Source organism: Schistocerca gregaria, chromosome 1, assembly GCF_023897955.1.
Source record: "Schistocerca gregaria isolate iqSchGreg1 chromosome 1, iqSchGreg1.2, whole genome shotgun sequence".
Lineage (NCBI taxonomy): Eukaryota > Metazoa > Arthropoda > Insecta > Orthoptera > Acrididae > Schistocerca > Schistocerca gregaria.
The window spans coordinates 355,543,029-355,687,207 of record NC_064920.1 but is presented as its reverse complement, the minus strand read 5'-3'; the positions used below and the strand labels follow the sequence as shown (position 1 = coordinate 355,687,207).

The window sequence follows — 144,179 nt, the reverse complement described above, 5'->3', positions numbered from 1 at the left end:
TAGCACCTTTTTGTAGTTTCTTCAGTTTTAATCTACCGTTCATAATCAATAGATTGTGGTCAGAGTCCACATCTGCCCCTGGAAATGTCATACACTTTAAAACCTGATTCCTAAATCTCTGTCTTACCATTATATAATCTATCTGATACCTTTTAGTATCTCCAGGATTCTTCCATGTATACAACCTTCTTTTATGATTCTTAAGCCCAGTATTAGCTATGATTAAGTTATGCTCTGTGCAAAATTCTACCAGACGGCTTCCTCTTTCATTTCTTCCCCCCAATCCATATTCCCCTACTATGTTTCCTTCTCTCCCTTTTCCTACACTCAAATTCCAGTCACCCATGACTATTAAATTTTCGTCTCCCTTCACTACCTGAATAATTTCTTTTATCTCATCATAGATTTCCTCAATTTCTTCATCATCTGCAGAGCTAGTTGGCATATAAACTTGTACTACTGTAGTAGGCGTGGGCTTTGTGTCTATCTTGGCCACAATAATGCGTTCACTATGCTGTTTGTAGTAGCTTACTCGCACTCCTATTTTTTTATTCATTATTAAACCTACTCCTGCATTACCCCTATTTGATTTTGTATTTGTAACCCTGTATTCACCTGACCAAAAGTCTTGTTCCTCCTGCCACCGAACTTCACTAATTCCCACTATATCTAACTTAAACCTATCCATTTCCCTTTTTAAATTTTCTAACCTACCTGCCCGATTAAGGGATCTGACATTCCACGCTCCGATCCGTAGAACGCCAGTTTTCTTTCTCCTGATAACGACGTCCTCTTGGGTAGTCCCCGCCCGGAGATCCGAATGGGGGACTATTTTAACTCCGGAATATTTTACCCAAGAGGACGCCATCATCATTTAATCATACAGTAAAGCTGCATGCCCTCGGGAAAGATTACGGCTGTAGTTTCCGCTTGCTTTCAGCTGTTCGCAGTACCAGCACAGCAAGGCCGTTTTGGTTAATGTTACAAGGCCAGATCAGTCAATCATCCAGACTGTAGCCCCTGCAACTACTGAAAAGGCTGCTGCCCCTCTTCAGGAACCACGTGTTTGTCTGGCCTCTCAACAGATACCCCTCCATTGTGGTTGCACCTACGGTACGGCCATCTGTATCGCTGAGGCACGCAAGCCTCCCCACCAACGGCAAGGTCCATGGTTCATGGGGGGATGTCTCTGAGATTACAAGAACATATGTATTTTCAGACGAGTTGCCAGACTACCATACCATTTAGACGATACTTCTTGACATCAAGGACATAACAGACTGCTACCAATCGCCTGCCGAAGATATAGACTAGAAATGTTAGACAAACCCGAAACTTTACCGAGATGCAGGATACTGTAAGTCACTGAGTAACTAGAAATTTAGCCTGTCTGCAAATATCTTTATGTGAAAACTCCAAAAAATAGAGGAAACTGATATTTCCACTCGCGAATACCGATGTCGGTGATATAACAGATTCCAAACCATCTTTATAATGTACAAAGTCTACTAAGGTGTTCCTCATCTCTAGAGAACTAGCAAACGTGTCTTCCACCCATCTTTAACCTGCTAGATGCACACATCACAATCGATGTTCTCTGAACCAAATAAAGTCGGGAAATGTGCAGATGCTGTCAGCCGGACAATTTACATGAGAGGGAGTAATGGTCCAGCACACAAACACCCGTTTGTAATGAATCTTCACAAATTCCCACGGAGCACACGCTCTCACGAAGGCTGTTCAACACATAGTGAGTATTAGTCCACTATTCAGCCGTTTAGAGGGCGACACGGTTAAGTCAGTTATGTTCCTGTACCACCCACCGGTCTTTCCATTCGGACCGCTCCTGCCATTAGCTGGAAACGTGAATCATTCCCGCCACAGTCCACCGCTGTCATGTACTTCCCGCACACCAACAAAATCGTCCTAGGAAACCGGCCACATATATTTTATCACTGTACTTGCAATTAAATATTACGATCGCGGTCTCAATTGGACGACATTCGACAATGAGCGAAGTATCAGAAACACCTTCTGCTGACGGCTGAAACAGAAATATCTATACCATTCTTATGACTTGATACACTTTTCCAAGTAGAAAGAAATCTTTCATTCCTTTGCGGCTATTGCAGTACTCCACATCAAACCCATACCTTCCTTACGACTGCATATAGTAATTTTCTTTGCACATGTCTGAAGGCACACACACACATACTTTATAAGCCTGATGCTCAAATATCACACTCCCCTACTACTAATTCTAATAATTCGCCTATAACTGAGTGCTGGCGCTACGAAACAATATGAGCGAAAATCAGCGCTGGGTGGACATGTTTCACAAGTTTTTCTTGCGAGTGGTACCATAGTGTCTTAGAAAGAGACATAACCGTCTTACAAGCCGCCAGATGTTAAAAACAGGATCGCCACAAGTATGTTACGATCACAACCGGTCTTGGTTCTAAAGGTGCTCACGAGTATCGCTAACGATATCCATGTTAAAAACTATACAGTCCTAATAAATCGAGTTGTTGCATTAGCTCCGAATGAAGTTCTTTTTTCACACAAATACCGCGACACTGAATACAGACGGTGATAGCCGGTGTGTATATTAACAGGCCGAAAGCGCGGTTACACGTCACCAATGGTGTAATCTCGTAATAAAATCACCGAATTTAGAAAGCGATTCGGCTAAGAAACGTGGTATGAAGCCGATATTTGCGACTCCCTCATGGCGGCGCTACATATTTCTCCAGTATTTGTAATGCATTCTGTCTGGATGCCATGTCAGAGGTTCTGCGATATATACACTGCGTTATAGCTGATGATTGATTGAGAATGATCACATGCAGTAGATGGTGTGCTGATTGAGGTCGTAAGAAGTGTACACAGTCTTTCCAGATCTATAGTGTTACCCTTTTCAGTAGAAGTGCTGCCTTCGGTTTGGAATCAAGTCATTCCATTCAACCACATTCCTGCATTGGATCCAGAAAATGAAGCAAACGCTCTGCAGCTGTAGAATAGGTGGGTGGAGGTGACTGGATACGTTCGAGTGCAGTTCTATACTATGCCGCCCAACCAGAAAAATAGTGCATTTGCGCTAGATGTTGGCAGCTGTACTACATTTACAAGCAATTTTAGAACACAGAACGAGAAATGATTCCATCTTCACACAGATAGTAGTTACACAAAATCGACAAAATTACGAAAAATGACGGAAATACTTATAAGTTGACGGGAAAGGCATGGAATAGCAGGGAAATTGAGGAAGTACTTACGTGTCTTCTAGTTACCACAAAACAATTCTTGTACATGGGAACGAGTATGCGACAGCAAGAGGAAAACGTGAAAACGTTGACATGGAAGCACCGGGAACCAGGGAAACAGTATTTTTTTTCGTCAAGGCAGCATTCTACTGTATGTCCATTGGGGTAATAGTGATACACTAGAGTTGACTGCTGTTTTTGATGCTTTCCTGGAAAAAGAGAGAGCCATCTGCCTCTAAACCTACTTGCATCTACGTTGAAGGATGACAGAGAGTGGATGGAGTGATCGGTTTGAGATGGAGTTATAACGATGTACGGTTTAATGGTAGGCTGATGATGCATTATATATAGAGAGAGAGATGTTGCTGTAGGTCATTTGACCATTTTCTCCGTTGTTCTGTCAGGATGCATCAGTTGTGTGACATAGCCTATATTCGATTCGTACACAGCTGCATGTTCTGTGTGTGACTTAGAGCACTGTCTACTTGTGATAGTTAACAGCAAACCTCTCGGGCACCAGAGGACTCGCATCTCATGTGTGATGAAACGCGACCATCCTGTTTCGACACGAACGAAGATTTATGCGACACACTCCATTCCCCTGTCGCATCTTGGATATGAAATCGAGACTTCAGTTTCATAACTAAGATGATTCTAAGTTAGCCACATGTTTTTGTGAGGCACTGCAATCCCCGCTTATACATCTGATTGACAGATGTCCTGTTCACAGAGTTAGTGGCGGCAAGACGCGTAATTTCATATGTCTAACGCCCTTGCTATGCGTTTTCTGTTTCCTTGTTTTCTATGGGACTGATGCACGGATAATGTAATTTCTGAACCGTGATCGGAAGTGAACAGTAAACGCTATACATATCTGGAAAGCTATATTGTGTGTATGTCACACAGAATCGATGTTTTAAGGAAGTAGTTTTTTTCATTTTACAGTTTGGTACCATAGCTTATCGTAGAGATACCTGAAAGAAGGTTGTATGTCATGTGCTGGAAATACGAGGGTTGGAACTTTAATAGTGGCAACTATTTATTTACAACTCGTACAAAATAGATACAAGTTTCAAAGTTTTACTGACCTTCACCGTAGTCACCAGCAATGTGTATAGCCCGTTGCCAGCGATGTGGAAGTCGTAGGACACTCTTAGCGGTGCCATTTGTGTTGACAGTTCGAGCGGTGTGGTCTATTGCCCGACGAATTTGTAGCAGTTCTGAAGCGAATGCCGTGAAGTGTTTCCTTCAGTTTAGAAATCGAGTTGAGCTACGAGGGCTAAAGTCAGGGGAGTGCAGTAGGTGGTATAGCGCTTAGCAGCCCCATCAGTCAAACAAATCAGTAACAGCTTGCACTGTACGTGCTTGAGCATTGTCCTGCAGAATGATGGTGAGGTCCTGCAGAAAGTGTCATCACTTCTGTCTCTATGCTGTTGATGTTTGGATCACATCCTACGACCAGCATTCTACACGACTAATAGGTCAGAAACTGTAGCGATCTAACATTATAGCCTGTTTTAAGTGCAGAACCTTGTGGCCTTAGGAGAGCATGTGTTTATGTTTTGTCTTATCAATAACTTCTTGGTATTGATCCCAGGCACTATAACAATACTTGAGAAGTGATAGCACAGTTGATTTACGTAAAATGCTTCGAACTCGGTCCGTCTGAAACTTCATGATGCATAAAACCACCCGTTTTTTGTTCTTCTTAACCGACTGCTGTTACAACACTTATCTACTACTATACACTGATAAGGGGTGCTAATGTCACCGACATGCGCACATCTGGAGAAATCTTGTGCACATGAATGGTTGTGGAACAGCAGTTATGGACTAGAGACGTTCCATTAATTCACGAGACGCGGAATGTAGTGGTCTACTTCTGGTCAGCTGCATATTAAATCTGTAACGGTGCATCAGGGTGGGTTGGTCAAAAACAGTGCGATGGGATCTTCCAGTCTCTAACTTTATCCCAAGAACGCGAGAAGTCCTATGACTCCCATCCGCATAGATGCTCGAGGTTCTAGAAATACGTAGATCACTGTCTGGTATACTTTGTTGAGGTATATGTTCGATAATTAACAATGAATGGACGTACTGCACAGTCATCTATCCACATTCACAAAATTGAGGAGAGGCAGTTTAGCGATGAAACGTAATCTGAGATTCATGCTGTCGCATTATTGGTTGGTGTTGAAATTACTGTAAAATTGCTAAAATTGTTCGCCCTATCAACTTTGATGCTCATTATTACAGTACATGACGGTGTCTTTTCCATCCCATCCGTTCATGGGTACGCTGTTGATTACCACATAATGATTACAGTGGAGGCTTGTTTGAGTTGGAGAAAGACCCTTGGTGGTTGGGCAACACCTTCTGGACATGCCTAGCACCGACACAGTGATCGAGTACAGTGACTGCATATGAGGAATCAATTGAAACGGAACTCAGAGCCGTCAGCTATTCCATCACGGTGACAGATGAGTTTAAATGTAGTTTGGACAGCACATGGAAACGCTTCACACTGCCGCAAAACTCTTCCAGTTTCCCTATGATGTGACTGTCTTTTATTTAAAATTATCCAGTGTCTGCCTGTGGTGTGTGTGTGTTGTGGTAGCAGCAGCAACAAGATTTGCACCGTGTGATGTCTAGTTTTCTGTGAGAGGCAATGGATCGTAACGTGTTAATGTCAGTTTAGAACCTGACACGGACCTCAAAGTCGTGGTGAAAAAAAACAAAAACAAAATGTGTGGCAAAGCACGTTACAATGGGAAAAAAGCAATGTTTCAAACAACGACACAGGGACTCTCTCTTGTGACTCATAGTCCATGCTACATGATCATCCTCCTACAGTACAGGCTATGAAACTTTACACTGGTCTGCGCAATGGATCAATACCTGTATATTTAATAGGATCGCCGCATATGCTCAATGCTGGCATGCATATGGTATTTGTTTTCGATATATTGGAAGAGAGAGAAGCGGTAAAAATCTGTTGGGTGCTCTCTCCGATGAAGTTAGCGCAGCTTTTATAGTACGTAATTTTTCTCTGTTGGATGGTACAAAATAACGATGATAGAATGTTTGGGTGATAGATGTGAGTGGGCCCTGAGGACAGATTTGCTTCGGACTGCAGTACCTGTATGTAGTTTGGAGATGCACTGTAATGCAGTAGCAAACTCCTCGTCCTTCTCCAAGTCCCCATACTGTCTTTTATACTACCTCATGTTGCAGGAGTTGGCTTCGTTTGGCACTGACCTGACACATCTTAAACGGTTGGCGAGCTACAACAACATGTTTTCATTTCCACGGAATGTTCAAAACTCGGTGCTGTCGCACAAACTCAGCTTAGCCTCTTTCAGCATGTTTGCAGAATGCGATAGACACAGCTCTCTCCGACTATTGCTCAGTTCCGTCTTAAATTGGGACGATCACATGCACAGAGCTGCATGGAAGGCAGGGCAGAGTCTGAGGAGCAGTTACAAGATGCATAGGGACTATCTAAAACCATGTACTGTAACAGATAGGTTCGAAAAAGGTGACTTGTTCCGAGATATGAGAGTGCCAGAATATCATTCACTAGTGGCTGTAGTCATTAAAAGACTTCTCCTTAGGATCAAACGCAGATATGTGGTTGAATGGAAAGACGTGATTCCAAATTGTAGACAGCATTTCTACTGTAAAGGCTAACAGTATAGATCTGAAAAGCCTGTGTACATTTCTTACGATTTAATTTGCACACAATCTACCGTATGTGATCATTCTCAATCAATTATCGGCTATAACCCAGTGGATATATCGCAGAACCTCTGACGTGGCATCGAGACAGAATGCTTTACAAATACTGGAGAAATATCTAGCGGCGGCATGAGGGAGTCGCAAATAACGTCTACATACCACGTTTCTTACCCGAATCACTTTATTACGAGCTTATACCACTGGTGACGTGTAACCGCAGTTTCGGTCTGTAATATACACACCGGCGATCACCGTCTATATTCGGTGTCGCAGTATTTGTGTGGAAAAGAACTTCATTCGGAGCTAATGTAACACATCGATTTATAAGGCTTGCATAGATTTTAACATGGATATCGTTAGCGATACTCGTGAGCACCTATAGAACCAAGACCGATTGTGATCGTAACATAGTCGTCGCGATCCTGTTTTGAACATCTGGCGGCCTGTAAGACGGTTATGTTTCTCTTTCTGAGACACTATGGTACAACTCGCAAGAAATGAGACATGTCCACCCATCACTGATTTTCGCTCAGTATTGTTTCGTATCGCCAGCAATCAGTTATGGGCGAATTATTAGAGTTAGTAGTACGGGATGTGTGATACATTTGGCTTGAGCATCAGTCCTATAAAGTATGTGTGTGTGCGTGTGTATGTGTTCCGGCATGTGCAAAGAAAATTACTATATGCAGTCAGAAGGAAGGTATGGGTTTGATGTCGAATACTGTAGTAGCCGCAAAGGGATGAAAGATTTTTTTACTTGGACTGGTATATCAAGTCATAAGAACGGTGCAGATATATCTGTTTCCAGAGCCACAGCCATCAGTAGAAGGTGTTTCTGATACTTCGCTCATTGTCGAATGTCGTCCAATTGAGACCGCGATTGTAATATTTAATTGTAAGTACAGTGATAAAATATATGTGGCCGGTTTCCTAGGACGATTTTGTTGGTGTGCGGGAAGTACATGACAGCGGTGGACTGTGGCAGCTAATGGCAGGAGCGGTCTGAATGGAAAGACCGGTGGGGGGTACAGGAACATAGCTGACTTCACCGTATCGTCCTCTAAACGGCTGAACAGTGAACTAATACTCACTATATATTGAACAGCCTTCGTGAGAGCGTGTGCTCCGTGGGAATTTGTGAAGATTCAATACAAACATGTGTTTGTGCTGGACCATTATTCCCTCTCATGTAAATTGTCTTGTTGACTGCTTCTCCATGTTTCCCACCTTTGTTTGGCGCAAAGAACATCGACTTTAGTGTGTGCAAGACGGGTGGAAGACACTTTTGCTAGTTCTCTAGAGATGACGAACAGCTTAGTTGACTTTGTAAATTATAAGGATGGTTTGGAATCTGTTATATCACCGACATCGGTATTCGCAAGTTGAAATATCAGTTTCCTCTATTTTTTCGAGTTTTCATGTAAAGATCTTTGCAGACAGGCTAAGTTTGTAGTTACTCAGTGGTTTACAGCACGCTGCACCTCGCTAAAGCTTCGGGTTTCTAGAGAATTTCCAGTCTACATGTTCAGAATTGTACTCAGCAGGCGATCGGTAGCATACTGCTATGTGCTTGATCTTGAGAAGTATCGCATAAATACTCCGACAAACCATGTGTAATCCCAGAGTCTGATGATGGGTGTAGAAAGGAAGTAAACCAGCAGGTCGGGACCAGAAACAGTAAGGCCGTTGTACAACAGTTTGGAGAAACCTCGGTCTGCTGAAGGAGCTCTGGCCACGTGTCAGGCCAGTGCGTGTATGGGGATAGATGATTTGTCACCATCGGCTGTGATGGATGACCTAACGATCTCATGGGAAATATCTAGTGCTGTGAGGACTATATATGATCTGCGTGTTTATCCAATCTGTCTTCGTAGTATATGTACGAGTGTCTGGTGGTCGCTAGGTATATGCAGCATGCAAAAGTAATGATTTTGTTTGGTGTAGGATACGAATTACGTGTGTACTACATCGACACGATATGTGATTATGTATAACCAGATTTGGAGATCGGTTCCGCGCTGAAATATTCAAGCTTCCATCACTAATGACAGAGCAGTGTAATTGAGGAAGTGTCTTCCCATATTTCATGATTTGTAGACTAATTTTGTAAGGTTTAAATGTTAGTGCACTATGGCAATCTGTACAAAACAGTTTTGCCATTGAAAGTCTTGTCAGCAGAAAAAACTGGCAGACAGTGTCGCCACACTGGCAGCATCAGTAACTTGGCGGGTAAATTCAGTAAAAGCCCATCAGAATGCTCCATTCAGTTACAAGACATCCTTTGTGCTGGGACATAGGATCATCTGCAGCCTTGTTCGAACAAGATGGGGGGGTTGGGGCGGCAGGTATCTAAGGGAACATTCTGAGAGTAATTTGACGTCTCCTTTGCTCAAGTGTTCAAAGACAATTTGCGGCAGACCATCCATCTCTGGCGGGAAGCTGTTCCTCACCCACCACTGTCGCATCAGGACATCTCCAGACCGGTAACTGTAGTACACCGAAAATTCCTCCGATTTTTCTATTCTGTAGGACAGTGCTTCGAATTCTATTTGTGTAATTGTTCTGATTTTCCGTCTGTTCTTAGACAGTGCTCTCTTTACAATGAACAAGAATGCTTTTATGATTAACAGTGTTTTTACACGTATGCAAAGGCGCGATGGAGGCTTTTAACAGCGATAACGTTTACTGTTTCTGAGACGTGTTGAAAGCATGACATTACGGTTTCCAGAAAGGGTAACACGTGATGGATGGGGCACATTATTAGGACCATCAGGGAGAATACATCGGTGTTATTCTGGGCTGTTGTCGTAAAAAGGTCCTGTCGGGACAAGAATTTCCATGTAGACTAGCGGAGACATCGCGAAAGCTCCTACAACATTAAGAGCGACCATTAACTATTTCTGTGACACTTTGCAACTTCTGCGAGTGAGACTTGGCTCTTATTTACATAGACATGTGATGTCAGTATAACACTGACAACCTTTTAGCTACACCTGCGTGGGTGAGCCACTGTGGAAACATCTCGCTCTGCGCTGGACCTGCAGCTATAAAAGCTATGCATCAGCCATAGTGGCTAGGTAAACACGTGGACGGCCAGAGGTGTCTCATATGTGGAACGTGCTGTCCAGTTAAGATCGATAGGAAGAATGCATCCGGTCTTGGAACTCTGCAGGGAACAGTTCAATGATACGTCACAGTCAAGTATCTTAACAACAGCTTGAGAGCATTTTACGTGCAGTGAACGTTTGTGCAATACATTATTATCGGCTGTTTAAGCGTTTTCATCGTGTTTGCAGAGCGTTATACATGTATTATTTTCCCTGTTTTACACATAGTGAACTTGTCTGTTGCTTTATTTTGTGAACATGTCTGTATGCTGTGCAAAGAATTTTTTCGACAGTTTACAATTAGTGAGCCTGTTTGCAGAGCGTTTTACATGTACTATTTTGGCAATTTACGATCTCTTCATGTCTGTACATTAGTGTACTGTATTATTTCGGTAATTTACGAGTAGTCTGCAGTTATGTAGGATATTTGTTTCGACCCCAAGCTTATCAGGGCACGTGTTTTGTATCAGCATAATAAATAAACTACCTCAAATCCGTCTCTAAAAAGTTGTTCCAACTTCTCACCGAAAATAAATAAATAAAGTACACTCCTTCCTCTCTGCAGCAGCTGGAGACAGACTGAGTCCTTTTCCCGTTATTTTTCCCCAGACTGCATTGGGACGACAGTGTCCGCCGGCAGGAGTACTGTTTACTAGGTCAGTTGGACTCTGGACATCATGGTGAACACATTGGATGGAGGTACTGCCTATGACAAATCAAATTGTTTAGATAAATACTGTATGCATAATAAAGATTACGTCCATCCTATCCACCAGCCTAGTGAAGGCTCACTCCCTTCCTCACCTATTCCACAGATGAGGTGGTGGTTGGATGACTTAGGTTGGTGGAGGTAGCGCAAGTGACCTATTTTCCAACTAAAATTTTCCCGCTATTTTCTGGGGGCGGGGAGGAGAGGGGAGAGGGGGTTAGTTTAGTGGAGGTAGTCCGAGTGACCTATTTTCCCACCCAAATTTGAACTTCTCACCATGACGTCATTGTGACATTGCCACATCCTTCGCCACCATCTTGAATCCGCCATTTTGAATACATTTTGACATCTATGCAATGTGGGTTGGTGCTCTCTTTGTCCAACTACGTACTCTTTTTCCAATTGCAAAGCTCATGTAGGCACACCCTACAATTGTCACTTGGAACCAGCAACAATGCAATTCCAGTCCGTGATTCGAGCTGCCCAGACTGCCATGGTTTGTGAATGATAATACAGTGAAATGGTGTGTATGTGCTAGTCAGCTGCATGGAATCACCCCAAAAAGATATGCCAACGTGTGTCAGAATCACAGAAAGAAGCTATCATGTTTGGACATGCCCCTGCCCTCGCCTTGAACAAAGCTGTCTGATCTGTTGGTGCCTGGACTTCCCAGTGTGTCTACAAAGATTGGTGTACAACTCACAGACATTTGACGTAGTGTTCGAACAACGGTCGTAAATATATCATAATCCACTGGATTTAGAGACGAGTGTCACACCATCTAAGTGGGCGTTAGTTACAAATGAGACAAGAACTGCAGCTGTTACCGATTGTATATCAATTTCAACCAGTTTCCGAAGCGAACATCACAAAGGAAACTGCCTGGACTGGATTTTTGGAGTCGAGTACTTCGCGAAAGGCTGTCGTCCCTAACAGTACATAAAGCCCTGCTCCATCAATAGACTAAATAACATACAGTCAGGACGGTAGGTGACTGGAGGTGCATGCTATGTTCTGACGAGTCGCAATTTTGCGTTATTTCAAATAATGCAAGACGCTGTGTCACAAAGGCCCAACGAACCGTTGAAGTCACCGTTTATGGAGCGTGTAATTCCGACTGGAAGTAGTTCTGTGATGTGTTGTGGGTGTCTTTCGTATCATGACTTGAGTCCACAGATTCATGTCAAAGTTAACAACAGTCAAGAAGTTTATTTGAACATTCTAGGTGTTAAAGTGTGAACTTTCTGGTACATCTTCGTGACTTATTTGTTGTGGACACAACCATGTTCATGAAACTGCACACATACATTCCTCATTTGATTAACATTCAGGCACTCTATCGCTCTTCATTGGGATGCTAAGTCACACAGTCCTAATTCCATAAAAAATGCTCAGATTATTTGTACCAATAAACAAAACGTAGCTATCAACATACCCACAATTTGTAGCTCAGCAGTTTGTGATCATCAGTGAGTGGCTACAGCTAGATATGGCGTACCTGAAGAAATGTGTCAACTCTTTTCCTCGCTGAATTGTGTTAACTATGAAGGACATAATGGAAGTCACTCTGTGGTTTCGGTTGGAAATAGAGCGAACAGCCACTCTCTGACGATTCACCTACAGTTCCAGAAGAAATTTAGGTTGTGAGAGTCATTATGCGACAGTTACCGCCATCTTCTTGTAGGTCTTGCCATCCATCATTTTGGAACCAACCTTGTGTTCCGTCATCCACGATATGTCCATTATGATTTGTGTTGGGAAACGCACCACCTGCAGAGGCTGCAACTGTGCTATCGCGACATCTTCGCTGCAAGTATACTTGCGTAGCAAATCCACTGTCATAGTATAGTAAGCTTTATAGTTTGACCCCTGTTTTCGATGATAGTATTTGACACCGATGACTTTCTTTCATTACCTTGTTTTAATCTGGTTTACCCTCCACATTCTCTCTAGGGACTGGACTTTATTGTGATGGCGTAACAGCGGAACAACGCATGTCCATAGTTATGCTAGCTACCTCTCTTGATATGTGACGATTCAGATCAGCACGTGTGTGAATGTTCCCCTTGTAAATCATATCCTTCAGGTAGCCCCCCAACCAGAAACAACAAGGAATGATATCAGGTTATCGTGCAGGCCAAGCATTTGGAAACAATTGGCTGATAATTCGATCGTTTCCAAATCTGTTTCAGAGAAGCAGGGGAACTTCACAAGCGTTGTGCTGTAGGGCCCCATCTTTTATGAAAACTAGTGAGTTCAATGCGTCTCTCTCCTGTAGTGCAGGTATGACATGCTGGCAAAACATATCACACTAACGCTGGCCTGTCACACTGCACGTCCTTGGTTCTTTAGCACCAACATATTCAAAAAAGAATGGGCAAACGATAAAAGTAGCAGTGAAGCCACACCATACAGTGACACGTTTACCATACTGAGAAACATCATGCACAGTGACTGAAGGTGAAGATCCCCACACTCGGCAATCCTATGTGTTCACTTCACCCATCACAGAAAAATGAGCTTCATTTGCCCACAGGATGGTCCAAGGTCAGCCATTGGCAACTTCAATCCTTGAAAGAAAATGGAGAGTAAAGTCAACATGTCGTTGTGTGGTGCAAGCTCCTGTACGATATTGATCGTGTTTGTGTGTGTGTGTGTGTGTGTAAATGTTTAAGGGACCAAGCTACTGAGGGTTGATCTTGAATAGATATCACTTGAGATTGGTTTGAATCTTGAATGTTCAACTATCATGACACAGCCTGCCTGACGATCGGGAATTGCGCGTAGCATTGTGTGCCATAGCAACAGCGATTTCATTAACCACCTATGGTGCAACCAGTCGTCAGTCGATTCCCAAGGCGACGTCAAGTGCTCCAGTTGATTCGAACTTATTCATCATGCTGTGTACAGCAGGTGGAGAGAGAGGATCCTTTTTTAATCCTTTCAGCCAGTGATATTCTCGAAGCGCAGCTGCAGCATAACTGTTGTTTTGATAATAGAACTTCACCAATAATGCTCTGCTCCTTTTGTCCAAATGCATGTTGACACGTCAACAAGTGCACTGAGACTGTCAGGTGTATGAGACTATGAATCACTCTGATCACGGCACGTCGTGGCCATAGTTATAACTGGATGGTGGCGCTATGACACATCGAAATCATGCACCCAATACTCTGGACATTAATGCTGCCAAGTTTGATACTCGTATAGCTATTAGTTTCCATGTTAAAACATGCTAAATAGGGAAAGTTTATTATAACCATCTGGAACGATTTCAATAGCAGAATCTGCTGACTTCCACTGTTCTCACTCTAGCTTTCCTGCTGTTGTTCGTTTGTTTCATTGATTGATTACTAGACAACGAAACATATGTAGTATGAGAGGAAGTATGACATCAGTACAGTTGAGGGACAAAAGATGTTCGCACTTCTCCAAAAAACATTTATTCCCTCTTTCCATAGTCTGCTCAAAATAAACTGCTGCATAGCTTACACATGATAGACTAGTGTGGAAACCTACATCAAATTGGTCTTTGAACTGCAGACTACAAGAAAAACAAGAATAAGAGAGAACGAGCTGGAAATGTAAATCTTGCTTGTTGTCTGTAAATATGGACAACAGATGTTTTATCAGTAATGACACAAGAACAGCGAAGTTATCGCTTAGCTTTGCAAATACGAAAAAGTAAGGAGAAAGATGCCTTTCAAGCTGCTAAAAATTAAAATTTACAGGAGCTGTCTTGACCTTTCCATCTTTTTTCGACTGAAAAAGGAAATATTGTGTAAAGTATAGTAAGCTATGTAGAAAGTAGAAACAAGGAATTTGGTTGCATCATAACTTGTGTGCATTTATCGACAGTAAGTATTTTCTTATCTTACATATTTCATTTTAAGAGACAAAAATATAAGAAGTTAATCAAATGGCTTTCCACATTGCATACCTATAGTAAAGTGTCACATTGAAGTCAAAGATCAAGTCACAGAATAAACAACAACCAAGAACGTTGCTTTTGAGTGCAGGTATTGTTTGTTGTATTGATGGTCAGCAATTCTTTTTGCACTGCATTCATAGGATTGCCTTATTGATATGACATAATATTATGCAAAAAATAATATATGAAATTTTTCTTTGTGGAGATGGTTATTAATTGAAACTGATAGTGATAATAGGGGACATATAGACAGCTGTGCGGCATGCATTTCATAAAAAAAGGAAGAACAATGTTGTTGTTTTGGTATTCGGGCACTTGAAAAGTTGTCAGAAGAATATTTTCCTCTGCTCAGAGAGTAATTATATTTGTATAATTTTCACAAGATTAACATTAAACCCCCAATTCTTTAAGGAATCAGATTTCTATATGTGAAACAGCTTCAAACATCTGATTACTTTGTAAAAAGATTTAATGAATTAAATGTTTGGGATTAAGCATGTAAGAGAGAAATAGTTCAGATATGGTTTGAAATTAAGCTTGAAATGCCTTGGAAGTCGCTGAGTACTCACATTATGAGACACTAGATGCCTATAATCTGGCTAACTTGCGTTCTTAAGCAGAAGCAAATTTTTCATGCATCTAATGTTTAAGACTTCTGAACTATGTGTCATACAATGACACAATTTTCAGAGACATTTAGCAGTATATGTGGATACCATCTAAAACGTGTGCTGCGATTAGAGTTAGTGGTAAAATACTATTAAACTAAAAAGTTGTGTCTGACACTGAAGTTTCATTGTTAGTCATTTTTAGCCTAGGCTAGTTTTCCATGCATCTAAATGAGTGTGTCGCATGAAAAGCAGAAAAGTAAGCGATAAACGTTTGCTATTTGTCATTTTCTGGTGGGTTTCATCAACAAAAAGTTTCATAGAGATTTTATTAATATTTCTAATGTACATGGATTTACATGTGAATACTGCTAGTGTATTACATGGCTATTGTAAACGATGGACCTATTTTCAAAAATTCCTATGTATTCAAGTACAAATCCAAAATGAACAAGGTTTATACCAATTAAAAGAGGAAGTTCGAAGTTTTTGGCCAGTGGTGGATGCCAGACGGTGATGGTTTCAGAAGCAGCCAGTAGAGTTCACACTGCAATAGGGTTGACATTCCGTTTTAGTGTCAGTTGTGAGTGAGGTGGAGACTGTGAAGTAAAAGTTTTTCTGCATTCTTGAGTTCACGAAAAGTGAGTTGCAAGTTGCAGTGCAGTGGGCATTTTATACCAAATTCGGTATCCAACCACCAACTCGCAAAAGTGTTAGCTGCTGCTTTCAGCAGTTTAAACAGACTTAGAGTGTGTGTAAAGGAAAAAGCACAGGCTAATTAATTACAAATTACTACAAATTGTTAAATTTATTAAACTGATATCAAACATTAAGAAAAATTTCCTCTTTTCATCTATATAAAGCGTGTTCATTTTTGATTTGTACTTGGATAAACAGGAACTTTTGAAAATGTATCCATAATTTAGAATAACCATGTACTTCTATTGAGAACATTAGTAAAAGAAATAGTGTGCACTTCATTAGATCACTACCTACTAAAACAACCTTGTGCATTACACTGCACTGACAATGGATCATTCCTGAGAGTCAATAAACAAATATGATGAAATTTAGCGGGTGTGTAGAGGGGCAAAATAGTGTAATATGCATTTTTTGTGTCTAATTTCATTTTTAATGTGTAAAACAAACCCTTTAATGTAATTAGGCGTTGTAGGTTCAGAGGAAACATCTTAGAAATGATGACTCATAAAAAAATGTTTTCCATATAAAAGTTGATATAGGATTAATGTTCTTGAAGACTTTGTAATCAACTTTTATAGTAATTTGAAATTTTGTAGAATACCCCTCAACCATTTATTAATTTTGAAAAATGAAAACTTTTGTATCAATATAAATTAAACAAGCTTTCAAGCCACATACAAACATCTCTGTGTAATAAAGCTGGTTTCTAAAACACCGTTTTTTCAGAAAATAAGATGATCACAATGTGGTGCCTGAGTACTTTGTACATATGTAATTAAAATATCTAAAGATACATTAATGTTATAATTATTTATTGTACTTATATTTGTTTTATGTTTTAAATTGATATTTTACATTTTACATTCATATTTTTGGTTTTTAGTTTACTATTTGAAATATGTATATTTTGTTAGTTGAAAATAGTAAGTAACTCACTATTATTATGTAAAGAAATACTTAACTCCATGCCCATAAAATGAAAGAAATTTCAACATGTTATATAAATGACGAAAAAGTCAATAAGAAACAAAATTCAATAGGATTTCAAACTGTCACAGGTGATCTTCTAAATATTCTGATTTGTATCAGGCATATATCAGTACTTTGGTAAGCCTTGATGAAGATAACTGACTATCTACTATGACTGCAGTTTGATTGTATTACTTCTCAAGTGGAGATTGACATCATAATCTCTCAACAGAACTACATTGGAAGCTGTATACATCCCTAGTCTGTACCTGTGCCATCAAACCCTTTGGGATCACCAGATGAACAAGTTCGTTGTCCTTAACGAAAATGCCCTGATCATTTCTTTCACACTGGCCACCGCAAGAATCTAACAATAATGCAGATTGTTCTCCCTTACTGGGAAATAAACATCTTTCAAATATCTTTTGATACATTCAGATGTTTGTTTAACAGATTCTGATGCTGTCAGAAGGAGACTTGGGGATTCAAAAAAAGATTCTCGGATTCTTGGTCCAGACTCACCATTAATTTTTTGAAACTATTAAAAGGCGGGTTTTCAGTGTGAAAAAACGGTTATGATCAACAAACCTAAGGACAAAAAAATTGGTGATCCGAAAGGGTTCTATGGCACAGGTACAGCTTTTGATGTTGGAAGAACTTACAGATCTCGTTCTGTTGAGTGATTATGATGTCAATGTCACCTGGGAAACAATAATGAAGCTGTAATCACTAGTACATAATCAATTTTCTTCATTAAGGCTTACCAAATGTAATAAAATAAACTTGATGTGAATCACTATACTTAGGAGATCACCTATAGCAATTTGAAATCCTGGTGGTATTTTTTTTAAATTGGCTTCTGTGTTGTGTGTGTTATAAGAAGAAATTTCGTTCATTTTACGTATATAGTATAGAGAAACATTATGTTTTAAGTATTTCTTTACAGATTATCTTAATTATTTTCTTTTATAAAAATGAGTTATTATTTTCTTCATTAACAAAATAAATGTATGTGAACTGATAAACTAAAAATAAGCCATGTATGTAAAACACAAAATAACTATTTAAACATAAAACAAATATAAGTAAAATTAATTATTAGAATAGTAATGAATGTTTAGATACTTCAACAAGATATGTAGAAATTCTCTGACAGCACATTGTGTAATCTTATTTTCCAAAAATGGTATTTCAGAAACCAGCATTATTACACAGGGATGTATGTATGTGGCTTTAAAGCTCCTTTAATTTACGTTTTAACAAATGTTTTCATTTTTCGACATTAAGAAATAGTGGTGGTTGTTTATTGACACTTGGGAATGTTCCCTTGTCAGTGTTGCATGACATACTGTATGATGGACACGATAAACAACAAAACATGACACAAAAAGAATGCTCTGGCATGTGGACAGTCAAGCAGGCACTTACTGACACTAAGCAAATACACTAGTACATAAAAGCAAAGTCATACAAGGATCATGACTCTACAGATGTTTATTTGGATGCTTTTTACTAAACCTAATTTGCCCACTTTATAACATTCAAATGATTTTAACAAAAATACGTTGGCCAACGCAGTTCATGAACTCATAATATTTTTTGTTTTCTTAATCCTTTTGTCATTATACAAGCTGTAAACACACTGCCTTTACTACTCCGTTAGACACAATTTCTCTTACAGGGTGTTTCAAAAATGACCTGTATATTTGAAGCGCCAATACAAACTAAATGAGCAGCGATAGAAATACACCGTTTGTTGCAATATGCTTGGGACAACAGTACATTTTCAGGCAGACAAACTTTCGAAATTACAGTAGTTACAATTGCCAACAATAGATGGCGCTGCGGTCTGGAAAACTCTATAGTACGATATTTTCCACATATCCACCATGCGTAGCAATAATATGGCGTAGTCTCTGAATGAAATTACCCGAAACCTTTGACAACGTGTCTGGCGGAATGGCTTCACATGCAGATGAGATGTACTGCTTCAGTTGTTCAATTGTTTCTGGATTCTGGCGGTACACCTGGTCTTTCAAGTGTCCCCACAGAAAGAAGTCACAGGGGTTCATGTCTGGCGAATAGGGAGGCCAATCCACGCCGCCTCCTGTATGTTTCGGATAGCCCAAAGCAATCACACGTTCATCGAAATATTCATTCAGGAAATTAAAGACGTCGGCCGTGCAATGTGGCCGGGCACCATCTTGCATAAACCACGAGGTGTTCGCAGTGTCGTCTAAGGCAGTTTGTACCGCCACAAATTCACGAAGAATGTCCAGATAGCGTGATGCAGTAATCGTTTCGGATCTGAAAAATGGGCCAACGATTCCTTTGGAAGAAATGGCGGCCCAGACCAGTACTTTTTGAGGATGCAAGGACGATGGGATTGCAACATGGGGTTTTTCGGTTCCCCATATGCGCCAGTTCTGTTTATTGACGAACCCGTCCAGGTTAAACTAAGCTTCGTCAGTAAACCAAATGCTGCCCACATGCATATCACCGTCATCAATCCTGTGCACTATGTCGTTAGCGAATGTCTCTCGTGCAGCAATGGTAGCGGCGCTGAGGGGTTGCCGCGTTTGAATTTTGTATGGATAGAGGTGTAAACTTTGGCGCATGAGACGATACGTGGACGTTGGCGTCATTTGGACCGCAGCTGCAACACGGCGAACGGAAACCCGAGGCCGCTGTTGGATCACCTGCTGCACTAGCTGCGCGTTGCCCTCTGTGGTTGCCGTACGCGGTCGCCCTACCTTTCCAGCACGTTCATCCGTCACATTCCCAGTCCGTTGAAATTTTTCAAACAGATCCTTTATTGTATCGCTTTTCGGTCCTTTAGTTACATTAAACCTCCGTTGAAAACTTCGTCTTGTTGCAAACAACACTGCGTTCTAGGCGGTGGAATTCCAACACCAGAAAAATCCTCTGTTCTAAGGAATAAACCATGTTGTCCACAGCACACTTGCACGTTGTGAACAGCACACGCTTACAGCAGAAAGACGACGTACAGAATGGCGCACCCACAGACTGCGCTGTCTTCTATATATTTCACATCACTTGCAGTGCCATCTGTTGTTGAAAATCGTAACTACTGTAATTTCGAAAGTTTGTCCGCCTGAAAATGTACTGTTGTCCCAAGCATATTGCAACAAACGGTGTATTTCTGTCGCTGCCCGTTTAGTTTTTATTGCCGTTTCAAATATACCGGTCATTTTTGAAACACCCTGTATACAATAGTGTCTAACATCAATATACTTTGATCTTTGGTGATTCAAAAGATCATCATATAAATTTAAAGTACTTTGATAATCATTAAATAATGCTATACTCTTTTCATAGTCTATATGTTCATACAATAAAACTTCTCAAATGAATGGCCTTTCAACAGTTCTCAGAAAGAGACATATACTCAATCTTAGTGCTAGAAAGAACAACAGTCTTCTGTTTAGCACTTTGCCAAGATACCAAAGAACCATATAATTTGAAAATAAAACCAGTGTATGACTTCCTGTCTAAGAAAGAATTTTTCCTTCTGCATCTAGAAGACCACATCATTTTAAATCTCCTTTTGTCCTTCTGTAAATTTTTGACAATAGTCCTTAGCTTCCTTCAAATATTTCGAAATTCTCTTAGGACATTTTCATTTCATGTTAGAAAATTTACAGCTAACTAGCTTAAATAGCTCCCAGTTAAAAAATATCTGGTCTTGTAATACAAACAAATACATTAAGCTACCTGTTAGAGCTTGATAAAGAACATCTCAAGTTCATTTTCTTTTTCACTTAGAAAAATCAAGTTTTGTTTCAAGAGGAGTTTTTATGGTTTTACAGTTTGTCGTATTCAACCTTTCCAACAACTGATCAGTAGACTGCTCTTGAATTAAAGTTTACATGCCATTAACCTTGTCATATTTGATTTCCATTCCCAATCAATTTGTAGCTATTCCTAAATCCTGTTCTTTGAATTCCAAACTTATATTTCAAGAATTAAGTCTCAAATGTGTCATTTGAGAAAATATAAAATATCATTGGCATATAAAGCTGAAACGCCCCCTTAGAAAAATTGTACAAGACTGTGCTTAAACTGACACACAATATTTTTTTAGCGCAACGCAATCTGACTTTCAGTAATCCCTACAAGACTAACATTAACCTATATGTTTCACAAATCACTTACCTCACAAAAATCTTCGTTACTCGAACTACTGCAATACAGCGAGCGGCACTACTGCCAGCTAACTAAAAGATTCAAACTACGGAAGTCACTAACTACTGATAGGCACAGTTAGCAAATGAAAGATTTTAATAGAGAACAAACAATGTATTTACCTTAATGTCATAATACATATATCAGTTCATGACATCCATTCTTACAAATTACAAAACTCCGCCATCTCTCTCCCCACGTCCACCACTGCTGGCGGCTCACCTCCAACTACGCAACGCTACGCGCTGTTCACATCCAGCTGCCGCTGTCCAACACTACAATGGCAGACAACAATGCAAACCAGCCACAGACTGCACACAGCACAGCCAGTGATTTTTCATACAGAGCGCTATGTGGCGTTACCAATAAAAAAACTAAACAGGCTACTTACAAAGCTATCACAGTAATTAGGCTGTTCTTATATTTTAATAACATGCAAAGTTTTGTCAAGATATTTTGTAACCAAAACCAATGAAAACATAATTTACTCTCTAATTCCACACGTTAGGTGATTGTTTTACATCATACAGGGTTACTTTTAATTTTAAAGCTTTCCCTTTTATCATTACGAAAATTAAAACCTTCTTGCTGCCTTATAAATATTTCCTCTTTGAGAACGCCATTTAAAAAAGCTGTCTTTAAAGCAAGATGTGTGATGTTTAGATCTAATTCGATAGATAAAACTATTAAGAAGTTTAGATCGTCTTACCAAACGTGAGAAGATTCCCTCATAATCAATTCCTGGTTTCTGAGGGAGTGCTCTTGCTACTAACGTGGCATGACGCTGCACTTTACGTCCACTGTTGATCTTTTCTTAAACAGCTATTTACACCACAAAACTCCAGCACTTTCTGGAAGATCGACTACTTCCCAAACGTTGTTGTCTTCAAAAGTTTGTAGCACTTCATCCATAGCATATCTCCATTGTTCTGCATGGGGTTTGGAAAAAGCATCTTTCATGGTTATTGGGTCCTGTGTCTAATCTGAAGTTTCTGCACAGAAAAGTCTCATAATCACCATATCTCCATTTGTTTTGACCTTCCATTGTGATTTTGCTACCTTCTTCACTTTATCTTCTTATGAAACAAGTTTTTAATCATCACTCTTCTCATCTGACTAAACTGAGTGTCCTGAAGAATCATGTAAGTCATCTCTTGATGTAGGATCAGTCTCATTTTCTTCTTCACCTACACCCACTGAACTCATGACTTCTTCATGATTCCTTATTTCAACTTATACGTTATTGACATCTTCTATTATAGTCACAACTGTACTTATTTCTATATCGTTTACTTCAGGATCTTGAAGATTATACCTTTTGTGGTATTCTGTATCCCACTAAAATAATTTTGTGTACTCTTTTATCTTATTTTGTTCTCTTAATTTTAGAAATACGTTTTATGATCTTGCTTCCAGTTACTCTGAGATACCATTGTTTAGTTTCTTGCCAGTCCACAGTTCATAGTTCATAAGATATTTTATTTTCTGAAATTGAGATTGCTTAGTCACAAATTATATTGCAAATAATTGAAGGTAATGAAAATAAATGATAACAGAACAAGAGAAATATACATGTCTGATGTATATTATTAAGCTAATTTGTGGGAGTGAGAAAAACACAGAGAACCTTAAAACCCATTGGACTATAGCCATAATCATGGAGGTCTCTTCCTCTCATTCAAGAGAAAATAACAACATAGTAATTACTGAAACATGTAAGTAAAGGTGGTACATGTTATGAAATCTTCAAAAAATAAATAGTATGTAATTACTTATCAATTCTGCATTTCTGTACGTAGAATCAACATTGGTGTCTGATATCTTACCAGTAAGGTTTTATACTGGAATTTTATACGAGCTGAATTCAAAAATGATACTTTGCTTACCTTTTTACATTTACTTATTCATTGGTGTTCCATAGATCCAGTATACAAGAGAATTGTATAGATGAGAAACTATACATGAGAACAGTAGCCGACTAATAGAAGCTAATAGCATGTGTAAAGGAACAAATATGTTAACATTTACAAGCCTCTGCACCTCATAAAGTAAAAAAATGGGAAAAAACAATAAAATAATTAACTACAATTATTCGATATCAACTTTTCTAGAAGTCAAGTATATTGTTATTCTGATATACCTCATCATGTTCAGTTACAATGTGGTAACAGCAAACGTATTACAAGTCATATCTGACACAATGTAGACGTGTTTATGTTAAAGAACTCATCAAGAGAGTAAAAAGAGTGTTTCAGAAGATATTGTTTTAATTTACTTTTCAATTTGGTACTACACTAGTATGATTTTTATGACTATAGGAAGTGCATTAAATACCTTTTTGCTTAAAAAGTGTACATCTTTTTGAACTAGGCTTAATTTTTTTCCATCCATATGCAAGTCATGTTTTGATCTTGTGTCATAGGCATGACAGTCGCTGTTGTGTTCGTGCATGGGTAGGCTATTACCTAAAAAGGACATAAGAGATAGGATACATTGTGAGGCCACTTTTTATATTTTGTATATTTTAAAAAGATTTCTGCTTGAATGATTTCTACTCACTACACATAGAATTCGGATAGCTCTTTTCTGAGTGGCAAATACTTATTACTAATATGTAGTGCGAACAAATTTTTTTCTGAAGTCCAGAATATGACACAACCAATTAAATTTATTGTCAATGTGGAGGCCTAAAAATGTATAAGAACATACTTTATGTATGTCTTGATCATTAGAGCTTAGACTTATGTCCTACTGCACTTTCTGCGTCTCATAGAAATGAATGCACTGTTGTTGTTTTTTTTTAAATTGTGGTAAGGCAATTGCTGGTGAACCGTTTATAGAGATCACTGAACACAAAGTTGGTAGATGCTGCAATGTCACTGTCAGGTGTTTTTCAACTAAAAGAGATGAATCATCTGCAAAGAGAGTAAATTTGGTAGTCGCTTTTGTACAGTGTGGAAGGTCATTAATAAAAATAAGAAAGAGTATCTTCATGATTAAGTGATATCCTCTGCTTTCTATCGGTTATACACTCCTGGAAATTGAAATAAGAACACCGTGAATTCATTGTCCCAGGAAGGGGAAACTTTATTGACACATTCCTGGGGTCAGATACATCACATGATCACACTGACAGAACCACAGGCACATAGACACAGGCAACAGAGCATGCACAATGTCGGTACTAGTACAGTGTATATCCACCTTTCGCAGCAATGCAGGCTGCTATTCTCCCATGGAGACGATCGTAGAGATGCTGGATGTAGTCCTGTGGAACGGCTTGCCATGCCATTTCCACCTGGCGCCTCAGTTGGACCAGCGTTCGTGCTGGACGTGCAGACGGCGTGAGACGACGCTTCATCCAGTCCCAAACATGCTCAATGGGGGACAGATCCAGAGATCTTGCTGGCCAGGGTAGTTGACTTACACCTTCTAGAGCACGTTGGGTGGCACGGGATACATGCGGACGTGCATTGTCCTGTTGGAACAGCAAGTTCCCTTGCCGGTCTAGGAATGGTGGAACGATGGGTTCGATGACGGTTTGGATGTACCTTGCACTATTCAGTGTCCCCTCGACGATCACCAGAGGTGTACGGCCAGTGTAGGAGATCGCTCCCCACACCATGATGCCGGGTGTTGGCCCTGTGTGCCTCGGTCGTATGCAGTCCTGATTGTGGCGCTCACCTGCACGGCGCCAAACACGCATACGACCATCATTGGCACCAAGGCAGAAGCGACTCTCATCGCTGAAAACGACACGTCTCCATTCGTCCCTCCATTCACGCCTGTCGCGACACCACTGGAGGCGGGCTGCACGATGTTGGGGCGTGAGCGGAAGACGGCCTAACGGTGTGCGGGACCGTAACCCAGCTTCATGGAGACGGTTGCGAATGGTCCTCGCCGATACCCCAGGAGCAACAGTGTCCCTAATTTGCTGGGAAGTGGCGGTGCGGTCCCCTACGGCACTGCGTAGGATCCTACGGTCTTGGCGTGCATCCTTGCGTCGCTGCGGTCCGGTCCCAGGTCGACGGGCACGTGCACCTTCCGCCGACCACTGGCGACAACATCGATGTACTGTGGAGACCTCACGCCCCACGTGTTGAGCAATTCGGCGGTACGTCCACCCGGCCTCCCGCATGCCCACTATACGCCCTCGCTCAAAGTCCGTGAGCTGCACATACGGTTCACGTCCACGCTGTCGCGGCATGCTACCAGTGTTAAAGACTGCGATGGAGCTCCGTATGCGACGGCAAACTGGCTGACACTGACGGCGGCGGTGCACAAATGCTGCGCAGCTAGCCCCATTCGACGGCCAACACCGCGGTTCCTGGTGTGTCCGCTGTGCCGTGCGTGTGATCATTGCTTGTACAGCCCTCTCGCAGTGTCCGGAGCAAGTATGGTGGGTCTGACACACTGGTGTCAATGTGTTCTTTTTTCAATTTCCAGGAGTGTATATTATCGAAGACACACTCCCATTCTGGCACTTAAACCATAATAGATAGCTTTTGAAAGGAGGATTTCATGGTTCACACAGTCGAAGACTATTGTTAAATCACAAAATATACCAACCGAATCTAATCTCTTGTTCAGTGCTTCTAAAACATTATTGGTAAATGCAAATATAGCATAATCAGTTGACAGGCCTGCTTGAAATCCGAAGCGACGATGACTAAGAGCCTTGTTGATTTTGAGGTGCCCCACAATTCTCTTATGTATCACTTTCTCAAGAACTTTGAAGAAACTTATTAAAAGAGAAATCTGGTGGTAGTTAGAAGCATCAGTTTTATCCTTTTCCTTCAATAGTGGTTTCACAATAGCATATTTTACTCTGTCTGGGACGATACCTTGTTGAAGTGATTCATTAAATACATGGGAAAGTATTACACAAATGTCATTATGAGACTGTTTAAGTACCTTAGAGGAAATGTTATCAAAGCCACCAAATTCTTTCAGGAGGTCGATAGCCTCATTGACCAAGCCCTCTTCCCAAAATTGCTGTGAACATGTTTTGCTAGATCTCGTTGGTTCCCAGTCTCAGGTGACAGAAATAAAACCATTACAATAAAAGTAAAAAGCGCAACCACAAATCATGTATACAAAATAAAATATTGCTTGAAAATCTCCATTTATGAATGAAACGTGATTTCTTTAACCTTTAGATTACGATCAGATCGATTAGTGCACCCGTAAAAGACACAAGCTGACTTTTTTATGTGTGAACTACAGCTCCACACAATCAGTGCTACTTGCGGCATGACCACGAAAGTCGATAGATATCACTAACGATTGAAACTGGACGTGGGAACATCAGAGTGTCGTCACAGGGAATTATCACTTCCGCGAACCATGGACTTAAAAATGCCATTAATCTAACGTTTTGAGGTATATAAGATGGCGGACGTTGGTTTCTGATATAATGACAACTCCCTTCTTTAGTTGCCTCCATAGGTATAGCGCATTGTGAATTCGTAAACTTGTGAAACACAACAATTGGAAAACGAAATAAATAATAACAAACATGAAGCATGAAAGGAACAGTAACATGAAATGTGAAGGAAACGTCACGGAAATCCCAAAAGAAAATCCAGTACAAAAGTAACGAAAAATCACAAAAGGTAACAAATAATGGACTCAGTAACTAGAATTAAGCCATATAGATCAAACAATCCTGTTGGAAGAACATCCACAACTGTGCATTACACCAGAGGTTGAAAATACTGCTTCAGCGGTAATTTACTTTATTATCATACAACCTGTTTCAGTCTCTCATAAGCGTATCCTCAGGAGTTGCACTGGAAATAGCAAGAGAAGAGACAAGTTAGACACACTGCAACACACATAAAAACAAAAAAATTCATATTAAGTTTTAAACACTTTAAAAAACGTTTCGAAACCGCTGGTCGGCCTAGGAGGTGTGAAACCAATGTCAGTGTGAAAGTGATTCCAGGCTGTACTGACGACGACTGCCTAGGTTGGTAAATATACAAATAATGCTATGATACTTACATTGTTCTATGGCCCCCGAGCGCCGGCTTGGACGTGTACTAGGCGTGGTGTACTATCTATGAGTGCAGAACAGGGAGTAGTGGATGGGAATGAGGAAGCAAATTGGTAAACCAGAGTGGCAAAAGTGCTGTCATCTATTGACACAGAGAACTCGGGGCCACTAGCCCGGCCATTCACAATTTGAATTAGTGTTTTATATGAAGAAAAATAAAAAAAATTACATAGAAAATACACAAAACAAGTGCATTATGCGTAGTAAAGGAGTGTATTGAACAGGTCGGTACAGAACTGTGGTACAACTGAGTGGAAGCTGCGATATAAAATTATTGTATTAACTGTAAATCACAATGAGACTTTCCTTTTACATGAGTGGCAAACAAGTTTTAAGTTTAGTGGGGATATATAAGTAGCAACATAGAACAAAATGCCACAGTCACCAGTTAAAAAAATACACATGTGCTACTCGTATTTGCAAGCTCTCATTACTGATCAACAGGGAAAGTAGCGAAACCTTACAGTCTATACTATCAGAGAGTAATATGCCAATTAACAGCTAGTAGCAATAGTACTAAAAGAACACATTAAAAGTGGGGTCAGTTTAAAACCTGCTAACCAACAGTTGACAACTAATCGATGCTTAATGAGAGAAGATCTGAGACGAATCTTACATCATGAAAGACAGGTAAATTTTTAATTAGTGAGGGTACAGATAATGCCACAGTACTATAATGCGCCATAGTCATAGGATAAAACGAAAAACATGCAAAATTTTACTAAGAGAGTGCAATTTTACAGCTATGTAAAATGAACTGAATAGACCTTGCAAAGACCTCACTATAGGAAAAGGCCGTATGCTGTACATTCGTTAACGCTGACCGGATTTAAAACTGGGTCCTTATGTTGAATATGTAGAATGCTGCAACTTGTGTTTATATTTGAAATGGAATGGTTATTGTCCTTCAGGCAGTATGGAGAGCGGATTTGGAATGGCTAAAATCCTGATGCTCTCTGAACCGTATGTTAAAGGAGCAGCCAGTTTGGCCTATGTATCTGGAAGAGCACTCACTACACTGGATGTGATAGAGTGTGCGTCTGGTGTCACTTTCGTATTGGCATAGGCTCCACAGCACCTAACCCAACTGGCGGTTTCGAAATGTATTTTAAAAGTTCTTTAAAACTTTTTTATGAATTTTTTTTTATTTTTATGTGTGTTGTGGCAGATAATAATTATCTCCTGTCTTTTGCTATTTCCAGTGTGACACCTGAGGTTTGGCTTATGAGAGACCATAAACAGTTGTGTGATAATGAAAGAAATTTAAAACTGAAGTAGTATTTTCAACCTCTGCCATATAGATCAATTCTAGTTAGCAATTACAATCATACCATGGTTCATTATTTAGATCATTTTCCAAGCTGTGTGTGCACTGAAATGTAATAGTATCTCTGAATTTGTAATTGCTCTTTCTCCGACTGCCAAATAGTGACAAATATTGGAATCAATAATTAGAACTGATCTATGGGTTTTAATTTTAGTTATTGATTCCAACCATTCCATAGTTCGTTATTCAGACAGTTTCTGAAACATATGTGTGCACTACAGTGTTATAGGATTTCTATATGAAAAAAAAACTTGGATTGGGCACCTACAATAGCTGTTACTTTTTCGCCGTAATTTGGAGATCTAAGAATTCTAGGAATCCTACATAAACCGAGTCCACGTATTTACTGCAAATGTCTAACATTGTGAGCCATCGAATAGTTGGAATCAGTAACTAGAACATGCTAACAGGTCAATTCTAGTTACCAAATCCATAGTTCCTCGTTTAGACTGTTTTCCTGCAGAATTTCTGCATTTGTAATTGCTATCTAAGCCATCACGATAAAAATGACAAATATTGGAATCAGTAACTAGAATTGAGCTCTATAAGAGTTCAACTCTAGTTACCTTTTCCAAGATATGTTACATTTTTTGAATTTTCGTTATTTATGTACTGACTTTTTTTTAGGGATTTCTGTGTCAGTTTTTGCACATCTCATGCTACTGTCTTGATATATGTTATTATTTATTTCATATTGCTATTGTTGTGTTACACTGTAGTTTCTCCCCACAGAAAACCAACAGTTTCCTGCAGTAGTCCTATCTGATTCAGTTCTTATTATTATAAATTAACACTATTTTATGATCTCACGACTTCACTCTCTGCTATACTGTAATAGAATTTGAAATCTCTCTGTTTTTCTCTTACATGCATAAACTGCGACAATAATTTATTTAATTAATATTTCTTTTCTATTTTGTTCTTATTTTCATCCATTAACATAATTTTGTTTTTGTGTAATTCGTGGCTAACATGTAAATAAATAATCGCTAGAATTGTAATTTTATCATATCTACATTTCAATGAGTGCCATATGATGAACATTATACATGACAAGACATGGCACAAAAAGTATGCACTGGCTATTGGACAGACAGTCCATTGAGCACATACTCAGACTAATGGTGTTGGCACACAAAACGAGATAGCTGATGTTGACATGGCGCTCCACGAGTTGTGTAATGTCCCTTCCTGTTATTTCACGTTGGGAAGCCGTTCTGTCAGGTGAAACACAATAGAAGTTCTGTGATATTTCGGCAATATGCCTCGTAAAGTAGAGCCAATAAGAAGCAAGCATGCTCTCTACATCACATACAGCTTTCTCACGCTAATTTCAGACTTCATTTGTTTGCAACATGGCTACGGTGTGAACCAAAGAGCAAATGTGTGTCTTGATAGAAGCAATGAAAGAAGAACAATTTCTGTATAATGTAAAAAGCAGAAATTATTATAACAGTGTCGTATGGAAGCACTTTCGAGTGTATTTTTTTTCCTAAAGTGAAGCATGTTAGGCCTCGACTGAGCAGCTCAAAGAAATGACAAACGAAATTTTATAACATGTGTAATATGTATAATGTACGAAACAGAAAGAGGAGGAAGGAGAGTATGAGAAGTGCAATAGAGACAGATGATGTAAGTATGCACTGTTCATCTAGTGGATCATCAGTAGCTTAAGTATGTACTGGTATTTTATTGTACATTGTGACCAGAAAACGGAGTGCAACATCTTCCATAAATCGTTTCGAACAAGTTTTAAGGTGTATGCGTCAGCTTTGTGGTATTTCCACAGCTGTAATTTCTGGACGAACATTATACCCTGCGAAATAGCGTGGCAACACCATTATCGTCATCCAACCCATCAATAGAGCACAGTTAGTTTTCTGGTTTGTACATTTATATGAAACTGACTTGGTCCCAGTGTTCAGCATTCTGAAAACCACGGCTAAGTGCATGGAAACATTTGTCAGTTAATTCTGACGTTAGTTTCAAATTATTGACTATTTGTGACTTTTGAAATTAGTGTCTAGTATATTGTTCAACAATACTTCACTATTCAGCCAGTAGCATGATGGTTAAATAGTGCATGTGTGTACATAGTAGTACCATAAACAATATATAATTGAAACATTATGTGATTTTAATTCAAAGCACTGAGGGTGGGACTATTACTTTCTCGAGAAATTTCACCTTCATGTGTGAATACTCACTTGTGTAAAAGTGAAGACTTCATTTCTCGCTACTACTGTGTATCTCTGTATTTCATTTATAAGTATGCATGGTTCTCTTTTCGTGTTAAGTGATACTGTTGTTTATTGGTCTAATTCAATACTTACCAGCAGCAGGAGTGTACAGGTTACTTCATGAGTAATCTTAATTTTGCTCGTGCTGCCTCCATAATTTTCAAAATGGGATTTGGATGTTCATTGGCAACATATATAACCCATACAAATGCATTTATTGCATCTACTGGTGCAAATACTTCTACTTCTACACTGACTATCATGTGCTTATACAATGTAATTCTAACACAAAAAGCTGAATACTTTTATATAAGTCGTTATTTTATATATTCCAGATAGATGAAAGCACTGATGAAAACGATTCTGTGGAACCTTCCACAAACAGCGAAGTACATGTGGAGGATAATGGTATCGACTTTACAGAAGAAACTGACATCATAGTATAAATACTGTCACCAGCAACAATGAGTGTAGGGCAGAATGGTGCACCAAGAAAAAGAAAGAAAAGTGAAGGAGATTATTCTAGAGTACTTCAGTTGATTGCTAAAAGACTGCAGTCCAGTGCTACTAATGATGTTGATACATTTGTCAAATACTTATCCATAGAAATGAAAATCATCAGAAGCCATGAAACGAGGATGCTTGTTAAACAACAAATTTTAGAACTTGTTTATGATGCAGTAGTCAATCATTAAATGTGTGAATTTCATTTGCTGTTATTTTATTCTTTCATGGAAATACACAAAACCCTTATTGCCTGCTTACAGTTCATTGTATCCATATGATACATAGCTTTTCGGAATGACTATCAGTAGTAGTAATGTGCCTTTGAGCTGTCATATCATTTTAAATCTTGTCATAAGAACTGTGTGATATGATGTGGGTGTTGTCACATTTTGATCGTCATTTATGGTTACAGCTGTGTCAAATCATACTGTCTTGAATTTATTCATCACTGGTTGGAGTTGCACTGTACACGTTTAATCGATACATGTTAAATTAATATTCAGAAATGCTGTACAATTTGTATACCATAACTATGGTATCAAGTGAAATAAGGTAGCTGGATGATTAGTGTGTACATGCAATGGTACTGTATTTTGAAAAATAAATCACTGCATAAGTGAAATGAAGTTTGGCTCTAAGATTTCTGTGTATTTGCATTAAAACTACCCTCATATAGTGTAGATTTTAAAAGACAAATAGGTTAATTTTTTAAGTTGCTACTTTATTAGAAGAATGTCACCGAGCGTAGCCAGTACATATGAGTTGATTTGAAGTCATAAGTGATCCCTGTAGCGTTCAACCACAATATTTTACATTAAATGTGAGTAAAATCAGTACCTAGAGGCAATGTCTAACCTGCAGTTCTTTCATCTTTGTAACCAGTAGCAATAACAAATTAATAATGTGTTATCAGCAAGGGCAACAGTAAATAACTTTCGACGCAGTACATGGTAATATAATAATTAATTTAATATAATAAAGAAAAATGATGAGAAAATGTTTTAAACCTATAACTGGCTTTAAGTTCAGTCTTAAATTGTCACAAACATGGAAGAATTAAAACTTTCATAGGATTGTCAGACAACACAACTGTGCAACTGAGAAAAAAGTCTACTGAATACTATGGAGCTCTTTTTACCTTTTTCTTCCAATGAAGTAAATACATTTTTAACCCAAAGCAATATTGCCTGGCCACATGCTGGTGTTGGTTTAATGTTTCCTGGTTGATTTGCAGGATAAATCATAAAGATTTAGAGCAAGCCACTTCAATACACATTGCACATTCATTTTTAAAAGTGACTACATACTGAGCTTATATATATATATATATATATATATATATATATATATATATATATATATATATATATATATATATATTACTGTTGATATGTAAGCACTGAAGCGCTAATGAAACTGTGGTCGACATTGCCTATATAAGAGAAAAAGTGTGTGACACAGTTGTTAGATCAGTTACTGCTGCTACCATGGCAGGTTATCAAAATTCAAGTGAGTTTGAACATGGTGTTGTAGTTGTCGCATGAGTGATGGGACACAGAATCTCCCAGATAGCGATAAAGTGAGGAATTTTCCCATACAACAATTTCACGAGTGTACTGTGAATATCAGGAATCAGGGAAAACATCAAACCTCCGCCATCACTGTGGCTGGAAAAACTTCCTGCAAGAACGTGGCCCACGACGACTGAAGAGAATCGTTCAACGTGAGGGAAGTGATAATCTTCCACAAGTTGCTGCAGATTTCAGTGCTGGACCATCAAGTGTCAGCATGCAAACCATTCACTGAAACATCGTCAGTTTAGGCTTTTGGAGCTGAAGGAGCACTCATGTACCCTTGATGACTGCACAACACAAAGCTTTATGCTTCAACACCGATATTGGAATGTTGATGACTGTTACCTGGTCGAATGAGTCTCGCTTCAAATTGGATCAAGCGGATGGACATGTATGGGTATAGAGACGACCTCATGCCTCATGAATCCATGGACCCTGTATGTCAGCAGGGGACTGTTCAAGCTTGTGGAGGCTCTGTAATGGTATGGGACGTTTGCTGTTGGAGTGATATGGGACACCTGATATGTCTATATAAGTCTCTGACAGGTGACAAGTACGTGAGCAACCTGTTTGATCACCTGCATCCATTCACATCCATTGTGGACTTGGGCAATACCAGCAGGACAGTGTGACACCCCACACGTCCAGAATTGCTACAGAGTGGCTCCAGGAACACTCTTATGAGTTTAAAGATTTCCACTGGCCACCAAACTTCACAGACATGAACGTTGTTGAGCATATCTGGGATGCCTTGCAACGTGTTGTTCAGAAGAGATCTCTGGCTCCTTGTACGAGGCGAGACAAACATGTGGTTCCTGAAGAGGGGCAGCAGGCTTTTCAGTAGTTGCAGGGGCAACAGTCTGAATGATTGACTGACCTGGCCTTGTAACACTAACCAAAACGGCCTTGTGTGCTTGTACTGTGAATGGTGGAAAGCAAGGGGAAACTACAGCCATAATTTTTCCTGAGGGTATGCAGCTTTACTGTATGGTTAAATTATGATGGCGTCTTCTTGGATAAAATATTACAGAGGTAAAATAGTCCCCCATTTGGATCTCCGGGCAGGGACTACTCAACAGGACTCAACAGATACCCCTCCATTGTGGTTGCACCTATGGTATGGCCATCTGTATCGCTGAGGCATGCAAGCCTCCCCACCAATGGCAAGGTACATGGTTCATGTGGGGAGAGCAACTTAAATTGGAAAGACCACATAGATAATATTGTGGGGAAGGCGAAACAAAGACTGCACTTCGTTGGCAGATCACTTAGAAGATGCGACAAACCTACTAAAGAGACAACTTACATTACACTTGCCTGTCCTCTGCTGGAATATTGCTGCATGGTGTGGGATCCACACCAGGTAGAATTGATGGAGGATATCGAGAAAGTGCGAAGAAGGACAGCTCGTTTCGTGTTATCGCGCAATAGGGGTGAGAGTGTCAGTGATATGACACGTGAGTTGGGGTTGCAGTCACTGAAACAAAGGCGGTTTTCTTTGTGCTGTGATATATTTACGAAATTTCAATTACCAACTTTCTCTTCCGAATGCGAAAATATTTTGTTCACACCCACCTATGTAGGGAGAAATGATTATCATAATAAAAGAGAAATCAGAGCTCTAACAGAAAGATTTAGGTGTTCCTTTTTTGCATGCGCCATTCGAGAGTGGAATGGTAGAGAAATAGTATGAAAACGGTTCGATGAACCCTCTGCAGGCACTTAAGTGTGAATTGCAGAGTAACCATGTAGATGTAGACGTAGAAGTAATGAGTAGAAAATAAGTGCAGTAAATGGCAGAGTGCCAATCCACATTTTCAGCATCTAATCCCCCATTTGGTTCAACAATAAGGTGGTTGAGCTAGTCCAAAGGTCAGAAGAAGGCAATACCTCTATTATGACTATGCCTAATAAAACAATATATGGTGTTCAAAGAACCCTTTCAATATGTTTTAATAAAAATAATGATGATGAAAATTAATATTTATAAATGTGCTGAAAGATATTTTGGGAAGGTAACTTGTGCTTCTCCCAGAGTATAAAATGTTCAAGTCATTAGTTACCTCTTACAGACCGAGTATATTCAAAAGAATGTACAATAGGATCCAAATGAGTGAGGCAATGCAGGCATTACGATACTGACCCTATATTCAAGAGAGTGAGGTTTGGTCTGTCTGAGCATTCTGATTTAGATGTTCCATGGTTTCCCTAAATCATTTCAGCCAAGAACTGGAGTGGTACCTTCAGTGGTACCTTGATCGACCACCTGTCCTAACTTTGGAAAAACATACTTATATATTCTATGTGCATGCATATTTCAATGAACACCAGCTGTTTTCAAGGTACAAATCACATCACTGTGCATGGCAACTAAAGCCCTCAGTAAGTTGGACTATGCCAACCAGAATTCAAAAGACTGCACATGTAGAATTACTAAACACACCATAAATAACTAGTTGCACCACAAAACCAAAGATGACCAACCTCAGGTATTAACAATTCTTGAAATATTAATTAACAACAGTTCTGAAAGGATTATTAGCTCTGCCCTCCATTTTTTGACTGCTATCTCTTACTACATGATCATTTCTAGTTTACCCTCAACAGCTTCCTCCATAACACTATTGCAGTAACTGACAGTGAATCCAGAATCTATATGTCATTATTCTGCATCTGATCACATGTACCAAGCTAATATTCGGCAATTGTACATTTGCTGCTCTTGTAAGTGTATGTTCTATACAGCAGTCCAGTGGTCCTAACCGTCTAACTAATGTACAATATGCCACAAATTCAGAGGATACTATAGACACATGCCTCACACACAAACATAGTAAATGCTTTCCAGATACTAGGATCTCCCTAATGTTATCGGGTGCTCAAAAAATAATCTTCTTGCAAATACAACCTGCATGAGGCAAAAAATCTGTGGGCTTAGGCAGAACCTCATTATTCTTTTGTACCTTGAAAATGACGTTTTGTACTCCTGTGATAATATTCGAGGTTGCTGAGGATTTAACTACACTATTTTGTATTATGCATGTGTGCTACTGAGGAAATAAGAAGCCAAAGGATCACCATTATACGATTTCTAGTCACCCTGCAAATCCCTTTAAACATTTTTTTAAAAATATTCACATTTATTTTGTATTAGGTTAGTTATCCTTTACTGTTAAGCATGTAACACTTTATGGGTATACTTTCATCATTAGCATAATCGAGCACTGTTTGGATCTTTTAATTCTTAAGTTGTTTACTAATACTGAGCACCAGTTCAGAAACATTTTGAGACATTTCAAGCAGGTGCTCCATTTCTTATGGATTCCAGGGATTCTTGCTGATTTCCTCTGCTGCAAGCTGCACATCGGTGAAGTTCAAGCTTCCATTTACTCCCTCCCATATTGTAACAAAATTTATCTCAATTTTCGAGGAAAGAAGATTCATCAGTACATGGATCAGGTCAACAACAAAGTAATGAAATACTGTGGAGCAAAGTTACCCAAGTTTTTCTAGAAAATAGCCAGAACAGCTGCTTCCGATCATGTAGTGATAAACAATTTATTGATTACAATTTTATGGGTATAATTTAAATAATAACCATTTTCTCACCTTAAAAGAATTGTATTTGCCTTTTGTTTAAATATTTTTCTAGTAGCAAAGTATCAATTTTCTTATCAAAAAATGCCTCGAAAGTACAGCACTACCAGAGCAGAAAATATCCAAGATAGCGAGAGGCAGAATATGAGTTAGTAGAAGCTGTCAACTACTGGGCACAATCGACAATGGTCTGAAATGTTTATTGGAATAGCTGCTAGACAGGACTAAAACTTTTTCAAAATTGGAGCAAAGCTACCACTGTGCGTCGAAGTAGCCTGGCTTTACGATATTCATTCTTTCCATCTCCATACGCGAGTAAAGCAGGGAGGTACCCTTTTACGGGGTGCGATGGGAAGTACCCTCCGCCTTGTACTCCACAGCGCATCGAAGATGATTATGGATGCGGATCCATTGCGGCGTTTCTGTCTTACAGTTCAACATTTGTGACCTAGTCATATTATATGGTCATCTTCGCCATAAGCAATATTATTCATTGCTGTTCTTGAATTCCGAGGTTTCCGATTCTTTACAGTAGAGCTCTTATAGTCTTTTTTCTTCGCTTGTAAATCTTGTGCGTTGATCCCTATTTGTAGACAGATCACTGGTCTATCTACGAATTACCCGATATTTTCCTTTATGTAGTTCCCATCTTTTATCGCAGTCTTTGGAATGAGGCACATTGGCATCTGTGATAAGTCGATGGAAGGAACTGCACGATAGCTTGCGTAAGATTATACTGTTCTTGGGAAGGGTAATTAGACGAGAAAACTGCTGGAGCTAAGTAGCGTGTTGCTGAAAATTTATCGAGATGATTCTTCGGCTAAACACGAAGGGAGCGAAAACGTTTCCGATATTAAAATGACGTCACTGAAAACTACAGGAGCAACAGCTCCTAATCGAAATATAACCGTTTTTAGTCATGTGAAGTATGAGCATCTTATAGCAGGCATATCTGGTGGTGTCGCGTCAACCCTCATCCTACATCCGTTAGATCTCATTAAAATCAGATTCGCAGGTGAGTGCAATTGAACTTTTGAATTGTGAACACTTCACTCTACTGGCAGGATAGTTTGTGTACTTGATTTCTGTTGATTATTTTGTAATTCCTTTGATCTGATTCAGTAAGTCATGTAGAGTACAAAGAAATAAGAATAATAATCCCCTCATTTTTTCTCTACTTAGTGTTTCCATGTTATTCATTCTTGTTTCTCTATTGTATTGTGTGAAAGTGTGCTGTGTCTATGTTGTTTATATCTGGACTGTATTGTAGCAGTTTATTCGCCTAGCTATTATTAATAATAATAATGAAAATGTTGGATTTGTCTGCCGAATGAATAAGCAAAAAATAAAATGCTGTGTTAGCAGGTCGTTAAACAACTGTTGTGTGTGTTTTCTTGATTATATGTAATCGTGAAGTTTGTTTGGCAATTTCCGTAAATTTGTAAACATTTGGCACAGAAGTTTTAGTTAAAATGTTTTAAATGGTTGTTGATAGTGATGTTACAGAATTCGCAGCAATGTAAAATACAAAATCAAATCTTTGTAATATAATAAAAGCTCTATATAGCTGTGTCCAATATTTTAGTAGAAGCTGAAATGTTAGCATATCTTATTTTTTTAGAAACTTGTTAGAGTGCCAAAGTCTTGTTGTGTTACAGTTAATGATGGACAAACCAAAACAACACCACAGTACAAGGGTTTAACAAGTGCAGTAACAACTATAGTGCAGCAAGAAGGTCCTCGTGGCTTATATAGAGGTGTGACACCAAATGTGTGGGGCTCAGGAAGTGCTTGGGGATTTTATTTCCTATTGTAAGTATTTTCTTTAATTTTTAAGCTAGTGCCTTGTTTCGAAGAATGTTAAGCTATTTTACTTTGGCGTTATCATTGACAAAGTGTTGAGTGAGTGAGTTTCATATCAACAAAGACACTACAATGTTAGGATGCGTGTTTATTGCACATTTGAGAGGAGTATTGGAGCATGGGCTTGGCATATGACACCTAATAATTTAAAATTCGAAAATTTTTATCTTGAGAGATTGAAATGGAACTGACATATTGTTTTCTATCAGAGAGATAAAATGTGGATCTGCATTGTCTGTTTCAGAATAGTCAAGCATTTACATAACATGGTTTACCCAATCATACCGTAGCTGTCGCAATTTCGGAATTATTTCCTATAGGCCACTAAGTAAATATAGCATGTTCATGTAAATAATTTTGAACGTACATACTGTTTGCAATGGGATGTTGTTCTTAAGTAACAAATGATATTTGTATATGATAGTGTAACTCAAATTTTTGAAATTGCAAAGCCTTAGTTTTATGAAAGGATCTGACAATGACTTGTATGTCTGCCCCAGAACAATAAATCTTAAAGGGGATTATTACTTTAGTGACAAGTATATTACAAAGCTCTAATGAAAGGTGAAAGTCATAGTATAGATGCCATTGAAACCTCCATTTCCGGTAGTTAACATGGCAAGCTTATTTAAGAAATGGAATTTCATCCACCTTGTTTTGGAGCGTGTTTCTCAGAACTCTCTTGGGATTCTGTTTCTAAAATGTAACATTCAGAGAGTAGAATTTTTTTTCTAGTGAAGATGTTTAAGGAGAAAAAAAACTGTTGGCTTTTCCCCTCCATGTTGAAAAACCAAAGCAATGCCATTTCTGCTACGGTTCTATCACATTTTGATGACTTTGCTCATGGTAATAAAGCAGTATTTCCCTAGCTCCATTGCTTCTCAGTTGTAACTTAACACATTATCACTGCAATTAGTTCTTTTGTGGTATTCTCACTGCAAAATCATTTAACATATGAAACTGCTCCTGTCTGTCAAACGTGTGTGGGTGGCAGTATATCAACTGATTGAAAGGTGTATGTAGTGATAGGTATTCCAGCCCAGTTGTGGAAGTCTGCCACCTCCACATTTGAGATGTAATGGAAAGTATTGGGGTATGGATCTGGTGTACCACATCTAATAACTTGAGGTTATATTTTCTCTTGAGAGTTGGAAATGGAACTTTAGTTTGTGGTTGTGGTGGTTGGGGCCTCTCTTCACGTTTTCTTGGTCCAGGACCCATCACCACATCCCTGTGTAAGGAGCATTCTTTTATCCCACTGTTTTTCCAGTTTTTAGATTTGGTTTACCCATTTGTGCTCTCTGCTGCTGGCCAGAGTGGCCGAGCGGTTCCAGGCGCTTGAGTCTGGAACCGCGCGACTGCTACGGTCACAGGTCCTGCCTCGGGCATGGATGTGTGTGACTTCCTTAAGTTAGTTAGGTTTAAGTAGTTCTAAGTTCTAGGCACCTGATGACCTCCACTGTTAAGTCCCATAGTGCCCAGAACCATTTGAACCTTTTTTTTCCTGCATCTGTTTTAACTTCCCCATTTCATAGATTGGTTCCTCTGACTGGATCCACCCCTTTTTAATGGACACTGTCTTCTGTGAGTAGCTTTGGAAGTGTGGGACTGATGACCTCACTATTTAGTCCCATAACCCACCCCAGCAAATCAGTCAATGATGTCTGTGAAATGTTATATAGCCCAAATGAAATTCGTAAGTATTCAAATAACTGAATGGAGTTGTTACTGTGTGCAGCTCTATGTTGCTATGCAATCAGTCTCTGCAAGCATACTAAGTGGATCAGTATTTTTTAAATTAAATCAAGGGGGATGGGAGGCGGATCAACGTTTGTTAAATCATGCATTTGAGGCAATCATTCTTGAAAATTACTGTCCATGTGTACAGGAGCTCATGTTATGGCTTCTTTGTTACGTTCATGTACTGGTGTCGGAAGAATTACTTTTTAGGTGCCTCTGCATGAGCTATAAGTAATCTAATCTCGTGCTCACTTTCCCTACAGAAGTGATGGAGAGTTGTTGTATATTCTTAATTCTTAGCTACTTGTAGAAATCTTGTTTGTAGGATTTCTCAGGACTTTTTCTCTATTTGTTGATATTTTCAGCACTGTCTCGTGTTTTCCAACATACGGAAGATAGCCCATGAAAAATGTGTATTACTAAACGGTTATAATAAAGACGCTCAGAAATGTGTCAAAAATGATTCCTAATTTTATTAATTCAAAACAATACATAAGGTATTCAGTTTGGAATGTACAGTAATTGGGCAATGCATCGGATGATATCTTTACATCCATTTCCAGAATGTCACTGAATGAAAATCAAATATTTATTTATATATATATTTTTTGTAAGTTTGCATCTCTTCAGTAGAGGTGCTGCAACTGCAACAATCGATTCCAGTTGAGGTGTCACATACATTTTTCTCTTGTGATGTTTATTTCTTCCACCAGAGGCATTGCATATGTCAGTCATTCTTGACGGGCTGCTGTTAACCAGTAAGGTTACATGTTCTCAGTCTTGTTGCCAACCTATAATCTTCATTTTAGAGAATGTTGTCAGTTACTATTTAATCATAATAAATCATTGTATAAACACCGTATGTTAGACTCAGTATAAGGTAGAGGTATACTCCAACCAATTTCATGTTAATCACTTCATGGAACGTTGTATTTGGCAGGGGAGGTCCGCTACATAACTTTAGGTGACTGTTTTGTTGGATGAAAGGTTTCTGAACAAGGATATTACCTCAAGATATTGTCAATTAAGACCATATTGGCAACTTCTTAATGTGTTCTTCTTTAGGTGATAAAAGCTGTACATAAGGAGTAGTTTGTTTGTAACAATGAAATGGGAAAAACAAGTTACACATTGTCATTTCATCATATGATTTTACTCTGTGCCATACAATTCATTTTCTGCACAAGCCCTATGTTACAGTATCCTGAACAAAAGCAAGTTAAGACCTTGACATACCATATCATCATTTGAAAATGTAATTGGTATAGTGTTTGGCATTGGTCTGCTTGAATGCAGAAATGTTAAATCCTGCATCTTCATTATGAAGACTGAATAGCTCTGCACATCAGTACAAAAAGTTTTAATGAGATTGTTATTTTAAGTAAAAGGAAGTTCTTCTCTTATTGAAATGACTTTTGTGGTAAGATGGGTGGTTTTGGTCATGGAGTTGTGAAATCTCTATCACGCATTGTTATAGTTAATCAGCACCTGTGCAGCTTGAAAAACAGCCACATATGGTCTGCATGAAGCATTAACTCTTGGCATTATTCCACCCTGGATATTCCATTAAAAAAAATCACAAAAACTTTTCATTCTGCTTTCCATCAGAATGTTCAAAGGCCACTTTGTCATGTAACATTAGTGATTGTGTAATTCAACATGTTGAATGATTACTTTCGTTGATGGGATTTCATAAATGTTTCCTTGTAAATTGCATCAGTGATGGCTACCATCTGATCACATGTTTCCAACTGTTAAATTTATATGCTACAATACTTTTTACTGTAATAATTCCTTTCTGCAGCCATAATTATAATTTTGATTTACATTAATACATTTTCATTTGCAGTATTCAAGGAGTCAGTATTTCCTTCCTGTAGTGGTACAAATAAGGAATTCTAAATTGTACAAATTTTCTTTCGGAATAACAGCTAATTAACATTATTTTAGTTGTCTACAAATTAATATGCCAGTAGGATGGTGATTCTATTATGAGCTGGTTTGCAGTGTGTGTGTGTGTGTGTGTGTGTGTGTGTGTGTGTGTGTGTGTGTGTGTGTGTGTGTTTCCTACTTCTCCGTTCTTTAGGTGTTAAGAGCACTTTATTCTAAAATTTATCATTCACACACATTCTCTGTGCTACTAACTGAAGGTTGACAGTGTCAATTTTGGTGAAATCACTTGTATGTTGTACATAGTGTTTGTGATCTTGCTTTTCAATGTCACCATGAATCATCTCTAATACGTAATATAATGATTCCCTTGTCATCTCATATATTCATAAAATTTGTCTGGTTATTTCAATAATTGAGGAAAGAGGTTGTTGGCACTTTGCTGGAATATATTCTAAACTTTATCCTGCCAAAAACTATTGAGATTTGGCATGCTGTGGACAAAGCTGTCGGACTATGTTAACAGGTGACCTTTTGCAACTGTTATTGGTGCCAAGATGACTACGGCCCTCTGTGGTGTTTATGCTAGGAGAACACCTTCAGAAATCTCATCATTGGCTAGTGAACTTTTTACAGTCATAGGAAGTTCAGTTTCTGAAGTTTTAATCAGATTGTTGGGCTCTAAAACAGCAAATTGATCTGATTTGTGTTCCATGGCTTTGCAGTGTGTATAGCTTTCTGACAGTAATCTGTTGATGCACTCTAACAGTGGCGTCAATTTCTGGTTCAAAGTCCGTCTCCCTTGCAGTCTTCACTCCAGGCACCGTTATTTTCCTGAATCGATAAGATAATTTCTCATGTTATTCAAAAGTAATAAATATTCTAAAGGTGACTCAAAGAATCTGTAAATACTTTCAGGCATGGTTGATTTCTAAGACAGTATTCCATAGACATATAAATGAGAACTCACACAATGTTGGCAAGAGCTTGAGCAGCTCCTCTGTGTTCTATAATTTCTGAAGAACCTCAGTTCTTAGTGGTGGTGATAATTTTTCTAAACCACTGATACAGACTTAATGGCTTTGTAGTGAGCACTTGATCATGTATCCTAGTCTCTTAACTGCAACTGTGTCTTTCAGAAGGTTGGTAAACACGTGGATACAAATGAGTGAAATGCATCGAAAGTATCTAAGGTCCCAAAAAAAAGTTACATGTGATGAAACTATTGTAAAAGGATGTAATTCTCCCAGATTGAGAGTGGTGTGCACAGAGTTCAAACAGTGCCTTAGGATTAAGTTCACAAATTCTTGATTGAATATTTCAATACACTCCCCAGTCACTGTAGAATAATTGTCTTACTCTTGCTCTTGGCACTTTTGTTATATCTAGACAATGCTGTTCAATAACATGTAAAAGATCTTTGGTTATCTTCCCAATTGGCTGAAAATAACTTAGAAAGAACTCTTTTATTTCAACTTCAGTTTTTGTAATTTAACTAAATTGAGTTACCTAAAAGATGCTGTTAAAAAAGATACAAAAATACTTGGATTTTTTATATAATTTTAACAAACCCACCCAGAACTAAGAGATAATAATTTTCTATTTGGGATTGTGAAGCTTTAGTTTGTCTGTAACTGAGTGGACTGCTCTAGCTTGGACTGTTCTAGCTTGATAAAATGTTCTGTTAGTACAGTGTCGTATTTAGATACTGGTAAGTCTAAGCACTTGCAGAAAACTTAATTTTCCACTGGCAGTTTTCTCTGTAGCTGTAAAATGGAAAATTCTGTTCAGCTAAAAACATCTTTTTAAAGCAGGGGTGTCCAACCTTTGAGCATACCAGCAGAATTTTATGGATTTTTTACTTCTTGTGTGAGGTGCTCACTTCTTGGGCTGCACTGAAACTTGATTTGGGCTGCATGTTGCTGTGAGTTGGATAGTTTTGAAGTATCTCAGTTTCTTGTTTTCCCGTTTGACATGCTGCTTCGCCAACATAACAAATTGTGGCAATTGTGAAAGGGGCTCACAATATAATTGTGCATTGATAGTCTTCCCCAACACAGAAATTTGACCAAAATGCCTTCTGTCCCAAAACACTGAGGTCATGTTTTTCCCCCAAAAATGTGATTTTGAGTTTTTTGGTAGATGGGTTATTTCTGTGGTGCCACTGTGAAGACTTTTTGTGTCGGGTGTCTAATGAGTCTCACATGTTTCATGTCCAGTTGTAAGAGAGATCAGAAAATTCTGGCCTTCCAAGTTGCTTAACAAGCTCACAGACACTATTGAACCAATTTTTCTTATGCTATTTCTCAGTTGTTTTGGGACCCATCTCATGTATCATTCGTGATATCCCAGTGTTTCTGTGAGTCTCTCATGGGAGAGTTCTGGAAACATTGCAGAAATTTCAGCCACTATAAATTGGCAGTCTTCATGAACAGTTTCCTTGATCCCCTCCCCACCCCCGGTCAAAATGGAATGTCCTACACTCCTCTGTCTGCCATGAACATTTGTTCTGCCTCCACTAAACTCACTACACCACTTAAACCCAACTTTTTTCTGTTCATTACACCTTCATACCTTCTACCTGCGAAGTTTCATTTAGTTTCCTCCTCCCCTTCTGGTTGCTTCAGTTTAGTAGACGGTATATTTTAGTATATATGAAAAATTGCTCATTGATAAGTGAAACCAGTATAGAAAACTCTTGTAAGTTCTTTTTGGTGATCCCTTGATGCCTCACAACATGTCCTACCAACCAATCCCTCTTTCTAGTCAAGTTGTGCCACAAATTTCTCTTCTCCCCACTTATCTTAAATACCTCCTCATTAGTTATGTGATCTACCCATCTAATTTTCAGCATTCTTCTGTAGCACCATATTTTGAAAGCTTCTATTTTCTTCTTGTCTACACCATTTGTTGTCCGTGTTTAACTTCCACACATAGCTACACTCCATACAAATACTTTCAGAAAAGACTTCCTGACACCTAAATCCGTACTTGGTGTTAACAAATTTCTCTTCTTCAGAAAAAGCTTTCCTTGCTATTGCCAGTCTGCATTTTAGATACTCTACCTTACCTCATCAGTTATTTTGCTCCCCAAATTGCAACTCATCTACTGTGCTGTCTCACTTTCTAATCTAATTCCCTCAGCATCACCTGATTTAGTTAGACTACATTTCATTGTCCTCATTTTGCTTTTGATGATGATCATCTTATACCCTCCTTTCAAGACACTGTTCATTCCGTTCAACTGCTCTTCCAAGCCCCTTGCTGCCTCTGACAGAATTACAATGTCATCGGCGAACCTCAGTTTTTATTTCTTCCTCATGGGTTTTAATACCTACTCCGAACTTTCCTTTTGTTTCCTTTACTGCTTGCTCAATATACAGATTGAATAACATTGTGTAGAGGCTACTACCCTGTCTCACTCCCTTCCCAACCGCTGCTTCCCTTTCATGCCCCTCGACTCTTATAACTGCCGTCCGGTATCTGTACAAATTGTAAATAGCCTTTTTCTTCCTGTATTTGACCCCTGCTGCCTTCAGAATTTGAAAGAGAGTATTCCAGTCAACAATGTCAAACGCTTTCTCTAAGTCTACAAATGCTAGAAACGTGGGTTTGCCATTCCTTAATCTCTAAGATAAGTCATAGGGTCAATATTACCTTGCGTGTTCCAACATTTCTACAGAATCCAAACTGACCTCCCCTCAGGTCAGCTTCTACCAGCTTTTCCATTCATTTCAGCTTCTACCAGCTTTACCATTCATTTGTAAAGAACCTGTTTTAGTACTTTGCAGCTGTGACTTATTTAATTGATAATTCGGTAATTTTCACATCTGTCGACACCTGCTTTCTTTGGGATTGGAATTATTGTGTTCTTCTTGAAGTCTAAGGTTATTTCACTTGTCTCCTACATCCTGCACATTAGATGGCAGAGTTTTGTCGTGGCTGGCTCTCCCAAGGCTAACAGTAGCTCTAATGGAATGTTGTCTACTCCCAGGGCCTTGTTTCGACTTAGGTCTTTCAGTGCTTACTCAAATTCTTCATGCAGTATCATATCTTTCATCTTCTATGTCCTCTTCCATTTCCATAATATTGCCTTCAAGAACATCGCCCTTGTATAGACCCTCTATATACGCCTTCCACCCTTTTGCTTTCCATTCTTTGCTTAGAAGTGGTTTTCTATCTGAGCTCTTGATATTCATACAGCTGGTTCTCTCTTCTCCACAGGTCTCTTCATTTTCCAGTTGGCAGCATCTATTTTACCCCTAGTGATATATGCCTCTACATCCTTACATTTGCCCTGTAGCTAACCTTGCTTAGCCATTTTGCTTTTCTGGTCACTCATTTTTTTTGACATGTTGTATTTCTTTTTGCCTGCTTAATTTTCTGCATGTTTATATTTTCTCCTTCATCAATCAAATTCAGTCTCTCTTCTAGCATTTACTTATTAGTGCTTAATGACCCAAACATGGAGTCAAATTAAAGGATATCTAACTTGGTATGCAAATGGCATTTCAGAATTACAGCACACACATTTTGTACTGTTAAAATACTTCAGTTTGTAAAAAATTCTGTGCAGATGTTGGATAGTGTTTTGCACTGAACTCTCTTCCCACTGCAAATATCTCACCATGTTGAATGCTGGTTAAATTTCATAGTAGGGTAGATTTGGTGTTTCTTCATTTTCTAGTGTTGCACACGGTTTCTCTTAATGATTTTGTTGTTCCTCCTATTGCTTCTGGGTTGATGGTTCTATTCCTCTGTCCATCAAACAACTTCATTGTTCCAATAATATGGGACATATGACTGTAACCAGTTTCCTCCCAATGTATTCCTTGATATGTTTTAAACTCCTTGAGAAGTACTCTTATGTTTCTTTTTACCAGTATTCACTTTGTAAATGACACTGGAGTTTAATGCACAGATGTTTAAAAATTAGAACACAGCAAGGTGCCATGTGCTTATTTTGTACCAAACACTGTGTGTGTTGCATAAATTTTTACACCTATCCAATACTACCCTATTGCTGTTTTGGAAAGACACATTTTTATTTACGGGCACAAGTATCTTCATGAATGTTGTCATGATAGGTTGTTTTATAGAAGTAAACAGTGAGACTGTCTGGGAACATAAAATGCCATACACAGTTGTCATAAAACCAAGCCAGTGTATGAAACATCTGTCTACAGGGGAGGTGTGCAGCAAGAATTTCACATTTATTTTTTGTAACATTTCCACTGAAGTCTTAAAATCAATCAAATTAGTGGCAAATGGGACACTGGTATGCCAGTTGTCAATGGTTATCTTTCTCCCCGAGTGTCTTTGAGTAACAAGATATTTAAGAACAATTGAGAGATGATTAGATTGCGTGAATGAACCCTCAGACAGCATTCCTGGACATATCTCAAATCTGTGCAAATAGAAATTTTTACACTCTCCTATAGAAATTAGTGCAGGTTTTTTGGAATTTTTAGCCAAATGCTGCTTTCATGAACAACACCCCTGAAATAGAAATAGTCATATATTGTTTAGGGACATATACTCCTGTGAATTTTTTTCCTATAATGCTCAGAAATTTGTGAGTAGCAAGCAGCACGCAAGATTTGGAATAAAGATATTTTTGTGGCACAGTAGCCAATCTATTAAATTTAGAGTGCAGTCACATAAACTCTTCTTCTAATATTTCAACTCTATACCTTTTGGCCATCTTCATTCTGTTGGCTCTCTCTGAAAATGGCTGAAACATTAGAAGAGGAAGAAACAGTTTGTGGCTGCACTACTTAAATTTATTGACTCAGCGGCAAGAGTCCTTCATCTCTCATGTATTTCACATATAATAAGGTAGGTGTTTCAATTGTAGGAGGAATATTTGGGTGAAAAATACATTTGAGGGCTCATTGTAGCGCATTGCAGTGGTGACGGTATCTTGTTGAGGAAATTCCTAGTTTTCGGGTTATAAAGATAAGAGATTGGTAAACTGTTATGTCGTTGCTACATGGTACTGTACCACTGAACTTCGTGCTGTATGGTATGGAGAGATTGGTCTTTCACAGTACGCTGATTCAGGCAATTCCCACAGCTGCTGTTGTGCAGAAGGAACTAACTGCCGTCTACTAGTGTATATTTACATATCCTGTCTAGTAAGTCTGGGCAACTTTCCCATAACTATCTCCATTTCCTAACCTTGTCAGTCCTTTCCCTTTCTCCCTCTTTCTTCTTCATCCCCTTCTGCCAGTAGGAGCACTGGCACATTTCCATAACTTTCACATATTGTTTTTTCCTCTGGGCTCTTGGTAATTTTCTATCTGAATATTATTGCTCATTTATTCAGCTACATATTTTGCAGAAAAACTTTTGATTAAAGGAGCTGTAAACCAGGTATCTCTAACATAAAAAATTCAATTATAATTTTTTGTAAAATTAAAACACATTTACTAATAAAAGAACTGTTTTCTTTTACAATATCAAATCTCTACTTAACATAAAGTAATTAGTGTGAAGACCTTCATAGCACAATCACTTTATAAAGTGACTGACAATAGAAAGAAACTTCCACATGGGAAAAATGTCTACTTGTGTGTGTGTGTGTGTGTGTGTGTGTGTGTGTGTGTGTGTGTTTTATTGTGCCTGTCTCTTAAAATATATATAGTGGGAAAGCACTAGACAGGCACAATAAAAACACACACACACACACACACACACACACACACACACACACACACACACACACACACACACACACACACACACATACATATACAGACACAAGCAGATATATTTTGCATGTTGTTTTAGTGGCAGTGTGTATATGACCTAGGAATTTTTTAGAATTCTGGGAATTTTTCATTGTTTTAGTTTTTAGTTACATTCTTGTAACTTTGAGTAATAAGAACCAATACTCTAACAAAGAATATTACTATATCTTGCTTCTGCAGAATAATACTGCAGAAATAAAACACGAACGAGAGAGAAAAAAAAACGAAAATAAAACTTAAGTTGCAAAGGAAATTCACCATATACAAGAACAAAACACAGTGCTCATACAAGTGTCTGCCAACAGCAAAATGCGTCAGTCTTTAGGAAGACTGTGCAGTGTTTCATAACAACAAGTTGCCTCCAATGAGCGTGACATCACAACTGTTAACGATAGATTCGTTCGAGCGGTTGCAAGCGAGCTTATGTGCAGTGGAGTCATGTATGAGTAGTACCTTCTCCCGCTTCTGGCTACAGAAGCGTGGCAGTTAGCTGTACACGCAATTGCAGTAAACAGCCAGATGCTGTCCGGAAAAATTTTGCTGGTGCGCCTAAGCTGGCAGATTCACGTATGCGCAACAGGCCCGGAACTGGGGGGGGGGGGGGGGGGCGGCAAACTGGGGTATCTGCCCCTGCTGGCAGTTTATTCAGGAAAAAGACCTTGTTTCACAAAGCTCCCAGCATTTGTCGCATCTAGAAATAAACTCTTGTAGGCTAAAGGGGAAGAGTTGAGTGAATTAAGCCAAAAGGGTGAATGACAATCGCTGTTTGTGGTTGACCGGGTTTGCAAATGATCAGTGTTGTCATAATTACTAGCAAATTCCATAGATTGACTACCAGAGTGGAAATAAACGACTAACAGGAATAACAGGCAACAAAGATTTTGTATTGTCTTTTCTGTGTATCCAAGAAAATGAAATTTTGACAGAACATTTTTGGCCAGACCATTGCACTCCTAAGGGCCAGTTGCTAGCAGCTGTTGAAGTTCTATTCTGGGATCAGCGCGGAAAATGCATTGTATGAACACGTAATAACACCTAACTGGAGAACAAATGCTGGATAACTAAACCGGTGATTGTGGCAGGGTTAGTGAAGTTAAGCAGAGAAAAAGTTTTGACACTGGCAGGAATAGTTACAGAATTAGTGATGACAAGATCGTTTGTTAGAACGAGGAAGGAGAAGAAACTGAGATTCTTGCAAATCACAGAAGAATATGATTATTCCACATTTATATAAAAATTTCGTACTACTACTTTTTGATCTTGTGCTTCAGAAGCTAGAGACTATGAATGAAATGTGAAACTATTCCCTAACATACAACTTTCTGCTTGTAGTAGGCCTAATAGGCATTTGATGATATTGGTACTTCATTAATTATATTCTGTCATGATGATGATGATGATGATGGTGAAGAAGAAGAAGAAGAAGAAGAAGAAGAAGAAGACCATACAACACCACCCAGTCATCTCAAGGCAAGGAAAATCCCTGACCCCGCTGGGAATCGAACCTGGGACCCTGTGCGCGGCAAGCGAGAACGCTGCCGCAAGACCACGAGCTGCGGACCTGTCGTGTTATAAAAATGACCATTTGTGCCAAAACAGTTGTTTATTTGGTGTGTACAAAAATTGTTGCAATATTAGGTAGGCCTATTTCGTTTTATCTAGCACACATTGACAAAATACATGTCATCATATCGAGAAACCGCACCAGTCTTGGGTACTATTTGTATTAACAGCTTTTCTGGTAGTAGACGGCAATATTTTGTTTTTCATGTAGCAAAACATTGACGAACTTGGATGAGGTAATAGATTCTTTCCCAGAAAGGGAGGTATGCCATATAAAGCCGTGGCAAGATTAGATAGAGAAAAAAAGGCTAGGACTTAAGGATTGAGGAAATGTGTACTGTCTTGCTTGTCCCTTGTCTTTACTTGTTTTATGTATCCTAAATTTAATTTTATGTCACTCGAAACAGCATGCTATTAGCTAATAGGCAGTAAAGACTGCAAATTTTCTGAAGAATTTTTGTTCTCCCAGTTACAAATAATCCCATCCACTCTTAATTTTGAGATTTTTTAAAGAGGGGCAGGATGTCAAACTGACTGACTGGGAGCAGGAGCAGGAGAGGCACCACAGGACATTTTAATTTCCACTAGCCTGAACATAGTTTGATGGCACCCATTACAAAATATTACACATTTGGATTTCACCGAGCTAAATACAGATACGTGTGATGGAAGAATGCTGTATGAAGAGGCGTGGCACTGCACTTCGGCGCACTTAAGACGAAATAGCATGTCCGACATTCCCTCGATCATATATGTTATATGTATCAAACTCATCAGAAAGATGTGCACTACAAAATGAAGATAGTTTTGAAAAGTCGATTTTTTAAATTTTTCGCGTCCTGCCTCAAAAGCTCGAGGGAGGGGGAGCACCACTATCTAACATTGCCCAGGTTCAGAAATATCGTAGATCTGGACCTGATGTGCAGAGCAGTCCGAGTTGTAGTGGTGAGGTGGTAGTCTCCACGTGACCCGTGTTTACGTTAAGCGATTTTGCTGTTTCCTCTTCATTTATTGCTCTCGTGTCAAATGAAAGCAAAATGGGTTTCTGTGGCTGGGAGCTATCAAGTGAATTAAAATACATTCACATAATTAGGGAAAGCTAAAATATGTTATTAGTTTCAGATTTTATTTTGTTTCCACATTACTGACACTCAAGTGTTAATTGCCTTGCAGAACAATGAAGTTATTTTTGTTGGCTTGTTAAAGAAATTTGACTTTCATTAATCTTTTCTGCTGAGACAGTCAATTTATTTGAAACTAAGTGTTTAATGGGCTAGTTTCAACTGTTCGCTACATTTAAAGTTCGCATTTCCATCTTCCAGTGCGTATGACATTATGCCATAATAAAGAACCAAACATGAGATAATGCGGTACTGGTAATCCAAGAAAATTTACTGCTGAATCTGGACAGACGAATGTGCACTTTAAGCCGAATTATGTATTTTAGTATGGTTCACAAAATTCCCATGCTCTTTGAGTATCCTCTAATGTCTTGTTTCTTTTATGACATAATGTAAGATCTTTAATGTTTTACACATATGAATGTACAAGCTCCCTGCATCATCGTATCTGTGCAAGTGCGGCGACACCTGTCATCTGGTGCAACTGCTATCTATTTCTGATAGGTCGCAAGAAAATATTCAGAGTGGTTGTTTGAAAAGCGTTACTTTAAAGTAAATTAAATTTCCTTTTACACAAGATGATCTGTTGCGATTGTCTGATGTATTTCTTAAATAAGAGCGTTTGACTCTCATTCAAAATTCAAATCTGTGAGGATGACCATTTAGAATATTTTAGAGCCCAGAAGATTGGACATTTGTGTCATTGTTAAAAACGCCACTGGCACATTTGTGTGCGCAATAAAGATCAACATTATGTGTGAAAGTTTCTTTCCCATTCTTCTGTGTATTATTCTTGTCAATGAAATTGATGTATGAGCTATTAAGCTGATTGTAAGATAGTTTTTACACTTGCATGCCCATGCTATCTTTGGGGTTGATGGATGATCTGCTTCTGAGGGTATGATGGTATGTGTCTAGACATACATTCTACAAATTAACTCTGTGTTTTGATTGCCACTTCCCTCAGGGATTTTAGACATTTCAAAAGAATGTTATAGTGTGTTCCTTATTGGATCTGAAAAATTCCAAAGGTCTGTAAAAGTCTAATACTGGATTCCTCATACTTTGTATTTCTTTCTTTAACATGTTGTGAGGCCTTCAGTGTATGTATTCAACGTGTTCCTCTTTTTTCTTTGTTTAACTGCAGAATTTCTCTTGCAGTCTCTTCACTCCTTTGCTTCAAAGTTCATTGAAAGTTGTTTAGTTTTCTGTGTGCTGAATCTGTCCTTCTGATAACCCTTTCTTCTTCAATCTGTTCATATTTTTCCTGCAGTCATCTTGCATTACCTTCCTGCACTTCCTATTTAGTTCATTCCTAAGTGATTTAGGTTGCTGTATCTCTGTCTTATTCTGAACGTTTTTGTGATTCATTTCTTTTGTTGAAGTATTTCTTCTGTTACCCAAGATTTCTTCAGTTGCCTACTTTATACCAACATGTCTACCCATCTTTGGAGATTGCCCATTTTAAAGGACTCCATATCTCTTCAATTGAACTGCCTCCAAGTGGTATTCATTATTAGAGAATGTCAAACACATGTCGTCATTCCTCAGTACTTCAGTATCCCACTTCTTTCTGCAGTGTCTCTTCTGAATGATTTTGTTAAATTAAGCTTACTTGTTTGCATCAAATTGTGAGCTGAGCTATGTATGTGTCTGCTCTGGGGTACAGCTTACACTCCAGTATCAGATTTTGGAATCTCACCAAAATGTAACGCAGCTGAAATCTTCCCGTTCCTCTAGGCCATTTTGAAGCATACTTTCTCAGCTTGTGATTTTTGAACAGTGAATTTGCTGCTACTAATTCTCCTGTAACTTTTTTTCTATTCCCTCCCGTACTACAGTGTCCCAATCTCGCATGATTATTAGATTTTCATCTCCCTTTACTTACTGTATTATCTGTTCACTTACCTCATATGCTTTCTCTTAAATTTCAGCAGCTGCTTGTGAACTATTGTTTGCTGTTGAGTCTGGATTTTCTAAAATGTGGTCTGCAGAGGGTGTGGATATTTAGTACAATCTAAAAACTATCAGAAATAAAAATAGTATTGGTGTTAATCTTTGAACAGAAAGCAACAAAACATTTCCAAAAAACTGACTGCTTGTTTCTTTGTTTATGCCGATCATACGTAGAGAATCATAGCACATTCGATGGTGAATGATTTTCAACAATTTTTTCCACAAGTCCTTGATGATAAAAGGGAAAAAAACTCAAAAGTTGTATTGGCCATCATGATAATGCCAGCTGTCACGCAGCAAGTAACTTAGTTATTTGCTGAAGAGAAACATCTGATTGTTTTCGTCACATTTATCACCTAATATCTTCTAGTGTGCATAGGAATTTCAATTACCTTAAACTGTTGAATCATTCCAAAACTATTTATTTTTGAGCAGAGAGTGAGTTTATGGAATTAGTTTGAACACCTGCAAAAGTGTACACATTCGAAAGGCAAAAGGCAAATATATTTAAAATAATAAAATGCTTTTTTCATTGTTCTTGTAAATTGGCTTTTGTTCAGGTCTGCTTGGGATTTTTCTAAAATATGTGGTCCGTGTAGGATGTGTGTTGTTGGAGTACACCTGTTTGTGTACAGGTTTTTCTCAGCATACAATGTTTGAGTCCAGATTCTCTCTCTCTCTCTCTCTCTCTCTCTCTCTCTCTAGCCCTTGCAGATTGACTCATACTTCAATTATTAACAGTACATCTTAGAATGTTGAATTATTAACAGTACATCTTAGAATGTTGAAATTACTGTTACAGCTATAACACCATTAAAACATGGATCCAAGGAGGGAACAGCAAAAAGCCCTTGGGACCATTCCTTCATATGTTGGCTGCAGCAGAGGCAGGGATTCTCACCCTCGTTATGACAAATCCTATATGGGTGGTGAAAACTCGGTTATGTCTGCAGTATAGTGAGTTGGATCTGTCGAAGCTACCAGACAGCAAAAGATATGCTGGGATGATGGATGCTCTGAGAAAAATTTACCGTACAGAAGGGATCCGGGGACTTTACAGGGTGAGTACATTTTATTTATTTCAGTTTACACGTTTTGTACTTTTTATGTATGCATACTTAAATTGTGTTCTGGTAGGAGCAGAGTCATGGGTTCATTTCTGTCCAAACCCATTTCACCTTAGTTGTGGGTGGCATCATCAGTGTGTAGATTGTCTGAATCTCGGGCAGCATGCTGCATTTATCATAAATATGTAGCTAAAATGGACAGTAATGGAAAACACGAAATATAATATGAGGTACAGTACGTAGATACAAACATTGTGTTAAAGAGGGCCAGAGATTCCAACTGCTTCGAATTTCTAATTTTATTTCAAGAGGAAATAAAGTGCAAACTGATGCCACGGCTGTAGTGGAAACAGATTTGCATATAAACATGGGTATTTTCAGTGTGTGGACCTCTCAATCATTTTGCAAGGTTTCCTTTTTTTGATTATGTTAGTTTAAAATATTATGTTTGTCAGAGACTAGTGTATAAAGTTTGGAATCTAATCTCGTAGCAGTGTGGCAGGTCTTAGTAAGAGGCGAGGTCAAAAAGTAAAGGGACTACTGAGAAAAGGAATATGTAATATAATGGTAGAAAACTGAAATCAACATTATTTTTCTGTATAACCTACTTGCACTTAAACACACTTTGTTGAACATTTCACAAATTTTTTGATTCCATCAGACAGTGTTTTGGTTGCATCTGTAACTAGTTTTGCATTGCACAAATGACTTCTGCATCATTGCAAATCTTGTCCAGAGTGCTTCCTTAAGTGGTCCAAACATACAGAAATAGCTTGGAGCAAGCTCTGGACTGTACAGCAGGTGCTTGAGCAGTTTGACTCCTTATTGTTTTGGTTGTCCATTTGGCAGAATGTGGCTGAGTGTTATCTTCCTGCAGGATGATACATGTTTGCAGTTTTCTGCAATGTTTGAATCTGATTGCAGGTTTGTTTAGTTTGCGGCACACTGCAATACTTCTTTGGGGTGAATGAATGGCTACCACACATTCCATGTCCCAGAATAGTATTATCATAATCTTGCCAGCTGATGGTTGAAGTAGAAGTTTTTTAACTTCTAGTGGTGATGAACATTTCCATATCGTGCTTGCAGCCTTACTTTCCAGTTTGTGATGCACTTAATTTTGTCTACGGTGGTGGTGGTGGTGGTGGTGGTGGTGGTGGTGGTGGTGGTGGTGGTGGTGGTGGTGGTGGTGGTGGTGGTGATTTCTTCAGTAGTGGGTGCATGTTGAGCTCTAGGTGTGTCAGAGTGGTGGGCAGTTGTGCTTAATGTTAGATTATAGCATGAAGTTTTAGGACAAGTGAAAATTATGTTCTTGTTTCACAAATTTTGCAGCAAGAGAAATTTAAGTGTAGGACCTTGCACTAACAAAAATTGGCATATTTTGAGTCCCATATCTTCTGATGCTATCGTCATTCCATATTTTATGAGCTTTTGGTAAATTTGGAACACAATGCACTAAAGATTGAGTCCATTCAACTTACGTAGGTGAAACTTTCCATTACCACATGATTTCCATCATACCGTGAATACCAAAGTTTCGTTGTTTTTTTCCTAAAGTTTTGTTGGTTTTTATTAATTGTGTGTTTCATTATTTGCAAACTTCCATGCATTGAGTCAGTATCTCCATAACAATACCAGTAAGTCAGGCCAGCTGTTCAAATGTCTTCAGTTGCCAGTATAGAGAGGGAGAGAATTTTGCAGTACTAGATGTAAGTTAGTAGTAGTGTACTATATCACTACTTGTCCATCTGTGGAATGTCCTGGTCCATACTTTGCCACTTGGTTCGTATACCTATGGAAGACCCAGATTCAAGGCATATTATATGTACCCATCCATCACATCTTATTCCAGTTCCATCAAAGAAATATCCTCTCAGGCAGGACTGTCTTGTGAAAGCAGTGTTAACCCAAATCTGTTGTTACCTACACGCAGCCTTTGAGGCACAACCACCAACTGCTGCCAACCTGAATGAACAGCTATTCTAGAGTCTTGTCTAGAGCAGAGGTGACAATCCAGTAGAACAACATGCTGCTGAGCAGATGATAGAGACTGCTTCCTCACAACTTACACATACAACTCCATCACCCTTCCCAAATACGAACTTCTTCAAAATCAGTATGAATTGTCCTTACGAAACAGTCATCAATCTCACAGTCATCATAGCCTCAATCTCCCCTAGTTGCTGTCCCAAATCCACTCTTTCCACCCCAGTCTGTCAGTAGCACTACTCACAACTTGCTCTCTGCAATCTCTCTGTTCATCTGTTCTCTCTCCCTCCTAGTCATTGTTAGTAAGTTTATTTATTTTCCACCAATGACCTTTTTTGTGTATCTCTAGTTTGTTTTACTTTATTTCACATATTATTCTATTTTGATTCTCGAATAAGTAAGTATTTCAAAAACTCCAAACTCTGCAATGTTACGTACTTAGTGTTAAATAAAATTTATTATTGCAGGGTTTTGTTCCTGGGATATTTGGTGTTTCTCATGGTGCACTCCAATTCATGACTTATGAAGAAATGAAAAATAAATACAATAATTACAGAAATGTACCTATTGATACAAAATTGGTAAGTGAATAGAATGATACATGAACTGTTTATGCTATATGTTAATCTTCATATAGTTTGGATCTGGTCCTGATTAATTTTTTTGAGAAAGCTCATGAAGTCTGGAGTTAAGCTGAGAGCTAAGCAAGTATGCAGTGTTATTCAAATGAGCTTCCCACCTGAGAACTATGTTGCGATTAAATCACTAAAATTTGTACTTCTGTGAATTGTTAGGTGATAACTAACATCTCCCTGTTTCTTGATATGAGGACTGCTGCTTACGTATTTTAAGCAGTGTATCTTATCGATTGTTATTAAAATGCTGTTTCATTGTGCCATATAAATACTTGATTTTGAAGCTTTGTGCTTATGCCATTCAATGTGTAAGTAACATGACACACAAGATAAAAGAATTTACTAACTTGGAACTGCTTTATTACCTGTTAAAATCTTAAGTAGTTCACATCCTTTAAATAGACTCACTTTCGCTTTTGATGTGGGTATTTAAGTAATACTTACTTAATTTTCTCAGAAGCTGGCTCAATTCACATTGGATATAATGTTCAGTTCCATTTAAAATCACTTGGATGCTTGCAAGTAGAATTGTGTGTATAATGTCATTAACAAATCATTTTTACCATTTGTATGCTAGTCACTATATCAATTACAGAATAGATACCTGGCACCCTTATTTTAGTCTTTGTGATTTAGTTCAGTTTAAATTTTTTATATATATGTTGTGTTGTACACACCTTACTCTTACTACACAAAAATTTGGTTGAATTTTCTGTGTCAAATGCTTCTTTATAGTCGACAAATGCATTTTAAAAATATTACTCAGTCATTTGTTTAGTTAATAGTTCCCTTGAAACACAATCTGCATATAATTTGCATTTACAGATTCCATTCTGTATAATAAAGTGTTACTATCTCCCCCCCCCCCCCTTCCTCCCCAGCAGGGTGTTAAAATTGCATTGATCAAACTTTCCATTAATTAATTCCTTGTGGAGCTAACTACTAGTGGTTGAGTGCATGCTTGCTGAACACAAGTCCCTTTGCCATTCTGGTGTTTCTTCTCATCATCCTTGCTGCAGTCTTCTCTCCTCCTCCCTCTCCTCTTAGTCTTTTCCACGTGACTCAAACTGTGGTGCCTTGTTTGATGAGGATTAAATGTGCCTAAGGACTTCAGATTTTGATGATAGACAAATACATATGTTCCTTGAGGACTTCAGGATTCCTTCCGAAAATAGAACAGTATTCTCAACATACAATACATCTTGGACAAGTGCACCCCTCAAACACAGACATATCCCACAAATAACAATGTATGACAAGCACTCACAAGAGGCAGTGGATGGAGGTGGTTTGGACAGTGGACTGTTAGAGCCATGTCCGTCAGTTCCAGAAACCTCCCTCCCCTCGCCTCCCCCCCCCCCCCCCCCCCAAAAAAAAAAAAAATTCCTAACTGAAACTTGATCCCTGTAAGGAAAAGAGAAAACTCAAGAGAAAGAAAGGTGTGGTAACTCTAGTGGATACAGATTCTGAACTTTGTCTTCTAGTTCTTACTGCCACAACCCTGCTTCCAAAAGTGCTTGTTAAAATTGTTCAGTGCAACTGTAATGGTTCCTCCCATCACTGTGCAGAATGTGAACTTCATAGCACTCTACCTAGAAGTTGGTATAGGCTTTCAGAATAATCTATTCTCAGACATTACAAAACCTGTTACAACAGAGCTGACATTGTGAAAGCATTGGGTGAGATTTGTATGTTGGTTCACGAGACCAGTTTCACTGAACAGACGACACTCAGTACTTCATTGAAAGCAATAGCCTTACATGCAAAGATGTTAAACTTCACATGTTCTTTCAAAGTGGATGGTGACAGGACTCCAGATAGTTACTAATTTGACCGTCCTTACCTCCACCTGACCTCATCTTGGGTGGATTTTAATGCACACAATGCTTCCTGGGGGTAGTTCCAAAATTTATCAGCAAGGCTGGAACATGTAATTGACAAAAAAAAAACTTTAATTGTTGGTTTTAAACTCAGGGTTTCCAACTTGTTTAAGCCCAGCAAATGACACGTTCCAGCTATCAATCTATTCAGTTGTAGCTCCACTTTTCTCCCATCTTCATAGTAGAAAGTGCATGACGATTTACTTGGTAGCAACCATGTTCTGATTTTTTTTCTTTCTGTGCCACACTGACAACCAACAGAATGGACTCCATTCAGAAATCTAAAGAATACTGATGAGTATAACTTCCATTTATTTTATATTTGTACTGTCTCATACATGGGAAAAGTGGAATCATCCTAAGACATACCGTTATTGCAGTATAACAAGTGGCAGAAGCAGTGATCGCCTTGTCATCCTTTTCCCACTTCCAGAAACCTGTGCCATGGTGGAAACATAAAATATCCATTACAAAAATTTCAGCTAGGCAACCCACATATGAATAAGATATCCATATAAATCACCTTCAAAAGAATTTTAGCCTGGTGTGCTATCTGATTTAAAAGATTGAAAAGTTTTTAACCATTATTTAGGTTTGTATTTCGGCCCCTGATATATACTGCATGAGAAAAAGTTATTCTCTAGTACTACAGGTATCTATTACATGCTATTCACTCTGGTCCCCCCCAGTGTTGCTAAACAACTAACAACCACTTTCCTGTGAAAGGCTCAACATCTGAAAATTATCATCTCATCTCCCATCTCCATATAAGACAGGTTTATCTCTCTCTCTATTACTGACTCTCATAAAGATTTAAAAATAAAAAAAAATGGTACTGCGCCTGACAAAATTCGACCTTGCAGCCTCCTGCATATGTAACACTTACTCTATCTACCACACCACACCACACCACCAGACACCGCAAGGCAGCTTTTTAATGCTATTGAATGGCACTCAAAATTCAGAATCTTTTCATCTATTACTTGCAAGCGAAGGCCCACCAGGCTGAATAGCTGAAGTGTGCGATACCTGAGAACTTAACCTACATAATCATATAGATAGTTTCAAAAAGTCGATCCCACCCAGAAGCAGACAATGACCATTACATCAAATGGATACTTCGATCAGTGCTGGGGTGCAGCACCAAGTACTTATTGCATACGTTATCAGATGCTATTTCATGGAATACAAACTTCATTTTTTAACAGCTATCCAAATTTTAGATTTGAACAAGTGGCTTTATGAAATGAATAGTTGTTACCTTATTTGTGCCACAAATGGTGAACTAATGGCAGATCTGATTCTTCAGAGCAAGTCTACCAACAACCCCTGTTAAAATATCACCCACCATCAGCACATCATTGCAGTTTTTTTTACCTGTGAAAAGCCTATGTCGTCATATAATAGAATCATATTTATACTACTCTGCATGTTTGGGGATTTAGAGGCGCCCTCCTAATTTTAATCTGAAATTTATCACTTCGGCCTTACCTTGTTAAAGTAGGCGCTGGTCAGTCAGTCAGCTCTGCTGCACGGTTATGCAAAGTTAGGTATTTGCTAGGCATTTAATTGTTGTGCTGGTCATTCGTGGAATGAACAGGCTCCGAGGCTGTTCTCTCTTCTGATGTGTGATCCTGCTCTTGCATACTGGCCGTCCCCATCCTTCCTGGTACCAGTGGATTCAACAATGATAGCTTCTGTCTGTGCCTCATGAAATGTTGTGGTAGCAACAATGGTGATGCTGGTACAAAACTAGTGGTAATACAGTGGGTTCAGTCTTCTCTGTTCGGGAGAGGAGAGGGAGCAACAATGAGTCAATGCAACCTTGATGTCTGTCCTCTGTATTGGGGGCTGCTGTGTGGTCCTCTGGGTGTTGTAGACTGCCACCCATGGCATACACAGCAACTCCCCATCTACTGCCATTGGAGTGTAGGACCTGAATTGGCCTTATTGACAATAGCAAATGTTAAAACCTGAGCAACTCTTCTTACCAAGCTATCCCCACTCCTTCCCTGACTAGAATCTGCGTGGCTTGCCCCACCCATCTAACGCCATTCCAATGGCAGGAACTTGCAATACGCTTGGCTTACTGTGATGTTACGTTATAACCACACGTCACTCAAAGTGACATATTTTGTTGTACCTTGCTGTTTTTGTATTATAGCTTGCAATATCCCATTCATTGGTGGAAGAAACATTTACTAGAAACAAGTCAACCTAGGGATGACATTTTATAAACAAATCTTGTCAGTGGCAAAAGCCTTCAACAAATATGACCACAAAAAATAAGGAAGTTCAAATTGGCAAAGCTTTGGCACAGTGCAGTGGGCAAAGATGTAGAGTACAGAGATAAGGGTGGTGGGTTCATGCATCCCCATGTGCAAACAAATTTGTTTCCATCTTAGTATTTTTGATACTTTTTGGGAATTTCTTATGAATGTAATAAAAGTATGTTGAGTGAAATTAGATGTTATACGAGGTTCGACAATAAAATAATGAGACTGATCTGAGAAAATATGTTGCAACCGTTTTAGTCAAGTTTAGTGTTGTCTCCTTCAGAGAAGTTGCCTTCTGATTGCACACACTTTTTCCAGCGATTCTGCCATTGATGGTAACATTTGTTTAACTCATCTTCTGTCATATCCTCTAAGACCCTCATCACAACTTTTTGGACATTTTGTGTTGTTTGAAAATGGTGTCCCTTGACTGCCATTTTGACTCTCTGAAATAGAAAAAAATTCGCATGGATCGATATCTGGTGGAATTTGGTGGCTGTGGTAGTACTGATATTTGTTTTGAGGTTAAAAATTGCTGTACTGACAGCAGTATATGATGGCGCATTATCGTGATGGCAGAAGCCAATTATCAGCAATGTTGGTACGGACAAGAACAACTCTATTACCAAGTCTTTCTAAAATTTCTTTTTAGTAAGATTGGTTAACTGTTTGTCCAGGAGACACCCATTCTTTTATGAATAATTCCCTAGGAAACAAAGAAGCACACAAGCATGCATTTCAATTTTGACTTTGACATGCGAGCTTTATTTGGTCTGGGTGATCCCTTTGAGCACCATTGCGAACTTCGGCGTTTTGTCTCTGGATTGTCGTGAAAACACCAACTTTCATCACCAGTGATAACACGGCTCAACAATTCTGGATTGATTTCAGTTTCCTCTGACAGATCAGCTGCCACATTTTTCCGTGTTTCTTGCTGTTGTGGTTGGAGATTTTTGGGGATAATTTTTGCACAAATCTTTCTCATACCATAATCTTCATTTATTATTAGATGAACTGTTTCTCGATTGTTGTTCAGTTCTTCTGCAATCATTTTCACGGATAATCTATGATCAGATTGTAAGAGTTCATGCACCACCCTGGCCAAGTTGGCATTCGTCCGTGAGTTGATGGTCGTCCACTGCAGTCTCATCTTCAACATCTGTTCTGCCTTCACTAAACATTTTATGCCAACGAAAAACTTGTGCTGTTGACATAAACTCCTCTCCAAAAGCCTTCTGAGGCTTACTGTAAGTTGTCGCTGTTTTCACCCAATTTAACGAAAAAGGAATGGCATACCGGGGGCTGCTGGCTGGGTGTTGGAATAGGCAACAGATGAGGATCTGTAGCAAGGGGGAGCACAGTAAGGGAGGCTGGACGAAGGGAAGAAGGTACCCCTAGAGGGGCAGGTTCCTATAGGTGAGTCGTCTTGGGAGGTGTGCATTGGATCAGTGGAGGCCGATACACAACCTGCAGACAAAATCGGTTTTGATGGTGGGCCACCAGCCTGTCACCTGTCAACAATGTGAAGACTCAAAGATTCCACTGACCATGGACTACTGCTGGAATCACACTTATGGCGACCGAACATCCGAACCCAAATGGAGTTCCAGTACGTATAGCGCAGTGACTGAGGTGCACAACGCAGCTGGTACTGGAGGTGCCAACATTGTCGTTTTCCATCAGTCCTGATAGTAGCGGCCTTAGGATCGAGTAGTGTGTCAAGCCATTGTGAGTGAGGGGTCTGCAACAGGAGGTGTAGCGCTGTGCACTGCTGGCATCTGTGGAGCAGCTGCGCCAGGCTTGTTCTCGCCGTAGGAGTGCACCTGTAAGAATAGAAAACGTGTATCTCTTCCACCAAGGTATCAGCAATGCCCTTAATTGGCATTTTGGAGGCCTGTACGAGGAGCTCTGCCTTCTCATTGAACTGCAGGCTAAACAGGAGTGTTCTGATGTGTGGATGTCATGGTGCAAACAAAAGTTGTGAAAGATATGAGAGGTGAAATGTGGCCAGCTATCCATCAGCAGGGTGTGAGGAAGGCTTTCAATGGACACGATCAGGGTGAGGCACACACAGCAGAGTCTGCTGTCGTTGAGTGGCTGTTGACAGTGTATGGGAAATGTGAGTAAGCATCAATGAGGAGCAAGCAAAATAGATTCTGGAAAAGGACTGACAAAATTGAGGTGAATGGCTTCCCAAGGTTTTGAGGTACCAGCCAAGGCTAGTAACGTAGGTGCAGGATGGTGTGATGACCTGCACATGGCAACCAAATCTTAAATTGTGTTTTGTTTTGACACTTGGCCAGTACACAAAATAGTGAGCAAGCATCTTCATCTTTGAGCCACCCCTCTCTGCGCCTGTTGGTGTGATGTTAGAGCTAAAGGACATCCCATTGGAGGGAAGTCAAGAATGACCACCTGGGGCACTAAATGTTCCATTGTCAACAAGATCATCCCCATCGATGAGAGTGTGTCACAGCACAAAATATTTATGGCTGAAGTTGGACACCCACGCTGGGATTGGTCGGCCATTCCTGCTGGATGTGTTGCACTGGGTGGAGAACAGGATCCTCGTTGATGGTGTGAGCGATTTGAGAGCTCATAATATGAAAGCTATCAACAGCCTTCTGAGCTTCCTCATAAAGATTATAGCAAAGGATTTCAATCTAGTTGAATCCTGAGTACAGACCCAGGTGTGCGTGCGTGCGCGCATTGGAGTGCACTGTTAAGTTTCATATTTGCTCACACATCTGTTTGAAGCCTTAGTGGATTTTCTGTCTTTCAGGATTGTCCCTCAGAAGTGTAGACAGTGTTCCATTCAAGAGCTGCTCTGCTACACTGAACCAGAACATTCGGTGGTGGTTTCAGTGTGTGGAAAATTACACTTGCAAAATGCTACTGGTTTCTTCACTTAATGATGGATTGTTTGCAGTATCATAGATTGCACAACCACACGAATTACTAAAATCTTTTTCTACTAAGAAAAAGCCAAATCCTTGTGGCTCCGGCTTCATAAGGGTGAGCCATGTTGCCACTCACTGAAATCAGGAAACAGGCTAAAAGCAAATAAGTTCAAATAATAAAAAAAAGTGCACCTAATGGTAACAATGCGGAATTACTATCTACAAAAAGCTACAGAAAAGGCACATGTTGCATCTTCTTCTTTTCTCTCTCTCTCTCTCTCTCTCTCTCTCTCTCTCTCTCTCTCTCTCTCTCTGTGTGCGTGCGTCCGTGCGTGTGTGTGTGTGTGTGTGTGTGTGTTATACTACAATACACGGAACTCCTATGTCGGCCATACTCGTCATTGTATACGAATTGGTTAAGAGGGTGTACGATGGATGCCACTGATGGGATGAATTTATGATAATTCGCAACTTTGCCCAGAAAAGCCTAGTGCTGCTACAGATTATTGGATCCAGGAAGAGCCTCAATGCCATTGATATGACTTTGTTGATCATATCCCCTGTGGGAGATAACATGTCAGAGGTATTGTATAGTGGGTTGAAAAAAGTGAGACTTAAACAGATTGCACTTGAGACCCACACCCTGTAGAGTTCGAAACAGAAGCTGAAGGTTCTGCAGGTGCTCCTTGTGGAGCGGCCTGTGAACACAGTGTCATGTAGTGTATACAACAGGGAATATTTTGTGCGAGTTGCTCCGAGGAACCTTACAAAGTGGCAGAGCACTTGCTACCAATGAAACCAACTGTTCATATGTGTAGAGATCATAAGGTTTGTTGATGACAAGTAACTTCTGAGAGTTGTCGTCAAATGGGAGCTCCAGATACGTTTCCAATAAATCTTGTGCTTATGCAGGGTGTATATGACCTGGAACAACCGGGAGATCCGTGAAAAACCCAGGAATCTGGGAGAAAACTGGGCAAAACGTGGGAATTTTTTAGAATTCCGGGAATTGTTCGTCGTTTTAGTTTACAGTTAAATTTTTGTAGTTTTGACTAGTAAGAATCGATACTCTAACAAAGGATATTACTGTATCTTGCTTCTGCAGAATAATAGTGCAACAATAAAACATGAACGAGAAAAAAAAGGAAAATAAAACATAAATTGCAAAGGAAATGTGCCATATACAACAGTGGTACCTTCTCCCACTTCTGGCTACATAAATGTGGCTGTTGGCTGTGTAAGCAGTCACAGCAAGCAGCTAGATGCAACCAGGAAAAATTTTATTGCCGCACCCAAGCTGCCATATTCACGTATGCGCAGTATTAACAATGAAGTTATTTTTGTCAGTTTGCTACAGAAATTTGGTTTTTATCAACCTTTTATGCTGAGGCAGTCCATGTGTTTGAAATAAAATGTTAAGTTCCACACTATTGGCTAATTTCAACTGCTCACTGCATATCAAGTGCACGTTTTTGTCTTCTAGCACATATGACATTATGCCATAAGAAAGAATAAAAAATGAGTTAATACAGTATTTGTACTCCAAGAAAAGTTTCATCCCAAAACCCACACCGAAAAGCTTAATATCAGGTCGGGTCCTACTTCATTGGGAATCTGCACATACAAATGTGCTCTTAAGTATGCACTTTAAATGTGCCGTTTTAGTATGGTTCACGAAATTCCGATGCTCTTGGAGTATCCTCTGATGTCTTTTTTTCCCTTTTATGACAAAATGTAAGATCTTTTAATGTTTTACACGTACGAACATACGGGCTTCCTGTGTCATAGCAGCAGCCAGAGTGTGGTGGCGCCTGTTATCTGGCGCTCTGACGACTAATGAAACGAACCTATTTCTAACAGATCACAGGAAAATATTGCAAATTGTGGCTTGAAAGGCGTTAGTTTCAAAGTAAATTTCCTTTTACACAAATTGAACTATCTGCGAGAATGTACAATGAATTTCGTTAATCACAGAGCATTTGATGACGAGCCATTTAGAAGTATTTCGAGCCCAGAAGATCAGACATTCATGTCATTATTATGAGCAAATTGATGTAGTGCTATGGAAAGCTCACTCCTGTGGTAGCTAATTTATTTGTGGGGAAAACTTTGAGGACAAGTCACTGGACTCTGCTAAAAATTTTACTGGCACATTTGTGCGATATATCCTAAAGTGCAACGCGCAAAAATATCAACATTATATGTGAAAGCTTAGCTTCTTTTGCAGCTTATTAACCTTAGAGACCAATATTGTGTGTGAAAGCTTTGCTTTTCTTCTAGCAACACTATGTATATTAATTTAAAACATTAACTTTTCGTGTTCGTGTATCTGCACTACGTAAGTGATGTTGTATTAGCTGACTGCATCACGTGTCATGTGGTCTGAATATCCGCTGTCATCGTCTGGCAGGATCACATGACATGAGCTATGACTGGCTTACAAAAGAGTGTCGCAATCTCGATTACAGTGATTCCCTAAGTAACATGCGGTGTTTGGTGGAATTCGAATTTATACTTTTTTAATGTGGAAATATGCAGCGTACATGTTGCTGCACGTCAAAAATCTTTCCAAAAGGTGTTTTCTTCCCTGACTTTAGTTTTCTATAGTGCCAGGAAATTCTACACCCGTGTATAAAAACATAACCATTCAAAGGATTGATAAGTTTCCCAGTTCTGAGGGAAAATATACTGTCACTTAATAACACGGAAAAAGTGTGTTTTCATCCAGGAGAAAGTGTATTTTTAACCGGGAAAAATCTGTGGAATTTTATTTCCTTGTCTGCGTATACACCCTATATGCTAGTTTAATCACCAATTCCTCTGGATGCGAGATGGTATTTGTCACAGCCTGTGCATTAGTAATCACCTTTAGCTGAATGGTTTCTTTATAATGATGAGTGGTGTAGCCCATTGTGTGGACAAAACATGTTGAGTCACCTCCAAAGCTATGAATCTGTTGCATTCTTCCGTAACTTTTTTTTTTCCCTCCGAGAAACGTACACATTGTGAATGGGTCATTTATACCTGCTATTAAAAATTATTATTTGGCAGTACTGTGAACGGCTGAAAGCAAGGGGAAACTACAGCCGTAATTTTTCCTGAGGACATGCAACTTCACTGTATGGTTAAATGATGATGCCGTCCCCTGATGGCGTCCTCTTGGGTAAAATATTCTGGAGGTAAAATAGTCCCCCATTCGGATCTCTGGGCGGGGCTACTCAAAAGGACGTCGTTATCAGGAGAAAGAAAACTGGCATTCTACAGATCGGAGCATGGAATGTCAGATCCCTTAATCGGGCAGGTAGGTTAGAAAATTTAAAAAGGGAAATAGATAGGTTAAAGTTAAATATAGTGGGAATTAGTGAAGTTCGGTGGCAGGAGGAACAAGACTTTTGGTCATGTAAATATAGGGTTATAAATAAAAAAATCAAATAGGGGTAATGCAGGAGTAGGTTTAATAATGAATAAAAAAATAGGAGTGCGAGTAAGCTACTACAAACAGCATAGTGAATGCATTATTGTGGCCAAGATAGACACGAAGCCCATGCCTACTACAATAGTACAAGTTTATATGCCAACTAGCTCTGCAGATGATGAAGAAATTGAAGAAATGTATGATGAGATAAAAGAAATTATTCAGGTAGTGAAGGGAGACAAAAATTTAATAGTCACAGGTGACTGGAATTTGACAGTAGGGAAAGGAAGAGAAGGAAACATAGTAGGTGAATATGGATTGGGGCTAAGGAATGTAATAGGAAACCGTTTGTTAGAATTTTGCACAGAGCATAACTTAATCATAGCTAATACTTGGTTTAAGAATCATAAAAGATGGATGTATACGTGATAGAATCTTGGAGATACTAAAAGGTATCAGATAGACTATATAGTGGTAAGACAGAGATTTAGGAACCAGGTTTTAAATTGTAGGGCATTTCAAGGGGCAGGTGTGGACTCTGACCACAATCTATTGGTTATGAACGGTAGATTAAAACTGAAGAAATTGCAAAAAGGTGGGAATTTAAGGAGACGGGGCCTGGAGAAACTGACTTAAGCCAGAGGTTCTACAGAGTTTCAGGGAGAGCATAAGGGAACAATTGACAGGAATGGGGGAAAGAAATACAGTAGAAGAAGAATGGGTAGCTTTGAGGGATGTAGTAGTGAAGGCAGCAGAGGATAAAGTAGGTAAAGACGAGGGCTAGTAGAAATCTTTGGGTAACAGAAGAGATACTGAATTTAATTGATGAAAGGAGGAAATATAAAAATGGGAGTGAAAAATGGCTAATATGGGATGGCTAGAGGTCAAATGTAAGGATGTAGAGGATTATCTGACTAGGGGTAAGATAGATACTGCCTACAGGAAAATTAAGAGACCTTTGGAGAAAAGAGAGCCACTTGTATGAATATCAAGAGCTTAGGTGGAAACCCAGTTCTAAGCAAAGAGGGGAAAGCAGAAAGGTGGAAGGAGTATATAGAGGGTCTATACAAGGGTGATGTACTTGAGGACAATATTATAGAAATGGAAGACAATGTAGATGAAGATGAAATGGGAGATACAGTATACTGTGTGAAGAGTTTGACAGAGCACTGAAAGACCTGAGTCGAAATGAGGCCCCGGGAGTAGACAAATTCCATTAAAACTACTGACGACTTTGGGAGAGCCAGTCCTGACAGAATTCTACCATCTGGTGAGCAAGATGTAAGAGACAGGCAGAATACCCTCAGATTTCAAGAAGAATATAATAATTCCAATCCCAAAGAAAGCACATGTTGACACGTGTGAAAATTACCGAACTATCAGTTTAATAAGTCACAGCTGCAAAATACCAACGCGAATTATTTACAGACGAATGGAAAAACTGGTAGAAGCAGACCTCGTTGAAGATCAGTTTGGATTCCGTCGAAATATTGGAACACGTGAGGCAATACTGACCCTACGACTTATCTTAGAAGAAAGATTGAGGAAAGGCAAACCTACATTTCTAGCATTTGTAGACTTAGAGAAAGCTTTTGACAGTGTTGACTGGAATACTCTTTCAAATTCTGAAGGTGGCAGGGGTAAAATACAGGGAGCGAAAGGCTATTTACAATTTGTGCAGAAACCAGATGGCAAAGTAGAGTGGTATGGCAGGAAAGCAGTGGTTGGGAAGGGAGTGAGGCAGGGTTGTAGCCTCTCCCTGATGTTATTCAATCTGTATATTGAGCAAGCAGTAAATGAAACAAAAGAAAAGTTCGTAGTAGGTATTAAAATTCGTGGAGAACAAGAAAAAACTTTGAGGTTCGCCAATGACATTGTAATTCTGTCAGAGACAGCAAAGAACTTGGAAGAGCAGTTGAACGGAATGGACAGTGTCTTGAAAGGAGGATATAAGACGAACATCAACAAAAGCAAAACGAGGATAATGGAATGTAGTCGAAAGTCGGCTGACGCTGAGGGAGTTAGATTACGAAATGAGACACTTAAAGTAGTAAAGGAGTTTTGCTATTTGGGGAGCAAAAAACTGATGATGGTCAAAGTAGAGAGGATATAAAATGTAGACTGGCAATGGCAAGGAAAGCGTTTCTGAACAAGAGAAATTTGTTAACATCGAGTATAGATTTAAGTGTCAGGAAGTCGTTTCTGAAAGTATTTGTATGGAGTATAGCCATGTATGGAAGTGAAACATGGAGGATAAATAGTTTGGACAAGAAGAGAATAGAAGCTTCCGAAATGTGGTGCTATAGAAGAATGTTGAAGATTAGGTGGGTAGAGCACGTAACTAATGAGGACGTATTGAACTTAACTAGAAGAAGGGATCGGTTGGTAGGACATGTCCTGAGGCATCAAGGGATCACCAATTTAGCATTGGAGGGCAGCTTGGAGGGTAAAAATCGTAGAGGGAGACAGAGATGAATACACTAAGCAGATTCAAGAGGATGTAGGTTGCAGTAGGTACTGGGAGATGGAGCTTGCACAGGATTAGCATGGAGATGTTTTGTAGATTTTTTTATGTGGAAAAACAGGCATTGGAACTTATCATCATAAAATTTTAGTTGAAAAATATTCTTATGTGGTACTTTAAAATACTTTTTGTGTAGAAAAACACAATTCAGAGCTTAAATTTCAATGTTTATTGCACACTCTAATATAAAGTTGAAATTAATTCACAAAATTTGACTCTGAGGAACTATACTGAACTATATGCCCATTGAATTAACTTGAAAAATTCTTGCAGTAAATGATTGTGTGCACTTGGCAGAGGAATTATTGACGTCTATTATAGTTTCGCTTTTGGTGTTTCATTGATTCACACTCTTCCTCCCCTCTTTTGTTCTTTTGGTCCTGAACTTGTTCCTGCAATATAACTTTGATCTTGTGAGAGAGATTTTTGGTCATTCATTCCTCTTGTATTGGTTTTGTTAGCTCATTTTGACGTTTTCTTTAGCTCATATCAAAGTTACCTTAGAAATTGCCACCTTGTGTGCAGTTTATTTTGATTGTTCTTTGGATTGATGTGTACGTACAACACAGACTTTATTGCAGCAATACCTAGCATGTTACAGAACAAACAGGCCATCATTTGGTACACCTTTTGCAGGAAGAAGTGGTAACAAGATTACCTGTTGTCAACTCCCCCTTTCGTTTTGTTGTAATGGTAGGAGTTGATTGAAAGTATTGGTCTGCTGTTGTTTGGCTGTTTTTCATTCAGGATTTCAGCTTTGTTCTTTCTGATTGTTCCTGCTAATGTTAGATTCTTCTTGAATTTCTTTGGCCAGGGTGTAGTCCATAAAGACATAATCGGTGATAACTTTTGGCCCGGTTTTCTCAGTCCTTTAAACAAGCCTCAAAACATCATTTCTGCTTTGATTTGTTTCTATATCCATTTTGTGACTTCTGTATACACTTTTCGCGCACAAACGTGATGTTTTTATGCCAGATGAGAACTGTAATTTTTTCCTTATTTCTCTCTGCGTTTTGAAGGTATAAACTGTCAGAAGGGACACCTTCCTTTGGAACTAAGTGCTTATCCACTATGACATCTTTGAAATGTATCTGGGACTGTTGAACATGTTTTTTCCTTACAGAGGGAGTCCTGATAGCAGCCACTGTATCGTGATGTTGCCTAGCTTAGTCAAATCTGAGAAATCTGCTGATTGTTTGGAATCGCTGAAGTGACACCGTTGCATGAAAAACTGGCTGACCGATCCTGTTGTCCCATAGCTCTTAGAGATTCTTCAGCAGATGAGTACACCAAATAAGCCTTCAGTTCCTGACTTTTAATAGGAGTGAAAGTTGCATCTTTGACTTCTGATACCCATGTCATTTCTCTGTTGGTTTCATTCAAAACCACTATCAACATTATGAACAGTGGGAATGACGATACTTCTGTTTATTCAATCTGGTGAAGAGCAAACTATATAGGTCTTGGAGCATGATGGAGAATGTTTGCAGCCCTAAAATAAAAAATGTAAAATATAGAAAAATCAAGTGAACTATAGTAAGTACAATAAAACCTAAACCCAACAATACACAAAAGTAAAGATATACTGCATACAAGCTCCAAGGGGTGATGGGTGATAGATGATTCCGCCTTTCTAGACAATCTGCACCATGAGATAAAGGGATAACACTGAGAAAGCCCGTCAGAGCACTGCATTTCTCACCAAAACAATCACCTACGACTGGATCGAGCTTCGAACCTGGGACAACAATGGTGACAGTCCAGTCCGCTAGACTGACACAGTGATGATGATGATGATGATGATGATGATGATGATGATGATGATGATGATGAACACGTAGAAGACAGTTATGTAAAATATATTTATTATGGTCACCTGGCTCTCGACTGGGAGTATTTGTAGATTACTCTGTACTGTTATGCAACGTGTATACATCTCCCAACAACATTAGTTTCTTTAGACAGCGGTACTCCACCTTAATCTCCTTCAGTCACATCAATCTCCTCACATCCAGCCAAATACATTATCATCACTGTTTGAACCACCAAGATAGTCTTGAAAATCAAGGTCATTGGCAGGACCATCTAGCATTTCATTATGTAACTAATTCAAAAGCTTTTCTAATTGATCATCTCTTAAACATCGTACAGCCATTTTGACACACAAAATCAGACTGATGATGTAATTTTTATATTTTACTTATTCTTACAATATGAAATAACTCAGAAGCATTGTAGACCATACGACAATCACGTCCCTCCCCCAACTAAAAATTTGTTAGAATTAAAGTGACAATTTCTGTCTGGGTCTAAATCACCCATTCACAACAAGCGTGTAAAAATTGTCTCCAAATTATTTTAGATTTTGAAATAAAAATTGAGGACAAAATAAAGTATTACATATCTAAGGATTACCTAAGATCCTGTTAGAGTGTAAATATTAAACTGGGTCAGTTAGACTCATTCACAATAGGAAGGTTAACTGGATCACAAAGTAAACATGGCACTGGCCACACCCAGAGAAGAGGTGGTTTCTCTGCCAGAGTACGTGGTAAAGTTCTTAGCCCTGCCTAGCTCCTGCAAAAAAAGTCTGAACTCTTCTTGCAAAGTTCATAGCATTCCTAGTGTGGCACATGGTCGGAAATCAGGTTAACCAAATTGGTAAATGTGAATCTAAATGCTGTGAAAGCATTAAGGCCAAACACATTTTCTGTGGAAGGACCACTGCCATATATTCCATGTCAGCTGTTAGTTATTAGGAAACGGGTATCTGTTGTCTGTGGGTAATAAGACTGCATACAGCTAGAGGCAATGCGGAGCACAGAACAGATGCATACGAGAATTCATAAGCTGCTGAAGCACCCATATCAGCTTGACTAGAACAGCTTCCCATTGATACACACATTGATGAACAACTTGTTAGAAACCACTGCAAGGTTGTAACACACAGGCCTGAGACATTAATGCCCATTGGTTGGGGGCTGAGGATGTGTCACGAGCAGACAATAAATTGACATTGCTGCCTTGGTTTTATCTTGGCGTTGGGGGCAGTCTGGCCAGTCATGTTGGACTAAACAAGCAGGACATGATATAAGTGGTTATGGGAAACAGCTCACTGTGGATGTGTTTGTGGTATAAGTGAACCATATTGCTGCAATTTTCATCTTGGAGTAGCACCCAAATACGAGTGCCTGCTGTTGTTAAAGTTGAAAGTGGCCACATCCACCAAGGAATCCAACCACTTGCGAAACTTCCATTTGTGATTCAGAAAATGTCTCATCTTAGTAGGAATTTTCCAACAGTAGCACCTGTTGACCATCCTCAGCAGGGGCTGACCTAACTTCATCCTGGACCAGAGTATGTGTTAAGACTCCCTATGTTGAGAGGTAGCAAAGCAGCAGTTCAGACTAAGACCCTGCATTTCTGCAGGCAAAGTGCAGTAGGATTGATGACATTGTTCCTGCACTGATCGAACTCCACCCTCAAAGAAATAACATGCATATGCTGGGGACAATAGGTGACACATTTTGTCAAACGAGATGAAAGGATCCTGGAGAGACAAGACATCACATGTTTTTTTGGCCACCAGGAAAATTTAATAATTAGGCGTTAGTTAACTATCTTCACATTAGGAAATGTGGCATATATAAGATCCCATGCCAGTGTGGGAGCTCTTATATTGGAGACATGCTGAACAGTGCAGAACATTGTGCTGATCACCTTTGCCACACACACACCTGGGGCAACTGGTAACAGAGCCCTGTCCGGACACAGGGCATTGCATATTTTATGAGAAGACCAAAGTTTCATTTTCAGTGGCATCTTCCTGGGATTGTGTTTGAGGAGGGCATATATTTCTGTATGGCAGACAATTTTAACAGGGATTTAATTAAGTGCTGCATGGAATCCAACACTTGGCTGCCATTAAATTAAGACCAAAATGACCTGACACGGCACATTACTGACACGTAAGTGTGCCTTTAACTGCAGCAGTGTCAAACAGCATAGTCGTTGCCCAGTGCACATACAGAAGGCCTTTCTGCAGCTCCTGGCACGGGGTACTAAGAGTGAGTGATGCTTTCCTCAAACTGTAAACATCTTCCTGTGTGTGTTGAGTGCTCCTGGCCTGATAAATTTAGACCCAGCCTTGTTATTATCAATTGTCTTGCAGCAGTGACAGCAGCAGCTACCACCACCTGAAGATAAAAAACAGTTGTATTGATAAAATATTGTTGGATTTGCATGGATCTGGCAGCAAACCTGATAAGAGTATTTTAGAGACAGAAAGGGTTCCTGAAGGGGGTGAAGGGGGTCAACTTTCTAACAAGTAATGCATGGGGATGGAATCCAACAGAGAAAAAGGGCCTTAGTGGTAGTGCTACCAATTACTTTCTAGATGCTGAAGTGTTGCCATAAGTGCCTCTTATGCCTCCCAGTCCTTTGCAGTTTCATCATAGGCAGGGGAAGGAGGCAGATAGGCCAGTAGTTAATGTGGCTTTGCCACTAATCCAGTCAACTCCTTGTCCAGCACAGCCATGTGTTGTTAGTGTTGTAGCAATTCCAAACACCATTGGTTTTCCAACTGCTGGTGCAGTAAACTTGGAAGCACTATCTCCAAGGACGTGCTAGATATCATCAAATCTGCAAGAAACACTTGTAGAAAGTCCAATCAGCCTCGTCGCCACTCGTGTTGTAATTCTACACAGTTCTAAACATTTCAATGTGAAAATAGTTCAGATAGTCTATAGAAGTTCAGATTACAAAGCCAAGCAAAGTCAAAGATATAAACACAGTTCATCCTGAGAGTGGAATTTGTTACTAGGAGCAAATACAGTTGCAAAATAGTCCACTTCACTCCAGGGTTTTATGAAGTTTGGTTGCTTGGTGTCTCCAGATGGTGCAAATCATTGGCGGAATGCACAGGCCCTGTGGCAATGCTGTTTTGTGATGTGTGATTGTTGCTGCCTGGCAGCTGTCATGCACTGAAGTGCAGATGTGTTGAATTGTGATGGCTAATGTCTGTGCTGTGCGAAATGTTGTGGTAGCGATGACAGTGGTGCCAGTACAAAGGGTGGTAACACGTTGGCTTTCAGCAGCATTCAAACCTGAAAATTGCATGTTACAGGTGGTGCTCTTCTGGTGGAGTCATTCTGACTGTAATTTGAACACACCTCACTTCAGTATTTGGGAAAGGGTAAAAGAAGATAAAGATTGTAACTAGAGCTTTGTGTTAGAAAAAGTACGGAGGACTAGACCAATGCATTTGGTGGTGTGTATGTATCAATTATTTTATTTTCGCTGTTCCTGACGACTGTTACAGCAAAGACACAACATTGTGTTCCTTTTCATCTACGTTTTTGGAACTTCGTGCAAGCATATATGCATCAGTGTGGATTTTTATGGAAGAAATATGTTGTCGGCCGAAAGTTTTTTCCCTACCGCATCCTTTCTCAGTGATGTTATTTTTGCAGAGCATCAGATCTTCACCTAAAACATTTAAAAATATAAAGATTTAGCAGCAGAGTGAATCTCTTTATTACGCCTGATGTTATATTACAAACTCCATTTTCAGGGAACTGGTGAATATTTAACATTTGCTGCAGTTTCAAAGTTGGTAGCAGCTGCTGCAACATATCCATACCAAGTAATTCGTGCAAGGCTGCAGGATCAGCATCACGACTACAAGGGCTCATGGGATTGTATCCTCCGCACTTGGAGGTATGAAGGGGCTAGAGGGTTTTATAAAGGGCTTATTCCTTATCTCTTACATGTGACACCTAATATATGTTTGGTATTTGTAATTTATGAGAAATTTACTGAAAATAGCTGAATGATTAAAAGACTTTATTGTAAAGACATTTTTGTTTTGTCCATTGTTCTGTTAACTATATGAAGTATGAATCTGATGTATGATGGACTGCTGTGGTAAACATGTTCCTTTATACTTCATATTGTATGTGATTTATGCATTCATTGAAATTTTTGCAATACCACAGATACTTGACCTATTTCTGTCTTGCAGAAAGTATTTAGGAGTCTAAACCTAAGTTGTGTTGAAGTGGTATTTGACAATATAAATATGTTTTGCAGTGTGTACTTTCATAGGAGATGCTCTATTGTATTGTGCACTGTTCACCACTTTAGAAGTTTTATGAAATATAACTGAGAAATATTTTTCCACTTTTATTCTTCTTAACGTAGTTACAATAAGAGATGGACATAACCATTTCTGGGGCAATACATAAAGCTTTCCATGACACAATAACATCAATTTTATATTTCTGCCTTTGTAATAAAAGTGGTAACTGCTTTTTAAAAATTGCGTTGAAAAGCTACAGACGAGGGAGCAAGACTGAAAATTATTGCCAAGTTGCATAGTTTTTGAGAATATTCAGACAATGTGCACCTAGTTAAAATTTTGAAACTGGCACACAGCATATGGTACTGAAATTGTTTTACATGTTCAATGTGTAAATTTAAACCAGTAATGACAAATATGGCACTTTCCTCAAGTTACTTTGTGATTGTAAACTAAAAAGTTTTCCTTCTACTTGTTGAGATATACCACTGATTTCATGTTGTTAGATGTCATTGGACTGTTGTTCAGAGCCACAAGAAATATATTAAGTTGTAGTCTCCCTTAACTTACATTGCATAAAGAGTTAAAGTTGTCCTAACACCCTCCATAGATGACAAAATGTAAATTTTTCAATTTTTCGATTTAGAATCTTTTTAAAGGTGATTGTGAACACACAGAGTGGTGGTCATAAGCATCAGAAGTGAAATAAAAAATAGCTTGCTACAAATGAATGGAACTTAAGAGTGAATCAAAATATTATAAGTGCTTTTTCTGGTGACAGATGGTCTTCAGTATTATTATTAAAGAAAAAAAAAACATAAATGACTGAATGAAAAGGGCAACCAAAGCAAAGACGTGCTATTACACTGTCTTGAAATGCTATTAAAACAAGTCCATCTTCAAAAGTATCTTCTCAGTGGCTTATAAGAATTTAGTATTTGAAAGCATAAAACTAACAGGTTTGATCTGTTGTTAGATTTCTTACCAGAACTTGATGAGAGTGTTGAATTTATCAATTTATTTGCTGTAACTTTTGAAAATTTCCTGCTATTTATTCTAATAATTTTGAGATGTTCAGACAAATCCCGTTGACTTTCTGCCAGAATATTTCAGCCCAAAATCCCAACCAGCCATCTACAAGTGAGTAAACAACTACTGAAGAGCCAAGGTGTATTCATGGTATTTAAGCTGAATCTCTCATGCAAAATGTGCTGGCATCTTCTGGTACATGTCACCTGATGACATGTGCAGGAAGCAGTGTGTGTGTGTGTGTGTGTGTGTGTGTGTGTGTGTGTGCTGCCCTCAGTGATGGAAGTGAGAGATGATCTAATCATTGAGTATTGAATGACTCCATTGATTCTGCTCTGACTGGATAATTTTTATCATAAGATTCCAATTTTTATCAGTTGAAAGCCATTGTCGTGATTTACAAGATTATTGGCAAGGTGTTTTTCTACTAATTCTGTGATTACTAAATCCCAAAAACTGAAAACAGTAGCTAAAATTTTTGTTTTATTGTATTCCATTGCGTATCCCATGGAAACAGTATTCTGCTACTGATGATTTTAAGTTACCAATGATGGTATGTCTTGTGTTCCTGGACAGTTTGTGTTGTCTAGCCTATATGTACAGTGCCACACTCCCAGAGAATTTTGTAAATGCTTACTTTTTTCAGTTTTAAGTCATCTAAATTGATCCAACCATGGCCAAGGTTTTTACTGGTGGATGGAAGATAATCTTGATTTTATTTTTCCTAAGCAAGCTGCCTATTTCAGAAGACAAATTTCTGGCAAATGGAAGGAATGCAGTCTATTTATAGTCACCAGTGTCCTCAGTGCATTGCTTCTTGTTACTATATATATATGCATGGACTTCCTTATTTAGAGTGAGATGTAGCCATTTTCTTTCAAAAAAACTTTCTCAAAGCATTGCAGTTCTGCATGTATTCGTCATCTGATATTACATTTGCCTGACCACTATGGTACTAAGAACACTGGCAGTTTTTATGTGGTGTTGGTAGCTAGATGCCTGGAGTTTTAGATCAGTGTGTATGTGTTTTCTGTTCTCAGAATGGTCCAGTGACCCATCATTCTTACAGTGTAAAGTCCCATCTTTCTCAATCTCTATTACAACATTGATGTTCTCATGTAATGAGTTTAAGTGACTAAAGAATTTCTCTAATTCTTGTCTGCCATGAGGCCATACAACAAAAGTATCATCTACGTAACACCAGAAAACTGTGGGCTTAAGATGACCTCCGCTGTCTGGTCTCCTTCCCCCAACAAAACAACCAACCAACTGTGGGCTTGAAAAAAAAGTAGACTATAAAGTGCTTACTCCTCGAAGTCCTCCATAAAAATATTAGCCATCACAGGGAATAATGTACTCAACATGATGCTATCTGTTGTCCAAAGAATTTATTAAATAAGGAATGTGTGTGTATGTTCAAACAGGGCCGTCAGACTAGTACTGAAAAAGTGACCAGTAAGATGTAATGAGTCCATTAAAGGCTTTGGTAAAAAGTGAGACCAGTTCAAAGTTAAAATCCAAGCTACTAAGCTTAAGTGTCTTAAGGTGATTGACAAAATCTGTAAATTACATATGGGATGACAACACTTACCAACATACTGCTTCAGTAGAGGGGGCCAGATGTTTCGCAGTAGAGTTGGCCGAGGGCACCAATATTACTTACTTCTAATAGTATGAGACATCATTGTTGTGAATCTTGTGAAGACCATATGGTCTTGCTGGTACTGCATTGTGTGGTCTCAGTGTCCTGATAACTTGCTTAGGTAGAAAACCATCGTTCAGAACAGTAGCAGTTTTTCTTGATATATGGTTCATTGGGTCACTTCAGATTTTGTGGTATGCACAATCATGCAGCTGACCATACATCATCTTGTTGTTGGCTTCCCTTGTCAAAAGAACTGCGGCATTACCGCTATCTGCAGGCAGTATGGCTGTGCTAGTATCTTCTCGGAGGCTGGACGGAGCAGCTCTTTGAACTGGTGAGATGATCCTCAGTTGTGGCACATATTTCAACAGCATTTGGCAAGATTCTTGTTGAAGTTCATCTGCAGAACGCACAGACAGACAGACAGACAGACAGACAGAGAGAGAGAGAGAGAGAGAGAGAGAGAGAGAGAGAGAGAGAGAGAGAGAGAGAGAGAGGTTTAATGGTGTCCTCAATAGAACAGATGAGATGAACTGTTGGAGTGTTGTACAGAGCACGAAAGATACACCTGACTTCAGCAACCATTAAAATCAGTAGTAACAGAACATTGCATTTTCATGGGATGCCCAGTGGAATATAATAGAACAAAAATTTTAGCTCCAGTTTCCAATTTTTGGGATTCAGTAATCAAAAAATTGATGGAAGTAAGTCTTGCCGATAACCTTGTAAATCACGACAGTATCTTTCAACTGAATAAAAATTGTAGTCTTATACTTAAAATTATCCAGTCACAGCAGAATTGATGGGGTCATTCGATAATCACTGATCAGATCATCTCTAGCTTTCACCAGAAGGGGTATCACTTAAAACTCGGCGGTCCCGCACATGTTGTCACCTGGTGCATGCTGCGCAAGGCACGAGCATGTTCCGCATGCTTGAGATTCGATGTACTTACTGTTGGCTACACATGGGCTATTCAGTAGTTGTCTAAATCATGTGAAGAAGGCCGGATGTGTCTGGGCCAAAATTTCATGGTAGGATGTTGACTGGATCCAGTTCCACACCCAAAAATTATAAGAAAGATTTATTTGCTGATTATAAAGTAGATATGACAGTTAAACATGACTTGGAGCTGCCCATTTCTGTGTACATTATAAATGATCCTACTCTTTCACAGCAGTAAGTTTGGACATCTTTAATATCACCATTAATGTGATATTGATGTCTTTGTTCGACCTGTATATGTGGTGCATTTTTGCAAGCTTAAATCTGTTCGCAGAAAAGCCAATTGAAACCTCACTGTGGTGAAGTGATTAGTTCTTGTCCACTGATTTATAGGTCCCAGGTGAAATTCTCCATGAGCACCACAAATTGTTCTAATAAAAAACTGAAGTGGCATCCAGTTAGCTTTGTGAGCATGACAGAAGCTGCTTGAATAATAGAGCAGTGATCGTGATAAGGTAGCTAGCCAAAATGGGGAAATTTTTTACTGTTATGAATGAAGTGATTTGATAATTCTGAAAATATGTGTTCTTTTGGGTCAGTTAAATTATTAAAGATTTCTTAACCTTGAGTAATAACTCTGCTTCAGTCAGAAAAGTCAATTAGACTTTTACTTTGTCAGGCAGATTTGCTGACTGGAACACTCCTGAGAACATTAGCTACAAGAGGAGGAATTGTTAATTATTAATATTTCTTCCTTTTTTCTTGGGTAACACACATGAGCTATTACACATGTCAGTGATCTTACCTTGTGGTGTATGGAATATTGATTATTCATATTGCTAATGAAATGCTGAGTGATTATAAAATATTTAACTAAGAACAGAAAGTTGATCACTTAACTGTAAATTATGAAGTGAAGGCCTGCCTGTATATCAAGATATTGTTATTTTGTAAAAACAAAAAGGGAAATAAGTAGTTATCACTTTTACTGATTCAACACATATTTTGCTATTTTGTTTAGTTTCTTACAAACTACATCTTTGGGGACTGCGGTTTGTGTGGTTGTTTGGGCAAATAGGCTGTGACAAAGTGGTGAAGTAAATAGATATTTGCAGTATCAACATTGTGTATTGCCATCATATTTTTATACTGGTTTTATTTGTATGTGACACGTGTAACATAACAACAAAGCTTCAATTGTTGCTTGATGCAAAAGGTCTGTGAACTAGTTTCATGTTTATATTTTCTGATGATACCCTTTCCTGTATGTCTTCTGTTAAGTAAAAGACAACTATTTCTGTCACACCATAATGAATTTTATCAACTCTGTAGCAGTGTGTATATTTAAATATACTTTGTCAAATAAGTTGTGGAGCAGCATTAACTGTGGAACTAACAAACAGAAGATGGATACAAAAATGATTTTATACTGCTCCTCGTATTTTCCATACTTAGCAAAACACAGTAGCTTTGTTTAATGAACTGTACTTGTTTTATTCTTCAGGTATTTATTCGGATACAGATTTGTAAAGATGATAGTCAAATTCCTCCATCTTAGAAGTAATTGCCCCTAGTTCCATGGAACACTACCATCAAAGACCTATTGTGTTAGGCAGAGGTGTGTGTGTGTGTGTGTGTGTGTGTGTGTGTGTGTGTGTGTGTGTGTGTGTGTGTGTGTGTGTGTGTGTGTGTTTGGGGACTTTTCTTATTGCTGTTAAATGAAAGCAAGACACCAGTTCCCTATGCATTTAAGACCATCATGACAATATGTAGGGAGGCTGAATAAACATAAACTGAACTTGTACAGGTGCTTCATTATTGTTACCTACAACAGTAGAATTGCATTAATCTAAATTGGGCATATATGAACAGCTGGAATAAAATATCTTCAAACAAAGTTAGGACTGATTGTGTTTTCAAACAATAAAAAATCCAGGATGGAATAATTAAAATATTACAGATTATCATTTTGTTAGTATTCTACTATTTATGATATCCCACATACTATAAAAACTACTTGAATTCTCACATCAACAGAGTACAGTTTGAGATTATTACAACAGTCAGTGTATTAAGTGATGGTGTATTATGTAGTAGTATGTATATGTGGATCCACCAGGGATGTAATTTGTAGCAAATTTTGTAATTCTTGTCAGTTTATGGACACAAAACTGTGCCACTATAAGTAATCTGTTGCATTTTCTGCCAAAATCGTCAGTAACACAAGATTTTTGACACATCTTCATTATTGTAAAGTAATCATTTTTCCAGCAACTAAGATGGTGTATGTTAATACTCTTCCAAGTGAATCTTGATTACAAGTAATTATATAACACATAGGTACATTCAGATGTGAGAAGGAAAAATTGTGACCGTACTGTTGCCTTAGATATTGAGAATATTGAGAAATGTATACTTTAAACTGATGCATTGATTATGTTTGTAATCACTTTTTGAATCAACACCAGCTTCTCATGTTAACTACCGCATTAATTAAATTATAACTTTATTCATTGCATGAGACTTCGATGCTGTAGTTACCTTGTAAATTTGTGCACATTAAAATTTGAGTTAAAGTAAATTGCAAGAACTGAAAGTACTTCTGCAGGTAGAAGTCAGTGATCTTGATATCACTGCTGGGACTTTTTTTGTTTGTTTGACTTTGCTGGTACATTGAAATAAATAGATATCTCTCTATATAAAAAGAAAAACAGGAAAAAAAATTTCAAAATATGTTAAAATAAAGTAAGTTAAGTCACCCTACTTAATTGTAATAGGGTTGCAAACTTATTTTGTTGCATGATATACTATTACATTCTTTTTCTTAGTTTTTGTTTTGAGCAATCTATTAAGAGACTGTTAAAAGTACAATAAAAATGAGAAGTTTGTATTCTGTATTGTTGTAATAATGCATTGGATATTTTTTATGCATACAATTTTTCAGAGGTATGTTGCATAAAATTCCTTCCAAAAGCCACTAGGCTCTGCTATATTCTTGGTAAGACTAAGGGTTTTGTTGTTATGTACAATTAATTGATTAAGTCTTCATTTGCAATAGAAGTTCATTACAAAATCTGGTCATCCATATCATTTCTATAGTGCTAGAAATCAGAGTAATAAAATTAACAATATTTACAGTGCAGTTTCGAACTTTTTGTCAACTGAAAACTACAGCACGCCCGCAATTACCCTGGTTAGCAAGAATGTGACACTGCACAGATAAACAAAAAATCAGATAATCCAAAATATATTATTTTGCTGGGAGCTGCTATTTATTATATTTGCAAAACATGACATATTTATTTGAAAGCTTACTGTTTTATTTAAATGATGTTCACTGAAAACTGAACATGAACTTCTTTCTCTCATCATTTCAAGGAGAATCGGATATTGGTATAGTAAAATGAATTCTGCCCTGTGTGTTCTTCTACCTGGTAAAGGCATTTCTATGCCTTCAGGTGCGTAACAAAAAAGTCACATGCATCATAGTGTATTCGTAATGAAAATATTTGTTCTAATGAAACAAGCCTTTCTTTCCACTCCAAAAATCCCTAGCTATGTATTGGTAACCAGCAAACTGGATAATTGGGAGCTTGCTGCAAATGTTTCATACAATGGGATTAAAGTTAAATGTGATAAATACAAAACATGAAAATCATTTGTAGAATTTAAAATTTGTTACTAGTGATCAAAGGCAGTGTGTTGCTCTTAAAGATGTATACCGTCAAAAGTGAAACTGAATATCAATTGGTTATTGATCTGATCATCACTGTAGAACCCCAGTTTTAACTATTTCTGTTAATGTTAGAGGTATAGGAAGCAAAATTTTAAGTAATTATCATTTTTGAAAAACTTCAAATGGATACACACAAATGTGTGTAATCTTGATGTTTCTCATGGAAGATGAGAACTGTGCGTATGATGATGATGATGATGATGATGATGATGATGATCAATAAAATGCACACAGTCCAATCGATGTTTATGCAATACATGACATCTGGATTCTGGAAGAATTCGTAAGTAACCCCCATGCCTGCCTGTTTCCATTTGCCTTGTCCTTATTTTTATCACCCTAAAAAGAGGTGGAACATTTGTTCCCAGGACAAGTATTCAGCATTTTCTTTTGAGTCTGGATTTTTCAGATGTTAAATCTCTCCTGATGTTTGAATTGATATGGACACTTACTGGTTACACACCAAAGGAAGGAATTTTTGTTACACTTACATTGTGCTCATAATAATTACATTAAGGTATTTAATTGGAACAACATTCGCTCTAATGTATGGGTTCCATAATTCAGAGATGACTTTATATTGTTTCATAATAATGAAGTGAAGTTTTGCATTATGATCAGAAAGTGTAGTTCAGTTATGATTATTTGTCTCAAGATGGAACTCTTGAGTCTGCCAACAGATAAACTGGCCCATTATATAGTCGTGCAAATTGTCTTCATAGCATCAGAAAGTTGCACTTTTTAAATTTTGTTGTAACTTGAGTTTCTTTGTACAGGAAGCACGTATGTAATTGTATACTTAATTTTTCTCATTTTTAGCATTATGTATTAATTAGTTGTAAACTAATAACAGTGTACATGAACTCTAAGCAAGCAAATCCCTGATCTGTTTTCATTAGCAGTGAGTCTGAAATTTCAGTAGGTAATAATTCATCAGACCTTATCCTCATAGTGGCATTGTGATAAGTCACATAACACAAATTTGTGTACAGATCTGCATATGTTCTCTGTGAATACATGTTGCTTGGAGGTATGGGGATGGTGCATATTTATAAAAATAAAGCAAATAAAATTATTTAATGCATGTTTAAAATGAGTTGTTCCTTAACATCATGTTGTAACTATATAGTATTGAACCATTCCTGGCTTGGTATTAATTTCTTTTGTTGCTTAGTTGTCAAATACCACTTCTTTGTTAATATTTATGAATCTGGAAAAAAATTATTTTGTTTGTAAATAAAAGCCTTGCAGGTTCAAGGTTTGTATATAGTTTGAAGTAATTTCACCAGTTATTTTAAATGGATCTCTCAGTGCATTTCTAAAAAAGTGTGTGTGTGTGTGTGTGTGTGTGTGTGTGTGTGTGTGTGTGTGTAGGAGGGGGAGTAGCTTCTATTCCTCACTGAACTGCACATTTCCTAGTAAAATTTCTCGTGGATTGAGTAAAGGCGAATATTTTTGTTTATGATTTGGAGAATCTCATGTGCATAATATTGTTTCATGATGTGTCCATGAATTGTAAGTTTAATTTGTTAATTTAGCAAGCTGGATCTGTACATAAAACATTCAAAAGCAATAGTTTTTGGTTCTAAAATTCTATGTACTTAAATAGAAGTATATCATTTTATTTCTTTAGAAACATTGTTTTGGAGAACATACTTTGATTCCTGTTAATTGTGATATATATGTAATATCTGAATATTTGCTGTTAAAGTTCTCCGTAATAAAATTTTTTTTTTTTTTTCTTGTGTTTCACAATGCAGGGAATAATATCCTCATTGTAATAAATAGTGCTTACTGATGCCTAGAATATCGCAATTGTCATTTTTATATGATACTTATTTCTGAAAAGTCCATAAAATGCTGTATGTTATGTAAAGCAGCTAGAACTTTCATTACAACAATAAGAGAACATACTGGCAGTAGATAAACTAACTGTGCTGATGATGGAAAATAAATGCTCTTTTCTAAATGAAAAGATTTTTTGCAGTATCTTGTCTTTGGTGTTGGTGTGTTCTAAATTTTTTTGCAAAAATAGAATTTTTACATCTCATAAATGGAGTCAAGGTACAGGTTATACTAAAGAAAATTGATATATGGGTGAAAACTATGTAAAATGCTGCTTCAGAAATTTATGTAAGTTGATCATTCCACTCCACATATTGTATGAGCTGCACCTTCCTTTCTATACTTCACATATAAGCTGCTTAAGAGCATTTAGACTTCCAGATAATGCAGCAGTTTTGACAAGTTCTTTAATACCAAGTATAATTTTTGGTTTGTTTTTATGTGTGTAGTAATTTCATTTCTAATGGTGCAGCTGCACTCCATTCCTTGATATGGTTAGTGCTTCGTTGAAGCATAGGGTACTGTTTATTTTCCTTGTTCTTGAAATACTTCACATAAGGAAACAACCATATCAACAAATCATGGTGTGTGTTATTAACATGAAAACACATTTTACATTTGTCATTTTGTTGAGTGTAGTACTCAACTATGATGAACGTGTGTTACCAGAAAATGAATGGGGAACTTACTTCCATAATATTTTTTCATCAAGTTGCTGACCTCATCTGGGTTTGAAACCATAAACTGCAGAATGATAGGCAACTATTTACTTCACTGGCAATTACCAGTAACAAGACTTTATAGTGTGGTCTTGTCTGAAGATAAATACATTGTGGTGTATGATGTGGCTAGAACAAAGTTTTTCCACATTGACATATCGTTCTTGCAGAAAGTGTGCTTTGATTATATCAGTGCCAATGGTCATAGTGTACCCATGAAAGAAGGCAAGAATAATAGTGACACAGTTGGCATTTTTAATCAGAGGTTTGCATTTTCATGAAACAAATGAAATGGAAAATTTTCTGCATTTATATTTATTTCTAAATAATTATAGCTCAGGTGGTAGCTGTTCTATTTTTTTTTAAAAAAAATGGAAACACATACAGAACAGTGAACAGCAGTGTGGATGGTTTGAAAATGTGAACCAAGAAAGAAACAGCTAGTGTTTGGGGTACTCATATATGGTGTAATAGTAGTTCACTTTTATAACGACATTGTTGTTATAGTAAATTTTGATAATTGGAAAACTATATAAACGGTCTTGTGGAAATGATGTGCATTAATAAAAACTTGTCTTACCCACTTCAATTTCATGATCGTGATTGGATAGTTAAAAAAACAAAATTAACTTTGTGTTTGTTCGAATATCCATAACTATTAAGGGCCGGCTTTGAGTGTATTGGTTTATAATGTAATTATATTTAAAATTCATATATAGCTATCTGGATTTGTGCTGTTAAGTCTCTGGAATTTGTGCACGGAGAAAATTTGTAATTGTTGAGAGAGAGGGGAGGGGGGGCGGGGTTGTAAATACATAGTATTCCAGAACATTGCGGACATTAACCCTCACTTACAAATGCACTTTTTGTACTCTGCAACTACCACACGTACTATTTGACAATACTGTAAATCAGCATTATTAGTAAACTCTAAATTGTGCCATAAGCATCATGAAGTATGTTGTGGTGTGCTATATTGAGCCTTCCGTACTGTACATTCTGCTCTTGCTTTACCAGTCTCCACTGCTTAGTTCACAGTACTGTTACCAATAATGATACTTCAGATAATACGTTTCCAGTAGTTTAATTTACTTGATCAAAAAGTAATCAAAAATGTAATACATGTAGTTAGCATGGTTTAGAAAGAAATGAATCTCTTCTGGTTATAAAACCTTACCTTTCCATACAAAAAGAAGAGGGAAACAGAGTAAAAGTATGAAAGTAGGGAAAATTGGTAAATGTCATCCTGAAAGATAGTGTTGAAAGTAACTGTAGTTCATCAATAATAAATTGTGTATTTTATAGTTTCAACAAGCATTAAATTTCGAAGGTAGATGAAAATTTCAGACCAAAGAAGAATAAACATAACTGTTCGTAAAAAGCCTGGAAAATAAATAAATTACACACGAAGAACTCTACTGCCAGCTTTACAATGACTGAAACATAATGAAAGGACATAAATATCATTGTAATGGAAAATATTGAAAATTTTAGTAGTAAGAGGGGACAAAAGATTTTAGTTCCAACATTGTTGCTGGGTTAGTCAGTTAATAATCAAATGCAGCATTCTAAAGTTGAGTGCATGCAGTACTCTGTGGTTTGGTCCTTTTCATCTTAATGGTGTAATGTGTTGCCTGAAAAAGGATGTCAAGGAGAGTGAATTGTTTTTATTACTTTCATACAAAACTTCATGGCCTTCATCAATACCTAATATTCAGTTAAAATACTTGTTTTACTTAATCAAAATAAAACAATGGCAAATATCTTATGGATATCTGGAGACAGTAGAAAGACTACATTTTATGGTCACACTTAAAAAAAATAGTGCTGGATCCAGTAAAAAAATACACTGTAGCTGTACTGTGTGTCTGGTAAGTATGTGAAATAAGTACAGCAGAACCCCCAGTGTTCAGGAAATTCACACAGTATCTTATCAGCAACCAAGAGGATGCCTTCAATCCAGCGTGTGTGTGTGTGTGTGTGTGTGTGTGTGTGTGTGTGTGTGTGTGTGTGTGTGTGTGTGTGTGTGTGTGTGCGTGCGCTTTATAGGGGATCGGAAGAACCAAAAAAAGTAAGCTTGTCATACGCTGCTCAGGTGCGGCATGATGTGGTATGTGTTAGATGAATACTGAATTTGTCATCTGATATTTTAACATACTGTAGCCATCGAGAGGATGGCATAAGTAACAGCAGGTAGGATTGAGTGAGTGTTCATCCTTTAATTTTTGCATGTATTTAAATTATTTGGAGATAATACTTGAGCTAATGTAAATACAATTTTTTTAAAATTTGTGTCGTAGTGATGAAATCTATGCATTTGGCCATTATGATGTTAGTCTTCTGGGTTATTCTGCAGAATAGATAATACTGTTATATTTTAACATTGATAGTTATCTTTTCTGGGTTCCATTTCAGGTATGAGGGTGTACGGGGTTTTTACAAAGGGTTGAGTGTTAACTTGACTCGTGTAACACCAGCAACAATGATCACCTTCGTTGTATATGAGAATGTGTCGTATTTCTTGCTAAGCTTCAGACGTGAACCAACCAGCCTTTAAGAAAATTAGACAATGAATGACCCAGAAGAGTTACCAACATTCCTTGCAGTGAAATCTACAAACTATGAAATTGTTAAGCTTTAAAAGTTGTTCCTCGGAGCATTTAAAATGTTCACTTTAATTTATGAAAAGATCCTATGAATAAGCAGTTTAGTGGCTACTGAGAATGTAAATTTGATTGATAGGACACATTAATAAAATCTAGTAATGTGAGTTTTTAATAATATGGATTAATATTGCTATGGCTGTGATTGTGTACATTATAATATGTTGATCAGTGTGAATTTGTTTCACAGAGATCAAACGCAGTAATAAAATATTGTAATTTCAAAACATCATTCTTGTCATTTAGTTTCAGGTAATTAATACTGCTAACATTGTGTTGTAAAATCCAGATTCTGCCTGAGAATTACTTAGATTTTATCTCTTTGACTATACAATAATGACATGATTCCTGTAATGACAAACTGTTAAGAGGGGATGCTGTCAAGTACTTAATTTATAAGAAACAATCTGTAGTCTGATTATATCACAATAATGGTGTCGTGATGCCAGTGCATGTGTATTTCCTTGATTAGATCCTGCAAAAGAGTTAAGGCTGTAGGTGCTACAAGTTTCATGAACAACAATTTTAGTAGAGAAAACCTTGACATTTGGCAGGAATTTCATAGGTGTTGTAGGGAATTAAATACACAGAAAAGAATCTAGCAGTGAGACTAATTGCAGTTTGATAAATGTAGTTTCAAAAGTTTGCTTAAGATGCACAAATTCTTCATACTATTAAAACTAATACCGATAGAACTGAGTCAATACTGAAGAACAATACCTTTTTTAAGTCAATATGAAATGAAAGCTGAATTCAATGTGACAAGAGTAAAATTTATCATTCTTTCAATTGGTCTACCTACATCAATGAGAAATATATATTTATTCTGTGTTGTTTATTAGTCTGGCTTCTGAATGTTTGAATATTAGGTAAGAATCCATGCAAAATGGTTACCATGGTTTCTAATATTGTATCCAATTCTTCCTTAAAAGAACCTCTCTTCTAAAAATACACATCTCAATAGTTTGCCTGAGCCCTGATTGGCATCACTAGAGAAATGAGCCTCTGTACAGGGGCCACATTACTCAATACATTGTTAAAGTTTAAAAATTCATTGTTTATGTTCCAAATCTGTTTAGTGCAAATATTTCAACAGTCGTCTAAACACTTTATGAAGGGTTTGCGAATGTCACTTTCTTTTTTTTTTTTTTTTTTCTTTTTTTTTTTTAATAGCTATTGCAGAGTTGAAATTACTGAATTTAAGTGGTACAAAAACACCTTTTATACTCACTGACTTTTGAGGAGATCTGAATGCAATGACTGTCAAAGCCAGCATGGATAAAAGTTAAGTCAGTAGGGGGTGGATTGAAATTGTAAAATTTACCAATATTATCCAACATGTTATACCCAATCTTGAAGCTCATACAGCAAAATCAGTAAATCACAGTGCCAAAACTGGAAATGGGCAATGGTAATAAATCCAGATTATACAGAGTTAGGTTGACATTGCCCTTGGCTTCTAGTGATATGTTAGTCGTGCTGTGAGTGCAGTTTCAATGCTGCTGATCAGCTGCACTGAGAATTTGACACTTTAGAAATCCTTGGTGAGCTCTATATGTTGCATCAGATTCCCAAACCTGCGTCTTAGAAGCACCTGAAGTATTTTTTAAATCTTAATAGAAATTGTTAATTTCTCTTCCACCTCACCTCTTGAATTGATTATGTTGTGCTTTAATTTACAAATAAGTACAACACTTCTTACTTTCATTATACTGTAGTATATACCATATAAGTGGAGTGTTATTAAAATATTAGCTGATTGTAATTTTAAGGTACTGAGTGTGATGGTTCAGGATATTTGTGTTTTTATTTATTTATTCTTTAGCCAAACAGTAATTTGTACAGTAGTTCAGTTAGCATATAATAGTAGTTCAAAAACATTGGTATTGGGAATCTCATTTATATAACTGATCACATTGTGTGCTGTTTTTGAGTAAAGTATTTTTGTGTATTATAGAAATTCCTTGGGAGTAGTCTACCCAAAATTTTGTTCATTGTGTTGGAATTAGTCTTGCTATTAACGTTTGAGAAAGAATTGGGTTTTTAGTATTATAAATGTTTGGGGAAGAACACATTTCTGAGTAAAATTTGTCATATGATATAGAACTTGCCAGCATCTCCTTGTACTTGTTTTGTCTAAATATTATTGTTGTATTTACTGACTTTTCTAGTCCATTGGAATCATTTTTAAACTGTAGTGCTTAATGTAGTAAATGTCCAAAAGGTTTCCACAAATAAATTATGTGTATTTAATTTTGTGTGTAATTTATTTAATTTTACTGTTGTCCATAGTGTAAAATTTTCAAGTTTACTTCTATACTCTAAATTCCTTCACAGGAAACTAGTACATTATTGAAGAATGTACTGCTATTATACAAACTGAATGCAAACATTTGGTATGTAAAACTTGATAGTAACCTACCCAGATTCTGGTCTAAAATATTTTCAGTATTGGTGAAACAGGAATTTCATTCAGTATGATGACAGAAGTGCAGGTGTAGTAGATAAAAACAACTGCTCCCTTTAAGAGGCATGTAATTCGTTTTCAGACTTTATTCAACCTTGTGGCATTTACTCACTAGTTAAATTGGACACTTACACTGGGTGAAGAAATTTGAGGAAATAATAGCTTAAAATTGTTGAGGCTTTCATGGCTACTTGTGGATGTTGGCTTCTGTCTCAGTTACTTCAGCAGACATTTGACGATTTTTCTGAAGCTAGCCAGCGTAGTCGAAATGTCAGAAAAATCATCAAAAAAATGTAGACCGAAAAATAAGACAGAAGCCAACAGGCAGTTTGTCAAATTATGGTTTGTAGGATTTCAGATGAGAAATGTTTTTCTATTGCAAAGAGATGCAAAGTATAATGTACACAGAGTTTTAGGAGGCCTCTATGTTCACTTAAGCTGGCGGCAAATTCCAACATTCATATTGGGTGAGGTGAAAAGTATGTGTAATAGTTCAAATTAGACGGCAGTACTGGAACTGTGGACATCAAGCATGCATATTACCATTGCTGAAGATATGGTACAGTTAGTGAAAATCTGTGGCAGGTATCGCCTGGTCATACAAGGGTTGGGCAAAAAATGTGGAAACACCCCAAAAAATGTGCTTTGGATCATCAGGACATTTGTTAATTTCCAGAGAGGATTAATGAAATGTATTTGGTCACTTTTAGTTCTGTGTAATATGTTACATATACTTACTGCCATGTTGAGTCAGGACTGTCTGAAAACATTTCCTCTAGTAAGGGGCCTGGTATATTTTTATGGCCATCCTGCCCTCATATATCTAAAAAAACAGAATAAGGCAATTATTGTTAAGTGCCATTGCCTTCGATATTTCTCTATCTAATGCTTCTTTTGTTGTACCTGATGAAGGAACATTTGTGACTGCTGTGATGTTCAGCTGCAGTATTCCTGATATGTCTGAAGCACTGTCAATGGCTGAAGGGTAGAAAGAAAATGAGGGGATACAAGTGACTGCAGAAAATTGAGAGTTCCTCAGCATCCGTGGATTCGGACTGTAGTGTGGAGGGATTTCGGTACCTTGCCAGATGTGCAGCTCATCCGTGCAAGCAGTGAGATAGAACATTAGCCACACCTACTGAAGAGCTAATGTCAATTCCAGAATAAAAACCACTCAGCTGGTAGTGCATGATTTCTAGGGGAAATTTACTTGCACATTCAGAAACATGGCTTGTGACAATAAGCCAATTTGAGCTGACTTTTCCTGAGCTTCATGACAGCGACAATTTGTCTAGGGAAAGGGGCATGATTAGTAAGTTGTGTGCAGCACATGGTGAATGGTTCCTCTATATAAACAGAGATATAATTAGAACTTATGCCTCGCACGTTTATTCATTTGTGCTGGCTTTCATTTTTAAGAGAGAGTAAGCACATTTGAGATAGATCATTCAAAAGGGAGAAAAAATGGTGTATGTCATCACAATAATCAATTCAGTACATAGTCTGTTTTGTAAATAAAAGTTGTGTATGAAGGTATGTACATTTTTGACAGAACCATTGTACAAGGGTTGGAACTTCAATGGTGGCAACTATTTATTTACGGCTTGTACACAATGGATACTGTTTTACTGACATTCAAAGTAGTTTCCAGCTTTGTGTATAACCCAATGTCAGTGATGTGGAAGTCGTAGGATACTCTTAGCAGTGCCAGTTGTGTTGACAGTTTGAGCGACATTGTCTATTGCCCGATTAATTTGTAAGAGTTCTGAAGCAAATGCTGTGAAGTGTTCCCTTCAGTTTAGAAATTGAGTTGAACTCATGAGGGCTTAAGTCAGGCGAGTTCAGTAGGTGGTGTAGCACTTAGCAGCCCCATCAGTCAAACAAATCAGTAACAGCTTGCACTGTATATGCTTGAACATTGTCCTGCAAAATGATGGTCAAGTTCTGTCTTTATGCTGTTCATTTTTGGAACACAACCTATGACTAGCTTAGAGACAGAAGTGATGACCCTTTCTATAGTATCTCACCACATACAGTGCAAGCTGTTACCGATTTGTTTGACTGATGGGGCTGCTAAGTGCTATACCATCTATTGAATTCAACGTAAGTTCAACTCTATTTCTAAACTAAAGGAAACACTTCACAGCATTCGTGTCAGAACTGCTACAAATTCATTGGGCAGTAGAACGCGCCGCTCGAATTATCAACACAACTGGCACTGCTAAGAGTATCCTACGACTTCCACATTGCTGGCAACAGGTTATATGCAATGCTGGTGACTACTTTGAAGGTCAGTAAAACTTTCAAACAGGTGTCTATTTTGTAGAAGCTGTAAATAAATAGTTGCCACTATTAAAGTTCCAACTCTCGTATGTATTGTAGTTGCCTGTGATATTACGTTGTGAAAACATCTGAATTTCTTTTGTGCATTACTAGATTGATATTACGAATGTTTTCACATATTTACAACATTGCTTGGCAACTTCACTGCTGAGGAGAATAGGTAAGTAAATTTTTTTATTTATATAATTGTAACTGACACCAGTTATGCTCTTATGTAAATTTATTTCAGTGTGACTAAATTAATAGTTTTCAGCTTATTTGAGCCAACGTTTCGCATTTGAAGTATGTGTCAGTGTAGTTGTGATCTGATATTTTACCGAGGTGTAAGGCATAAGCTGCGATAGAATGTAAGTCGTCAGTTTTCACTTTAATGTCTTAGCTGCTGAACAGCAGATGACATCTAAATTCTGACGTAAACAATATATTTTGCAAATATTTGACATAAGTTAGCGTGCGGTGTCATCTGCTCATGAACACCTGCTTTCACACTGATGTCATAACATCAGCCAGTGGCAGAGTAGAGAACTTACTGCCCAACCATATTATTTATTATCCTTAATTAACTCATCCCACCAACAGTTGACATGGGCAGCCTCAGAAGGATTGAAATGTTCTCCATGGATTTGTTACTCAAGTGACATCCAGTGATTAGTTCCCATTCAAAATCACTGAGATTTCCTGGCTGACCCTTTCTGATGTTACTGCTTCTCTAATTACAGCATAATACTTTCTGTAGCTTTTCATACCGAAGAGCCTCTCTCTTGTGACATGTAGTGGACACTTGTGACATCTAATGATCAATTTTATAATACATAGGAGTACCAGATACTTGGATCCAGTAGTGTAATAGACAAATCCCACTGTTATAGACCATTGGTTCACAAGGAAAAGCAACATGTCTGACACTGAATCAAGGACACTGTTGATAAAGCTGGTGAATAATGTTTATATGATTCCCTCACATTTCTCACAGTTGGTCAAATAGCAGTCTTAGAAATTATTCATCAGTGACATTCCAACTGGCATCTAATTGTGGTTTTGTCCATTATAAATGGTTTTGTGAAAGCTTATGACTGAAAAAAATGTTTTTTGTGAATAACTTATGCTAGCAGTTACAATTTTCTTTTATTCATCTTTTACATGATGTGTTTCGGAAAAGATTCCCATTTTCAAGTGCATATTGGTCTGTGTACTATGCCATTTTCAAGTAACCTCACACATTGAAAACATTATGTAAAAATAGCATAGTACACAAAGAAAAACACACCTTAAATTGGGAATCATATCCTCATAGGCGCTGTGGAAGATGTGAATAAAAGAAAGCTGTGACGGGTAACAGAAAAGCTGATTATAAACAAACACATTGACATCCAATTATAATACATGTGCAGCTCCACTCAGTGAGTCCATGCTCATATAGCTGCTTGCACTTTTTAGTTATGTCCTAGTTTTCAGTGGTATCATCTAAATGACTTCAGAGATACTTCCATTTTTCTTCCCTATGTTGCCTGGATTGTTATTTTAGTAGTTTAGAGTTTTGTACTACAGTGCCGTTCAGATAGTTTGATATCTTGTTGTTGCAATCTTCTGTAATTTTTCAGTTGTCTGTGCTCCTGACAGCACCTTTTTTCATAATATTATATTGAATAGATTTGCACTGTAGGAAATGAGGTGTGTGAAAACACAAACCACAAGGGGAAATGACAGCTGTCTAGAAACAGATGGATGTTGACTTGGCTAGGGTTAACTGGCTTCATACTGCTTCAGTGACATTGAAGTGCCTGTGGCGAAAGCTGTGACATCTCTGGTAAAACTAAACCCCGCGATGTCACTGTGTCTTCTGATGCACAAATCTAATTTTTATCTCCACTAACTGCGTTGAATAGCAGTGGTGAGATTGCAGAAGGTCTATATGTAAGAACTGGCCACGTCATTGTCCCCTTAAATCTTATCAAGAGAAGTGAGGTGTTGCCCAGGGTTGATACACACCTTTGGATCAGCATGGGATGCCAATTTGTAGAGCCAGTGGTCAATTTTCTGTCAAGTCTGGATGTGCTCATAAAGTGGGTTTGTTGATTATTGGGAGGACAAAAACAGTGATAGAAAAAATAGGGCTGATAGTGGAAATAGAGAAATAATGATCTGCTCAAAGAAAGAGGCTTGTGTGTGCTTGTTAAGTTTGCCAGGAGGTCTTGTTAGAAATGTGGAAGAAGCTGTTGTTGTTCTTGTCTACAGTCCCGAGACTGGTTTGATGCAGCTCTCCAGGCTACTCTATCCTGTGCAAGCTTCATCTGCCAGCACCTACTACAACTTACATCCTTCTGAATCTGCTCGGTGTATTCATCTCTTGGTCTCCCTCTATGATTTTTACCCTCCACGCTGCCCTCCAATACTAAATTGGTGATCCCTTAATGCCTCGGAACATGTGCTACCAACCGATCCCTTCCTCTGGTCAAGTTGTGCCACATACTTCTCTTCTCCCCAATCCTATTCAATACTTCCTCATTAGTTATGTGATCTACCCATCTAATCTTCAGCATTCTTCTGTAGCACCACATTTCGAGAGCTTCTATTCTCTTCTTGTCTAAACTATTTATTCTCCATGTTTCACTTCCATACATGGCTACACTCCATACAAATACTTTCAGAAAAGACTTCCTGACACTTAAATCTATACTCGATGTTAACAAATTTCTGTACTTCAGAAACACTTTCCTTGCCATTGCCAGTCTACATTTTATATCCTCTCTACTTCGACCATCATCAGTTGTTTTGCTCCTCAAATAGCAAAACTCCTTTACTACCTTAAGTGTCTCATTTCCTAATCTAATTCCCTCAGCATCACCCGACTTAATTCGACTACATTCCATTATCCTCGTTTTGCTTTTGTTGATGTTCATCTTATATCCTCCTCTTAAGACACTGTCCATTCCATTCAACTGCTCTTCCAAGTCCCTTGCTGTCTCTGACAGAATTACAATGTTATCGGCGAACCTCAAAGTTTTTATTTCTTCTCCATGGACTTTAATACCTACTCTGAATTTTTCTTTTGTTTCCTTTACTGTTTGCTCAATATACAGATTGAATAACATAGGGGAGAGGCTAAACCCTGTCTCACTCCCTTCCCAACCGCTGCTTCCCTTTCATGTCCTTCGAGTCTTATAACTGCCATCTGGTTTCTGTACAAATTGTAAATAGCTATTCGCTCCCTGTATTTTTACCCCTGCCACCTTTAGAATTTGAAAGAGAGTATTGCAGTCAACATTGCCAAAAGCTTTCTCTAAGTCTACAAATGCTAGAAATGTAGGCTTGCCTTTCCTTAATTTTTCTTCTAAGGTAAGTCGTAGGGACAGTATTGCCTCACGTGTTCCAGTATTTCTACGGTATCCAAACTGATCTTCCCTGAGGTCGGCTTCTACTAGTTTTTCCATTCGCGTTAGTATTTTGCAGCTATGCCTTATTAAACTGACTGTTCGGTAATTTTCACATCTGTCAACACGTGCTTTCTTTGGGATTGGAATTATTATATTCTTCTTGAAGTCTGAGGGTATTTTGCCTGTTTCATACATGTTGTCTATTCCGGGGGCCTTGTTTCGACTTAGGTCTTTCAGTGCTCTGTCAAACTCTTCACGCAGTATCGTATCTCCTATTTCATCTTCATCTACATTATCTTCCATTTCTATAATATTGTCCTCAAGTACATCGCCCTTGTAAAGACCCTCTATATACTCCTTCCACCTTTCTGCCTTCCCTTCTTTGCTTAGAACTGGGTTTCCATCTGAGCTCTTGATGTTCATACAAGTGGTTCTTTTATCTCCAAAGGTATCTTTAATTTTCCTCTAGGCAGTATCTCGTACCCCTAGTGAGATGTGCCTCTACATCCTTACATTTGTCCTCTAGCCATCCCTGATTAGCCAGTTTGCACTTTCTGTCGATCTCATTTTTGAGAAGAAGCTATGCCACCATTTATTGAACACACCTGATTGCAGATTCTATCTCATGACAGCAAGAATTACATGTGACACCTGGGTTATGAAGCTACCTTTTTCTCCTTTAAACATTTGGCTGAATTGGTGAAGACAGCAAATGCCGCACACTGGCTGCAAGTGTGAGATGCAACTTGCAACAGCTTTTCAAGGTTCCCAGAAGTCCTAAACCAGATGTTCAGATGATTGTTAAATTTAATAGGCAGAGTTCTCAACCTCTACCTTGGGTGGGGAATAGTAGCACCCTTCTTAATTGATCAATCCTGCACTATACAAAGGAATCAGTTCTTGGGTAAAGAGTTTGTGTGACATTCAGAGGTTTGTTTTCTTTTTAAAGTTACTTATAAAGAGGGAAAGACTAGTCATGTTACTTTCAAAGAACTGTGTTTGTTAATAAACTGCAAGCCACCCATGGTAAAGATCCAGAATTAATCTAATGCATTAAAGATAGTAATGTCTACCTAATGTTAGGAACAGTAAGTGAGCTTCAACTGGAGATGGATAGCAGTGAAATTTTACATTGGAATTGGAATAAATACAGAACTGACTCAAGGGCAACATATTAAACCACACTGTAACTAAAAGATTTTAACTTTTTGAATCAGTTAATGTAGAGGAGGGAATTGATGATAAGACTATCATAGCATCGGTGGCTACAGGTTTCAAAAGAAATGTTATGAAAAACAGGAAAATATTTTTCCTTGAAGACTGACAGGAGATGTTGTGAACTATCTGGCCAGTTAACATCAAGAAATCATCTCTGGAGCTGAGGATGTGGAGCACAGGTGGATAAAAATCTAAAGCATTGCATAATAAATGTTAAACCTGTATTTGGTAAGCAGGTTTGTGAGAGATGGCAAAGGCCTGCTGTGGTTCAGTAGCTGTGTTAGAAAGCAAAAAGAACTTTGTAAAATTTTTAAGCAAAATTAAAGCTTTGTTGATACATAGATGAACAAAAGACAAAACAAGCATAAGGAGAGCAATACAAGAAGCATTCAGTTAATTATAAAGTAAAATTTTATTAACTTATGAGAGGAAAAAATCTGAAGTAGTTCTGATCATATGAAATGTCATCATACTTGTACTGAAATGGCAAATGGCAGGCGGCTGAGGTACTAAATTCAGTCTTCTGAAATTGTTTCTGTGGAAGACTGTAATATGTTTTCCCTCCATGATTGCATAAGTGTCAGACTGGCAGATATTGATAAAAAATCGATCACAACCACTCAACATTATAGGGGCAACTGGAAATGAGAAATTGTACGATTATAGGTCATAGAAAAGAACTTTCTCCCCTACCAAGAGCAGTTTATTGAAGGTCGCTGGAGCAATGAAGTGTTCCAAGCAGTTGTGTAGAAACGTAAGTCATCTTCATTTTCAAGAATAGGATCTGCATCACTAGAGGCTTCTATCATTGACCTCAATCTGTTGTAGAATTATGGAATGTATTTTGTGTTCGTGCATTTTGATCCTATTGGAGGCACAAAATCACCTGCAGGATTCATCATGTATTCTACAAACAGTGACTTTCTGAAACACGGCTACCTCTTTTTGATTTTCTAAAATTTGACAACCTCTCTCATTCTGCACAAGATCCAGAAGGTTGTAGATAAACAGCACTGAAAATTTATACAGTATCCCTTGTTGACTAGAAGGAATTCAGTATACGTTCACCTTACCACCTAGTGATTAAAATGTAAACTTCGAAAATACTGAACAAGCTTTGTGATTGGGTACAGGATGAACTTAAAACACCAGTATATTAGGAAGTATTCATCAAAATTCACTTGCAGGTACTACAAGAGGTGTTTTGCATATGGTCAGGTTTCTGTAAAATTTTGAGAATATATGTTCCAAGAACATGCAAGCAACATACTTATTGACAAAAAGGGTAACTGTAACTCCGTGCTTGTACCCAGATCATTGCCTTTTGCATTTTTACAGTGCCTAAGATCATTGTTTGTGAAAGTCAAGGATCCGGGTTCGTGAAAAAGGCAGACTGAATTTAAGACTGGTCTTTAGGAGTGTTCGATTTGTCCAGTTGGTGAAACTGAGAAGCACAGGGGTATTGGTCTGAATTCGTTTGGTGTAGAAATTTAGATTGCTACAGAGTGTAAGCTATATTACACAATGAAAGATTTATTCTGGATGATGTAAGGTCTATAATACTCCTCATAAAAGATAACTAATACACCAACTGATTTTGTTGTGGTCATGTATCTTACGCAAGTATATAAGAAGTGGAGAAAGGTAGATACTCAGATGAATGTGTACTTGATTTATTTATTTATTTTTCTTTAAAGTGGAAATGGTGCATATGATTCTATTTCTTAAATACTGACCCTTAAAATTGTAATAGTAAGCTATTTATATTATTATTATTTATCGTCCTTGGACCATTCAGTACAATAATATCAGACCTGTCGTGTAATACACAAAAAAATTACATATAAAAAACATAACGTAATAGGACAGGATTAGGCAAGGATAGGGCAGAAAGTCATTGATGGCCTAATGAATAAAACAATCCCAGCATAGACCTTAGCCACTTGGGAAAAACATGGAAAACCCAAGTCAGGATAGCTGGATGAGGCACAAACCCCACTCCTCCCAAATGCAAATGTTATGTTACATGTTCAAAAAATAAAACATATGAAAACATTATGTAACACTGCTGAAAAGTGTTAACACATGAACAGCTGCCAATACTATATCCACTACAACTAATCTTGCCCCAGATCCCTTTTCTGAGGAGATATTGTCCACTGAATCTGAAACAAAGAAAACAGAAAACCAACGGCAGAAACATTCTTTTGTGAACACTACCACAGCATAGATCAAATAGTACTTAACAACCAATAAGGCTTAGTGCACATGTAAGCTAACGTATCCAGTTTTATTGTAAGAAAGCTTCTCAACATCAAATGATTTTGACTGTGCACTGAAAGTCATTTCCATCTCCCAGAATCTTTATGTATGTTGGCAGTGCATTATAAACGACACCGAAGTAGGTCATGTCTTTGAGTACAAGGTGCTCTTACTTGTTTTAATGAAGGGACCCCACAGCTGCAAGTGTTAAACTATGGTAATTGCTATTGGCTTGCAGGTCGCTAAGTTTAGATCTTATCAACACAGATTTGTGTATGTTCAGGAAGGATACAGTAAGCACACGCAACTTTTTAAATAGATTTCACTGCACCCTAGCACAGCGATGTGACAAGATTGAAATAGTTCTGTAATGTAAAAATTTCATTTAAGTGACTATTGGTTTTACCTCAAAAACTATTCCATAAGGTACAACGGTCTGGAAGTACCTAAAATAAGCCATTCTAGCACCTTATGAGGAGAGCAAACTTTTGAAATTGTCAGAGCAAAACACAACTGAGTTTGGAAGAGTTTAGTTACGCGGTCTTTCCAGTTTGTCTTGATCAACAAACATAACTAAAAGTTTTGTTCATCATACTTTCTCTGACTTGTTTCATCCCATTATTAGTGGGAGATCTTGGTTTTGATTCATTTTTCCAAACTGAATGTAATTTGTTTTGCCGGCTGGCATGGCTGAGCGGTTCTAGGCGCTTCAGTCTGGAGCCGCGCGACCTCTACGGTCGCAGGTTCGAATCCTGCCTCGGGCATGGATTTGTGTGATGTCCTTAGGTTAGTTAGGTTTAAGTAGTTCTATGTTCTAGTAGACTGATGATGACTTCAGATGTTAAGTCCCATAGTGCTCAGAGCCATTTTTTTGTAATTTGTTTTCTTAACATTTAAGGGTTACCTTGTTGGTATTGAACCATTAATGCGTGGACTTGAGGACTTGCTCAGTAGTTGTAGACAGAGATGCCTTAACATTGTACACTATTACGCTGCTGTCATCTGCAAACCACATGATTTTAACTGCAGTTTCTGAGACATGTTTGTCATTTATATAAGCAAGGAAGAGAAGGGGGTGTAACACACTATCCTGTAGTACCCCTATTTCCACTTTCTTTGCAACAGATACTAATCTGATTTAACGCCTGGAATGAGCTTATGAGATCCAAAGCTATGATCTATTTTGCAAATATAATCTAAACCACCTATTTCTTGTCCCTTTTGTCCCCATTGCTTCCAACTTAATTGAAAGATTTCATGACTAACAGAATCAAAAGCTTTAGAAACACTAATGTTGTTACCCAGGTTTCGAATTATTTCATCTGTGTGATCAATTATTGCTGTTTCCTTACTTCTGCATGATCGAAAATTATGTTTTATTGCCAGTCAGTAGAGTGTGGTCGTGCAACTACTTAATAATCAACTGTTTCATGATCCTCACAATTACTTTAGAGAATACTGAGAGGAGTGATATTGGTAAATAATTTTCTGCTTTATGCCTATTTCCACTCTTGCAGAAAAGGTATTGCTTTCGAGATATTCAATCTGTGGGGAACACTTCCTCAGTGAATGATAAATTAACAACGTGAGGCAATGGTTTTGTAATTTGTGAAGCAGTAAGAATGACAAGTGACACTAGTACTTCATCTACAACTGCTGACATTGAGGATTTGAGGCTTCCAATCATCTTTACTACTTGTTGGAACTGACCTCATTCTGTATGGTATCAGCAGTTTTAAGCAATTTTCTGCTCTTCTTGTGCCTTCTCAGTTTCACTTTTTACAATATTTTATTTAGATTTTGATTTCTTGCCCAAAAATCTTATTATGCTATAGTTTTTAAGTAGTTTTGCCTTTGCAATTATCTGTCGATGTATTATTTTCGAATAAGTCTTCACATATTCTATGAACTAGTGATCTGTGGACTTTTCACTGAGAACTGATCCTTTTAAAGTCCTACAGGAAGTCTCAATCCCTGACACAATCCAGGAACTAGATTTAGTGACCCAACATAAGTAGACTCGGGCCAGTTTCCTTGGAAAACATGTTTCATGAATACAGGTGAGAAAGCATTGTTAGTAACTGATTGTGAAATGAATTAAAACCAGGATTCATAACTTACACTACCAACAAAACTGGCACATTGTTATGCAGAAAAAATTATTCTATAAGAAACAAGTAAACTGAGGCAACAAGGGTCACGGAATATCTCCTAAAATCATGTTGGATCTGTTTTTCACACATGGACCCAAGTAGTCACTGGATTTCCCCTACAGAAATATTGCGCCTTGCTGCCTGTATGGCTCTCCATAATTGCAAAAGTGTTGATAGTGTGGGACCTTGCGTGGAAACTGACCTTTAGATTATGTCCCATAAACATTTGATGGGATTCATGTCAGGTGATATGGGTGGCCAAACTATTTGCTTGAATCATTCAGAATGTTCTTCAGACCAATTGCGAAGAACTGTGGCCCGGTGACAGTGCATTGTTGTCCATATAAGTTCCTTTGTTTTGGGAACATAAAGTCCATGAATGGCTGTAAATGGGTCCCAAGTAGCTGAACATAACCATGATCGGTTCAGCTGGACCAGAGAACCTAATCCATTCCATGTAAACACAGCCCACACTATTATGGAGCCACCACCAGCTTGCACAGTGCCTTTTTGACTACTTGGCTCCATGGCTTTGTTTGGCTATCCCAGGCTCAAATTCTACCAATTATTCTTACCAACCAAAATTGGGACTCATCTCACAAATACATAGTTTTCCAGTCATCTAGGGTCAACAGTATGGTCACAAACCCAGGAGATGATGTGCCGTTGGCAAATGCACTCGCGTCAGTTGCTTGCCGTAGTCCCTTAATACCAAATTTCGCTGCACTGTCCTAAAGCATACATTCGTCTTACATTCCACATCGATTCCTGTGATTATTTCATGGAGTCTTCCTTTTCTGTAACCACTGACAACACTACACAAATGCCGGTGCTGTCAGTCATTACATGAAGGACGTCAGCTACTGAATTGTCCATGGTAAGAGATAATGCTTGAAATTTGGTGTTTTCGACACTATTGATGCTGTGGTATACTGAATTCCCTAATGACATTCCACAATGGAATGTCCAATGTATCTAGCTCCAAATACCACTCTGCATTCAGATTTTCGTAATTGCCTTTAAGTGGCCATAATCACATTGGAAACCTTTTCACGTGACTCACCTGAGTACAAATGACAGCTCTGCCAATGCAGTGTCCTTTTATACCACATGTACACTATATTACTGCCATTCGTATATGTGCATGTCACTATCTCTTGACTTTTAACAACTCAGTATATAGATCTATTTCTTTCACAGATTTCGATGGAGTTTTGAAGTTGGGTCCACTATGATCAGATAGCCCTAAAACAGTGTCAATAATGTATCTATCTATCTATCTATCTATCTATCTATCTATCTGTGGTGTCCATAGGTGAAAATATGTTGTATATAAGACTGTCTGTCCTGTTTGTTCGTATTGGGGATATTTGTAAGAGGAAGCATGGTGAAGCTGTGCAATACATAAAGAAATAGCATCCTTGATGCAGAATAATTCACAAGGTTTAAATTAAAACCTCCATAGACAATTATATTGTCTCTTTCAGTAAATATTATGTCCAGCAGAGACTTCAATTTATTAATGAAGGTATCTCCTTTTCGCACTTGATCTGTATACTGCTTTATTATATTATGTGATCAAAACTATCTGGACACCCCCAAAAACATACGTTTTTTATATTAGGTGTGTTGTGCTGCACCTACTGCCAGGTATTCTATGTACATATGCCTGCGAGAGTGGAAGCTGTCATCAAGGCTAAGGGTGGGCTGACACCACATTGAATTCCAGCATTACCGATGGAGGGCACGAAGAACTTGTAAGTCATTTTCAACCAGGTGTCCAGATACTTTTGATCACATAGTGTATGTTAACCATTTCCATGTAATTGCCTCCAAAATGCTTTCCAATACTCGACACTTCTGACTCACACCTGCTTTTATATACCACTTTACATTTAAGAAACATATAAATTCTTCTACTTTTGGCACCCTTCTTGCAGAACTGACTAACTGGATTATGATTATTAATGGCTTCCAGGACTTCCCTACAATGATTAATGTTAAAATACTTAATTCAAAATCCCTGCAACAGTGCTTCACAATGCACATATCGTCGATATTGGCATTGTTTACAGCAAGTTCAAAAGATTTTTTCCTCAAACTCTTGGATATTATAGCTTAAAATTTAAAAGCCTGTATAACAGACAGTGGTGACAGCTGTATTCACATTTTGCTGTGTTATATCTGATTCTGAGGTGGAGTCTCAGAAATTCTTGAGCACTACAGGTTTTATGTGCCTTGTAGGTCTTTCCTTTGGCTGCATTGTAATGCTAATTGCAGCAGCTCCTGACGAGGCTGGATCATCACCTGCTGGTATTGTTGGGTCTCTGGCTGCCAGTGCAGCCCTCTGCAGCTGTGAACACCGCTGCCGATGCCAACATAGAGCCCTCTGCCAGAGGTGACCTGGCTTCTGCGGCAGGTGACCTCATCTGTGTAACAAGTTCACAGTCTTCCTTCCACTGTTTTTTGCTGTGAAAACAATGAGTATTGACTGTTACTCTGCTGCTGGCTACTGTTTCTGATCAGCCCAAATATTTGAACACAGTCTGAAAGTGAGTTTACCAGAAAGTTGCGGAGTAGTCTCCTTGTGTAAATATATCTTCAGATTTTCTCATTTCCTTTCCCTACAGTTTCTGGTTTTGACAGATGCTTCTTCTGAAGCAAAATGCTTTCAAACTCAGTATCATTTGACGGAATCTCTCATTCACCTCCCAAGGATTTCTTTTTTAGGCTGTGCTTAAAAAAAATCATATAGGACTTCAAGTGCAATAGTATCACTATCTGAAATCCGGGCGGTGGTAACTGGCTGATCTGTTGTGTGTCTTGAGGTCTAGGTTAAGTTGATAGGTGACAGTTTGGCAGAGTTGGTTAAGCCAAGAAATGTGAACATAACATAAAGTCTGTGTAGCACTGCTCAAGGTCTTTCTTCACTCTATATTTAAGGTACTTTTAATCATACATAGGTAAAGCTGTGAAGTAGTTCAGAAAAGCTGTCTCACATAATAAAAAAAATTTGAGAAATATTTTAGTGCTTGTTACAAGCAGTGTGTGTACACCAATTGTAAAAAAGGAAGGGGAAGGGGACGGGGGATGGCACCATGTACAGTGACTTACTAAACAATGGCACTTGGCTGAACTAATTGTAATGAATATTGGATCTCATTAAAAGGCAACACATAAATAATTAAATATCTACTTACAAAATGTTGGATGATTTTTTTATATACAGTGTGTACATTTTAAGTTGACAAACCAGAATAACTCGAAAAATAAGCTTCACACTAAAAAATGTGTAGAATACAAAGTTGATCATTCTCGAGGGGGACATTTGCTGGTGCTAAAATCAGCCCACTACCCCAACCCCATAGTGCGGGAGGCACGACAATGCATAGCAACACACGGGCCGCACATAATTGAAACCATCAACAAGATGAAATTTATGGTAATGGAACACCCTCCCTACAACCCAGACCTTGCTACAAGTGACTTTCACTTGTTTGGCCACTCAAGGATGCTTTGCATGGTCGCCGATTTGCCTCAGATGTGGATATGCGAAATGCGGTGCAAAAGTGGCTTCACGACCAACCGAAAACCTTTTAGTTGGAATGAATACATAAGCTTGTTGACTGTTGGGCTAAGTGCATTGAGAAGGAGGGATGTTACATAGAATAATGATGAACATTGTATTCCCCCTATCTTCATGTTAATAAACGGTAGAATGAAAATTGTAGATAATTTTTGACTTGCCCCAGTAAAAAACGTATTATACATATAAAAATGGGTTTCCACATGCAACTAAAATGACACCCCAGCAAGTTACATGACGGCATACACGGCAGTGGTGCCGTGCGCTGCTGTTTCCGCTCGCTGCCGCAAAATTCTAGTTGCGCTGCTTTGTATGTAGCGTCAACTGAGTTTATTCGGACGAACATCGGTGTTGTCATTCAGGGTATGGCATTGGAATTGAAACGAGAATGCAATAAGAAAAATAGAAAGCAAAGCTATTGGATTTGAAAGTGGATTTTGCGTAGAAATAACGCAGAGGCATCAAAGACAGTTACAAAGGAAATAGCACTCGTAAACAAAAATCCATTCTTGAACTAATTTTGAATTAAAAAAAAAAAGGTCGAGTAACTGTTGATCTGCGTATTAAAAAATACAGTACTCACATTAGATATCCAGTATTTGCTTGAGCGAAACTACAACTGACACTTCGGTATTTTGCATCTACATGTACATCTACTGCAAACATCGTGAAGTGCGTGCCAGAGGGTACATCCCATTTTACCAGTCATTAAAGTTTTTCCCTCTTCCATTCACGTATGCAGTGCGGGAAGAATGATTGTTTAAATGCCTCCGTGCGTACCTGTACTGTAATTAATGAAATCTTATCCTTACAATCACTGCCGAAGCGATATGTAGGAGGTTGTAGTATATTCTTAGAATCATCATTTAAAGCTAGCTCTTGACACACAGTGAGTAGGCTTTCTCGGAATGACTTACGTATATCTTTGAGTGTCTGCCTGTTTCTTTGCCGTCTCTGTGACACACTCACATCTACCATCTACCAAATAAATCTGAGACCATTCGCTTGCTCTTCTCTGTATATGTCCAATATCGCTCGATAAGTGTTACACCAAGGTATTTGTACGAATGAACAGATTCCAAGTGTGACTCATTAATATTCTAGTCACATGTTTCTTTCGCATTTTGTAGTGCACAATTTTCTATCTCGAAACGTTTGCAGCAAATTGCCACACTTTGCACCACTTTCTACATCTACATGACTACTCTGCAATTCACATTTAAGTGCTTGGCAGAGGGTTCATCGAACCACAATCATACTATCTCTCTACTATTCCACTCCCGAACAGCGAGCGGGAAAAACGAACACCTAAACCTTTCTGTTCGAGCTCTGATTTCTCTTATTTTATTTTGATGATCATTCCTACCTATGTAGGTTGGGCTCAACAAAATATTTTCGCATTCGGAAGAGAAAGTTGGTGACTGAAATTTCGTAAAAAGGTCTCGCCGCGACGAAAAACGTCTATGCTGTAATGACTTCCATCCCAACTCGTGTATCATATCTGCCACACTCTCTCCCCTATAACGCGATAATACAAAACGAGCTGCCCTTCTTTGCACCCTCTCGATGTCCTCCGTCAATCCCACCTGGTAAGGATCCCACACCGCGCAGCAATATTCTAACAGAGGACGAACGAGTGTAGTGTAAGCTGTCTCTTTAGTGGACTTGTTGCATCTTCTAAGTGTCCTTCCAATGAAACGCAACCTTTGGCTCGCCTTCCCGACAATATTATCTATGTGGTCCTTCCAACTGAAGTTGTTTGTAATTTTAACACCCAGGTACTTAGATGAATTGACAGCCTTGAGAATTGTACTATTTATCGAGTAATCAAATTCCAACGGATTTCTTTTGGAACTCATGTGGATCATCTCACACTTTTCGTTATTTAGCGTCAACTGCCACCTGACACACCATACAGCAATCTTTTCTAAATCGCTTTGCAGCTGATACTGGTCTTCGGATGACCTTACTAGACGGTAAATTACAGCATCATCTGCGAACAACCTAAGAGAACTGCTCAGATTGTCACCCAGGTCATTTATATAGATCAGGAACAGTAGAGGTCCCAGGACGCTTTCCTGGGGAACACCTGATATCACTTCAGTTTTACTCGATGATTTGCCGTCTATTACTACGAACTGCGACCTTCCTGACAGGAAATCACGAATCCAGTCGCACAACTGAGACGATACCCCATAGCTCCGCAGCTTGATTAGAAGTCGCTTGTGAGGAACGGTGTCAAAAGCTTTCCGGAAATCTAGAAATACGGAATCAACTTGAGATCCCCTGTCGATAGCGGCCATTACTTCGTGCGAATAAAGAGCTAGCTGCGCTGCTTTGAAATCTTATCGACATCTGACAGAATATTTATACAGGGTGTTACAAAAAGGTATGGCCAAACTTTCAGGAAACATTCCTCACATACAAATAAACAAAAGATGTTATTTGGACATGTGTCCGTAAACGCTTAATTTCCATGTTGAGCCCATTATAGTTTCGTCAGTATGTACTGTACTTCCTCGATTCACCGCCAGTTGGCCCATGAAGGAAGGTTACCAGTTGACTTCGGGGCTTGTGTTGAAATGCGACTCATTGCTCTACAATACTAGCATCAAGCACATCAGTACGTAGCATCAACAGGTTGGTGTTCATCACGAACGTGGTTTTACAGTCAGTGCAATGTTTACAAATGCGGATTTGGCAGATGCCCATTTGATGTATGGATTAGCACGGGGCAATAGCCGTGACCCGGTACGTGTGTATCGAGACATTTCCAGAACGAAGGTGTCCTGACAGGAAGACTTTCGAAGCAATTTATCGGCGTCTAAGGGAGCACGGAACATTCCAGCCTATAACTGGCGACTGGGGAAGACCTAGAACGACGAGGACACCTGCAATAGACGAGGCAATTCTTCGTGCAGTTGACGATAACCCTAATGTCAGCGTCAGAGAAGTTGCTGCTGTGCAAGGTAACGTTGACCACGTCACTGTATGGAGAGTGCTACAGGAGAACCAGTTGTTTCCGTACCATGTACAGCGTGTGCAGGCACTATCAGCAGCTGATTGGCCTCCATGGGTACACTTCTGCAATGGTTCATCTAACAATGTGTCAATCCTCATTTCAGTGCAAATGTTCTCTTTACGGATGAGGCTTCATTCCAACGTGATCGAATTGTAAATTTTCACAATCAACATGTGTGGGCTGACGAGAATCCGCACGCAATTGTGCAATCACGTCATCAACACAGATTTTCTGTGAACGTTTGGGCAGGCATTGTTGGTGATGTCTTGATTGGGCCCCATGTTCTTCCACCTACGCTCAATGGAGCACGTTATCATGATTTCATACGGCATACTCTACCTGTGCTACTAGAACATGTGCCTTTACAAGAACGACACAACATGTGGTTCATGCACGATGGAGCTCCTGCACATTTCAGTCGAAGTGTTCGTAAGCTTCTCGACAGATTCGGTGACCGATGGATTGGTAGAGGCGGACCAATTCCATGGCGTCCACGCTCTCCTGATCTCAACCCTCTTGACTTTCATTTATGGGGGCATTTGAAAGCTCTTGCCTACGCAACCCCGGTACCATATGTAGAGAGAGACTCTTCGTGCTCGTATTGTGGACGGCTGTGATACAATACGCCATTCTCCAGCGCTGCATCAGCGCATCAGGGATTCCATGCGACGGAGAGTGGATTCATGTATCCTCGCTAACGGAGGACATTTTGAACATTTCCTGTAACAAAGTGTTTGAAGTCACACTGGTTCGTTCTGTTGCTGTGTTTCCATTCCATGATTAATGTGATTTGAAGAGAAGTAATAAAATGAGCTCTAACTTGGAAAGTAAGCGTTTCCGGACACATGTCCACATACCATATTTTCTTTCTCTGTGTGTGAGGAATGTTCCCTGAAAGTTTGGCCGTACCTTTTTATAACACCCTGTATAGCTTATTTCAATTAGTATTTCATTATAGATAACTGCATCATCTGTAAGAGGCCGGGGAGAAAATTATTAATATTTTATACAAGGTCATCAATATACAATGTGAACAGAACACGCCTGAAGTAAATTATACATCTGCTGTGACTCTCCATCCAAGAAAACTTGTTGCGTACTTCCTACCAAACAATTCTCAGTCCAGTCACAAATTTCGCCTGAATATCATATACGATCATAATTTCGATAGTAAGTGAAATGCAATACTGAGTCAAATGCTTTTCGAAAAATCAAGAAATATTAAATAAAATTCATTTCCTTGATACAATGTTTTGGAAGTTAGCCAGTGGTGATTCCAGTTTAGAACTGACTGATTTACATTCGTCAATATCAAAAACTAAAGAATTTAGATAGCCACAACCCTCAAGAGGATGCACACTAATACTGTTGTTCAAGGGTTACCGAACGCCAATTTACTATGGCCCTCGTACATGTACTAATGAGGTGGCTATTTCCACATAAGTACAATTGCTGCAGAAATTGTGTGATAACATCTCCTAAATACGTGAGCTGGGAAAGCAAGTTGAGTTATGATCACGATTAAAGAAGAAAATGTGCTAAGCTATAATAAATAGATTTATTCGCGTGAGGCCAGAATTAAAACTTGGATCTTGACACGGACTATTAGAGTAGCATGTTGTTCAAAAATCATGAACATGAGCAAGAACTGTTTCTAGTTTGCTAACAATATATGCCCGTATTCCTAGTTTGATTACCCCATACATGCTGTGGACTCTACTGTGAAGAGAGATCTATTAATACGCACACTAAAAAGGTTTTGCATCACCTCAGTTCCGAGAGTTCCGGAACCTCTACAGAAAATTGAAATCGAGATCAACATAAACATCATTTCCGCCCTTTTTATTGCACATGAAAAACCACACATTGCATGTTGTACCACAATACAGCGAGACCTTCAGAGGTGGCGGTGCAGATTGCTGTACACACGGGTACCTCTAATACCCAATAGCACGTCCTCTTGCATTGATGCATGCCTGTATTCGTCGTGACATACGATCCACAACTTCATCAAGGCACTCCTCAGCGGTGATCAGGCGTAGATCCCTCAGAGTGGTTGTTGGGTCACGTCGTCCATAAAAAGTCCTTTTAAATGTAACCCAGGCATGTTGGATAGTGTTCATTTCTGGAGAACGTGCTGGCCACTCTAGTCGAGCGATGTCTTTATCCTGATGGAAGTCATTCACAAGATGTGCACGATGGAGGCGCAAATTGTCGTCCATGAAGACGAATGCCTCGCCAATATGCTACTGATATGGCTGCACTATCGGTCGGAGGGTGGCATTCACGTATCGTACAGCCGTTACGGCGCCTTCCATGACCACCAGCGGCGTACATCGGCCCCACATAATGCCGCCCCCCAAAAATGACGGAACTTCCACCTTTCTGCACAGTGAGTCTAAGGCGTTCAGCCTGACTGGGTTGCCTCCAAACACGTTTCCGACGATTGTCTGGTTGAAGGCATATGGGACACTCATCGGTGATGAGAACGTGATGACAATTCTGAGCGGTCCATTCGGCATGTTGCTGGGCCCATCTGTATCGCGCTGCATGGTGTCGTGGTTGCAAAGATGGACCTCGCCATGGACGTGGGAGTGAAGTTGCGCATCATGCAGCCTATTGCGCACAGTTTTCGTCGTAACACGAAAAGCGTTATTCAAAATGGTGGCGTTGCTGTCAGGGTCCCTCCAAGCCATAATCCTTAGGTAGCGGTCATCCACTGCAGTAGAAGCCCTTGGGCGGCATGAGCGAAGCATGTCATCGACAGTTCCTGTCTCTCTGGATCTCCTCCATGTCTGAACAACATCGCTTTGGTTCACTCTGAGGCGCCTGGACACTTCTCTTGTTGAGAGCCCTTCCTGGCACAAAGTAACTATGCGGACGCGATCGAACCGCGGTATTAACCATCTAAGCATGGTTGAACTACCGACAACGCGAGCTGTGTACATCCTTTCCTTGTGAAATGACTGGAACTTATCGGCTGTCGAACCCCCTACCCCTCCTGTCTAATAGGCGCTGTGCTCATGCATGGTTGTTTGCGTCTTTGAGCGGGTTTAGTGACATCCCTGAACAATCAAAGGGACTCTGTCTGTTATAAAGTATCCACAGTCAATGTCTGTCTTCAGAAGTTCTGGGAACTGGGATGATGCAAAACCTTTTTTGATGTGTGTACTAACGTGGAATTTATTCTAAACGGTGATGGGACACTTTACCGAAACCACAGACGTATTACGTGAAGCCGACGGGTGCAGGGTGATGATGTCGAAGCTGCAAGAGCACATCATCCCGTTTCCGTTTTCCGTAATTCGTAGTGGAACACAATTAATTCGCGGCCGCGTGAAAAGTTCATTTTCGATCATGCTTCCAGACGAGTACAACTCAGCACGAATCTCTCCATGGATACAGAAGAGATAAAGCGACATTATTCTACGACCGTCCAAACGCTAGTCATGCTTTTCTATCTCTTGCGCCACCACATGGGCACCCATCCTGTTGTTCTCGAAAATTGCTAATCCCGCCATGGCAACAAAACCGTCGCTAATCACTACCCCGAAATGGACGCTCTATGCTCCCACTATAAAAACAGAAAAATGCCCTGCGCCAATCTTAAGGGGTTGCACCAAAACCAAATGGCGGCTTTGAAGTGAGCAGACGTCACTGTCCTCCCACCAAGCATAGGCTCCACCAAGTCCGCGAGCGGGACAACTCGAGTGTGGAATACAGTGATAGAACATGTATGGTCACAGCAGCCCAGCACGCTGTCGTACAGCTACAAAACAAGGCTTCCAGCAACTCGAAGAGAACGAGCTGCAAACCGATGTGGCCGGCGCCGACTCGGGGCGACCCGGCGACTACTTAAAAGACGAACTGTGATTGTGAGGCCCTTCGCCACTCTCACATATTGTCCTCGCTTCCTTCCCGGAATGTCCCCGAATGGGCACATTCACGGAACCCCTGGCCATCCTACCCCGGCTGAGTGCAGCCGCTGCTTACAGCGGGCGGAACGTATTATTAAGAAATGAAATCCATCCGCTCACCGATGAAATTCCCCAGACGTGTAGGTAATGTGAGCTCAGTCGCTGATTCATGCCCCGTATTCCAAAACAGAAATAAAATGACAATATTTAAATTATAACCTGTTTTCATGTTGAATTACTAAAAGAAAAAAAGGACTGGGAAAGGACCCGATGAGCATTCCAACGAGAATGGAAGGGACAGAAGGGCCTGTCACCTTTTAGCTTTCAGTATGTCATATGAGAAAATTTCTAGCTGGGTTTCACGTGATCGATGCTTTCGGAATCCATGCTGACTGCTGCAGAGGAGGTCGTTCTGTTAGAGGTACGTCTTTATGACTCAGCTCAGAATGTGTTCTAATATTTTACAACAAATCAGTGTAAAGGGTATAGGACGGTAGTTCTGTGGATCACTTCTACCATCCTTCTTGTTATTGGGCGTGATCAGTGCTTTCTTCCAACTACTGGGCAAGGCTTCTTATTTAAGGGATCTGTGACAGATTGCAGTTAACAGAAGGGCTAACTGGTATTACAAACTGGCGATTATTTGCTATCTCTCCAATATTTGTACCACTTCCTCACTTTCAGTGTTCTTGTGTGATATTTTGGATTCTATTTAGAGTGGCATGGAAACTCATATTCTAGATACATGTTTTCACTATTGCACCACAGACGCGCGGGGTAGCTCAGCTGAGCGGTCTCAGGCGCCTTGCCACGGTCCGTGCGGCTCCCCCCGTCGGAGGTTCGAGTCCTCCCTAGGGCATGAGTGTGTGTGTGTGTGTGTGTGTGTGTGTGTGTGTGTGTGTGTGTGTGTGTGTGTGTGTGTGTGGTCCTTAGCGTAAGTGAAAGTTAGATTAGGTAGTGTGTAAGCTTAGGGAGCGATGACCTCAGCAGTTTGGTCCCATAAGACCTTACCACAAATTTCCAATTATTGCACCACACATCAGTTAATTACGACGAAGTATTAAAGATATTCTATACCGAATTTTGTACTTATGCTTAATGTAAATGCGTAACAGACACTATAATATACACTAAGGTGACGAAGTTAATGGGAAAGCGATAAGCACATATAGATGGCGGTAGCCTGACTAAGTATGAAGGGCAGTGCATTGGCGGGGCTGTCATTTGTACTCAGGTGTGAAAAGGTTTACAACGTCTTTATTGCTGAAAGAATGGGAACTAAGAGAGTTTGAACATGGGATGGTAGTTGGAGCTAGACGCATGCGACATTCCTTTCGGATGTTGTTGTTGTGGTCTTCAGTTCTGAGACTGGTTTGATGCAGCTCTCCATGCTACTCTATCCTGTGCACGCTTCATCATCTCCCAGTACCTACTGCAACCTACATCCTTCTGAATTTCCTTAGTGTATTTATCTCTTGGTCTCCCTCTACGATTTTTGCCCTCCACACTGCCCTCCAATACTAAATTGGTGATCCCTTGATGCCTCAACACTTGTCCTACCAACCGATCCCTTCTTCTAGTCAAGTTGTGCCACATACTTCTGCCCAATCCTACTCAATACTGCCTCATTAGTTATGTGATCTATCCATCTAATCTTCAGCATTATTCTGTAGCACCACATTACAAAAGCTTCTATTCTCTTCTTGTACAAACTATTTATGGTCCATGTTTCACTTCCATACATGTTTACCCTCCATACAAATACTTTCAGAAATGACTTCCTGTCACTTAAATTTATACTCGATGTTAACAAATTTCTGTACTTCAGAAACGCTTTCCTTGCCATTTTCAGTCTACATTTTATATCCTCTCTACTTCGACCATCATCAGTTATTTTGCTCCCCAAATAGCAAAACTCCTTCACTACTTTAAGTGTCTCATTTCCTAATCTAATTCCCTCAGCATCACCCGACTTAATTCGACTACCTTCCATTATCCTCGTTTTGCTTTTGTTGATGTTCATATTATATACTCCTCTCAAGACACTGTCCATTCCATTCAACTGCTCTTCCAAGTCCCTTGCTGTCTCTGACAGAATTACAATGTTATCGGCGAACCTCAAAGTTTTTATTTCTTCTCCATGGATTTTAATACCTACTCCGAATTTTTCTTTTGTTTCCTTTACTGCTTGCTCAATATACAGATTGAATAACATCGGGGAGAGGCTACAACCCTGTCTCACTCCTTTCCCAACCACTGCTTCCCTTTCATGCCCCTCGACTCTTATGACTGCCATCTGGTTTCTGTACAAATAGTAAATAGCCTTTCGCTCCCTGTATTTTACCCCTGCCACCTTCAGAACTTGAAAGAGCGTATTCCAGTCAACATTGTCAAAAGCTTTCTCCAAGTCTACAAATGTCAGAAACGTAGGTTTGCCTTTTCTTAATCTTTCTTCTAAGATAAGTCGTAAGGTCAGTATTGCCTCACCTGTTCCAACATTTCTACGGAATCCAAACTGATCTTCCCCGGGCTCGGCTTATACTAGTTTCTCCATTCATCTGTAAAGAATCCGCGTTAGTATTTTGCAGCCGTGACTTATTAAACTGATGGTTTTGTAATTTTCACATTTGTCAACACCTGCTTTCTTTGGGATTGTAATTATTATATTCTTCTTGAAGTCTGAGGGTATTTCGCCTGTTTCATACATCTTGCTCACCAGATGGTTGAGTTTTGTCAGGACTGGCTCTCCCAAGTCCGTCAGTAGTTCCAATGGAATGTTGTCTACTCCCGGGACTTGTTTCGACTCAGGTCTTTCAGTGCTCTGTCAAACTCTTCACGCAGTATCGTATCTCCCATTTCATCTTCATCTAAATCCTCTTCCATTTCCATAATATTGTCCTCAAGTACATCGCCCTTGTTTAGACCCTCTATATACTCCTTCCACCTTTCCGCTTTCCCTTCTTTGCTTAGAACTGGGTTTCCATCTGAGCTTTTGATATCCACACAAGTGGTTCTCTTTTCTCCAAGGTCTCTTTAATTTTCTTGTACGCTGTATCTATCTTACGCCTAGTGAGATAAGCCTCTACATCCTTACATTTGTCTAGCCATCCCTGCTGAGCCATATATCCTTTCGGATATTGTTAGGGAATTCAATATTCCGAGATCTACAGTGTCAAGAGTGTGCCGAGGATAGTAGATTTCCAGACATTACCTCTCAGCACAGACAACACAGTGGCTGACAGCCTTCGCTTAACGACCGAGAGCAGCAGCGTTTGAGTCAGCGCTTACAGACAAGTAACAGTGGGCGAAATAACTGCAGAAATTAGTATGGGACAACCGTAGAAATCAAATCGGGACGAAGGACGAACGTATCCCTTAGGAGAGTGCGACAAAAGGTTGCGTTAATGGGCTATGGCTGCAGACGACCGACACAGGTACCTTTGCTAACAAAACGGCAGCGTCTCTCTTGGACTCGTGACCATATCGGTTACCGAGCGAGGTGGCGCAGTGGTTAGCACACTAGATTCGCATTCTGGAGGACGACGGTTCAATCCCGTCTCCGGCCATCCTGATTTAGGTTTTCCGTGATTTTCCTAAATCGCTTCAGGCAAATTCCGGGATGGTTCCTTTGAAAGGGCACGGCCGATTTCCTTCCCAATCCTTCCCTAACCCGAGCTTGCGCTTCGTCTCTAATGACCTCGTTGTCGACGGGACGTTAAACACTAACCACCACCACCACCACCACCACCACCATATCGGTTGGACCCTAAACGATAGCAGAAGCGTTGCCTGGTCAAATGAGCCCCGATTTCAGTTGGTAAGAATTGATGGGGGGGGGGGGGGGGGAGTGTGGTGCAGACCCCCTGAGGCCATAGACCCAAGTTGTCAACAAGATACTGTGCAAGCTGGTAGTTGCTCCATAGCTGTGTGAACTGATCGTTGACTGGAAATGATTACGTTCGGCTCCTTGGAGACCATTTGCAGCCATTCATGGACTTCACATTCCCAAACTACGACGGAATTTTTATGAATGGCAATGCGCTATGTCATGGGGCCACAGTTGTTCACATTTGGTTTGTGGAACATTCTGGACAATTCCAGCGACTGATTTGGCCACCCAGATCACCCGGCATGAACCCCATTGAACATTTATGTAACGTAATCGAGAGACCAGTTTGCGCACAAAGTCCTGCACCGTCAACAGTTTCGCAGTTATGGATAGCTATAGAGGCAGCGTATTTCTGTAGATGACTTCCAACGACTTTTTGAGCCTATGCCACGTCGAGTTGCTGCACTATGCCCGGGAAATAAGAGGTCCAGTACGACATTAGGATGTATCCTATTACTTTTATCACCTGAGTGTAGTTGATTTCCCGTATTAAGAGCTACACTCAGTCTAAAATTATACTGTTACCAGAAAAATAATTTCTCAGATCCACTGGGCAAGTGTTTAAGAACATTGAAGATGCCAATATAGTAGACTCTGAATACACTGGCAGCACAGCAATAATTTTTACCATTTGAAGAATTAAGTGAGCTGTTGTGCAGTTACATGCCACCTTTCGCTAATCACTCACTAATACTTGTTTGCTCACATACAGTTCTTATCTACATATCACATACACACATCAAAAAAAAGTTTTTCATCACTCCGGTTCCCAGAACTCCTGAAGACAGATGTTGACTGTGGATATTGTATCACAGACTCAATCGCTTTGACTGTTGAGAGATGTCACTAAACCCGCCCAAAGATGCAAAGTTGTAAACAACCATGCATGGGCAGCGCCTATTAGACGGAAGGGGTCCAATAGCCGATCAGTCCGTCATTCCACCAGGAAGGATGTACACGGCTCGTGGTGTCTGTAGTTCAACCATGTGTTTTTGACACGGATTTTAAGGCTGCTGAAATCATTACTACTACGAGGAAATGCTGTATCGTCTGCATATATTACTGTGCTAGTCATGGCACATCACTGATCTTTTTAATAACAACAAAGGGGCTAATACAGATCCTTATGGACGTTTGCCCTAACTTGTTCTGTATTGGACACTTCTTAGTTACTCAGTCGTCAAACTGTTGATGTAGGTATTTGAATACGGTCTGTATAGCGTCAACAGTTCACAATTTTTTCCTAAAAACATATTGTTATACACTAATTATTCCTAGATTTTCATATTCAAATACTTTAGAAAAAGCTGGGAAATTGGCCTGTAATTTGTAGGCGAGTCTCTATCTCCCTTTTCATATACTGGAAATACACTAGACACTTTAAGCTCACCAGAAAATATCCTTTAGATATACATTTGGTTGTTGTTTGTTGTCTTCAGTCCAGGGACTGGTTTGATGCAGCTCTCCATGCTACTCTATCCTGAGCAACCTACATCCTTATGAATCTGCTTTGTGTATTCGCCTATTGGTCTCCCTCTACCTCTGACTTAGAAGTGACTTACCAACCGATCTCTTCTTTTAGTCGGGTTGTGCTACAAATTCCTCTTCTCCCCTCTTCTGTTCAGTACCTCATTAGTTACGTGATCTAACTTTCTAATTTTCAGCATTCTTCTGTAGCAACATATATAGAAAGCATCTATTCTCCTCTTGTCTAAACTATTTATCGTCCATGTTTCTCTTTCGTATGTGGCTACACTCCATACAAATACTTTCAGATACGCTTTCCTTGACAGAACCATTCTACATTTTATACCCTCTCTACTTCGATCGTCATCAGTTATTTTGCTGTCAAGATAGCAAAATACATCTACTTCTTTAAGTTTCACATTTCCTAATCAAATTCCATCAGCAATACCTAATTTAATTCGACTACATTCCATTATATTCGTTTTGCTTTTGTTGATGTTCATCTTATATGCCCCTTTCAAAACACTGTCCATTCTGTTCATCTGCTCTTCCAGGTCCTTTGCTGTCTCTGACAGAATTACAATGTCATCGAAAAAACTTCAATTTTTTTTTTTTTTCTCCATGGATTTTAATTCCAACCCAAAACTTTTCATTTGTTAAATTTACTGCTTGCTCTCTACACAGATTGAATAACATCAAAGATTGGCTACAGCCTTGTCTCATTCCCTTTACAATAACTGATTCCCTTTCGTGCCCCTCGACTCTTGTAACTGCCATCTTTCTGTAGCCGCGCGATTTGAGGCGTCATGTCACAGACTGCGCGGCCATTCCCGCCGGAGGTTCGAGTCCACCCTCGGGCATGGATGTGTGTGTTGTTCTTACCACAAGTTAGTTTACGTAGTGTGTAAGTCTAGGGACCGATGACCGAAGTAGTTTGGTCCCCTAGGAATTCACACACATTTGAACATTTTTTGATTTCTGTACAAGTTGAAAATAGCCTTTTGCTCTCTGTATTTTACACCGTGCCACCTTCAGAATTTGAAAGATGGTATTCCAGTCAACATTGTCAAACGCTTTTTCTAAGTCTACAAATGCTAGAAATGTAGGTTTGCCTTTCCTGAATCCGTCTTCTAAGATAAGTCGTAGGGTCAGTATTGCCCCACGTATTCCAACATTTCTACGGAATCCAAACTGATCTTCCCCGAGGTCAGCTTCCACCAGTTTTTCCACTTGTCTGTAAAGAATTCCTGTTAGTATTTTAGAGCCATGACTTATTAAACTGATATTCCGTAATTTTCACACTTGTCGACACCTGCTTTCATTGGGATTGGAATTATTCTTGAAGTCTGAGGGTATTTCACCTGTCCCATACATCTTGCTCATCAGATGGCAGAGTTTTGTCATGGCTGGATCACCCAAGGCTATCAGTGCCTGTAATTGAATGTTGTCTACTCCCAGGGCCTTTTTTGACTTAGGTCTGTCAGTACTCCGTCAAATTCTTCATGCAGTATCATATCTCCCACTTCATCCTCATCTACGTCCTCTTCCACTTCCGTAATATACTATATACTCCTTCCACCTTTCTGATTTCCGTTCTTTGCTTAGAACTGGGTTTCCATCTGATCCCTTGATATTCATACAGGTGGTTCTCTTTTCTCCAAAGGTATGTCTAATTTTCCTGTAGGCAGTATCTGTCTTACACCTAGTGATATATGCTTTTACATCCTTACATTTGTCCTCTAACCACCCCTGTTTAGCCATTTTGCACTTTCTGTCGATCTCATTTTTGAGACGTTTGTATTCCTTTTCGCCTGCTTCATTTACTGCATTTTTATATTTCCTCCTTTCATCAATTAAATTCATTATTTCTTCAGTTACCCAAGGATTTCTACTAGCCCTCGTCTTTTTACCTACTTGATCCACTGCTGTCTTCACTAATTCATCTCTCAAAGCTACTCATTCTTCTTCTACTGTATTTCCACTTTATGTCAATATTACCCTAATGCTCGCTCCGAAACTCTCTACAACCTCTGGTTCTTTCAGTTTATCCAGGTCCCATGTCCTTAAATTCCTTCCGTTTTGCAGTTTCTTTAGCTTTAGTCTACAGTTCATTACCAATAAATTGTGGTCAGGGTCCACATCTGCCCCTGGAAATGTCCCATAATTTAAAACCTGGTTTCTAAATCTCTGTCTTATCATTATACACTCCTCGAAATGGAAAAAAGAACACATTGACACCGGTGTGTCAGACCCACCATACTTGCTCCGGACACTGCGAGAGGGCTGTACAAGCAATGATCACACGCACGGCACAGCGGACACACCAGGAACCGCGATGTTGGCCGTCGAATGGCGCTAGCTGCGCAGCATTTGTGCACCGCCGCCGTCAGTGTCAGCCAGTTTGCCGTGGGATACGGAGCTCCATCGCAGTCTTTAACACTGGTAGCATGCCGCGACAGCGTGGACGTGAACCGTAGGTGCAGTTGACGGACTTTGAGCGAGGGCGTATAGTGGGCATGCGGGAGGCCGGGTGGACGTACCGCCGAATTGCTCAACACGTGGGGCGTGAGGTCTCCACAGTACATCGATGTTGTCGCCAGTGGTCGGCGGAAGGTGCACGTGCCCGTCGACCTGGGACCGGACCGCAGCGACGCACGGATGCACGCCAAGACCGTAGGATCCTACGCAGTGCCGTAGGGGACCGCACCGCCACTTCCCAGCAAATTAGGGACACTGTTGCTCCTAGGGTATCGGCGAGGACCATTCGCAACCGTCTCCATGAAGCTGGGCTACAGTCCCGCACACCATTAGGCCGTCTTCCGCTCACGCCCCAACATCGTGCAGCCCGCCTCCAGTGGTGTCGCGACAGGCGTGAATGGAGGGACGAATGGAGACGTGTCGTCTTCAGTGATGAGAGTCGCTTCTGCCTTGGTGCCAATGATGGTCATATGCGTGTTTGGCGCCGTGCAGGTGAGCGCCACAATCAGGACTGCATACGACCAGGGCACACAGGGCCAACACCCGGAATCATGGTGTGGGGAGCGATCTCCTACACAGGCCGTACACCTCTGGTGATCGTCGAGGGGACACTGAATAGTGCACGGTACATCCAAACCGTCATCGAACCCATCGTTCTACCATTCGTAGACCGGCAAGGGAACTTGTTGTTCCAACAGGACAATGCACGTCCGCATGTATCGCGTGCCACCGAACGTGCTCTAGAAGGTGTAAGTCAACTACCCTGGCCAGCAAGATCTCCGGATCTGTCCCCCATTGAGCATGTTTGGGACTGGATGGAGCGTCTTCTCACGCGGTCTGCACGTCCAGCACGAACGCTGGTCCAACTGAGGCGCCAGGTGGAAATGGCATGGCAAGCCGTTCCACAGGATCGTCTCCATGGGAGAATAGCAGCCTGCATTGCTGCGAAAGGTGGATATACACTGTACTAGTGCCGACATTGTGCATGCTCTGTTGCCTGTGTCTATGTGCCTGTGGTTCTGTCAGTGTGATCATGTGATGTATCTGACCCCAGGAATGTGTCAATAAAGTTTCCCCTTCCTGGGATAATGAATTCACAGTGTTCTTATTTCAATTTCCAGGAGTGCATAATCTATCTGAAACTTTCCAATGTCTGCAGGCCTATGCACTGCTTTAATTGGTACAGAATAAATCTGTTACTTTCTTCAGTAGTTGCAAGTTATATATGTAACGACACTGTCTGATGATTTCAAATCTTCTTAGGATGAAACTAAGCGAGAGTTCAGAGGAGGTAAAAATACTCATATTTGTTGATGAGCTACAGATATTTTTTGAAAGGGATTCTGATGAACTGACACCAGCTTTGACGCCACTATTTCCTACTTCTTAAATTGATGTATTAAAAAAATAATTGCAGTTTTGGGGGACATTAATTTTTTGTTTTATTGCTTCTTTAGCAACACTTATTAGTTCCCATGCAGCTTTGTGCTTATTGGTGGAATTCTCAATACTGCTGCTACATGTGCTTTTTTGGCTTCCATGGTGGTTATTTTATACCCATTCATACATTTAACATAGTTTAATCTGGAATGGTCGATCATCATACTATACATACTGTATATAGTACAACAACGTAATTAGGTTTTTAAAATTTGTTAGTTGTTAATATATCACGGAGTTAGTCTGTCTGGAACCTTGGTTTCTAAAGCATTTATCAATTACTTCGCGTTTCTTTATGAGGATTCTATCCATAAATTGTATCAAAAATGCTTCAAAAACGTATTAAATATTATCTTCACTGAAAAATCATTAATTAAAGTGTGATGTGTGTCACCATGACATTGCCCAAACCAATCGCTGTCAGCAAGAGAGGTACAAAAACTTACAATTTAGTCATCAGTGACTGGTCTTGTGATTATAACTTTAGGGGCAGTCCTAGTTCCAGTACTCTTATCATGAGGAAACCTATTTCTGTAACTTAAAGATATGTAATTATGATCTGAAAATGGAAACACAGTCACATCACATGATTCTTCTGTAGTCTTAAAATGGAAAAATATTGTAAAGACATACTTAATTTCTTGTGGGCCCATTATTGATAGAGTGTAGATTACCCTGTCTTAGTAGATTTTTCAGTTCAGCAACACTGCATTTATATATCGTTATATAAAAATCTGTAGTCAAATCTCCAGGTATTACATTGTCATTATGCATCCAGCTAGTCTCTCTAGATTCATGAACAGCATATCCATTTAAAAAAGATGCATTCTTAAGTGATCTTTGAGGGTCTTACTACTACCTAAAACTGACAATAACTATACCAGCAGCTTTGGATCTCTGTTCTTCATAGGAAAACATCTAGATCCATTCCAATAACAGAACAAATGGGTGACTGGGTAACAAGCTCTTAAGTGCAATTTTGTGCAGTAACTATTTGCTATATTGTAGTTATCAAATTTAATAATTAAGTTCACTCTCAGTAACCCAAAGTTGACTCAGATAAAAATATCGAATTGATTGTATAGCACAAAACTGTTTGCAAAAAATTATTCACTCATTGCATGTTTAGGTAGCAAATTTTAAGACCAAAACTGTTATTCCTTTTACATTGAACATGTTGGCGAGAGGTATGAAATCATTTACACTACTTATCTTATGGGCTTCTCTTGTTAATGACTTAGACTAAAAAACATTTAGACAGAGAGAGGTAACTTTTCCTCCTACTCACAACACTTAACAATGCTTCTACTACAGCTTTCTCCCCTCACTGTGATGATAGTGTTGTTGCTGATACTGCTGTTTGTGAAACTTAAGTTTGTACTTCCACTGTTGGCTCTGCACCTGCTGCTGCAATTGCTGTTAATACTGATGTTGACCATGGAACGATTTGAGTCTTTGGCATATCCTTACTTGTTTCTCCTTATGTTTCTAATTTGGATGATCATGTATCAGCTGCAAGATTTTGATGGTGACATTCCTCATTTGAATCCAATGATGATTCTTCTGCTGCTGCAGCTGATTATGATGTTGGTAATATTGTTGCTGCCATTGTTCTTGGTATAGCTGTTTTTATTGTTGTAACGATATTAGAAATTCATTTGACTATCAGTGCTTATCCAGTCTTAAGATTTAAGTCTTACCCAGTATGAAATCTGCGAACAGTTCAGCTGATGTCTGCTATCTATACCTTAATGAAATCACTGCAAATATATGAGCACCGTATATTAGACAGTGATTTTTTTTGTTTATGCAGGGTCATTATGGTAAGTCGTACATGTGTGGTAAGTTGCCGACAGTGATATTCCTGTGGGTGAGATGGCTGCAGCATCTTTTCATATATTTCGTGACCATTGCGTTTCATTTTTAAATATGTCATTTAACCCCCTATTAACACAAGAAAATAAATTTCGGTTTAAACTGTTAGTCAGCAGATTCTAGTGGCTTCGCTACTTCTGGCAATGGGGCATTTAGTTTCACAACAATGGTTGCTTTAAGATGACTGATTAATAATTTTAGCTAGTGGATGCCCATAGACATCTGATAAAATTACTATTTTAGTTACATTATCTGAAGTTCTGGTTCAGTGCTGTTTTGAAATTTATTCACATGGGTAACTGACATTTTTATAGTTATGCACTTGGTTTCTATTGTCATATCTTTTATCTTACTTTTACAATATGTGATTCATTGTTTTAATTTGTTTAGTTGCTGCATTCGTAATATTGGTTTATATTTAAAACACGAATGTGTTAGTACTTTTCCTTACTTTTTGGCCCAGCTCGTGAGATTTCGTGCGACGTAGATGTGTTTATCTTTTTGCAGCTCAGCTGCTGCTTTTGTCTGCCGCTATTTTGGTACTATAACATGTCATATGTACACTTTCACAGTATGACATTTTTTTCAAGATGAACATTTTGGTCCGTTTTTTTTGTAATTTATTTACAAGACATTTCTGTCTTCATTTGTCTCTAGGGTTGCCAAACGTTCTCTGTACTCGATGACAACAATAAACTTCATGAAATACTGTATCTTACATGATTTATTCTAGGAATTATGTTATTTGAATCATTGAAACAACATAAAAGTAGTTCGTAATTTTGTGTATAATGAATCGGATGGGTAACTGGGCAAATAACTGAGTACTTGTTTTAATACGACCTAACCTTAACTATCAGTATTCTCAGTGTCAAAATTTCTTGTTAAAGTTTCATCTGACAGTGAAGGTGAACCCTTTTTAAACGCCCGCTAAATCACGCAGTGCTGACAGGTAATTATGGTTGTGGAAAGGGACAAGGGAGCTGCGGTCGGATTCTTTTCACAATTGTAATTTATTATCATTTAGTTCACAAATACACTTTTGAAAGAATTAAATTTGCTTCGCGGCTGAAGGCCTCCAGACAGATGCTTTAGAATAAGTTAAATTTTGAAAAGACAGGACACAGTTAAATTTACGAACAACATAAATCGTATACATATATGAGATCAACATGCGGAGTGGCTGAAGGCCACCGGATTAAATCTTCAAATTCCAAATATACTACGATGATTACTGAAGGCAGAAGGCCACAATGTTTTGAGATGCTAAAAGGGCTGATGGCCTGCAAGGTACACAGAAAGAGATAAACAAATGTGGTAAGATGGCTGAAGGCCAAAAAGTTAAATTCTAAAAATTAAGGATATATATATATATATATATATATATATATATATATATATATATAGTGCAACAATCGGTAAAACAATAGATTGAATTTATAAATTTCCTTTTGCAACACCAACGGCGGAAGGCCCACAATAACTAAAAAATCTTTAAGAGGAAATTACAATAACCTTTCAAGAGCAGAAGGCAATAATGTTTAGACGTGAAGGAAACTGAGAACATGTTTCCAGGGCTGAAGACTGAAATAACTTTGTCCAATTGAAAATATAAAATACAGTAAAGCACCAAAAACCTTTTAAAATCAATTACAACAACATTAACACCGCCAAAGAAAAATTAAGGGAACAACACTCATGAGCCTCCAGGGAATTGGTCTGCCCTCCTTCACTTAGGCGAGACAGGCGGTGAGTCCAAATACACTATTAGTCCGAACCCAACCAAGGGACAGTCACGGACCGACCAACCAACCAACCGTTTGCTAGCCACGACAGAACGCAAGAATTCAGGGCTCCAAAAAGGTGACAAGTATCACTATCCCCAAACAAACGCGTAGGTGAAGTGAGCTGCCAAAACTACACACCACGTTGGGCAGCAACAACAGGTGAGGAAAAGACACTGCCTAATAAAAATTACGTTAGCGCCCAGTGCAAGTAACCAGAACACTAACGGCCAGAAGGTCAGAAAATTCTTGCTGATGCAATTGACTATGGGTAAATGAATTTGATCAATTCCACCTGACGGCGGCTATCCCGAACACTTCACTCGTTGTTGCTCACAGGAAAACCTCCACAGCATCAACGCCGGAACCAACAACATAATGCTGAAAACCAGTCAACCTTCACGTCCCGGGTCGGCGAGCGACGATGCTCGTACTGATCGGACAGCTCCAGACAGATTCCGATACTGCGCAGAGACCACCAGCGGGCACAGTCGACTATGCCACACGGAGATGCCCTCGGACCAACAATCCACCAAAAGTCAGTCCTGGCTTAAGTTACGCGTTGCGGCAACGGTCGGGCGGGCGATGTCCACGCTGGGCTCACTGCTGCTGCAAGCCGGCGACTGGCTGGCCCCGGCTGTGCTCCACATGCGTTGCAACTGACTGACATGGCCCAACTCACTACCCGAACTGCCGCCGTCAACTCTCCGCCTCGCACGTTCCGACTCACTCCACGACAGATGACAACCGGGAAGTCATAGCAGCCGAGCAAAGATCCTATCAGAGGGAATATATCGGATACGCGCTACTAGCGCCGATAACGGTCAGGCAAAACAGCAGCTCAGTAACGCCAGTAATTTAAATTAACTTGGTCTGATGGAGATACGTTAAAACAGGGCGGGATGCATGACTCAACCTCCCTCCCTCCCCTCCCAAACTTAACCCAGGAAGGGGTTAACCCCAACTCTGAACTACCTGAACTTAACTGAGGTGAACCCGATACTGCTTGCCTGAGCTGTTCTTCCTAACAACGAGAATGACTAGGCCTAAGACACGTATAATAGTGCACGGCCCCCGAAAACGAGTAAATTTACTAAGATTGCTCCCATGTACCTGCCTGCCATGAAAATTGCAGACATGAACTTGGTCCCCTGGCCTACCCTTAAAGGTTTTGCGATTACAATTGTAACGCTGGGCTTGCCTATGATGAGCTCTCAGTGTATTACACCTGGCCCGGTTTCAATTTTCCTTGATGACCCGCGGATTAACCTGGGGTGGAATAAGATCTCGAATTTCCCACAAATTAACTGGGTAGGAAAAAATGAAGGATGCAGGCGTAACTCGCGAGGCTTTATGAATGGCTGCATTAAAAGCAAAACTGAGCCAGGGAAGACTGGAATCCAATCTTCTGTGTGTTTTCTGATAAATAATCAAAGCGGATTTGAGATTGCGATTAACCCATTCCTTAAAGGGGCCCTTGGGGATAGTACAGGGTGGTGGTAATATGTTTAATACCGTTCTGGAAGCAGAAGGTCTTAAAAGGGCCCGAAAGAAAGACAGGAGCGTTATCACTAACCAGCTGCTTAGGTGGCCCAAAAACACTAGTCAAGTGATTAATCGTGGTGGTAGCGGTAACGTTTCGGTTAGGAATAAGCCAAGTAAACCTAGAAAATGGATCAATTACCACGAATACATATCGATTACCCCTTTTAGCGCGAGGTAAAGGCCCCAGATAATCTATGTAGCACTGTGCATAGGAGAGGACTCTCGTTCGGAACTCAACCAGCCTTATTGAAGGCCATTGTTAGGTTTGGCTACGTTACATTAGTGACACATATCTAACATCTTGGTCCATGGAGGGCCAAGTTAAATGTTCCTTGATCTTTTGGAGCGTCTCATAAGTGCCCAAATGATCACCCACCATGGAATCATGAAAATAACTGAAAACCTGACGGAACAAGGTAGCAGGCATAAAGGTTTTTGGACTGCCGAGCATCGCTGACCTTCCTGCACAGAATACCCCTCAATCTCATATTGTTGCGCGAGCTCTCCTGCCAACGCACGCTACTTAATGCCGGTCCACATAGGATCAGGATCCTGATCCTGATGGTGTGCAATGTCCCGAAACAGAAGTGGAAGTTGACCTAATACGCTGCAACTAAGATTGTCACAACCCACCTGCTTCCCTCCAGCACTAGGCACCTCTTCAGTAAACATCCTGCTGGGAACATCCGACAAGACATTTTCGGAACCTTTAATATGCTTAACTTCGAACTTAAATACGCTCTGCCCACCTGGCAACACGCCCAGTCTTACGCGGCCTCGCCAATACCCAGCTCAAAGCTTGATTGTCGGTTTCCTATTGGAACACATGATGCTCGAGGTAGAATCGATACTTCTCTAACGCAAATAAAACGGCTAAGGCCTCGCACTCTTAGGCCGAGTACTTAATCTCGGCATCTGTTAACCGCCGAGACGCGTAAGCTAATGGTTGTCTCTGCCCCTCGAATTTCTATAAAAGAACAGCTGAAATGCCGGCATTAGAGGCATCAGTCTGCACACTAAACCTTTTGCTAAAATCCAGTACCCCAACAACCGGTGGATAAGATATAGCTGTTTTAATATGCTCGAAGGCAGCCTCCTGGCCAAGTCTCCACTCAAAACGCACACCCTTACGGCGTAACTGATTTAAAGGTGCCGTCAGCTGAGCAAAATTGGAGACGAGACGCCTAAAGTTATTTGCCATGCCTATAAATTTTCCAATTCCCGCTTAAGAGGAGGAAGCAACGTCCGCAGGGCTTTCGTTCTTTATCAATACGAATATTCTGACCGGAGCCTATATGCCCTAAAATGAATACCTTCCACTTAGTCAGCGTGATTTGTACTAGATTTGACCGTCGGACCAGCTTGCTGTAATTTCAGAACAACTTGTGGAATATGCTCCAAATAATCCTCGAGCGTAAGACTGTAGATAACCAAGTCGTCCAAATAATTGTAGACAAACTAATTTCAAGTCTCCAAGAATATTGTCCAATAAACGAGTAAGCACAGCCGTTCTGGTGGCTAATCCAAAAGAAACTCTTAAACTGGAACAAGTTCCAATCCGTGCAAAAGGCATTAATATGTTTATATTCTTCAGCCAAAGGAATTTGATAATAGGCCTGAGTCAAATCGAGAACAGTAAACCAATTATCCCCAGCAAACCAAGTAAAAGAATTATGAAAATCGGGCAAGGGTACTGAGTCTAGTACAACCTTGGCTTTCAAACGCCGGTAATCAACAATACCTGATCCTTAGGCACCAGAAAGATTGGAGAAGCATAAGAAGTAGAGGGTCTGATTACTCCCTCTTCCAGCATCCGAGATATCTTAACCTTCGGGGGTGAGAGGCGATAAGCAGACTGCCTAACGGGGGTGGCATCGGAAAAACATGATATTCAAGAACGCTGGTAACACCCAGGTTATCGCTGAGGAGTTGAGGAGAAACTGTAACGAGTCGCGCGACTGGGACGCCCAACTGGGCGAAAGATGGTCTACATCGAATTGATCAGCAGTGACCTCCACGCCGAAAGTCCCGGCGGTTCAGCCTACTCCTTGCGCACTCACAAAGGCCAAACTTCTCACTAGAAACAAATCTAAAGGAAAAGGTGCTTCCAGAATACTAGACGAGCCCGGTTTTATAAATGAAATCACACCCCAATATTAGATTAACAGGGAGACCCTTCACGAAGGCTAAGGATACAGGCCAGGAAAAATCGGAAACTGATACACTCTCCCAGACCCAACCCTGCAAAGGCAACACCTGGCCATTGTCCACCGGACACCTGTGCACCAGGGACAGGACCGAACGAAGTCTAGTAAGACGCCAAGATTCCAAAAACCATTCAAGACTCAATAATGACAAAGAACTGCCGGAATCCAGGAGAGCGCGAAGAGGCTCGCCACCTACCCGAGCACAAACATAAGGCAAAAGGGACGATGTGGGGGTGATCACGCGGGTACAAAGGCCTAAAGGTTCGAACGCGGGTTCGTAGGGCAACCCGGCGTCACCTATTAGCTCTAGGAGCGCGAGGCTGACCACGAGAGCGTACCAAATGAACTTCCACATCTGAAACAACGCCTGGGTTCCCTTTTACTAATTTCTACAGATGTGGGCAATCCGGAATCGACACTCATGTCGCACCTCGCAACCTCCCGACGTCCGTGCTATCAAGGGGTAATGCGGATGCTGCTATAACGGCATCACGGAGTTTTCCCCAGGTTTCAGGCTGCTTACCAAAAATAAAATGCGACTTATCTGCTGCACGCGTTCCCTCGAGGACAATAGAAACTGATTCACGTTCCAGTAGTTCAATCAACAAGGCCAAAGAGGCTGTGTGGACTATCAAGATACTGATATAACTGCTCGTCACCCCGCTGTACTTCCCAAAGGTGGCGACACTCGTTTCCGAACCCTGGTGGCCAACCGCTGACTAATTACAAGTCCCCTTAATTGTTCCAAGGAGAATCTTACAGCCCTAGCTCGTGCGAGGATGCTCTGCAACTCGCCTATAGCTACCAGGTACAGCAACGACAAAACGATCTGCTGCGGAACATGAAAAGTGGCCACGTGCTGTTAGAGACGAACCAGCAACCACAGAAAATTCTCTATTTGACCAGTCTGTTGCACCATCAACTCAGACAGACCTTGAAAGAAATAAGCCGAAGGGTTTGGCAACTTAGCAAACGCGGCATCCAACTGAATGGGCGACGGAACCATGCCACTCCCTGGCTGGCCTCCATGTTCCCCTTTATGGCGTAAAGTCACTATCCTCAAACTTCATTCCATCCAACTCCAATGATATAAGTTTAAATTGCAACACGCTTACCAGAGATCCCAACTCCACGGCCGATTTTCTACGCTGCTCTCCCAAATCTAAAGTACTTAAGTCACTAACTGCTCTCGGACACGACCCAACTGACTGTCACTAGGTTGGGTTGCTTCTAAGAGACCAATACTGTCTTAAAGGCCCTTAAGAGCCTCCCCGACAAACTGGATTGCCGCACCTGTCTCACTGATCACAGCCAAGGTGACATCAACCGGCTGCAGCACGGCAACATGCAAACGGGCCACCAATCCCGGAACACTGCCCTCCGTCTGTTGACGCCTTACTGCCAACTCGTAAACAGGATGGTCCCTTCTCAGCAAGCCGATCCCTGGACAGTGTGACTGCGATTATCTCAAAACAAACAACAACAACCAAAACAATACCATGCCACAGACACAATTGAAACAAAGTGAAGCCGGCCGCAACTAGGCTGGTAAACACGAGCGCAAACCACTCTCTGCTGCCAGTGAAACGCCTGCTAAATTACGCGGGGCTAACAGGTAATTAAGGTTGTGCAAAGGGCCAATGGAGTTTTAGTCGGATTCATTTAACAACTGTAATTTATTATCATTTAGTTCACAAATACACTTTTGAAAGAATTAAATTTGCTTCGCGGCTGAAGGCCTCCTAACAGGTGCTTTAGAATAAGTTCAATTTTGAAAAGAGATGACAGTTAAATTTACGAATAAGATAAATCGTATACATATATGAGATCAGCATGCGGAGCGGCAGAAGGTCCCGGATTAAATCTTCAAATTCCAAATATATTATGATAATTACTGAAGGCACAAGGCCACAATGTTTTAAGATGCTAGATGGGCTGATTGCCTGCAAGGTACACAGAAAGAGATAAACGCAATAAGATGGCAGGAGGCTGCAAAGTTAAATTCTGAAAATTAAGGAAATACATATTGTAACAATGGGTAAAACAATACATTAAGTTTACAAATTTCCTTTTGCAACACCAATGGCGGAAGGTCCACAATAACTAAAAGAAATCTTTCAGAGGAAATTGCAATAACCTTTCATGAACAGAAGGCAATAATGTTTGGGCTTGAAGGAAACTCTGAGAACATGTTTCCAGGGCTGAAGGCCCTGGATTAACTTCGCCCATTTGAAAATATAAAATACAGTAAAGCCCCAAAAAACCTTTTAAAATCAATTACAACAACATTAACACTGCCAAAGAAAAATTCAGGGAACAGCACTCAGGAGCCTCCAGGGGATCGGTCTGCCCTCCTTCACTTAGGCGAGACAGGCGGTGAGCCCTACTACACTCGATTCGACCGAACCCAACCAAGAGACAGTCACGGACCGATCGACCAACCGCTTGCTTACCACGACGGAGTGTACGAGAATTCAAGGCCCCAAAAAGGTTACAAGTATCACTATCCCCAAACTAACGTGTATGTGATCTGAGCTGCCAAAACTACACACCATGTTGGGCAGCAACAACAGGGGACAAAAAGACGCTGCCAAAAAAAAAAAATTAGGTTAGCGGGCAGTGCAGGTAACCAGAACACTAACTGTCACAAGGCAGAAAATTCCTCTGGTGCACTTAACTATGGGTAAATTAATTTAATAAATTCCACCTGATGGCCGCTATCTCTAACACTTCACTCGTTGTTGCTCACAGGGAAACCTCCACAACAGCAACGCCGGAACCAACAACGTAATGCTCAAAACCACTTAACCTTCACGTCCTGGGTTGGCGAGCGACTATGCTTGTACCGATCGGACAGCTCCAGACAGATTCCGACACTGCGCAGAAGCCGCCAGCGGGTCCAGTCGACAACGCCGCACGGAGATGTCCTCGGACCAACCGACCGACCAACAATCCACCAAAAGTCAGGCCCGGCTTAAGCCATGCGTGGCGGCAACGGTCGGGCGGGCGATGTCCACGCCGGGAACTGTCTGGCCCAGGCTCCGCTCCAGACGCGTTGCAACTGACTGGCAGGGCCCTACTCACGAACCGACCTGCCGCCGCCAACTCTCCTTCTCGCACGTTCCGACTCACTCCACGACAGATGATAACCGGGAAGTCATAGCAGCCGAGCAAAGATTCTATCAGAGAGATATATCGGATACGCGCTACTAGCGCAGATGACGGTCAGGCAAAACAGCAGCTCAGTAACGCCAGTAATTTAAATCAACGTGGTGTGGTGGAAATACGTTAAAACAGGGTGTAATATACCATATGGTGGGTCGGCCAGCCTGCAAGACTCACCTTTAATTTCATCTTCTTTGCAACTAGGAAGTACCGCATATGAGTCTGCTAGACTGTGTGAAGAAAGTAAATATTTCTCTGTGGGTTATTGGTTTCTCGAGAGGTTAGCCGACAGCCTGTGAAATATTATTTGTTAGATATCGGCATTAGTCACATTTCTTGTCCCTATGACACGACTGCTTCCAACCTCGGCGGTCGAACAGTGTGGCACTATCATAGAGTGGCAAAATCTGTGTTGTGTGCTTCATTTGTTTTGTGTCAGGCAGGTTGAGTGCAATAAAGATCTATTATTCGGTTTTACAGCTTTATGTAATAATTAATCAATGGTAAAGACAGCTTTAGTGAACTGGGTACTCTCTTTGCGCTTATAAAAAGTAATATTGGTCATGAAACGGATGAGATAGATGGTGAATACATTAGAGCGGAAAAATGTGCCAGAAGGATTGATACGACAGTGCAGAAGAAAAAACGGGTGCGTAAGTAGCAAAGTCAGTGGCAAATCGAACATGATGCTTGATTAACTGATGATCTGCGAAATGAATGTAACGGGAAATAAATTATGTGGAGTTACATTTACAATTTCTTTGGCTGGAATAGGACAAGTGAATGGAAAAATCTTTTGTATATGATATCCATGAGGTTCAAGTACGCAGAAGTGCCAATATTGATTCAAACCACTATCTGACGCGAATCAAGATAAAATTTAAACCGAAGAAAATCCATCAGAAAACAACGCACATAGAAAAGTTTGACACATAAACGACCATGGAATCTACCGAAAATAGGAATGGGAAAAACAACCGGAATACATTTGGGGAGAATTCCATAGAAAGGTCAGACAAAAAGCAAAAGAACTAATACCACGGAAAAAGAACGCTAAACGCACTTGGTGGGACTCAGTGTGTGAGGAGGCACTAGAAATATGCAAACAAGCTTTTCAGGACTATAATAGTAAAAAATCCCCAGAAAGCCTATGTTGTTTCCAAGGATCAAGAAAACAGGCTGCAAAACTTATTACGCAAACGAAGCGAAAGTATATGAAGGAGTAACTGGGTGCTATTGAGGTAAACTTCCGCAACCACAACGCGAGAGAATTCTACAGGACCTTCCCAAGGAACACCTGTGGGCGCACACCTCAAAGTTTGTGCTTCAGGAAACCAGATGGAAAACTAGCACTAACTAACCAAGAGAATTGTCAAGAATTGGTACGTTATTTCTCCGACCTCCTTAACTGCCCTGAACCTGCAACAAGATTTCCAGTACAGAACTGTACCTCCACCCAACCAGAATCGCTCCAGCATGTGATGAGATCAGCAAACACATACTTAAACTAATAAACAGCAGGACACCTGGTAAAAACGGAATCATTGCAGAATTACTAAAGAACTTTGGACCAAAGTCACTATAGAAGCTCACGCTAATAATCTCTACCATCTGCCAAACAGAAAAACTTCCTGGCGACTGGAGATGTGCACTTATCCACCCACTAGACAAGAAAGGAGATAGGATGAGTGGGAACAAATGGTTAAAATGGCTCTGAGCACTATGGGACTTAACATCTATTGTTATCACTCCCCTAGAACTTAGAACTACTTAAACCTAACTAACCTAAGGACATCACACACAACCATGCCAGAGGCAGGATTCGAACCTGCGATCGTAACGGTCGCGCGGTTCCAGACTGAAGCGCCTAGAACCACATGTCCAGTCACACAAAAGTAAGACACAACAACACAGTAAAATAGTTCGAATGGCACTGAGCACATCTTAGGTCATAAGTCCCCTAGAACTTAGAACTACTTAAACCTAACTAACCTAAGGACATCACACACACCCCTGCCCGAGGCAGGATTCGAACCTGCGACCGTAGCAGCCCCGCAGTTCCGGGCTGCAGCGCCAGAACCGCACGGCCACCGCGGCCGGCAACAACACAGTAATCAAGCCTGAAATACTGTATGCAAGTGAGACGCTAACGCTCCGTACGAAAAGCGACATGAAAAGCATACTGAAGGAAGAAAGGAAAATCATGAGGCAAATTCTCTGCCCAACGGTGACAAAAGAGGGATACAGATTACACTCGAGGGAAAGTACTGAGAAGATATCAAACATAGCAGCAGATGTCAGAAAAAGAAGGTTCTATGGGCACATCATCAGGCTATCACCAAACCGACTGACCACGAAAATTCTAAAATACACTCCTGGAAATTGAAATAAGAACACCGTGAATTCATTGTCCCAGGAAGGGGAAACTTTATTGACGCATTCCTGGGGTCAGATACATCACATGATCACACTGACAGAACCACAGGCACATAGACACAGGCAACAGAGCATGCACAATGTCGGCACTAGTATAGTGTATATCCACCTTTCGCAGCAATGCAGGCTGCTATTCTCCCATGGAGACGATCGTAGAGATGCTGGATGTAGTCCACCTGGCGCCTCAGTTGGACCAGCGTTCGTGCTGGACGTGCAGACCGCGTGAGACGACGCTTCATCCAGTCCCAAACATGCTCAATGGGGGACAGATCCGCAGATCTTGCTGGCCAGGGTAGTTGACTTACACCTTCTAGAGCACGTTCGGTGGCACGCGATACATGCGGACGTGCATTGTCCTGTTGGAACAACAAGTTCCCTTGCCGGTCTAGGAATGGTAGAACGATGGGTTCGATGACGGTTTGGATGTACCGTGCACTATTCAGTGTCCCCTCGACGATCACCAGAGGTGTACGGCCTGTGTAGGAGATCGCTCTCCACACCATGATGCCGGGTGTTGGCCCTGTGTGCCTCGGTCGTATGCAGTCCTGATTGTGGCGCTCACCTGCACGGCGCCAAACACGCATACGACCATCGTTGGCACCAAGGCAGAAGCAACTCTCATCGCTGAAGACGACACGTCTCCATTCGTCCCTCCATTCACGCCTGTCGCGACACCACTGGAGGCGGGTTGCACGATGTTGGGGCGTGAGCGGAAGACGGCCTAACGGTGTGCGGGACCGTAGCCCAGCTTCATGGAGACGGTTGCGAATGGTCCTCGCCGATACCCCAGGAGCAACAGTGTCCCTAATTTGCTGGGAAGTGGCGGTGCGGTCCCCTACGGCACTGCGTAGGATCCTACGGTCTTGGCGTGCATCCGTGCGTCGCTGCGGTCCGGTCCCAGGTCGACGGGCACGTGCACCTTCCGCCGACCACTGGCGACAACATCGATGTACTGTGGAGACCTCACGCCCCACGTGTTGAGCAATTCGGCGGTACGTCCACCCGGCCTCCCGCATGCCCACTATACGCCCTCGCTCAAAGTCCGTCAACTGCACATACGGTTGACGTCCACGCTGTCGCGGCATGCTACCAGTGTTAAAGACTGCGATGGAGCTCCGTATGCCACGGCAAACTGGCTGACACTGACGGCGGCGGTGCACAAATGCTGCGCAGCTGGCGCCATTCGACGGCCAACACCGCGGTTCCTGGTGTGTCCGCTGTGCCGTGCGTGTGATCATTGCTTGTACAGCCCTCTCGCAGTGTCCGGAGCAAGTATGGTGGGGTCTGACACACCGGTGTCAATGTGTTCTTTTTTCCATTTCCAGGAGTGTACACACAAGGGATCAAATCAACAGTTGCGTGGATCACACAAGTCAAACTAGACCTAGAAGCAGCAAAAATCGATTCAGTAGAAATTGAAGACAGAAATGTATGCAGGGAAAGATACACAAGTGGACTGCGAGGTCAGAGGTATATATATATATATATATATATATATATATATATATATATATATATATATATATGTGTGTGTGTGTGTGTGTGTGTGTGTGTGTGTGTGTGTGTGCATGTGTTCATAGTTATGATGGTTGGCTGTACTGATGGATGATGATGGGTGAGGTGGACGTTTATTCTTGTTATTTTCAGGTTAAGCAACAACTGGAAAGAAATCGTCACCTTTCTAAACACAAAATAAAAACATGTAGACTGATTATATAGTTCTGGAATCTGCTTATGCCTCCACGCCTCCACATGTGAAAATACATCTTGCAGTAAGCAAGAAAATGTTATTGCAGCTGAGTTAGCCTCAAAACACCACGTTGTATGGCCTGTCACACTCTTCGGCGGATGGTCTGCTCTCCGTGTACCGCGCGCCGTCGGCAGCCGCGTATTGTGGGTCATTATTACACAGTAGCCTGGATGGTCCGCAAATGGTGTGGCCGTCTGCGCAGCCTCTCTGCATCTTGTACTGTTCTTGTCGTTAAACACAGAAACAAGTAGATGTGTGCACATTCCTAGGAATACAGCGTACAAGCCGCAGCTGGGTAGCCGTGCGGTCTGGGCCGTCCTGTCACGGTTCGCGCGGCTCCCCCCGTCGGAGATTCGAGTCCTCCCTCGGGCATGGGTATGTGCGTGTTGTCGTTACCGTAAGTTAATTTAAGTTAGATTAAAGTAGTGTGTAAGCCTAGGGACCGATGACCTCAGCAGTTTGGTCCCATAGTCCTTACCACAAATTTCCAAATTTTGCAGCGTACAGACGAAGCAGAAAAACTTAACTGCAGCAAAAGTATTTCACTGAGCACACATGTAATATCATCTTTGAAAGTTTGAATGGGGCCTATCAGAATAAATGTGGCAAGTAAACCATTATTTTCTTTGCATTCTTATTTTCTTTGTATAATAAATACAGAATTACAATGAAAAAATAACAGAAATTGAAAATTTTGGTTTCTGCTCAGCAAAATGGTTAATCATATAAAATAATTTTGCCAGCTGAAAATTTCAGTCCTCAAGGCAGTTGGCCTGTGTCCAGTGAATTTTTGATTCTTGCCAGGGGATAACTCCTGAACCAACAAAGTATTCTTCTATTTATCTCGTACAGCATTACCCAGACTACTGACAGATGCAGTTTTTCCTTATTTTCGAGGCTGGTTACATACAGAACTTCCTGACATAGGTGAAAAGCCCTTAATTTGTATCTTAAAATTCTTAAAATGCATTCAGTAAACCTCCGGACTCGAGTAAGTCGATAATTAAAAATCTTTTATTTGTGGTTCACGTTTTTTTCGCGCGTCCGCTCTTTCAACATGTACTGGTAAAGAGAACCCTTCCTCTGCCACAAGAAGATATTATGGCGAAGGGGAATCATGTGTACCTGTCATTAGTTTTGGATGGGGTAAAACTAATTCACCTTTCTCTACTTTCTCACAAAACACACTGTTGTTAAATATTATTCAATAATAGTTTTTTTGACTATGCTTCAAGATCAGTGAAAGTGATAGACACACGAATGGCCAAGAGAATAACGGAAAACATATTTGTTACTGAAAAAGAGTGGCCCACTTTTGATCGTTTTCATTAGATGGATATGTTTTCGATCAATGGCTCAGATGCAATGAGGATAATTAGCGACATTTAGGAAAGCATTGCTAATTTTGTTCCGTTTTTCAATTGAGGGCTTGCCAGAGCAGTCTTTCCTTAACACAGCTCAAATAGTGACCACACCTGCCTAGAAACCTGTCCAATCGTTAATGTACCCATTAAATAGGTTCAAATGAGGTCATCAATCCCCTAGACTTAGAACTACTTAAACCTAAGTAACCTAAGAACATCACACACATCCATGGAGGAGGAAGGATTCGAAACTACGACCGTAGCAGCCTCGTGGTTCTGGACGAAGCGCCTAGAACCGCTCGGTCACAGCGGCCGGCCACTTAATAGGAAATCTGCAGATCGGTAAATGTGTTTCCGCTTGCGAGATGTCTCTAACGTGTAAAGCTTGTACACTGTTTTACGCATATTTACGTTACATAATACAGTCAGTCCCACCGGTGAGAGAGAGAATACCAACATCGCAACATCGCGACCAGAGTGAAATAAACTGAACGATCATCCGAAATGTTTTCGGAAGTCAAAACAAAGGGGCATGGTACACGAGAGCGCGTAAGAAAATTATGAAACCTAGTGCAAAATAATAAACTCAATATTCACGTAAAGTAAAACATGTTGGCGTTCTTTCTGTTCTTGTGTGTAACATAAATCCACAAAACCACTAACAGGTAATGTTTGCAACAGTACTCATTTGAAACACAATATATTTTTAGTTTTCTTACTTCTGTGCATGCAGTTATACACTGCACGACCATTAGGGTTGGTTTCAGCAGTTGTTTATCTTACAGGTTACCATGCATAGTATCCCAGAATGACTTCCGAAAACATGACGCATAATAGTACAGTGTGTCACCGCAGGCAGCATTAAATAACGTGCCATGTGGCTTTGTGTACACCCTATCTCTTTGGTCCCTACGAGAAGGGCAGGTTGGGAAAGGGGGCAGGGAGCATGGTAAAATCCCCCAGGCCCAAGTCTAACAAGGGTTCAGACCCCCAGGCTGCTCAGTTGGCAAAAATCAGACTACACTATGTGATAAAAAGTATCCGGACACCCCAAAAAAACATACTTCATATTAGGTGCATTGTGCTGCCACCTACTGCTAAGTACTCCATATCAGCGACCTCAGCAGTCATTAGACATCGTGAAAGAGCAGAATGGGGCGCTGTGCGGAAGTCATGGACTTCGAATATGCTTAGGTGATTGGATGTCACTAGTGTCATATGTCTGTACGTGAGAGTTCCACGCTCGTAAACATCCCTAGGTCCACTGTGATAGTGAAGTGGAAACGTGAAGGGATACATGTAGTACAAAAGCGCACATGCCGACTTCGTCTCTTGACTGACAGATACCGCCGACAGTTGAAGAGGGTCGTAACGTGTAATGCGCAGATATCTATCCAGACCATCATACAGAAATTCCAAACTGCATCAGAATCCACTGCAAGTACTATGACAATTAGGCGGGAGGTGAGAAAACTTGGATTTCATGGTCGAGCGGCTGCTCATAAGCCACACATGACGCCGGTAAGTGCCAAACGACCCCACACATGGTGTAAGGAGCGTAAACATTGAACGAGTGAACAGTGGATAAACGTTCTGTGGAGTGACGAATCACGGTACACAATGAAGCGATCCGATGGCAGGGTGCGAGTATGGGGAATGTCCGGTGAACGTCATCTGCCAACGTGTGTAGTGCCAATAGTAAAATTCGGCGGCGTTGGTGTTTTACTATGGTCGTGTTTTTCATGGAGGGAGCTTACACCCCTTGTTGCATAACACTATCACAGCACAGGTCTACGTTGATGTTTTAAGCACCTTCCTGCTTCACACTGTTGAAGAGCAATTCGGGGATGGTGATTGCATCTTTCAACACGATAGAGCAACTGTTCATAAAGCACGGCCTGCGGCAGTGTGGTTACACGACAGTAACATTCCTGTAAGGGACTGGCCTGCAAAGAGTCCTGACCTGAATCCTATAGAACACGTTTGGGATGTTTTGGAACGCCGACTTTGTGCCAGGCCTCACCGACCGACATCGATTCCTCTCCTCAGTGCAGTACTCCGTCAAGAATGGACTGCCAATCCCCCGAGAAACCTTCCAGCACCTGACTGAACGTATGCCTGCGAGAGTGGAAGCTGTCATCAAGGCTAAGGATGGGCCAACACCATTACCGATGTAGGTCGTCAGGAACTTGTAAGTCATTTTCAGCCAGGTGACGGGATACTTTTGATCAGATAGTGTATCTTCTTTTTCTTCTTCTTGTTATGGCCTCTGTAGGACCACGGGTAGCCCCTTCGTGGACTGCATATTCCTCTTCTTCTCTCAGAACCTCTTCATTCTTTCTCTTCTTCTCTTCCGCTCTTGTTCCGAGATCTTCAGTGTACGTTTCTTCTGTCGGCTCCACTGGTGACACTCTAAACTTTTCCTGTATTCTTCTCTGTCATTGACCTCCGGCATATTGGTCGGTGTGTATTTGTTCCTCCAATTTTCCTTTCCTTCGACCTTGATCCCCAATTCCAACCAGTCCTTCCGAAGTTCAACAACCCACTTGGTTCCTGTCTTTCCCCTTGTCCTTCCTGTTGTTTCCCACACTCTCTTCGTCATTCTGTCCATACATCCTAACTACATGTCCAGCAAACCCTGCCCTTTTGAGTCTGACTTCGCCGGACAATGTTCTCATGCTCCGGTACAATTACCGGTCTTCGCATCCACCTCTCTCCACCTCTTTTGGGACCTATTATTTTTCTCAGTATTTTTCTCTCTTCTTTCTGTTGTTGTTCTGCCCCATTTCTTCCTAGTGTCATCGTCTCAGCAGCATATAATACTGCATTCCTCACCGTTGCCTTGTAGGGACTTATCTTTGCCTCTGTGGATATATTCTTTTTATTGTATATCTCTCTCGTCATGCAGAAGGGTGACCTCATCTTCTTTACCCTCTCTGTTATTCCCTCCTTGCTCCTGTTCCTTCCTGTTCGAAATTCTCCCAGGCAATAAAAAATCTGTCCACCATTTGCACAATGCCTTGTGTTTGTCAGTCTGCAGTGGTATTTAATGTCTTTGTCTTGTTATAGGCGTTTCACAGTCCCACCTTTCCGGCTACCTTACTTAAGTTGTCGGGTTGCGTCTTCTTCCGTCTCACTTACTATTGCTATGTCATCCGCAAGGCAGTCCACTTGAGCCCTGTTGTCCTCTTTGTCCCCCATATGAGTCTTTGGTATTCCGATTTCCTCGTTTATTGCTCTCCACTGCCTGATCACTTCGTCCAGTGCTACACTGAACAACAATGGTGACAGTCCATCTCCCTGTTTAACACCAGTCTTGATATCAAATTCTTCTGACAGTGCTGCTCAGAATCTCACCCTTGCTTTTGTGTCTGTCAGAATTTCTTTTATGAGTTCTTGTGTAGTTACATCAAGTCCTCTGTTCTTCAGGATCCTAACACGAGTCTGTCTGTCGACGGAGTCATATGCCTCTGTGAAGTCCGCGAAGGTTATTACTGTCGTTTTGTTTTTATGGCCCTATGTTCTGTCAGTTGCTTCAGGATAAATATATGTTCTATGCAACCTATTCCCTTCCTGAATCCCGCTTGGTAGTCGCCAAGATAGTGTATCTGCTATCGTGTAATAACTTTGTGTCATATTGTGTTTTAGAACATGTTCAAATATGGCAACATTCGTCAGTCATCGGTTCATAATAGAGGTCACTGTTGTCAAGTCAGCAATATCATATTCACAGCTCCACCAACACAAGATTACCGTGTCATTTCACTTTTACATTCGCTGTTATGCAAACGAATAATAGGTTGCGTGCACTGAGCCCCGCTTATTAGACTAGACTAAGTACAGTGTGACAATTATTGAACTATATGAAAAAAGACGTAACTCAGTTACAAACCATGGCGTGCATACACTTTATTCAACATGCAAACGTCACCACAGATGTTCGGATTTACATTACGACAAGCTCGATATGCCTGCAATCATTGGCGGTGATGTGGCGCAGATGAATAGCGAGATTCTGCATGACCCGCTAAAGTGTCGGGACATGGATGCTGTCGACCCTGTCCCACTTCTTTCCATCGCTGTATCGGCTCAGGTACCTTCCGCACCGACGGGATCTTGGCCAGGCCGGTGCCCAGTGCGGAGTCGCCACGCAATGCCGACAACGTGCTTTGTGTGTATTCACTGTCATGCCCCAGGTCCAACTCTGCACACACCTTATACATACCAGCAGTAATTAATTAGTGACAATCTGTTTGTGTCAAGTTTCGTTAGATGTTGATTGTAGTATTCTACAGACATTGTTTTACCTTTTTCAAGATGATCAATCAACAAAATTCCTTTCGAAAACCAAAGCACCGGCGCTGAAGAACCGGCTTCTGTCCATCGCATAGACTGCTATTTGGATTCGGGTTTTGTAGTGGTGAATCCGTTTCATCCACTGTCAAGTAGCGAAACAAAAAGTCACCAAACAGTTTTCGAAAAGTGTCGTGCTAATGTGTTTGTGATCTGCTGTGAGCACACGCGGCACCCACCTCTTGCAAAGCTTTCTCAACTTCAGTTCCTCGTGCCAGATGTGACTAACACGTTCCTTTTATGTCCCTAGAAAACTACCAATGTCATGCACCTTTAGATGCCGAGGTTCTAAAATCATGTCATACACTTTTTACGTTATTTCCGGTGTGCTTACTCGTTTTGGACCTCCTTCGCGTGGATCTCTTGGACACTTTCACAGCCATGTTTAAATTCGGCCGCCCTCTTCTTCCCGGTGGAAATTGAAGGTGAAGAACCGGCAAACATATTTACTAGCCGAAAACGAATTTCAGTGGATGCTGAATTTTCTTTTACAAAGAATCACTGCACGATACCCGATTTTTTTCCATTTTCAACACCACGCAGACCACAACTGCTTCAAACGACTGCCTAAGTCACTTGCTGGCTGGAATGACAGGCAATTTCACGTGGCGTCTAAGAAATCATGTACCAACATAAGGGGAAGAAATCACGCTAATAGTGCTGCGATCTTTGACCTAATTCAACTCAGAGTAAGGGGAATTAAAAACGTTACTAATAATATTAACGGCCCTTATTGTTTGAATTTTTAGTTTCTTCTTGGGATATTAATTCATGACAAAATTTTTAGACAATTTTTATGAGACACTTTAGGTCATTTATTAAGTCATTTTTAGCGTTTTAAGTATTTTGTAAACTCTTTTACAACATCGACATCTGGACTTTCGTCACAAGTTTAACGATGAGTGAGAGAGCCGTTTTTTTTATATTTGCAACGATTAATTGACCAGTGCCCATGCTGAAACTTTAAACACTCGAAATTCTACAGTTAAGAAAATATAAGAAGCAGTAAAACGTGGTCCACCTAACCATCCAAAACATTTTCCAGCAGGTTTAATTGCCGTGTATTTCCTACATCTGTACATCAGCGTACACTTCGAATGATGAATGTGTGTCCCGACACTGGTCAGTTTTTTAGTGGAAGTCAACAAGCATAACTTTGTTTTTCTTGCCGTCTATTTTCCAGTCAGACAGACAATTCGAATACAGGCCACGCAAGTTTTCTTGCAACAATCTCTTTGAGGGATAAACTGCAGTTTCATAATATTGTATTATACCTATAAGTGGAAGCCTGCCATTTGTATTACAAACTGAAGCTA

At 39.8% G+C, this 144,179-nt stretch overlaps 1 protein-coding gene across 1 annotated transcript; it reads left to right on the top strand.

Moving 5' to 3' along the window:
- The first annotated feature begins 37,200 nt into the window (after positions 1–37,200).
- Positions 37,201–91,021, top strand: LOC126345588 (mitochondrial folate transporter/carrier). The gene is made up of 6 exons (XM_050002113.1): positions 37,201–37,551; positions 38,195–38,348; positions 54,224–54,482; positions 56,945–57,058; positions 75,680–75,825; positions 88,521–91,021. The coding sequence occupies exons 1-6, from the start codon at positions 37,395–37,397 to the stop codon at positions 88,660–88,662; spliced, it is 972 nt and encodes a 323-aa protein (XP_049858070.1). The 5' UTR covers positions 37,201–37,394; the 3' UTR covers positions 88,663–91,021.
- Positions 91,022–144,179: the final 53,158 nt, after the last annotated feature.

Bases quoted from the DNA above. Each gene is read 5' to 3' on its own strand.
- LOC126345588 (XM_050002113.1), top strand. From the start codon at position 37,395: ATGACGTCACTGAAAACTACAGGAGCAACAGCTCCTAATCGAAATATA. The intron at 37,552-38,194 runs GTGAGTGCAATT...GTTGTGTTACAG, and splicing joins CATTAAAATCAGATTCGCAG to TTAATGATGGACAAACCAAA. The intron at 57,059-75,679 runs GTAAGTGAATAG...CTCCATTTTCAG, and splicing joins TACCTATTGATACAAAATTG to GGAACTGGTGAATATTTAAC.